Below are 125,843 nucleotides of genomic sequence, written 5' to 3' on the forward strand. Positions count from 1 at the left end.
TGCAAGGAAAAAAACATCTCCAGAATAATATTTACATTTACATGTCTGTGAAATGTTGCCGTTTAATAGGAAAGGGCATTTTTTTGTGCATATAAATGATGCTAACAGTGGGGGCTCCTTATGAGGGTTGAACTCACTTAATCTACTTATTTGATCTGAAAAGACACTTCTTCTCTTTTCATTTGCAGGAGCAGGTCCATGCAGCCGTTGAATTTTGATGATTAATTCAAAGGCAGGGGGAAGATTAAGCATTTCAAAGTATGTAACAAGGCATAATAGGAAGGAGGTAAAGCGCATATATAGAGATAAAAGAGGAGATCAGGAGCGCGAGGAGCTAAGAGAAAGTGTTACAGATGGGGAAATTGAAAGATTACCACTTCTGTTTCTCCAGTCTGTTAGTTCTGTGTCTTTGTAGGCTCTCTCCAGGGAAACTGTGGAAATAACCCCTCTAAAGTATCCCTGTTTCATGTAGGGTCAAGATCTTTTTGATCAGGGGTGACTGAGGATAAAAGCTCAAGAGGGGGCCCAGGGAGGGTGGCGGTAAAGAGTGTAACTGAGGAGAGAAGAATAGAGGATGAGTGACAGAAGATGGGGTGTAGGGAAAGAGGGTGATGGGAAGATGAGGTGGACAGACATGGATTTCACGGTGTCTGTTTCTCAATCATCATCCTCAAGAGCGAGTGTGCCACAGTTTGTTGCGGAATAGTTTCATGGCAAAAAAAAAGGCAGAGTGAGAGGGTTTCATATGACAAGAAACACAAGAGTCAGCATTGTTGGTGTGTTTCTGTGTGTGTGTGTGTGTGTGTGTGTGTGTGTGTGTGTGTGTGTGTGTGTGTGTGTGTGTGTGTGTGTGTGTGTGTGTGTGTGTGTGTGTGTGTGTGTGTGTGTGTGTGTGTGTGTGTGTGTGTGTGTGTGTGCAGCTGTTGAGGTGACACACACATGACATGGCAGGCGCAGAACATTGCTTCCATATTGACTCTCTCAGAGGGGGGGGCTCTACATCATAAGTGTCATATTGATTACAGAGACTATGAGATGAATGGGCGACACCAGATACTGCAGCCATATGTCCGCACAAAATCTGTGACCATCACACACACATTAGTGATGAAAGAACATACTTCACTACACCGGGAAAATAAAAACTCCCTTAAGAGTCCTGCACATAAAAACCAATTCAAATAGCATTATTTTCTTCAAAGTTTCAAAATAAAAGCACTGATTGTGCCGTTCAATGGTCTCTGTCACTGTTTTACTATTTTGTATGATGTTTATTGATGATGATTTAAATAAGATAATGCATTTGACTGCTCCAGATGTTTAAGTGTAGTCTTTTATACACAGCAATACATCATATTTTATAAGATCATGATATTTGATGTCATTGTTCTGTGAAAACCACATAAGAGCTCAACTTTCTATTAAACTCCCAGTTTAAAGATTCTGATAATGTTTCTCCAGTTGATCCAAGAGGCTCTTTAATGACTTTATTTTTGGGTAAAGTACCATTAAGATACTGACAAATACAATTGTAGATGATTACCCAGTCCATACAACCCAAACAAATGCATTTTTGCTAAAACCGTGCTATTTCGTATACTTCCACAAACACAGAAATTAGTGGATGACTGAAAAGAACAAAAGGAAGACATGCTCTATAAATCCCTCGAGGGTAAATTCAATTTGCACATTACATCACACAAATATGTCTGTATACACACATGCACATACAAGACCTGAATGCAATTAAGGCTATGGCTGAACACCTCGAGCAGTTGGGGGTTTGGTGACTTTCTCAAGGATGCCTCCGCAGGGCCCTTTGAGGCCAACTGCCACGTCTTCAGGACTTAAACCGGCAAATCTACATTTCCCAAGCCAAGTCCCTACTTTTGACTGAACTACAAAGACACATTGATTTTACTACATGAGTGGTGTTACCATTTCTAAATGTTTTGATATGGTTTAACTGTTGTTCAATGTGGCCCCATTTAACCTCAATTTAAAGTATTTTCTACTTTTAGGATATTTCGCTCATAGTCTAGACCTGCAAGTAATTGAGCATTTGTGGTAAAACTGAGTTATCAATAAACAGTATCCAAAAACAGTACTTGGGTAAAGCATTAATTTGAGAAGTAGGGCAATTTTCTAAACACACAAAGGAACACTTCATCCTTTAGTTTATCACAAACATTCAAGGCAATCTGGAAATACATGGTTTTCACGGCACAGCTTTAAAGCTGTTATCTAAAAAAATTAATAAAACATGTCAGAATAGATAAAGCCAACACAAAAAAAGAAGACAAATAAAAGCAATAAGGAACATAGAACAGAAACAAACACACTAATCTCTCCGTTAGAGGATCATATGATAACCAGTCGTATGCAGCATGATACATAAACACATGGTGTACACGCCCACACACTCACACACGTTGTTATTATGTCTGCATAATTACTGCAAAAGCATAGCAGTGTCACCTTATGAAATCAGTGTCACATAATGCCCTCTGCTCCTATAAGAGTGCCTCTGCAGAGCATGGTTTCTCCAGTGTGTGCTGCCCATAGACTGCATACGCTGCTGCGCCTTTAAGCTGCAGGCGTGGCTCTGCTACTACGACCCGCCTTTTTATGCATAACAGCCAACTCTCCTTCCCCCGGATCATACAGTGCAGCAGTCTGCAAAGAAAGTGACCACAACCGAAGCATATCCAGCCGTCTGAGCGGTGGGTACTGCGACCAAACGGAGACATTTACCTCAAAGACTGTTTACAACCGGAAAAAGAACCCTATTGGATCATTGGAAACCTTCAAAACTGAGGAAGAGGAGTCATTGCTTTTTGGACACTTTACACCGCGCACGGCGGATCTATGAAGACGCAGGCAGGGTTTTCACTCCCAACACCAGGTAAAACTCATTTCATTATCATACAGCAACTTCTCCTTAGAGACATTTTAACACACAGGCAGAGAATGAGGACAAGTTTTAGGTGGAATTTTAGTTTTCTTTGCAGCTTTCCCACCGTGACTGCTGTTGCTTAATTGCCTGATTTTTAGTCGCAGCTGATTTCTTTGAGCTTAACGAAAAGGAATTGAACCGAGGAGGAGCTAAATACTCTGCATACAACACCACCGTCTGCACAGGTTCATTGGCAGCCAGGACGAGTACCTGTCTATCCAATTAATCTATTTCATTCTAGTTTAATCTCCCTATTTTCTGCCAAGCAGTCAACAGAAAATAAAAAACCCCTGCCCTCCTCTCGCTGTCACAGTATACTACTAAAGCAGTGTTATGTAATGAAAGACTGTTGCGAAACTTGAACTTCTCAGCAACAGAACAGAGTAGTTTAACTTTACTTTGTGTAAAGATAGTCTGTTTGTGTCACCAGCGTTTTATTCTACACATCCATGGTTCTATTTGACTCTATAATGACTTTTTCCTCGCATTAATTGGCACACATGGTAGTTTCTGTAACATCTAATTCGATATTTCCTCTAATAAATTAAAGAACACAGTAGCTTTATTATGCATGGCTCCAAATCCTCATGTCCACCACAGACAGGGTGTGATTATTATGATGAGAGTAAAGCTCGGTTGTGACACTGTTGGCTATTTCTCTCCGCAGACAGAGGGAACAGGGTGTGATTCACCCCCCTGCCTACAAGCCCTGATGCCGGGCATTAGCTCCACTGCGCCTCGGTATGAAAACTGGGACATGGAGCACCTCGACCACTACCAACATTATTTCTACGACGACCACCACGACCCGGATGAGGATTTCTTCAAGTCCACCGCGCCTAGCGAGGACATATGGAAGAAATTCGAGCTGGTGCCGACCCCGCCCATGTCCCCTATCCGGGCGGTGGAGGGGTCTGGCAGGGTCGGGCTGCTGTGTCCGTCTCTAGGGGACAAACTGGAGTGGGTGTCCCAGTTTTTAGGGCAGGACGATGAGCAGCAGCATCAGCAGCATCAGCAGCAGCAGCAGCAGGAAATCCCCTGCAAGCTGACCACCTCCAATGACTCTTTCGGGAACCTGAGCTCCATAATTATCCAGGACTGTATGTGGAGTGGGTTTTCCGCCGGACAACAGCTAGAGAGAGTTGTAGGAGAGAGACTTGCATCCTGTCCCGGGACGGGGGCCAGTGTCAAAGTCGCTGCAGCAGCCACTTCTGTGGTTGCATCTCCGGGGAGGCAGCAGCAGGGGGCCCCCGCAGAAGCGTCGGCTCCAAGCGGACTGGCTGCGGACTGTGTGGACCCCGCTGCGGTGCTCACTTTCCCGGTAAACGGTGGATGCAAGAAGCAAGTGTCCTCCGGTTCAGAATCTCACACCGACTCCTCAGGTCAGTAAGCTGTGCTACATAAATGCCGTTTCTGTAAAAAGAGGCATGTTACTATAATGGATATTTTTTGGCTTCTAGTTTGTCTTTGGTGAAGTGAGATTTGAGTGTGTGTGTCCAAAATCACACATTTTAATGTGTACTTCCTCTCTATTTGCCCACATGACTAACATAGAGAAACATGTGACTATAATGGCTATTCTTTGGCTAATAGTTTCTCTGTGGGATGTGTCTGTCTGACCAACATCACTATTTCAATAATATAACATCTCGAAAAAAACAAAACGATATTAGTATTTTCTCTCTATTTGCCCACTTACATTTAATTGGAGAAGGGTTTAAATAGGACTTTTTCTTTAACTGAACTCAGATGTGATGTTTCTCTCCACCGCTGAGTTAATATTTTGCTTTGATAAGCCATTATCTCGCAGTAGGGGTTGGCAGCATGGCACATGATGACTGCATTGCGTTACCTTGGTGCATGCAACACATGCTTCAAGCCTAGAGAGTGACACGCCCATTGAAACATCTGCTGCTTGGCCCTGCTCCAGCAGACCAGCTGCTCCCTCTCCCTGTTCCTCCAGCCTGACTTATGATAACAATATCCTCTCTCTCCACACTCACCGGCTTCAGATTTGACATGAATTCAATAAGAGTGCTCATTATTATTATTATTATTATTGGAAGTTTATGTAGCATGAAAGGAAGGGAAAATCGACCCTGTGTTTAGTTATTGTATCCAGACTCCAGGCCTACTTTTTTTTTTATCCATTTCCACTCTGTGAACCCATATGATTTGAGATGGGTATGTAGGCCTGCCATGTGATGTTGGACCATGCATAATGGTGTGTGGAATGTCACAAAGGGAACTTGTTGCTGCATTCCTCCGCTCAACAGGCTGCAGCGCCAATTGTGTCAGTGGGTGGATTTGGTCCGAGCAAGCCGGGGCTGTGAATAGAGCGGGATTAGCCGTTTAGGAGGTCGGCTAGGCGTGCAGAATGCTTTGACGTGAGTTTGGAGGCTGTATTTCACAGCGTTTCAGGGGATAATAAGCACTCAAAGAGGAGAAGAATGAGCAATCACAGGACATGCATGTGTGCTTAAGCTCCTATAGAGAGGCTGCTTGAAGGAATCAATTCTACAGGCCTTGTAATGCGAGATGACATCATTTGTCATATAAATAATAGACAGGCACCCCCTCCCCTCTAAAGCTTTTTGTCCATCCCCTCTTTACTGTGTTAAATAGAGCTTAATACTTTCTGAGTGTTGAAATCCACAGAGGTACAATTAATTTAAAAAGGGTGTTTCAATTTACAAGAGCATTGAAAATCTCCCAGGAGTCTTGTCAGTTGGCGGGAATCAAGTCAATAAGACCCTTTTCCTTGCGATTAATACCCGTTTCCACTCTGGTGGTTTCAAGCCTGTGCAGCGTTGGATATTAGTCGGCTCATTTTAACAAGAAGAGTTGTTGGCTTCCACCTGAGTGCTTCTTAACCTAAACCCGACTCTTATCCTCGCTCTTGAGTGAAGAGACGGAGCTGAACTAATGCAGTGAATAATCCCTCTGACTGTGTGAGGTCATGTGGATGTGTGAAGTTCCTTTTTTTTTTTTAAAGAAGCACTTATTGGTGTAAGAAAGCAGGAGTGGACTCATCTTTCAGCTGTCACCTGCAGTTATTTATCTCAGCAAACACATCACTTAATACCTTCTATTTGGTGCTTTTCAGATGATGAAGATGACAATGATGAGGATGAAGAGGAGATCGATGTGGTGACGGTGGAGCACAAGCAGCAGCAGCGTAAACCTCGTCGGCTGGTCAACTCTCGCAAACCAGTGACCATCATGGTGCGAGCTGACCCCCTGGACCCTGGCATGAAGCGCTTCCACATCTCCATCCACCAACAGCAGCACAACTATGCTGCCCCCTCCCCAGACACACTCCCTCAGCATGTGGAGCCGCCTCGGAAGAGGGTCCGACAGGAGGCCTCCTCCCAGCAGCACCTGAATGCTCATCACCACCACCAGCCCCGGCCCGGCCACGCCCCTCTGAACTTAGACAGCAGGAAGTCTCATGCGGCTGGAATCAGGTCCGAGTCGCCTGACCTCAACGCCTGCTCTCCTACCTCCTCCTCGCCCCCTTCATCCCCTCCCTCCTCTTCTTCTTCCTCCTCCTCCTCCCATTCCCAGATCTCCCCCTCAAAGCCTCGCTCCTTCTGCCACCTCTCAAGCCCCCAGTCCTCCGACTGTGAGGACACGGACAAGCGCAAGGCGCACAACTTCCTCGAACGCAAGCGGAGGAACGACCTGCGCTCACGCTTCCTGTCGCTGCGGGACGAGATCCCGGGCCTAGTGGATTGCCCCAAGACGCCGAAGGTGGCAATCCTGACTCGAGCCACGGAGTACCTGCAGCAGCTGCATGTCAACGAGAGGCAGAAGGCTCAGGAGAAGAAGCAGCTGAAGTCCAGACAGCTGCAGCTGCTGCAGAGGCTGGCGCTGCTCAAACGCTCCTGAGCGACGGGGGCGAAACCTGCTGTCATCACACACACACACACACACACACACACACACACACACACACACACACACACACACACACACACACACACACACACACACACACACACACACACACACACACACACACACACACACACACACACACACACACACTCACAGAACTGAATACATGAAGGAGAAGAGACACTAATGTTCACTTTGATTTGATCACGTTGGAATAGTGCGGGTGGATTTAATTTTCTTTGTTTTCTATTTTTGTGGTTTGCACATTTAGCTTCTGAGTGATTGACAAGGCCGTAAGCTGGTCAGGACAGCAAGCTAGGGACTGATCTTATGGGGCGTCTTACGGCAGATTAATATTGTCCATGGTTATTCAATATAGATTCATGCTATAATCCCCCCTTTGCTGAAAAATCTTCACAACTGTTGCTTGTTTACGGGAAGGCTTGTTGTGAATGAAGCAGCTGCTAGTTGATAAACTGCTACACATTTTTCTACCTGCTGCATGGTCTGATTGGACGACATCTTGATTGTGACGGGGCTTACCCAGCAGATACAGTATGTCCTCTCGTTCTGTCTGTCATTTTCTAAAAGGCCCTCTTAGGTTTCTCCATAGATTCTCATGTTTTGTTCTTTACAGCCCTTAGATCCTTAGCGCTTGGCATACAACTTTAACATTTTGTTGTCAAGTTGTGCCTTGTTTCTGATCTGTTTACTCATTCATTTTCTTTTATATTATTCTCCATCTAACCTTATTTTCTTGTTCTCTTCTTATCACTATTTCCCCCATCAGCAGTTGAGGCCTTTATGCTTGCTAGAATGGGAAAGCAGGGGGCTGTAGTGGGACTGTACTGAGCCATGCAACAAATGACATTACAACTGCATACAATATATTCTGCACCTCTGGAATAGCTCAGGTTGAGTCCTAACTTCTGTGCCTGCAGGTTTCAATTCAGTGTTTTCCTCTTGTGTCGTTAACGTTTGAACAGCAGCACCACGCCCACAGTAAAGACCAGTTTTGTAGCATTAATTGGATAGAAAATTGTTTGAGAATAATCCAGTTTTCAATCAAAAAACACTATAAAGATCTTTAACAGGATCGTTATTATTTTTGTGCCATGGAGGCAAGCCAAAAGGTGAATGTTGGCTTCATATTATCAACCAAAAAAAACTTTGAGAATGGCTTCATTTAACCTGTTTTTAAGCAACATTTAAAAATGCCAACATTTGCTTTGAGATGAAGCCCAATGAGGTCCAACTGTACATTTCTTTTGTCTTGCGGTCTGCTCAGTTTGTAAGTTGTTTTTGCATTCAATGTAACGCCTATAGAAGCCTTTCAATGTACGTAGACTATCCTGTTGGATGTTATGTATATAGTTCCCTTACTGTACAGTCCCTTTCAAACCAAAACCAGAGCTGTCTACTTTACTCATCCTAGTTTTTGTTCAGCCCTAAAGCTTGCTGGCTTTTCAAAGATAACTCAAAGCTTCTATTTTTGTTAATAAAATGATTATGAAAAAGAGTCAAAATAAAACACTTACTGAACATTGATCACACTAGACACTTTGTCGCCACGTTTTTGTTTTTGCGATGCCTACTTGTTTTCATTACTGTTCATTATCTGTTTCTGGGGTTTGATTTATTTGTACAAGTTCACAAAAGTTTTATACTATATTTTCCTACCGAGTTGTGTTTCAGTGTGAGCTAATGACTGTTGTTGTTATTGTAGCTGGCGGGGCTTTATTGGTGGTTATGTGCTGAAAATTGGCATGTGCGGTCTACTTTTTATCTGGAGTTGAAAGCACCTGAATGCTCCTGTATTCAATCCAATCACTGTAGCTGTAGCACTCTCATAAATGTGGACGCAGTGTGCAGGGAGGGAGGGAGGACTTAAGAGGATATACCGATTAAACTTGTGGCTGTGTATAGCCTTGAGTAACCTTAATGCTTTCCCTCTTTTTTTATTTTTTTTGTTGCAAGGCCGATGCTCCCTATTGTTCCCATAAGCCATACAGCAGAGAACACTGTAGCTCTTGAAATAGTACTGTAAATGGCACGAGTAACATACTCTGCTATTACTAGCACTCAGGAAACTCCCACGTGTAGCTTGTAGCTCTTCTGATAGGGCCAGAGGCTGCGCTTGAGGAAAACACCCCCTGCTTTATTATGCTGTAACATAAACCAGACCCACACTGATGGAAAGAGAGCGTTCGATATGGGGAATCATGATGTATGTGAATACATATTTTATGTATTCTATCTTTCTATTTCTGAATAAGCTGGGTTTTTTTTTTGTCTGCTTACTAATTCAGCACAAACCACCATAAGCCCTGATGGTATTTTTTATTTTCTCTCAAAAGGTTGCACCCACAGCAGCCCTTTTTGATTTTGTTTGTTTAACTTGTAATGGTCACAGGTTTCTGCTGTTGGCACAGTCAGTGGACGTTGCTTACTGACTTTTTGAGTTTATCCATGGTGATTTTGGAGCCTTGTTTCAGCACTTTGTTCTTTTCTGTACCTCATAAGCCTCTATGTATGAAGAGTAAGTCAGAAAAATAATAAATTCATGGTTTGACATCATAAATTATCGTCTTGCTTTATGTGTTTGTCTCTTTTGCACACACACTAATGAATGATCATCTCACCTGTTTTTGTTGTCTGCACCTTGACATAAAATACTAAAATAAAGAAATGGATATAAAAAATATATTCTCTGCTCTGTAGATGGCACTTACAAAGATTTGGTTTTAGGAGAAGCTAATGCAGTAGCACTTAATTTGGTTATAAGTAGGAAATGTATCTTCAAGATGAATTATTTTTAGTTTGTCTCATGGTTGAAGCACTTATTTTAAGTCCCTTTGGCTAAAAGCGTCAGCCAAATGTAACAATGTAATCCTTTTAATTATATGTTAATTAACATTTAGCTGAAAATACACTTAAATCATTGGGGTTTTTGTTGCTATCAGAGTATTTTACGTACTGAAAACATTTGTCTTCCATTAAAACCACCTGTACGAGTAAACACACGTCTCCCTATTCACCACTTCCTCTGAGCAGTCTCCAAGGTAACTGATCCTGGCATCTTTGCCATGGCAACAAGCATCTGCTGCAGAGCTCCGGCAGTTTCCATAGAAACAATTATATCTACGCTGCAATCCACCGTGGATAGGCATTTCTTAAACACCGTTAATGTCATAAAATCGCTTTTTAAATGAATCGCTTAATATGTTCACACATGCAGCAAAAAGATGAGATACATCCTTATTGACTGATTTTTGGGTTTTGTATCCAATTTTTTAACAGCTACAGCTGTAGGAAGCGTTAAATTCACACAATTAAGTCGAAAAAGTGAAAACAATTACATTAATTTCGTCTCATAAAGATGAAAGAACTTCCACATTATCCAACGCTTGTTGCCTAGTAACAGAGCCAACCTCTCATCACGACGCCCACTGAGCATGCGCTGTACCAGTCAGCTGGGCGCCTTGGAAAGAAGCATCATGGCGGCGTCCGCTGCTAGCGTGCTGTGTGGCTTACGGAGAGCCATGGTCCCGTCTTTGGTGGTGATTTTAGGAGCTACCGGTACTGGGAAGTCCAAGCTGGCGATAGAGCTCGGAAGACGACTTCAGGGAGAAATAATCAGCGCCGACTCCATGCAGGTAGGAGGACTGTTAAACACCAGGAAGCAAGCTAGTAGCCCTTGACATGGCAGCCATAATGCTCTTGATAGCACTCTAATGTTTGAAATAAGTCGAGTTGGGTAGAACTTAAACTTCTGCTGTTCTGTCAAATGAATACAGACGTGAATATAAATTAGTAGGCTGTCTTATAACTGTGTATTTGTGAATGAGGAGTTTGAATATAGCGAAATGCTACCACACAAGCTAGCAGGTGCTAGCTTACCCTAAATCAGCAAGTCAGGATGTGAAAATGACATACACTGTTGATATAATGCATCCATTCCTCTACCATGTTCAATAAAGGTCTCCACTGAATTTGATCTGGCTCTAAACCTCACCTCAGGTGCACTGCAGGGAGACACAGCAGCTAGAGAAACAGACATTAAGCGCAGTCATTAGAGGTCTATTTCATGGCATTAAGGCATTTAAAGTCGTCCTCTAAGTCTTTAAAGACACACACACATTATACCAGCTGTAATCTCATTTCTAGCTTCTATCTCTTATCATGATGTACACTGAAACTGAAATAGATGGATGTTTAAATGCATGGTAATGTTATCTCAAGACCCAAGGCTGTGGTTTCTAAGCTTTATGATAAAACACATGTTTCATTAAAGTTTTGTAAGGTTACACAACACAATTGTTTTTGTTAGTTTGGTGTGACAAGTACAGTTTAATCCCAAAGAATCCATAAAACAACAATTTCAGATATGAATTTAAAATGAAATATCACTGCTGCAGTCAGAAGAAGAAAGTGCACGATTGGATGTAAAGCATGGATTTGTTTCTGTCAAGAACAACACTGGCTGTGCTATGCACATTTACCATATACAGTATGAATAGTTGACAATAAGAATGACATGCACAATATGAGCCAGACATAATTAACATTGTTAGCAAAAATATTCTGCGTCTTGATCCTTTTTTTGTGTATGATGAACACTCAAAATAAGATCTGAACCTAGGGCTGCAACTACTTTATTGATTTAATCTGACAATTACTTCATTAAATGTCATAAAAATAGTTAAGAAAAAAGGTCCATCCAAATTTGTCAAAAGTCAAAGGGGATGTCTTGTTTGGTTTTAATAAAAAAGCAAACAAATGTACTTTAATTTGATAGATTCTTTAATTGTTATAAAAATCAGGAAATCTAGCTATTGATTTTTCTGAGAATCAAGCTCTACACATTATGTCCATATCCTGGAACTAAATAGAACTTTTCCAGGTGACTTTTAATGCCACTGTGATTATTTAAGTTGAATAAATATAAATGTTATATTGTAGTGTTTCTTTTAGATACTGGAGTAAAACAGTGTGGCTCTGGTCCATTTATAAGTGAATGGAGTCCAGCCATGAATTAGCATCCTGTAACATTGAACATGTGTCGTAAAGAAATGTGTTTGGTTCTTTTATCACTGTCTCCTATTGTTTTTGCCGTTAAAAATAATCATAGATTGCTGTATTTAAACCACAGGATATTACTTCCTCACTGTGTGTGTGTGTGTGTGTGTGTGTGTGTGTGTGTGTGTGTGTGTGTGTGTGTGTGTGTGTGTGTGTCACAGTGACATTTATAAAACTCCCAGCCTTACTGTCGTCGCTCCTCTCTCTCTCTCTCAGCCCCGCCCTCCTTTTTGGTTCTCAGGCTCTGTTGCCGCAGCAACGAAAGGGCGCACACATGAAAAAAAGATTGGGTACAGGTTTTGAGTCTGGGTCATACCAGAGAGGACACACACACACACACACACACACACACACAGAAACCGACAGACTGACCGCTACATCTGAAGCAGCCTGCAGTGATTCCTCTCTGCAGAATTTCACCTTGTTGCTGTTTCAGCACCGTCTTTCTCTCCCTCTTCCTCCTCCCCTCCTCTTGGCGTGCATTGTCCTTGAGAGTGTGTGTCCCTGCGGGGGAGCGCCTCTTCAAGCAGTCACCTGGTACTGGCTAAACTGGGTTACGCTATTAACATTTCAGCCCAGAATATCTCAAAGACCCTGCACGTTAGAGAGAAACCGTGGCCTAGATACAGCACGGCAGCCCCGGCCTATCTTCACAATCCTTGGCCTTGTTGCCTCTTGTTGGCGTGTGTGACAGCGAGGCAGACATACAGAGAGTGAGAAAGGGACTGCTTATGTGAGAATGAGGCTGTGTATCGGCTAGAGCTGGCCTGTGTTGTCTTTGGGAGAGGAAACAGTCTGGTCTTGTTTGGGAGAAAGCTGCATTGTGCTGAGCTGGTGCATATTCAGCGCCGTGCTACGCCGGCCTAGCAGCTGATAGTGAATGGGCACGCTGTGGCCACTGGGAAGTGTCTATTGTCCCGGGGAGAATCGGTTCCCACACTCCCCTAACACTCCTATTGTGTTATGATCAACCCCCCCTCGCCACTGGCCCATACCCTCAACACACAGTTCATTGGACATGCAGGGGGATATTATTCACTCATTAAATGAACATGCTATCCATTGCACACACACACACACACACACACACACTAGCTCTGCTGTACTGTCAGGGAATGAGGTACTGCCAAATAATGTAAATCCGTGTTTCCCAAAGTTGGAGCCCAGGGACCAGCGGGGGTCCCTCCAGCAAAGACGTCACTGTACCCCCGCTCCCTAGTTGGCATTTGGGATTATGGGAAAATGTGTGCTTGTACAGTATGAGTGTATTTAAAAAAAACATACTGCCTCACCTAGCTAAATTGTGTCACAGGGTGCCTCATGAGTCTGAAATGTCTCTAATTAGCCAGTTATTTAAAGCCTTTGTAACTGTGCACCATGTTCCAAGTACAGCACATTATGCTTTACACATTTACAAGTATTTTCTTGCCCTTTTGACATATTTTTCATACATTATTAATGGGACAATTAAACTTTGTACACAGTATCGAACGATATCCCGAAACCCATGTATTGGTAACGGGACTCAAAAAGGCAAATTGGCGCATCCCTATTTCTTGTAGTGCAAGATCACAAGTTTTTCCCATTTTTTATAATGTTTATTTAGCTGTTTACAGTTAAATAGACTGTAATTACATGTAGCATTAGAAGATATTGGTAGACTTTGGCATTTTCTTAGGGTTTCGGAGATTCCTGTTTGAGCTCCCAAAGACCAACTCTTTGGCAGGGATAATCTGTCTTTGGTTAGTAAGCGAAATATTTTGGTTAGTTTGGGAACATTTTCAAAGGAATCTCTAGAATGTAAAATGTGGCTTTAACCTTCTGTTCAGAAAGTAAATACTGAAAGTTTACGGTAAGCGTTAGGAAGACACGATGATGTGACGACACATTTTGAATGAATGATTATACAGTGGGGCAAAAAAGTATTTAGTCAGCCACCAATTGTGCAAGTTCTCCCATTTAAAAAGATGAGAGAGGCCTGTAATTTTTATCATAGGTATACCTCAACTATGAGAGACAGAATGGGGGAAACAATCCAGGAAATCACATTGTCTGATTTTTAAAGAATTTATTTTGAAATGATTGTGGAAAATAAGTATTTGGTCAATAACAAAAGTTCATCTCAATACTTTGTTATATACCCTTTGTTGGCAATGACAGAGGTCCAACGTTTTCTGTAAGTCTTCACAAGGTTTTCACACTGTTGCAGGTATTTTGGCCCATTCCTCCATGCAGATCTCCTCTAAAGCAGTGATGTTTTGGGGCTGTCGCTGGGCAACACGGACTTTCAACTCCCTCCAAAGATTTTCTATGGGGTTGAGATCTGGAGACTGGCTAGGCCACTCCAGGACCTTGAATTGCTTCTTACGAAGCCACTCCTTCGTTGCCCTGGCGGTGTGTTTGGGATCATTGTCATGCTGAAAGACCCAGCCACGCTTCATCTTCAGTGCCCTTGCTGATGGAAGGAGGTTTTCACTCAAAATCTCACGATACATGGCCCCATTCATTCTTTCCTTTACACGGATCAGTCGTCCTGGTCCCTTTGCAGAAAAACAGCCCCAAAGCATGATGTTTCCACCCCCATGCTTCACAGTAGGTATGGTGTTCTTTGGATGCAACTCTGCATTCTTTCTCCTCCAAACACGACGAGTTGAGTTTTTACCAAAAAGTTCTATTTTGGTTTCTTCTGACCATATGACATTCTCCCAATCCTCTTCTGGATCATCCAAATGCCCTCTAGCAAACTTCAGACGGGCCTGGACATGTACTGGCTTAAGCAGGGGGACACGTCTGGAACTGCAGGATTTAAATCCCTGGCGGCGTAGTGTGTTACTGATGGTAGCCTCTGTTACTTTGGTCCCAGCTCTCTGCAGGTCATTCACTAGGTCCCCCCGTGTGGTTCTGGGATTTTTGCTCACTGTTCTTGTGATCATTTTGACCCCACGGTGTGAGATCTTGCGTGGAGCCCCAGATCGAGGGAGATTAGCAGTGGTCTTGTATGTCTTCCATTTTCTAATAATTGCTCCCACAGTTGATTTCTTCACACCAAGCTGCTTACCTATTGCAGATTCAGTTTTCCTAGCCTGGCGCAGGTCTACAATTTTGTCTCTGGTCTCCTTTGACAGCTCTTTGGTCTTGGCCATAGTGGAGTTTGGAGTATGACTGTTTGAGGTTGTGGACAGGTGTCTTTCATACTGATAACGAGTTCAAAAAGGTGCCATTGATACAGGTAACGAGCGGAGGACAGAGGAGCCTCTTAAAGAAGAAGTTACAGGCCTGTGAGAGCCAGAAATCTTGCTTGTTTGTAGGTGACCAAATACTTATTTTACTGAGGAATTTACCAATTAATTCATTAAAAATCCTACAATGTGATTTCCTGGATTGTTTCCCCCATTCTGTCTCTCATAGTTGAGGTATACCTATGATGAAAATTACAGGCCTCTCTCATCTTTTCAAATGGGAGAACTTGCACAGTTGGTGGCTGACTAAATACTTTTTTGCCCCACTGTACAACCTTATATGTAGCGAAGATAACACCTTGACAGCCCAAGTGGACAATTTAAGAAATGTATTTGTTTATTCAATCATACCACATCCAGGTAGTGACCCACTGTTGCTCTGATTGTTTTATGGGCACAAGTTGTTGGGTTTAATTGGCCGAACATGGTTCTGATGAGCAGTAATGGACAGACATTTGTTAATCAAGTGTCACCTCGGGGGAGAGGACGATTTTATTCAGGCACTGCGGCCTTGCAAAGCATTATTGGTAATGAGAAACATTTGACACGGACGGTGACAGTAAGAAGATAGAGTGAGGGCTCTTCACAGGTGATTCATGTGAGGGCGTTCAGACTGAAACATTAGACCAGCTTACTCAGAGCTGCGAGCATCGTTGAAACACCGTTTATGTTCTTACATCAGTGAAATATACAGCGGACCCCCGGCTCATTCTTCATTTGAAGGAAATTGGCAGCTACTACAAAAGAGTGTTGTCAATGTTTTTATTCATTTTCCACTCTGTTGCACCTTGTTACCACTCGCTTGTCACAAGCAACTCAAGTTTATTCAAAGGGGTCATATTGTACTCATTTTCAGGTTCATATTAGTATTTTGTTCCTCTGCTGTGACGTTTCCATGCTTTAATGTTCAAAAAGCTCTTTATTTTTCTCATACTGCCAGTGCTGCAGCACCACTTTTCACTCTTTGTCTGAAACCAGAGCCCAGTCTGCTCTGATTGGTTCGCTGGCTGGCTCTGTTGTGATTGCTCAACTGCTCAGCGATGTCCTGCGCTTAAGCATATAACGTACAATTCGTCAGCCATCAAAAGCGCAAGTGTTACATCATTTATGCAGGATGGGATTTTGACATATTGGGATCCAATGTTTTAGGCGTGATTCCTGTTCAACCAGCACTCAAGTTTATTTAATTAATTTCTCAAACACTTGAACACACCAGAAAAAAGTTTTGAAACAGTTTGTTTTTGTCTGGAGTCGTAAAAATAGTCAAACATTGTCCGAATTTCCTTTCACATAGGTCGCACACAACGGGAGATTTTCTGTGACTCTTTCTCACTAACTGAAAATACTGTGTTTGGTTTAGGCCAGGGGGGTTCCTGCCTATCATGCAGGAGGCCCATTACACATATTACATAACGGTCACGTAGCCAGTTCGTAATTTGGTCACAAGCTACCAAGTGATGCTTTCAGCTCCTTGAGTACTTTGACCTACCCGAACAGTTTTGTCTCTTCTGTTTGACAATTTTAGTTCTATAGTCTTTGAGTAAATGCACTTCTTCTGCACTTTTTGATGTTGGTTTTCTTCTTGTTTTGCGTCATCAACACACCAATCCATCGGACATTACACAGCCAAGGGGGAGTAAAGTCATTTTTGGTCCAGCTGAAGGATTCGGACGTTTGGCAGAAACCTCGGTCCGGTGAAGCAAAGATAACTTCAGAGTTGCATTTCATTTGTAAAAGGGGCTTCTGGTTTTAAACTTGGCAGCTAAGTTAACTTACTTTATTTAGCTGCTGAAATCAATACAAACATGGTGAAAGAAAAGGCATCTTAATCTATCATTACTAATGCAAAGTCTACTCGGATTATGAGTGTGTTGGCTGAAACCACCAGCATGGTTTTGTTAATACTGCATGAAAAATGTGAATTATTTACCACTTTCCAGCCTCCAATCAAAGTTTGTTATTTGTCTTGTGCAAAAGCAGATGCTTACTCACTGTCAGCTGCTCGATGCATTAACTAATAACACATTGTCACCACAAAACAAATAGTTTGACTGCAGGGTGTAAAAAGAGGCATGTTTGAGTTATGTGTGGGCGGGTCTGCGGGGTATCATACTAAAGGGCCATCATCAGGGGTCCTAAAGGGGCAATTTTACAGGTCACGCACACGTATGCACCACCACTTGAGTGTGTGGGACTGTTGGAAGTATCAGTGGCTGGTGACCCTTTTGCTTTTGGCCTTTATGACAGGAGGAGCTGCCGTATTCTCTCAAAGACAACATGAGCGGTGCAAATTGGGACAAAGGACGACAATTTGTCAGGCTTGTGGTTTTGTGTTGAATGTGAGAAATTGGCCGGAGCAGAAGGAAAAGCTTTCATGTGTCATCTTGACCCTTATAGTCCCATAAAAGTGGAATGAAGGCGGGCTTATTCGTCTTTTAGGGTCGTAAATTTGGAGATGTGACGGTCGTGAAGGCAGGATAGTTCTTTTAAAGGTTATGCTTATTTTCCTGCAGGGGTTTCTTTCACACATGCACAGACACCAGCTGCTTATCTACGTATTAAACACATCCTACACACAAATACTGTGCCGCTATGTGTTATATCCCTCTAATTCACTCGCAGTCATCCTTCCTCCTCCTCTCTCTCTCTGTGCATCTCTCTGTCTCTCCCACTGTCTCTCTATCTGTCTGGTGTGGCTATGACCTGTCTGGGCTTTGACGTATCTGTTTGTATTGTAACTCAGGCGATGCTCTCCCTCCCACATCCCATTTTATGATGCATTTTTTTAAGCAATCTAAGCCTGTGTAGGAGCGTGCCAAAAAACGCTGTGATTAACTCTTATTTCTGTTGCATGTGTGTGTGAATATGCAGTCTGCGGGTGTGGTGATGCGGTCACCGCTACAGTATAGCAGCGAGTGAGGGGAGGATGGCAGGATGGAGGAGGAGTAAAGGGGGGGAACAACGCCATGAATGATTTATTAGTCTGGCATTACTGGGCCATTCCCCGCAGAGAGGCGGAGAGAGGAGAGGAAGATGGAGGGATACATTGTAGAAGGATAGTGCCTAAAGGGGGAAGGAGAGAAGGGGTAAGGAAGAGACAAATATAGGATAGGTATTCTGTGGTAAGTGTAATGGAGGAAACAATTCAGAGGGAAGGATAAAAACGAAGCAACACAGCCTACAGTTTGGCTGGTGAACGTGTGAAGGGCAGTGTCCAGGGGTCAGAATAAGGACGAACTGCATCCTCTTCCTCCCTACAACTCAGACTGCTTTTGCTCGGATCTAAAGTTAATGACATTTCATTGCAGTGTATTCTTTCTCTAAGGTTAACATTTTTATGTTTAAGAGGACAAGTATTTCCCTCTAATATTTTAGTTTTTGTAAACGTATATGGGATCTCTGAAACCGAATCTATTATTGAATCGGAAATAGTAGCACATATAATAACAACAGGGATGCATTATCCAACTTTTTCTCCAATACCCATATTTGGTATCCAGCAGGGATCTGATACGAGCAATCTTTTGTTGCCAAAGTTAGTCCTGTTCATACACCAGCATTAATAAGCACAACAATTGATTCACTTCTGCTCGCTTAAGGAAGTGAATCCGCGCTACGGTTAACTTTGTCCCACAAATATGCCACAGTTGGCTAATAGAAAAACCATCTTTGAAGTGCTGACCTTTTTGAAAGAAACATCTGATGTCTAACCGTGAGTGAAGACTTCCATTTTATTAAACAATTAAAACTATTTAAAATATTGGGTTGATTATCAAGCTTTAAAAATGCAGACTAGGTTCAATTGTATTACCTTTTAGACAAAGCCACGCTAGTTAGAGTAATCTCCTCTTCCGTCTCTTGGCAAGAAAATAAATGGGCAAATTTCCCAAATATCTTAAACTGAAAGGATTCACATCTTCAACACCCAATCTGCTCAAATAAGGCAGTGTTGGCGCCCCTAATAAGATTGTACAAGAAACATAAAGTACATTTATTTAGCTAGCTTTATAGTCTCGTATGGTAATCTCTGGTCAGAAATGTCTGGCATTGTATAGAGCACCAACTCTGACAAACCCCAGCCCAAACACGGCTCTGTACGGTCTGATTTATCCTCCTTTATCTGCCGTTGGCTTTCTCTGAATCTTATTTCATGTCTCAATGAGGTTTTGTTCTCTCCTTCTTTTCTTTTTTCCCCTCACCCCCTCTCTGTCTCTTTTGCCCTCTTTCTTTCATTTTGCCAATGCCCGTCCCTTATTTATGTGGCAGAGGAACAGCTGTCTCGTGCAGGGCGTAAGGTTGGCCAGGCAGGCCGGCTGCAGGCTCTGCAGGGCTCGAACACTGAGCTCATTGTCTCTCTCTCTCTCTCACACACACACACACACACACACACACACACACACACACACACACACACACACACACACACTTGCATGCGCACAAGCCACACGGTCACATCCATTCACATTCATTTAAAAGTGGGACAGGAAGGAGAAGACAGCTGAGCCCACACTAGCCGGTTTTCCATTGAAGTACATCGGCGTGAGTGATGACGTTTTGCTCTGTGAATGTGCCTTTTTTTTCATTGATATTGAAATGACAACACATTAAGATCTTACACTTATGGAACCAATGAATAGTTTCACATCTTTGCAGACCGAATGTCTCTCCACCTTCCAGAAAGGCTGTAGCCTCCTGGCTTTTCCCTCAGATGGCGGAAAATATGACAAACCTTTTGCACGAATCAATCCTCACTCCATCTTTCTGTCTCTATTCTGCACCCCTCCTCTAATACAAAAATGTCATATTTAATTAGAAATGTTTACCTAAAACAATGCATGCCATTTAATCCCTTTGTATTTTGACATTTCCCTTCATCTTCCTCCCGGGGACACGTGTAAACACGATAAGTTATGATCTGACTTTTATCTTTAATTCCTTTATGATTTGAGATTTTCATTTCGCTGCAATTTGTAGTGGAGCCCCGCCTTGACTGAAACGGCTCCTAATTTATTTCTCATTCACTCCCCCATTTGTAGCGCCACCTTCAAACTCATTTTCTCACATCCTCCAATCAAGTGGCTCTCGGGTGTTTTTGTCCTCGTTAAGGCGAAATTAAAAACCATAATCTGTTTTCGCACCAGAAAATGAATATACATTTAGAATAAAGGAGTGGTTTACGTGACAGTTTTCTCAGTGTCAGGTAGGATGGACAAACAGAGGATTGTGAGCGGGAGGGCAGATGGGTGGGAGGAAACTTCATTCCCGCTTGGAAGAGAGAAAGGCCAGTTTTCCAAGAATCCAGGGGCTCCGGAAAAACAGATCATGGAACATAAGATCTTTACAATTTGCCCAATTCTCAAGGAATCTGACCCTTTTAAGCCAAGATGGATGAGTAGCGATGAAAACTGAAAAATAAAAATAAACTGTGCGATTAACAGCTTTTGTCTTTTCACCGTGTGAGGAAGAGCGTTAATCTTGGAGGTGTGACGCTCAAAATAAGACACACATGACCCTTACTCACTTAATGTCTCTACACACACACACACAGAGCCATCTAATAGCAGCGTTTAACTCCCAGCATTTATTTTCTGTCTTTTTCTCACCATCATTCTGCTATCTGTCATTCTGTCTTAATTTGTGTGTGTGTGTGTGTGTGAGATTTAAGAGCCAGCACTGATGGCAAAGGATGGGTGGTATAGGATAACGTGTGCAAATTTGTCAAGGAGCATGCTGTTCTCTGTAACAAGTACACGGCGCTCTTCTGTCAGCTCATCTCCTTTTTCTCAGGCGTCCTCTCCCAACGCTCATCTTCTGCCCCCACCCCAAAAAAAAAGTCCCTCCCAAACCTTCATTTGCTCTTCATCTGTCCATCCATGCATCTCAAGCCTCCCTCAGCTGCCGGTGGTGTCGTGCAGAGAAGTCGTGAATATTTTATGCGTCTGGTTTTTTCTGCCCTGCCCTGCTCCCCACTTTTGGTGTGCCACGTTACTGAAAAACATTTGGTTGAAAAGAACACGCAACCCAGACCAACAGCTCAACCAAGGATGGGAGTCATACCTTGCACATTTCAATCCTCTGTGTAATTACTTGCACTAGTTGTATGGTCTGATTGACAATAAAGTTCACTTTAACTTGAACACAGCTGTTTTTATCTCCCAATGTACAGTACGATTGTATGTTGGGGTAAACAGTCTGTAAGGTGAATCTAGGGCTGCCCTCAACTAAAGATTTTTCTAGTCGACTAATAGTCGTCAACTCAGGCGATTAGTCGACTAATCGTCTCAAGTATATGATGCATTACGATCTATGAAAAAATGAAATCATAATCACTTTTCTTTTTTCTTCTCCCAAAACGGTTTCACTTTCAAAGGCTGATAAAGAACCTTATTGTAACAGGATGGTACGCTGGGCTTCACATGAAATATAAAATACAACTGTAATAATTAATTGAAATAGCAATTAAAATGTAGAAAGCGCATGAGAGTCACAGCGCACCGCACGGACGGAGCGGTCCGCCCGTCAGCGCTACAAACAGCAGAGCTCCGGTAAGGATTCCTAATGTGTATGTGAACAAGCAGCGAGCACACACACTGAGCATTTACTGTAGTTCTAGTTTCTATCATTCATATCTGAATATAACAACCCAATTAATACTACACTGGATACAGCGACAAATATGGAAAAATCCCTCCGCTCATTACGTCCTCATCATGAAATGAAAGCTTGAATTTATATGTTATGATTGTATATTATAGGTTTATATACTTTGATACAAAGCTAGGCTACTGCCTGACTCGTTGCTGCTGTTTTCCTCCAAGTCTGAGAAAGGAACACACCTTGTCTGGGATAATGGAGCTCCGTGTTTTGATATGATGGCGTGGATTCGGAGGCACCTTTTTCCAGCGGAGTTACCTTTTGGGGCTCGTCCCTTAAATGCTCAGAAGGATCGCACACTTTGGATATCCTGCTCGACTAAATAACTTAAGAACCAGGCACAGCTCTGAATGAAGTCTGAGGAGGTTTCTGGCTAACGATTAGTCGACTAATCAGGGGGAAGCCCTAGGTTAATCCCTTCACATTTTTAGATTTTGCCTACTTGAAGATGCTTGATAACAATGTATTTAGAGGATGTGGGCACACCTTGAAAAACGAAATACTTCCTAAGCTTAAAATCCAACTTCAACTGTCTGTTTTCTCAGTAACATGTTCTGTCTGACTAAAATGACACCAAATATGTTTTAAATAAAATCATTTTTGGATGAAAATAATCTCCCTCTGGATGGAACTTTGGGATTTTATACTTTGCAGACCATTTACATGCACAAAACCCTAAACTACAGGAAAGGAAAAAACCCAGTTATTCACCACTAGCTAGCTAATGTTGGCTTAAATAGCTTACGTCCCTGAAAAATCCTAACTTTCCTGAACGCATCACTCATCTTGAAGTCTTAATTTTCCCAGGAAAAACTAGCTCATGAGTTGAAGTCAAGAGTGACTTTATCCATCCATTGCTTTAGTCCCAATAGCCGGCTGACTCCTTATGATTAAAGGCTGCATGTCCTCTGAATTATTGAACAATAGAGCGTTTCACCATGCTCCCTTCTTCCTACTGAATAAAACCAGAGCTCTCAGCCCACTGCTAAAACTGTTCGACTCAAAAGGGGCTTCATCAAGTTTTCCTGGCAATCACCAATAATGATTCACCACTCTGAGCCACACACACTCTTAGTGGTGGATGTTATACTGATGCTGTGCAGAGGATAGGGTCATAAAAGTGTATTTACATGATAGATGTTTATATTTCGCCATATGCAACGTGATCATTGGTGTCATAAACTGCACAACCAATAGAAATAGCTTCTGTTTCTCTGCAGACGTTATGTTTATCATGGATAATCCATCTACACTACCCAATTACATTACAATTACCAAGGGGTTGTCAAGCATTTCAACGTTACATGTTCATGTTTTAAAGCCACCTTAAAAGAAGAATAAAATGTGTAAACATCTGATATATATCCAGACATTACTGTTGGACTGCAGATCCAGTCTGAAAGTGGGAATAATCTCCTAAAAGCGCCTCACAGAGATTGATTTTCAGGATGATGGAGCAGGATATTGAACAGGAAAAAACAACGTTGATTCTTAAGCACTGAGAAAAGTCCTTTACATAGATGAGCCCAGCTGTCCCAAGATCCTTTAAAAATGAACCTTTCTTGACTCTGTGTGTTTGAGAATGAAAATCATGACAGGCCACTGTATATCACACCCAGCTGTCAAATTCTATGAGGGGGGCCCCTCGCTGGGGGAGGATAATAAAACTGGACAGAGGCAGTGTGTATAATAGTTTGTAAGAATGGTCCGAGCCTTTTCACACAGACGATCATACACACCTCTTCATTCTTTACTTCATAACTGCCAGCTTCTGACAATGATAAATACACCAGCTGGAAACACCCTACCACTAAGACAGATTTCAATCCCTAGCCCATTTTGTTTAATGGACGCTTTTTTCCCAGGAATTTATGCTTTCAAGGACAAAGCTTCCATTAACTTCTGTTCTTATAGTGCATTAATGGAGACTTAAACAAACTGCTGTTTCATTTTCTTTTTTAATCTTATCCATTTCTTCTTGGCGAATAAAATGGAGAAAATCCAAAATATGTAGCACTAAATAAGTCATTTTAGGCTCATGTTCTTGCAGGATTCTTGCTTTTCTGAATCTGTATCCTCATGGTTTGTTGCACCTATTGTAATTAACTTTGGATGAAAGAAAAAATCTGATTTAATCTTCTCATATTATTGTAATTATACCTGCCTATAGAGCTTTTTTTATGATGATTCTGATCACTTTTCCCTTTTTTCTGCTTGTTTTTCTCCAGGTGTACCAGGGCCTTGACATCATCACCAATAAGGTGACGCCTGAGGAGCGGGCGCAGTGCAGACATCACATGATCGGCTTCGTGGACCCGTTGGTCAGCGGCTACACGGTGTTGGACTTCAGGAACAAAGCCCTGGCTCTAATATCCTTTTCCTGGAAACGGACGCAAGCAGAGCAGCAATATTATCCATAACACCTCTCTGCATGCTGCCACCCCCCCTGTCACATCTACCCTCCCAGATTATCACGCGGTTACTGCAGGAGAAGGAATGCAGTCAATTTGACTTTAACTAATTGGTCTGGAGGTATGTGTGTGAGGAAGAACATCTGTCATGTCCTCGTTTTGTCGACATGTCTCGCTGCAGATGTTTCACTGAAACGAGTAAAGAGAGATCACTAGTGATGATATTTATAGAGAAGTGTGTGCGTCTACACACACACACTCTGGGCAGTCACACCCTCCTGCAGACACTGGCCGTCACACAGATGTGGAAACGGGAGGCGATAACTAGAGGCAGTATTAATAGATCGGGAAGGCATGCACACACACACACACACACGCACGCTTCTCGCACACACACTCACCGGTGCAGCAAGGGGCTGCGGTAGCTCCAAGAATAGGCTCAATGCAGCGAGAGCTCACTGGTGGGAAGAGGGAGAAAATGGAAAGAGATGAATACAGATTAGCAGGGATGGCGGTGATGTGGAGGATTTCAAACTGTAGAGCAGGAAAGAGAGATGAAGGAGGGAACAAGAGGAAGGAGGGGGCTGACAAGCTTGAGAACTTCAGAGACGCAGGACATAATGACGCATCATCGACTATCAATCCTTCACTTGACTACCATTCACATTAACTCCCTCCGTATAACCCCTCTCTCCTTTATTGCTCTCAATCTTCCAGCCTTCTTTTCTGTTTTCCCTCCCTCGAAATCTCCGTCAACGATCATCCCCTCTCCTTGCCTCTGCAAACACTGATGCAGACCTCTCAGCACTGTGTGTGTGTGTGTGTGTGTGTGTGTGTGTGAGAGAGAGAGAGAGAGGGGAGAGGGGAGGTGAGTGAAGATGGCTGATGAGCCTTTATCTTGTTTGTGTGGTTATTTGATTATCCCGGAGAAGGTGGGCGAGGGGAAGAGTAAAGAGAAGGTGCAAGATGAGCGCAGATGCGACAGAAAAATGGGGAGTAAGGGAAACAAGGTGTGGCAGCTTGAATGGCTATTTAAATTTAAATTCACATATTGATGTTTGTGTGTTGATTTAGGAGGTGACACAAACTAACGGCTGATATTGAGTTTGTGATAAAGACACAGTATTGACTCTGTTCCCATAGCTAAGGATTCTTTACATTGTTAATTAGCATTTCATCAATTTGGTCTATTGAGATTTAGAAGAATCGTGAAAAAAAAAGTGTTCCTGTTGACTACTCAAAACAATGTGCGTTAAAGGGGCCCTATTGTGCTCATTTTCAGGTTCATATTTGTATGTTTACATGCGTTAATGTTCAAAAAGTTATTTATTTTCTCGCATACTGCCTGTGCTGCAGCAGCTCTTTTCACACTCTTGTCTGAAACCAGAGCCCGGTCTGCGCTGATTGGTTAGCTGTCCGGCTTTGTTGTGATTTTTCAACTGCTACGAGATGTCCCGCCCTTTAACCTATGACATACAATGTGCTGGAGCGCTAGCCAATAGATGCATAAGTGTTACATAGTGATGTCACCGTGTTCAGGGAGTAAACAAAGGAGTCCAATGGAGGTTTCAGGCAGTGGGGGGGTGTGGAGGGGGATTTGAGCCTTTGCAGACCATTTACATGCACAAAAATCATATATAACACACTACAGGAAAGGGCAAACCAGGCAAAGTAAACAAAGGAGTCCAATTAGGGCGTATCAGGCAGAGGGGGGATTGTGTGGACAGGGATTTGATCCTTTGCAGACCCTTTACATGCAACTTATATAACATACTACAGGAAAGGGAAACCCCCAGAAGCATAATAGGGCCCCTTTTAAGGTTCTTAGTGAAATTCCCTCTACACTGATACACATGCACTTTCATTGAGGTTCATTTATGTAACGTCTGTGAAAATCAGCAATGCTCTGAATGTAAATACAATGTGCACAGTTTCTCCTTAACAGCCTCAAACATAGATGACATGCACAGCAGGGACACACTGCCAGTCGTTGTAGGAGGAACAAACTACTACATTGAGTCTCTGCTGTGGAAAGTCCTGGTGGATACAGGGGTGAGTACAGCTCAAATACACCTCCTTCAGAACATGTAATTCCATGCTTAGAGATAATGGTGTGACCTGGATTTGTTTTGTCAGTTGCCAAGACGTGATTTTTAAGAGCTGTGTCTTCACGCTGCTCTTATATTGCATTTTAATGAGCATGCTCATCTTCAGCTCCATAAATAGTATCTTGTGTCACTGATTGAGCTCATTTTTGGTTATTTTCTTCCTAGATAAGATCAGATTGGCTTACAAGAATAAAATACAGTACATCTTTGCAAAAGTTGAAGAATTGGTGGAGATACACACGCTTATTTGAACAGGAGTAAAATCTGAGATGTGTTGAATGTCAGTTTTTGTCAAATCTAGAAATTAAAAAAATCTCAGTTTGTGGGTTATAAGGCACGATAGGCCACCTTAAAGGATCTGAAAGAATGAGTTTAAGAGGAGCATTTGAAGGCACTTAAAGCGCTTAATGTAATGTGTCTCACAGCAGGAGAACGGGGAGCTGGGGGACGGAGGAGATGGGGCTCTGGACAGGAAGCTAGAGCTGGAAAAACTGGGAGTAGAAGAGTTACACAAACGACTGGCGGAGGTCGACCCAGAAATGGCTGCCATGCTGCACCCCAATAACAAACGCAAGATAAGCAGGTGATACAGCTGGTAATAAAAAAACTCAAAAATAGGCCTGGAAATGTTCAGTTTGATGTTTATAAATGTAGAATAGAGAAATGCTTCCCCCACCTCCTGGATAGTATAGCGTTAGTGGGTGTTTGTTTCAGAGTATTGTTGAGTTTCCTCATGTTTCCTACAAGGTCCTTAAGGTCTCCCGCTCTGTCTCAGGCTGACAGCCACAGCACGTGGCCTCCACGCAGTGTATGCTGACAGCACGAGCATCTGCTTACACACACACACACTCTCACACACAAACACATGCATGACTTGATGAGTAGCAGTCAGCGCACTCTGGTCTTCCGTGTGAGCAGGTTAGGTTACCCTATTCTTCTGGATGACAGGAGGTGACAGGAATCATCTTTTCTCCGTAACCTCAGAGCACAGCGAGGCTAAAGGGGCTGCTTTGGATTTGAATCTCGAAAAATGAGTTTAGTGGCTGAATGTTAACTGTGTGAGGGAAAAGAGGGATGCTACTCTGCAGTTATGGATCTTGTTTCATCTCTTATCTTGTATGTTTTCCCGCCTTCTTGTCTTTCGAATTGGTGTTAATCCTTTGTATACACTCAAACCAGACCGTTAATGTGAGCCTCAGAAGGGGGGGTTTCCCTTATGCTGGATTTAATGGATGGGTGGATGTTTAACTCATCTAATCTCAGTTTACCTACTGAGGCCCGACGTTCGGGGATGTAAACTCATAGTAAACTGTAGATCATTTACAACAAATAACTATCCATAGGTAATTGTTTGCTTGCTTCGACACAGTGGGAAATGTAACTAAGTTATCTATTTAACCGCATCTCTGACGGTGTGTGTGTTGTTTCTGCAGGAGTCTTCAGATCCATGAGATGACGGGCGTCTCTCATACCCGATGGCTGGAAGAGCAGAGGGGGCAGGAGGGAGGCGATGGGCTCGGGGGGCCGCTGAGATACTCAGACCCCTGCATCTTCTGGCTGCACGCTGACATGGAAGGTGAGGATTTGATGGATTTCCATTCACTGGGGCTGACAGATTTTAATACATAACCTATTGCTTTTATTTTGGCTGACATTGCGATATGATTCAGGGTGTTGGAAGGATTTATCATTTTTGAATCATTGTCTTATCGTCATTACAGTTTGATCATTTTTAAGGAGATCTGTACAAAACTAATATGATTTGTTAATGATATAGAATAAAATGTGTTGGCTGGGAAATCTTTGCACCTCCAAAATACTTCAATCAACACATATGTAGCCTTTAACACATATTGTGCTTTCTGCAGTTTGAATATTGCACACTTCCATATTGCGATTTCGATAAGATTTCGATTCATTGTGCAGCTCTACTTTGTGCTATTCATCAAACAACATTTCTCCCTCTGGGTTCCTCTCCAGCTCTAGACAAGCGGCTGGATGCTCGTGTGGATGAGATGTTGTCTGCTGGACTCATCGAGGAGCTCAGAGACTTCCACGTTCGCTACAATCAGCAGAAAGTCCAGAATGACAGGTAGCTTATCTGCAGCAGAACATGTCCAACCCAACCTAATCCTGCAGAAACCCAATTAACCCGGTGAAGTTTTTATTGCTGTCATTGCTTCAGATAAATAACACTCCCACTCTAAGCAGTTAACCAATCACAACAGAGCTGGCCAGCTAACCAATCAGAGCAGACTGGGCTCTGGTTTCAGACAGAAGTTGAAAAGAGGAGCTGCAGCACAGGCAGTATGAGAACAATAAAGAGCTTTTTGAACATTAAAGCATGGAGACATACAAATATGAACCTGAAAATTAACCTGTCTAGTCTTCTCTGTTACCTTATTTTATTGCGTAATCCAACTTTAAGTGACCAAGTGGGACTTTTTATCTGTCAAATGGGCCAAAAAGCTACGTCACTCTTGGCTCTGTCTCCTGTCGCATCATTGTTATTGCGCATTAAAAGGATCCAGTGTCTGTGAAACAAGCCCAAGATCATCCTCCTATCCAAATGGGTGATCCAGACTCTCAGGCTGCAGACGTTCCTCCTGTCTCTCATGTAAGCAGGGCAATAGCAGTGGAGTGAACTCGGGCCAGCAGCTCTGCAGTTATTTATTTCTCCTTCCCCAGTCTGACAGGTCTCTCCACTCTGTGCGCCCGTGGTTTCCCAAAGGCCTGTGGACCAATTTAGATTCGCCCCACACTGTAGCCAGTTTGGTTCAGATGTGACTGATATTTCCCCAGGATGTCCAGTGATTATTAATAATAGCAGAGATAAGCCCCCTTCAATAGGACATTAGCACTGGTGATCGTTGCCTATTACCTCAGGGCCTCACACTGAATGGACATCCTGGTGACCCGGGAACAAATGACTCACAGCGCTATGTGGTCTGTAAAGATGCCATTTAAAGATAATATTAATATGATCAGGATAGATTTTCTGATTTTCACACAATTACCACGTTGTCCCTGACATTTTCTACAGTAACCCTCATGACCAGGAACACACTGCAGCTGCGTCACTCATCCTGCACCGTGTGTGGTGGAGTGTGTCATGAAAAGGAAAAAAACAAGGGTGAATCAGTTCAGGAAAAAAAATCAATTCATATCAAAAAGATTACGTAAATAATGTTACTTCGAATACGTAGCAATCCTACACACCAGATCAAAGCTTATTTCAAGCATTAACGTGTGATTTGGTGTACAATAAATTATGAATTTTGCAAGTTTGTCCAAAATAAGAAAGGAATCTAGTCCAAGCCTACCAATTTTATTTATGTAGTTGTTATTCAATAAGTTATATTTTTGTTTAGCTCAAATTTATTCACCGAAAAGACTAAAAAAGTGTTAATTTGTGCAAAATTTTCACAACAGCGTTTCACTTTTGTCTTAGATTTTCCTTTATTTGTTTACATTAAGCTGATATATCTAATGTTATACACTTTTACTACATTTTTCAGGTCACGATGCATTATTATTAGCGCACAGTGGACTGGAATCAGAAATCCTTTGTGTCCCGTTGTGGGAAATTGTACAGAGCAGATAAAAGGCTTAAGTAGATAAATATATTCATACAAAGTAATTAAAGAGGCAAGCACATATTTAAAACAAATTATACTAGGGTAGGTCCTTGAATCAGCACCTCTTTGTACTGAGTTTCTGGAACTATTTTGAAGAAAATTATGAAATACCGAAGTAGTAGCTGATACATGTGAACACTGCTGAGCTGCATATATCGATTGTGTGTGTGTGTGTGGGTGTGTGTGTGGGGCTGCGGGGAGTTGATGCATTGGTGGAACGATGCCCAGGAAGCTGCCAATTCCCTTCCCTCGTCCCTCCTCTCCATCATCACCCCATCCCACCTCCTGCACCAGCCTCCTCTTCCTCCTCCCCCCCTTTCTCCCTCCATCTCTGCCACTATTGCCCTCTCAGCAATCTGATCACCCCAGCACTTTACTCCCCCCCTCCCCCTCCGTCTGTCTCTCTCTCCTTTGCCCTCCTGTCTCCCCCTCTGGCTGGCTGCTGTGGCCAGACATCAAGGTCAAATCTCTCCCTCCCTTCCTCCGTCTTTCTTTTTCTCCCCCCATTCTCTCTACATTTCCTGTGCTCTGTTGCTATTCTCACATTTCTGTCTCTGCCGTCTAGCCAGATTTATTTTTGGTTATGTCCTCCTCTTGTTTCTGTTACAAGTGTAAGTTACAGACCCGGAATAGTAATTATATTTTTTTATAACGTCTGTTTTCACAGGGTGTTAAAAGGCAAATTAAAGAGCTGTACAAAGAGAGAGAATCGGCTTCAAGAAAAGTGAATTATAGGTCAAAACCCAAAGAATTATATAGAAGCAAGTCTGTGAATCAAGTGAGTTAAAAGACACATACCAGAATATTATTAGAAGACGATTCATCCGTCTATAGCACTATAAAAAATCCTTGCCTAGAATAATAAATCATTGGACACATTCTGTGAACTGATTCAAAGAAATCCAATCAACAACAAATGTGCTCTGCTACTTCCCTTTATTCAGTCATATGGGAGCATGGCAGAAAGCTCCTTAAACTCACAGTTTATTTGTACTTTAAGTATTTATTAGGGATGTAAACAAGGATATGAACGAACATCAAGCACTCTAAACAAAATGAAAAAATCCACACTTTTTCCCGATGTTTTTTCCCGATTTGGGATTTCCAAACATGGATTAGATTCTGAGTTTTTGCATCTTTTCGTATTACTGTGTCATGGATACATTGAGGAGCTGCTGGTGGACAGAGCAGCAGAGGCTATTGGCTGTAAACACTGAAGTGTAGATAGTTCAATATACAGACACTTGTTTTAGTTGGTAATCAATAACTTTATCAGGGTTGGTTTGGCACTGCAGGATATTGATGATAGGATGTTAAACCCGAGAACTTTTTAAAAACACGTTTCTATGGATGTGTTAAGAGCTGAAGTTTGGTACAGTCCTAAATGTGCTTGCAAAATTGGCAAGAGATACTTTACGAGATTTCAGATTTTAATGAAAAGAAGAAAATAAATCATGACACTCCAGAGCATTTTTCCCTCTATTATAGTAACGGTTTTACAGAAACACACTTATCTTTTTACCGCTGATTAAATTAGCAAAGATATACTTTATTAATATCAAATTGGGGCATTTTTTTAGGGTACTCTGTTGAAGTTTAAAACTATTGGATCTGCCCAGTGCCACTCTGGATCTGCCATAACCAATCGCTAAAGTTTGGTCGTGACGTATGTCAGGCGCAGCAACGTTGCCACAACGGACCGAATGATGATTCTGATTCTGATGGCTGCGCTCATATCTCGCTTCTCACTCGCATCTTCGCTCACATCTTTCTCCGCCGCCTACTACTACTACAACTCAAACTCGCGCACAACCTCAACGTCATCGTTCTCTGCCACTCCCTCTGTTCGCTGATTGGACAGGTAAAGATTGGCTGAAGAAAAAGTTTCCCGAAGTCAAGAAAGCATACCTGCTAGAACACTTCCTGAGTGCTACCTAGTGTTCGGAGCGTTCGGAGTTTGGAACGACTATCTAGTGTGGACGCACTAATCTGTAGCCTAATCTTGTGAGCGAGTAACAGTGGCGGGCAAGCGTCTTTAACGCTGTAAATCCTTTCCTTTTCTTCATTATCTCGCGATCTTTACATCTCTGCGTCAAAATCAGTAGGCTAAGTTGTAATCATGGCAATGCCAGTGGTAAACATTTTAATATTGTAATTGTTGAAATTGTTATTGGCGACAGTAGTTTGTCTATACACCAGCTACGTTGCATCGCACAGGTCTTTCAGCTTCATGCATTTTTTGCATTTACATTATATAAATAACGTACTACGGCACAAAATATTGGTGAAAACTTTAAACTAACTTCACTTACATTTGAATGTGTACTGCCTGGATTCCGCCATTTCAAATACACCGTGCAGCGTGAACGTAGAGGATTGTGGGTATTCTTGCTCACTGAGGATCCATCGATACATAAATATATCAAGTATAAACGATATATATCAATGAAGTAATAAATAAAATGTATTCCCTAAACAGAACATCTATATACATAGGATATTACAAACATGTGCAAAGTAGCTGTGTTTTTTTTTATTAATATGAAATGTAATCCAATAAATCCAAAGAGGCACTGTGAAGTGAATCGTTATTATAGGAAGAACATTTTCTTGTAGAGGTAGAAAGAAAAATGGCAGAAGGTCAGTGAACTCAACACGCACACCAACTGTGAAGCTTTAACTGAAATCTGAGACGGACAGAGTACTGGAATTACAGCGAAACAGACTGACATTGATAGTACATATTTTGGCTTTACTGTCATCGAGGTATCTTGTGGGCTTCCTCCCCGACCCGATGTCACTCCGGTGAGGATACTCGGACCCCTGGGGATCCTCCGTCGGGGCCGCTCACTTCCTTTAATGTCATTCTGTCACGTTGTCCCCCAAAGGGCCCCGCATCTGCTCAGGCTGATATTCCTCGATCAGGGAGGGAAGGAGAGATAGTGGAGGAGGAGGAGAAGGAGAGAAGGTGAAATGAGTCACCGCCGGTTTTCTAGAAATGTCAAGATGGAAACGGGAACTTTTTTTTCTTTTATTGATGGAGGAACTTCTCTTCTTTAATTTTCTGTCTTATCCTTTCCTGCCCTCTCCTCTTTAATGTGTACTCTTCTCGTTTCCTTTTGTTCCTTTCCTCTCCATTTTTTCCCCTCATCTTGTCTTTCATCCACTGTAATCTGAATGACTTCTCCTCTCCCCATTTTGTGTCTCCACATTTCACTCCTCTCCTCTTTTCTCTTTTCCTTCTGTCTTCTCCTCTTCTCTCCTCTCTTTGTTTACTGTGCTTTCCTTTCTTCTCTTTTTCTCAAATCTAATCTCATTTCCTATTCTGTTTTCCTCCTTTTGTGTCTTCTTCTTTTCTCTCAATTTTTTTCATCCCCTTCTTCACTCCTCTTCTTGTTTCCTCTTTGCCTTTCCTTTCCTATCCTCTTCTTTCCTTTCTTATCCTCTCCTCTCCTTTTTTGTCTCTACGCCTCTTCTCCTTTTTGTTTTCTTGTCTCGTCACCTGTCTTTTCTTCTCCTCTTCTTCTCTCCTTTGCTCTTTTGCTTTCCTTTCTTCAAATCTACTCTCCTTTCCTTTGTCTTTACGTGATCTCCTGTCCTCTTCTTTCCTCCTTTTCCTTCCTATTTACTCTTTTCCTTTAATTTCCTAACTCTACTCCTTTCCTATTCCTTTGTCTCGTCTTTTCACTTCTCTCCTCATCTTCTCACTCCTCTTCTTCTCTCCTCTCCCCAGTCAGGACTATCAGCGTGGGATTTTCCAGTCGATCGGTTTTAAAGAGTTTCATGAGTTCCTGACGGCTCCTGAAAGCAGCACCCAGCAGGAGAGAGACACACTAAAAGACAAAGGTCAGAAAAAAACTAATCCCAGTGCCAGAGATGGATTCAGATTCGCCATTGGTGGACTGTTGGACTGATAAAACCAGAAGAATCCATTTAAAGATTTCCCTCCTTTCTCCCCTTCATCTGTAACGGCCTGCTTTCAACTCTTTCTAGGAATAGAAGCTTTGAAGATTGCCACGAGGCGTTACGCACGTAAACAAAATAAATGGGTCCGTAACCGCTTCCTTAAACGTGAGTACCCTTCACTCTGTGTGTGTGTGTGTGTGTGTGTGTGTGTGTGTGTGTGTGTGTGTGTGTGTGTGTGTGTGTGTGTGTGTGTGTGTGTGTGTGTGTGTGTGTGTGTGTGTGTGTGTGTGTGTGTGTGTGTGTGTGTGTGTGTGTGTGTGTGTGTGTGTGTGTGTGTGTGTGTGTGTGTGTGTGTGTCCTCATCAGCACTCTCTTTAACCAGATGAGATGCACTCCATTAGACACATAAGCCTCTCAGACTCTGTGTGTGTGTTCATGTTTCTGTAAGTGTGTGTACAGCTTTGGAGGAAAAGCCACTTTCGAGACGATCATTATTTGTACAAGAAAATAAAAACGTTTCCACAGTTTCATAGAAAATATTACAAATGGTTTATTCTTTTAGTCACCTTTTTTGACACCCTTTTTCACTTTCCAAAGCATTATTATTTTCTTAATATTACCTAACCATTAAAAGAGTGGTCCAACATTTTTAGGAAATAAGATTTTTTCTCTTTCTTGCTGACGGTTCGATGCATAGATCGATGAAAATGTTTCCTCCGAACACAAGAGCACTACACTGTAAACTTAAATGATGGGCATCACCTACATTTATTAGTTCCCTGGCACAGATCCTGTTTGATTTTATGCAGCGTGTGTGAGCTGCCATAAAGTTAAACAGAGGATAATGTTTCCAAATCCATCCCCAGTATACACCTGCATCTGTTTTAATGACTCTTTCCCAGCATTATGTCCCCTGTGGCACTGAATGCATATAAATGAACTGTAGTGGTTGGTTCTGGCGCTGCAGAATGCACACACGTTTCCAAAATCAACCCGTGTTTGGCAGGCAGAGACTTCCCACCCTGGTTGCAACCCCTGGAAGTCAGATGTGTTTTAAACGGTATATAAAGGCTCAGTTTGTTTCTGTGTCCCAAACGGAAAGCTGGCCTCTGTGCCCTGCCAGCAGCCGCCCTGTAGTAACCCGGCCTCCTAATCCTGTTAGGCCCAAGTGGCTTAGGCTGCGCCGGGCCCTAAAGCTCAATACCCCTCTTTCTGCCTGCCTGTCCGCGCTGCACGCACCATATGTTCTTCGTCACCTGTGTCCCTGCGCTTTTACATATGCATTAATCTGTCTGAACTTGTCTGCGCTTTTGCACAATGATGTGTGTCTGTCTGTGTGTGTCGCAACTGCTCTTAAACGCCCTGCTGACACTTAATACAGAACAAACAGACAGTTCTTTGCAACATCAGGCAGCCCTGGCAGTGCCGCGGGCAGATGAAATCAACTCCTAAAGGGGCCCTATTATGCTTTTTCCGGGTTTTCCCTTTCCTGTAGTATGTAGGATTTTTGTGCATGTAAATGGTGTGCAAAGGTTAAACTCCTTTTTTCTCTCCAACACACTCCTGAACCCTGCATTGGCCTCCTTTGTTTACTTTGGTAACATAATGACATCACTGTGTAACCCTTGCGCTTATATTGGATAACCCTCCAACATATTGTGATTGGCTAAGGGGTGGGACATCTCTAAGAGGTTGACCAATTACGTCACAGCCGGCCAGCTAACCAATCAGAGCAGACTGAGCTCTGGTTTCAGACCGAGGGTGAAAAGAGGTGCTGCAGTCGAGGCTTTTTGAACATTAAAGCATGGAGACATGTCACAGAAGAGGCACAAACTACAATTATGAATATAAAATGAACATAATAGTGCCCCTAGTGCGATACGCTGCTTTTTTTCTCCAAATTTTGGCAATTTACCTCTTCTTTCTTTGAAAATAAACGCCCAAGATAAACAATTAGGCATATTTTTTTTTCCTACTCTATATATGCCTATGTGTATTTACTCCTAAATTCTATAGCTGTTGGAAAATTGCATACTTTATTAATCCTCTAGGGGAAACTCGGGGTGACTCTGATGTGGAGATACAGTAGCAGTACAGACATGCATTTATGGAGATGTTTAGTTTGAGTTATGCTGCCATGAGTTTTAATAGTTATAGCTGAGAAAATCACACACAATGTCTTTTTAGATATTAGAATGAATGGTTTAGCAGCTTTATAAAGTGATGTTTGCTACACCTTGATCCAGTTGATCTAAATGAGCATGTACCCTTAACAGTTTTCAAAAAAGCTCTAAAAACACTACAGCCTGACTCAAAGTAAACCTGGAAAGTTTCGTTTTGAAATCCATGCAGCTTCTGTAGTGGACTGCGTGGCCACGGACCACAACATTTTTCTGTTGAATGTTTTTATTTTTTCCTGGAAAGGGTTAGGAAACTTGGCTCCTTTTACCCCAACATATATAATGCTCGCTTGTCAATGAGCCATTTAGGACAGAGTAAAAACACACTTCTATTACACAAAATGTTACATCCCAGTAGATGAGTAAAATGTTCAGTGCTGTAACTGTAAGAGATTCTGTTCTGCTCTAGCTCTACAGATTCATAGTCCTACGTAGTAAAGAAAAAATAACTCGCCTCCTGTTACCTTTAACTCACAAAACTAACACCGTAATCCCAGTCTCATTTATCCCGTTGTATGCTCACTACTTCCCAAACACGCTTTTCACTCAAACTTTATTATTTATAACATTTATGAACGCAACACGCACATATAGTATTTGCGCCTGCGCAAGAATGACTCGGAGGAAGTGATTTTTAAATAGAAAGGTTTTTGTGAAATACATGTGTTTTGGGAAGTAGTGAGCATACAGATGTATAAATGAGACTTGGATCATACGGCTTAAGTTGTGTGAGAGTATGTAAACAGATGTTTTGATATAGTTTAGCTGTTGGGAGTTTTGCGCTCCAACACATTGTACTTGATAGGCTAAGCGGTTGACCAATCACAACCGAGCTGGCAAGCTAACCAGCAGACTGGGCTCTGGTTTCAGACAGAAGGTGAAAAGAGGTTATTGAACATTTAAAGCATGTAAACATGTCACAGTAGAGGCACAAAATACAAATATGAACCCTGAAAATGAGCAGAATAGGACCCCTTTAACCTCAATTCATCAAACATTTTCACCTTTTTGGTTCTTCGCATACCTTATATTGAAAATATGCGTTTTTCTTCAGGTCTCCAGAGGTTACATGGGGTGAGTAATTGATATACTTGGGTGAAGTGTTCCTTTAATATGTATTTTAGATGTTTGTTGTGTTCAGTGTCAGACAGCCCTGTCCTTGAGCCCACACCTGGTGGGGATTGTCTTAATTCAGGGTTTTGGTCTTTAACCCCGCTTATCCCACCTTTCTGTCTGCATCGTCTGCGTTCATCTTGCTTCCTCGCCATGACTGCTGACCTCTTTTCTCTTTCGTCTGAGCCCCCCCACACACACACATACAAACACTGGTGCTGGCAGGCCTCAGCTGAGCAGGCTAATCTCATGAAGCATTACAGAGCTGCCGGGAATTTGGCTCGACCACAGGCAACAAGGTCAACGGGGGCTACGCAGGCCAAACCAAGCATACAGGGACTAGTGGGTCAAAGGGGAAGAATGAATTGGAAATGACAGGGGACCTCAGACAGGAAAACACCAGCAAATAGCTCATAGAAGCTAGAAAATGACCCAAATGCTTCATGTGAATGTACAAAAAGTGCCTGGAAAGCACACGTTGATCCTTTCTGCGAGGGAGCAGGAGGGCGTTTGGTTTCTTGAATACTTTTCAGCGGGATACGTGCTTCTTGTTTGACTCAGCTCTTGTTGCTGTGGGGATTTAAGCACCAGGTCAGCCGCCGCAAATTAAATCAAGCTTAATTTGTCCTGCCTTTAAGTGCGTCTGTATGTGGGTGTACGCGTTATGTGTGACTGTGTGGGTATAGAGGAATTGTTAATTAGTAGATTTAATTAACCATAAAGTAAATGGTAATTTGAGGTTATATTAATTTTGATAAATGCCAGCAGTTGCCAGCGCTCTCTGAGTTTTTATTATGTGTTAATTCTCAAAAGACACACAAGCAAACACACTCTGTCTGTAACCAGGGTGGGCAGGTGTAGTGTGGCGGAGGCCCTGCGAGTGTTAAGTAACAGGGGTGTACGTATCTTTTCGTCCAGAGGGAGAAGGAGGGAGTGAAGGATGGAGGGAGCCATACAGAGAGCGACGGGAACGACACATGGGCAGCTAGAGAGGGAAGGTAACCGGATCCAGCTGGGGGAACAGGTGCAGGGCGAGTTTACACCCTTGTTTTATAGAAAGTGCGACGCTTTCATGTACCCATACACACTAATGCAACCTTCTCCCTGCGGGGACGAAGTCAAGTCAGGGCTACGGAGACCTCTGTCACCTGACGAGGTGAAGAGAGACGAGAGGGCTGGAGAGGAGGAGGATGTCACAGAGGGTTTGAAAAGAAAGCAGTATTTGGGAGGGATGTCTCAGTGTAGTATTGCTACCAACACCATCAACAGTTTTCAATACCCAAATTGATACCATGAAAGATAATTAAATACTAGGAAGTCAGATGTTCGAATAACCGTATAATATTGCTGTAAAAAATCTTGTTCAATAAACTATTTGAACACATCATGATACTTTTATATTTAACCTTCACCTATTATTCATTTTGGTTGAAAGAACTTGAAGGCATCATAATGTAAGTCAATGCAAACTCCATCACCAGTCATCTTCCTTATTTAGCTATTCCTCCCTTCTGAAGGCATCCTTGGGAACATCTCAGTTTGACCCAAACACATTTCCTTTCAACCCTGAGAAGATAAAAAGCTGTAGTCAAACAAATGCTGTCTGTTTTTTATTTTAATTTAGGAAACTGGTCATTCTCTTCCTCATTTGAGCAACTTCTTAAACATTTTAGCAGTAATGTGATCTATTGAGGATATATAATGACTGATTTTAGCAGCTTTAATAGATCTAGAGCGGAGGAAACAGGATCTTACTAACGGAGGGCAGAGTGTACACACATACAATGACTCATCAATTTGAACGGATCTACAAAAAGAATATCCTTGACTTAAACTTGACCTGCTGCAGAAATGTCAAACAACAAAGTCAACAAAGGAGGTGAGGGAGACAAAAAGTGGAAGAGGAACTATAGTAAAGAGGAAGGAGGCCGCTCGGTGAATGGAGGCAGCTGTTCCCGTGTGGACAGCAGCCAAAGAAAAACAGCTGGGGGGGGGGGGGGGCTAGTAGAGTAGTTTTTACAGCAAAGCACACACAGGCACACATCCTCGCTCGGCAAACACGAGGATGACGCAGCAAATGACTCCTAGCCTGTTTGTTGCAACAGGTGGACTACTGTTTCAACACACACACACACACACACACAAATGCTACACTGGAAAGCAGCTGCTGGGCGACAGAGGATGCTCTTTCTTGTTGGCTCAGCGATCTCCACTGTGTGTTTGAAAGGTCTTTGTCCTTTTAGCGTTTCTTATCAACCCTTCATTCACTACAGAGTGGATTAGCAGAGTTAAATTTCACCAGATCCCAAACAAGATTCCACCCAGCATCTGGCAACCCCCCATACACTATCTCCCTTTTTTTTTCTCTTTTTATTTACTGCTCTTCCCCATGGGAGGCTGCAAAAGGGTATCATGCAAAGTGTGTGAGCGGAGTGTTTTAGAGAGATTAATAGAACAAAGTAAGGAGAGAGATAGCGGACCCAGGGTGGCACAGGAGCACGGCTGGCGAGGTGAAGAATGTACGATGATACTTTGTCACGAGTCTGAAATGTTGCTTTTCTGTTATCATTTGCATCTTCGACAAGGACAAATATTAGGACACGATTCAAGGGAACACACATTTAACTAAACATCACAAACACTCAAAACAAACATCCTCAAGACCCTCTAACTTACATATGACCTGGGATTTAACTCTGTATTTCATTTAAGGATTGACTGGTGCGCAACAGAGTGCTTCAGTCTGACTTATTCAACCCTGGGACCCTGTATCTCCGATTTGATGGTCACAATTCATTTTATTTGAGCTTTTTATTGGAGCACTTAAAGGAGAGAGCTCCAGCTCTGCATCTAGTATAGGTATGCCACCACCTGCCTGCTATTGTGCCTCAAACACAAAAGACTTTTAGTATTGACTTTCCTAGTATTGAAACTCGAGGCTTTGATTAACAGTCGCTGTTTAAAAAGAAGAACACACTCCAACAAATTGACTGTAAACAGAAACACATCACACAGTCAGAGTGTTGGGATTAGTCGTGTGGGCAGAAAAAACAGACTGTTGGAAAGCGTCAAAAAGAAAATGCGGAAATGCCTTGGAGGCCAGGGGGGGGCGACTCCACTGTTTACAGATTGTATAGAAGTCGATGAGAAATTGACCCTTCTTCCTACTTGATTTAATACTTCAGGTAACATTTTCCCAATTAGTTTATGATCTCAATCCTTAGTTTCAGGACTTCCTTAGTATAAAATGATCTTAATGTAATACACTACTGTCCCATTTAGCGTAAAATAGACGATAAAGCACAGTATGCTTTAAGGCGGGACTGCCTTATGATTGACAGGTTGCTGCAAAGGCGCGGCCCATTTCATTTTCTGTCTGTGGTATTGTCTGACAACTTTCTCTTGTCATTGTTGGTTCCAAAGAAACCAAGAGAGCATCTAAAACATCAGCTAGACGCTTCAGATCGTAGTCCACAGACCAATTTGTCGGAACATGGCAGCTACGTGCGCCGAAATGTGGCTTTTGCCAAGAGCCAGGCCAAAATGTAAGTATATAGCTCTGAGGCGTGTCTGTGTGAAAACTCTCATTGTTCCCACGCACACTCCTTTTTCTCAGAGACTCAATAGTTGTACAGATAACCAGTTATACAGTTAGTGCTCTGTACTCCTCTGTAATGATGGAGTCCCAGACCGTTCCCAGCTGAGATAATAACTTCAGTCTGTTGGGCGTCTGCTGTGTGTGGAGAGGATTAAGCCATAATTGAGTTTGCTAACTGTGCCTCACAGGTTAATGGGATTCATTAACGTGAGTGTATGTTCTTAACACATTTCTATTATATGTAAAACGGCTCCTTTATTAGATGCTGCGTCTCTTTTGTGAGTTCTAGCAGCCTGGCTCTGTAAATGACAATGACAGTCGATCAGTGGGTCTGTTTATAGTTTAGCCTTGTACTTCACATGTTATATCACCACCTCAGCACTCAACGTGTCTATCATACATGATCAAAATTCCAAATGGGTATGTGAGCACGAACAGCATGACATTCCAGCTGCAGACAGTGAATGCTGCCATATGTACAGCGTAAACCATTGATGCTGAAGGAAAATCTATTTTAAGTCATGTTTTCTTGAAATTATTACCACTACCAGGTAGGATTACGGTAAATCCAGTGGCCCAATTTTATTTAAAGAGGTCCTATTATGCTTTTTGGGGGTTTTCCCTTTCTTGTAGTGTGTTTTATATAGGTTTTAGTGCAGGTAAATGGTCTGCAAAGGCTAAAATCCCTCTGTTCTCTCCAGAGGGAGTTTCTCCTGCCAAACCCTGCCTGAAATGCCTCAATTGTAGACCTTTTTTACTCCAGTAACATAAAGACATCACTATGTAACACTCTCCCTTCTATTGGCTAGTGCTCAGACACATTGTACGTGAGACTGAAATCTCTAAGCAGCTGACCAATCAGAGCAGACTGGGCTCTGGTTTCAGACCGAGGGTGAAAAGAGGTGCTGCAGCACAGGCAGTATGAGAAAAATAAAGAGCTTTTTGAACATTAAAGCATGGAGACATGTTAGAGTAGACACACAAAACTGAAAATGTGGATAATATGTCCTCTTTGAACTTGATTGAAGGGTGTAGCGTGGGCCAAGGAAGAACACAGTACCTTTTTTGGGATTGGATTTGATTCCCAGGCAGATACACACATTATTTTTACTTTAACAGCTTTGGATTGCCCTGCTAGTGTAGTACATTTGCACTTTAGATTTCATTTTTTCTTTATTGTTTGCTTTTTACATATCTTTTACTTAAACATGCTCTAAATCTATAAGGTTTGCATGCAATTTGACTTTTTTTCACACACGGTTGCAGTCTTTTGAAGTCACTTTCTCTTCAAGTTGCACACGCCCTCATTTCCTGCGCATCTGTGTCAATCAATGCAGGGCAGTGGCTCATGATGCAGACAGACAGATACACACACACACACACAGACAGACAGGACTCATGCTGCTGTGTAGTGCTGAGGCCCGGCCTGGAGACTGCTGACTGATGCAAAATACAAACATGGGGGTGGAACAGTTAGATAGAGAGAGAGAGAGAGAGAATGATGGCTCAAGCCAGACTGATGGCAAGAGAGAGAGAGAGGGAGAGAGGAAAGGACGGTGCACCCGAGAGAAGAGTGGGAGGAAGAAGGGAGAGAAGGAGAGACATTATCGAGCCAGTGTGAGTCAGCAGGTTGACGGAGCTTCAGGGCGCGGCTCCTGCACATCACTGCTACTGTCAATGTCCCGCTTTGTGTTGAATGCATCCTGAGACCACCTCGTCCTCTGTGGTGTAATGTCTGTGTGTTGCTTATCAGATGTTTAGTAATAAGCTGCGTTATCAGTAAGTCAATACATCTAAGCGTCAATGAGAAATGAAATGAGAGAACCTAAACCTCAAATGCATTGGGAAGAAATACTGTCACTGAACACGTAGAGAAGTTGTTGTTAAAGGTTTTTAACCCTGGAAATAAACAGTCGAAACACTAATCAAGTCGTTGGCCCTGAACACAGCTTAATTATATTCATTGGCAGCTCGTGTTGGACCTGTAAAATGCATAATGTGCGTTTGTGTTTGTCCTGTGTGTGTGTGTGTGTGTGGGTAGGACCGGGTGACAACGTACCGCTGGTGTATGGCCTGGAGGTGACGGACGTGTCGAGGTGGGAGGAGACCGTGCTGAACCCTGCACTGCAGATACTGGACAGCCTCAGCAAGGTGGGGCCTCGATACAACCAGCAGCTTCCTGTCAGCATCTTTCATCTGCTGTTGGGACAAAATCACAGATCCACATTACTGCCTTTTGTGCCTGCATTTTCTAAAATTGTTTTTATTGCTTATTTTGTTCCTTTTCTTCTGCTTTTGTTTTCTTTCCCTTCCTTTCCTCTTTTTTCAACCGTTTTATTTGCTTCCTTTACATCCATTTCTGACATTATTTGAACAGGCAGTCTTTTTATCTTTCTTTCTGTAATTATTTCTTAATATAAGAACAAGCATCTTCATTCAACGTCATTCAATTATGGTTTTGTTAATTGATTGGAGTTCTCGTTAACAACATTTAACCTATCTTTAATGTTCTCTTGATACATTCGCACTCTATACTCTGTACCATACTTTTTTGGGCAACCAGTGCCTTTATTATAGAGACAGATGAGAAATTGGGAGACAGAGGGGATGACACGTGGCAAAGGGTCTCAGGCTGGATTCGAACCTAGGTCCACCGCCCCCTGAGCTATCAGCGGCCATTGTTGTTTAAGGTCAAATTAGGGCTGGGCTATATCGAGAAAATCTAATATCCAATTACCTTGATATTGTAGAGTTGACAACTGGTGCTCTCAAAAAATATTCACTAAGCAAGAACAGTCTGGTGAGTTCATAAAATGACATCACTTAACTGTAATGCAGCCTTTAAAACCAGGATAAGACACACAGGATACGATGCTACAATATCCAAATCTAAGATGATATTTAGTCTCGTATCACATTATTGATCTAGTATCAATACATTACCTAGCCCTCCTAACATGAAACGTTTTTGTTGTGTCAAATCGATGATTGACTGATCTCTTTCTGTCCAAATCAGTCTGAACAGTTCTGTAGCATAACTTCTGTAAACACACTAGAACACACAACATGCTGCTTTAGTTTTAGCTACTACTCTTACTGGACCAAATCACAAAACTGTAACACACTGTACAGAAGTAAAGCTTCTACTGTCCTCAGTTGTTCCCCTTACTGTTTGCTAGATTAGTTAGAATTGTCCATCATCCTAACACTCCTTTCTGTAACTCCTTACTGTCCCTTCTTCTTACACCACTATACACCGTCTATACATTTTATTACATCCCTCTTTTCATTTTCCTGTTTCCCTCCTTTTCTGTCAACTTTACACTACTTGATCCAACTGTCCCACACTTCTTCCTACTTCCTAGTTCTTCATATGTGTTATTTCATAAATGCTCTATTGAAGGAACCATGTGGCGTTTTCCCTCTCCTTCTCTCCATTTGCCTATGATAAATTGTGGGTTTTGCTATGGAGTCAGCTCATTAAAGACGGTTCCTGCAACTGGTATGTCTGACAAAGACAACAGCAGGTGTGCTGTTTGGAAATGCACGGGATAAAAGCGAGTCAAAAAATAAGCAAAGCTGAAGAGCGGTGCTAACTAAAGGTGCTAAAAACCTCACCTGAAGGACACAGACACGCTGACCTCAGTAAACTACTTGAACAGGTTTGTGACGTGTTTGACACTGAAGCATTCAACAACATGGCCCAGTAAACTGTTGTTGACATGTGTGTGTTGTTGGCACAACAGCCATTTAAAGCTTAACTGATCCCCCTCAGAGCTTTATGTCCAGAGGAGTCTCAGACAGTTTCAGAAAAAATACTTTGCCTCTGGTCAGAATTCATTCTTCTGTTCTTTGCTACTACAGCGGCCAAGAAAAGAGAAGGTATTGAGAAGGTTATAACCTTTATTTGTTTATCCTTTCATTAAAAATATTCTATGCCCTCAATTTTTCCTGTAAAATTTAAAAAATGATATCAAATAGTTATTATTCAAGGTATTGTATCCAAGCTAAAAATTCCACTCCACATAAGTGCATGTTTAACAGGGCACCAAACACAGATAAACCCCAACAGGTGGTGATGTAGAAGACTGTTGGATCCATAGACTGTATATAGAGTCTATGGTTGGATCATGTTAGCAATTCCAAATTTGAATTATAAAAGAATAAATCTACTAGGAAGGGAATGCGTTCAAAACATGTATCATACCTCAACAATTCACAATGTTTTTTTAGACTGAAAGGAGGAAAAAAAGCTTTATTTGAAAACTCAACCATGCACGTTCAACCCTGACAATTCCCAAACTGTTTTCGCAATCTATCAGGGTGAGGAGCCAGCTATTCAGCCAATCAGAGTGCAGGGGGCGGAGCAGAGGAACAAACGGAGCCGACATACGTGTGATCTGTGTGATAAGGTCATCATCGGAGACCTGGAGTGGACAGGTGAGGCATTTTTAATGACAAGAAATCACGTGCCATCCATCTCTGTACTTTTTCAGATTTCAGTAAATATTTATCCCCTAAACTATATAGACAAGACAAAAATGAATACATATAATGAATAGCATGTTATTACTCTTATGCGTGGTGCCCTTGGTTTTTGGTGTGAGTCTTTGAGATATGAGCTGCAGAAATCTTAATCGTAAGACTCCAAGGGTTAAGAAAAGGCCCCTAAACAGACCCCAGTGTCATAAAGAGCGGTGACAAACCTGACCATCCCTGGATAGCCTCTTGAAACCAAATCCCTTTTTATATCCTAGTTGGTGAATCATGTTTATGACTCACTGAGATGAAACAGTTCCATCTCATGCCAAATATATCTTACGATGTTTATTTTCTTTACCTGCAGCTCACCTGAAATCCAAAAAGCATCACCATCACGTGAGGAAGAAGAGGAAGACCGATCCAACCTGTGAGGTTTCCTCTGCTGCTGCTGCTGCTGCTGCTGCTGTGGACAGCGTCTCAGAGGACTCCCCTGATGCTGTTGCCCCGGGATGCACTGAAACCTCTCAGGAGTTATCCCCAGAACCCGGGATTACACACAAAGAAGTACCTGTGACTTTGTAAAAGTGACGCAGACTCTGGACATCTTCACTCAGGTTCCCAACACTGTCCTGCACAAACAGCTGTTTTCTTAGCGTCCTTATAGGGCTGCTCACTTGGATCCCATTCAGACAAACTTCTGTTGGATCGTCCTGGAGTACAAAACAGGAATTGATAACACTGGATGTGGAGGCCAGCGAAGATATTTTTCTACTTTGATCCGTAAACTAAATGTCCTTGAAGCTATTTATTGTGATGTTGATGGTTTGGACGATTCAGCATTGTAAGCGCAAAAGGATAAACTAGACCTTTCATTTTTGAAGGACTGTTTTTTCCCCTTGCCTTTTACAAGAAAACACTTTATTTTTCGATTTTTAAATGACGTGGCCATTTGTCATACTGTCCATATCTTCCATTTTAAATATATTAGCATTTCTTTAGAGTTTCTTTGCCTTGTTTTGAGCTTAACCACATCCACTAAACTAAACTTTTCAAAATTGAAGGATTTTAAAGTTCATTTCCCATGTAGGATGTAGTGATTTGAAGTGGCAAACTCCGGGTCTGCAAATGTGTAAGTGCCTTAAAACTACATGTCCTCTCGTGACCAGCAGGGGGCGACTCCACTGGTTGCAAACGGAAGCTTGGTTGTATAGAAGTCTATGAGAAAATGAGCTTACTTCTCACTTGATTTGTTACCTCAGTAAACATTTTCCCAAAGAAACTCAAGTATCATGTGTTCCTTAGTACCGCATGAATTTCACTTTGTAAATGTCATTCTTAGAGTAAAATACGAAAGGATTCAAAGGCTTTATTGGTCAAATGCATAATGGATTCAGTCATGAAAATAGTTTGACCCAGGATCCTCCAACAATGCAAAACATACGATAAAGCAGGGTATGCTTTTGGTGAGGGGGGCTACCGTGTTGGATTGGCTGTTGTGTGTTTTTCTTACAACTTTTACCTTTTCAGAGTGTGTTTTTACTTCATGCTCCAATTCTTTCATGGCATTTCTGGTTCAAAAAACCCAAACCACAACAGCCAAAGCACCCAAAACTGAAGGTTTCGAAACAATAGTCCGCGACCAATGCAGTGGCTACATCCACTTCACAGTGAGTGCTTATGTGTCACTCAAGTGATTACTAAGTGAAATCAGAGAGCTTTTCGCATGACATCAGTGTGAGTTTACCTGACTGCCAGTCGCGTGTTTGCTTTAAATACGTTTTCCCAGCTCTTTGTGTGATAACGACTAGTCACCTGATTTGTGCTGCTGTCTGTCAGCGCAGCTTAGCTGAGCTCATTTCTGCTGGGACGGTGCTATAAATGGCCGGCTGCTAGCAGAGAGTGTGTTTTCACAGCAGTATTTGCAGGTCTTTGTTTATCCAGCGGCTTGTCGTACCCTCTTTCAAACCAAGGTGTGCCCGCCTGCTGCCGAACCACTCACACAATCGCTGGCGTGGCTCCAGAGGCCTCGTGTGGCGCTCCCTTTCCCTCTCCTCACCTGCCACTTTTTCTTCTCACATCCCCTCCCTCCCCTTCCTTGGAGTCGTACAATTGTTCCACATTCCTGGCGAACACTACATCATTCTTTCTTCAAGACTTCACTGCGGGTTTTAGACGTTTTCTTTTAGTGTTGTTCATCGGCTCCCGGTGTTTGACCTCATCCACATGACTAAAAATATTTCCAGCCATATAATAGCTGGAAATGTGTGTGTGTGAATGTTTGTGTGTGTGTCCCACATTTCCAAACTGGGTCAGGCCTCAAGCTTACTGGAGGCTTACCAAACAGTATGTATTCACACTGATAGCAAAGGTCACTGTGCAACCGGTGTCTGTTCTTTATTACCCTCTCTGTGTTTGTAATTGTTTTTCTTTCCTTCTGTTGGACATTTTCAAAGCACACTGACTGTGTTTCCTTTCCCCTTTGGTGTCTCGATCAGCTATAATTACAGAAACAATGAGAGACATTTATAAAGAATAAGAGGAATTCTTATCATGAGTCATCTGATTTTAAAAGCCTCACAACATTTTTGTAACTTTATGCGGTATGTTCTTATCTCGAGTGCCTCAGCGATCTGCCCTGGCACCTCCAGGCACTACTGAATCACTCTGTGTAAAAAGAAATGTAAAAAAAGGAAAGCTTGTGCAACTCAATGACATAAGGCCTCTTGAACGCACTGGTAGAAGTGGAGAACTAGGGCAGCGTCCACGGTCAAAAGGCTAATAAGTGATTTACGCACCGCATTGCAATGGATCATCTATGAACACATACACACACACACACACACACACACACGTAAATGTACTGAGTGAACTCATTAGTTGCAGGCAGTGAGCCCAAAGAATAAACACACTTCTTTGAAACCTGCAACTGTGGCCTCCCACACAAATACCTGCTGTGAAAGTGGATTTGTCCTGCTTTCCTGAGTATTTGATTTGATGAGCGCTGCTACTTGAGCGCCCTCAGAGTGTGTATTTACATGTATAGCTGCGTCTGTCAGCGAGCGGCGCGTTAGTTCACCCCGTTTTAGCGCTCCATTTCTGTCTCTCCCGCTCTCAGTCTAGCTCCCTATAGCCGCTCAGTAGCTGTGTTTGTTCACAGAGCACACACTGTCCGCGTGAGGCCCACCGTGGGGGGACTTCAGGATTGCTTATGTAACACAGGCTGCAGCCTATAGATGCTGGTTGTCTGCATTTCGCCTGTTTGCCATACACTTTTGGCCTCTTGTACTCTCTGGTCTCTATCTGGTGTGTGCTGCAAATGCTGCATCCCTTTAGTACTGACTTGTCATGATGTGTGTGTATATATATGATAGTGATGATATGTTTTATAGCTAAATATATCATCCTACGGTATGCCTACAACTGACTATTATTTACACTAGATTAGATTCAGTTTAGATTCAACTATGTCATTGTGGGTAGAACATCAAAATGCAGTTTGCATCCACCAAGAAAATACAACAGTAGTGCATGAGGTTACAGTATATTCACATTAGGTGACATTATCAAAGCTGCTGTGTGTATATACTTATACAGACAAAGATACAGACAAGTTTGTGTAAATATGATTAATTAAATCTACCAATTATTTTCTAGATTAATCAAATAAAGGTTTGCTCTTTAAAAGTTTCTTCTCTGAGACCAAAATATATTCAGTTTAATGATATAAAACAGTGAAAAATAGGAAAATCATGAAATATTCATTTAAACTTACATTTGAATATCAAATAGATCAACTAGAGGATTATTTAGATACTCATTGCAGCTGTAGGAAATTAGTCGATAATGAAAAGATGATAAGTAGCCGTTTTGTCTTTTACAAAGAGAAAAGTTGGTATCATTAGCTGGTTTGTTTCCAAATGTGCGATCAGTTTTTCTCTACATTAAATACCTTTTGAGCTTTTGGCTGTAAATCAAACAAACAAATAATCTGAAGGATGTCAATTTGGATGCAGAATAAATAAGTTTTTATCCATTTTTACAGATGCTAACAGGCTAGCAGTTTGACATTTTCCGTCGGCACGCAGCAGAACGGTTCCATTTCTTTCTTTGTGGAAGAAATAGTATTATTTTTAAATCAATATTGAGTTGGTTTCTTTAGTGAGCCGGATAATGTCTTTTCCCTGAATCCTTCCTAATTGGGTCATTTTGAGACAGAAAAACATGTTTTGTGTTTTTTTGTTGTTTTGTTTTTACTGATGCTAATGACAGCGTTGTTGAACTTGCCCACCTCCCTCTCTGCCCGAGAGCTCTGCTGTAATAGTGTGTCATCCAGTGACTGTGCGTCTAGGTAATTTGAAGTCCACTTAATCCTAATCTTTAATCCCATTTGACTAAACATTCCCTGCCATCTGGCCCTGGCCAGACAAAAACACACGCTCACACGCACCTACAGCACACACACACACACACACACATGCAGATAGCTAATCAGATAGATCAGCAGCTGTGGTCCAAGACACTGTTGACTCTAAGAAGAACCTTTTTGTTTAAAAAAAAATACCAGCTATGCTATTGTGATGCGTCAAAATGTTTTTACAGATAAACAGAAGGCCGAATATTTGGCCGAACACTAGACTCCACACAGTTTTGTAATCTTGTAGTAGAAGTATGTGGAACGTGAAGGACCTTATTACAAATTTGTAAAGTGTGGCACTGTTGGCAAGACGGTGAAGATAAGGAAAGAGGTCAAATTTGGCTGCCAGCTGTTGTGTGCATGAGCTTTAACTTGAATACCGAGTATACAATCTGATCTTATTTGTGCCATTTAACTTATTAACACGTTTATGTATTTCTAAAGGTCCATGTCTCCTGGCATGGGAGCTTCCTCTTGTTAGGGTCAGTGTTTTGGAAGAGAACGGATTCAAAATTGGGTGTTGTGTAGCCAAGTGAGAAACACATCACTATCAGGTGTGACTCCATCAGATAAAAGAGCAGTGTGTGTGTGTGTGTGCACATGAGAGATGTGTACTTGTGGCATGTTACAGATTAGAAATGTATAAATAAACAGGCCACAAGCCGCTCTAGTTGTGCGTCTCTTCCTGCATAAGTGTAATAGCTGTGTTTGTACCTGTATGCATAATGGATAACACACACTCTTTGCCAGAGAGTGCGAGTGTGTTTTCGGGCCGTAGACGAGGTTTTAAAATGTTTCAATGCGATCTGATGTATGCATCCAGAGCCAAGTGCATGCAGACCATCATTTATTGATGTGTGTGTGTGTGTGTGTGTGTGTGTGTGTGTGTGTGTGTGTGTGTGTGTGTGTGTGTGTGTGTGTGTGTGTGTGTGTGTGTGTGTGTGTGTGTGTGTGTGTGTGTGTGTGTGTGTGTGTGTGTGTGTGTGTGTGTGTGTGTGTGTGTGTGTGTGTGTGTGTGTGTGTGTGTGTGTGTGTGTGTGTGGGACGAATGAGGTTCAATGAGTTTATGCAGCTCCCTCTGTCTCTTTGCAGCGCTGTCTGGCTCCTGTAGTGGTGAGAGGAAAAAGCGACAGAAGGACGAGGAGAGGAAGAGATGTGATTAGATGTGAAAAGCCTCTGAGGAAAGTGACAAAGATGCAGTGTTTGTATGGCTTCCTATAGTCTCTCTCTGTCTCTGCTGCATATTTCCTGCCCGGGTTATGTAATACGGGGGCCGCTCTGTACTTTTCTCCCCTTCTTCTTCTTCTTCTTCTTCTTCTTCTATACTTCTCAATCTAGAGCATGACATGCCTTCCTGTTTTTCCAGCAACCCAGTGAACTCTTTTCCCAGGGCAACACTTAGGAGAGAACTCACACACCCACAAACACACACACACACAGAGGGCAGACTGTTTATGTATTGCTTATTTTAGACAAAGCTGCTTACCCTTGATGTATTGTCTGGTGGGTCACTGTACATGTCCTTGTCTGACTCTCTTTATGTGTGTCCCTTATCTACCTTCATATAATAATAAACTGTCTCCTGTCCATTCCTTGTCTTATTTAGTTGTGTTTTCAATTGTTTTTCAGCTTTGCACTCATGCAGGAAATAGGAGTGCCCATAAAGCATCAACAATGCTGCCCAAACTGCCGTGTGTGTGTGTGTGTGTGTGTGTGTGTGTGTGTGTGTGTGTGTGTGTGTGTGTGTGTGTGTGTGTGTGTGTGTGTGTGTGTGTGTGTGTGTGTGTGTGTGTGTGTGTGTGTGTGTGTGTGTGTGTGTGTGCGTGAGAGAGCATGGTCATTTTGTGTGCACAGGCACTAGTGTACGCTGCAGTGTGGGGCATGTGAGACAAAGAGTGTGTATGTGTGTGTTTCTGCATTGTCAGTGGCTTAAGAGCTGTAGCTGGGTTTTTCCCGCCAGTGCGGTGTTTTGTGGGCGGGGCTCTGGATGGGCTCAGCAGCAACAAAGAGACAGAGCTTCCCGCCCGATATGTAAATGAGTAGAGAGTGGGCGGGGCCGGGATCCTCCCCTACTGCAGCGCTTAACCCCTTCACTGCCTGAGTGGAAGTGAGGGAAATGCAATGTGTGTGCGCCTTCTTGTTCTTGTGTTTGGTGAGGAGGGTCTAAAACCAGTATGAACTTGATATAGGATTAAGTTAAGGTCAATTAAAGAATTAACCCTTTTTTTTGTCAGATTCCAAAGCTTCCCCTGAAGTGTACATTGTGTACTTTTTTATTGTTTGCAGTTATTATGCACACAGTCCTTATGTGACCACCTTTATCCATGACTTTAGCTTTACGTGTAAAACCTTATATAATAGAATACATAATTTTATGCTTAATATAATAAATGAATGTTGGTTTTAATGGGTTTCAATGGAAATAAATTGCCCTTAAGGCTCTCAGAGTCTTTAATTTGGCTACACAGTTTATTATAGACTTATTCTGAGAGGTTAAACAGAAAATTGGACAAAATGAATGCCAGATTTTATGCAATATTCAATAACAGCCACATGTTTAAACATGAAAAGCCAAAACGGCCCCTAGTGACACAAGGGTTGAACTAGATCACGAGGGACCCTGATCAATATATGGTTTAATGTTTTAGAAAATAAAGCTGCTTTATTCAATATGTGGTTATTAATAGACCAAATACTCACAGTTAGGCATACACTTCCAACTCTCCACCACATCCACTTTAGTGTCTTTGGTTTTCTGTCCACAATTTGACTGTTTTGATTCTCTCCCACAGCTCTCATCAGAGATATTTTAACAGCCGGCAGCTCTTTTCAGCAAATAAATAAAATAGAAACGAACCATACACCAGCTGTTTGTCACAAAAAGCTAGAAATCACTCTGTGATTAGCAGATGTGTATGGTGGAGCATTTAGCAGCTAAATAGTTAGATAGGAGAAGGTGGAGACCAAAAATGGAGCTAAAATCAGCTTTAAATTGGATATTTAGATTTTCCAAAAACTTGTCCTTTTCACAGTTTTTCTGAAACTGTCTTTTCTCTGTCCACAATTTAACTTTATTTTTTCCAGCTTTCTCCTTTTCTTATGTGCATTATTGGACCGTTTTGTAAAGCAATCTTGCTCAAAACAAATACATTTCTCACATGCATGAGGCTTTAAAACTGGTCTTCTTACCAATACGATCCTATATGACATGAATAAGCTCTAAATCTAAACAATATGTTATCTTAAATCAAATCCATGTGATGCAAAAACACATTGGATTGAACTTCCAGCTGCTTCTTGTTTGTGTTTCCATAGATTTCGAAGCAAAAATCCCTGCAAGGTGGGAAAAAACAACCTCCTGCTCACTTCTGTACATTTAAACTACTTAAGTTTTATTGTGTTACTGATACTTCACTAGAAACTGTAAAACCTTGTGCAGTAGTAGGAGCGCCGCTTGGTTTTTACTATAAAACGTGTATGTCTGGGATTGTTTCCACTTTGGTGCAACAGCCCACAGCTCACCCATGTTTTAAGTGTGTTACGTAACCCCAACGTAACATTAGATGGCATGTAGACCAATAGCAGCTGTCGTACACACATGTGGCCCCACACACATCCCCCTTTACCCCCTTTTCAAACAAAGGGCCCTATTATATGAACAAGTTGTGTGCTTTAACATGCTAAGCGGCAGCAGGCATTATGGAGAGTCAACATGGTCTCGCCCTTCATACCCTGTCAAATACTTCACATATTCACCCACTGTTCTCTCCATGTGTGCATGTCTGTTGCAAACTGTATAAACTATATATACATGCAGTTGTCATGCCTTCTACAGCAGTCTTACAACACATGTGATATTTGATCCAAGGCACCAAGGTTATGTAATGTATTGATTCTTAAACATGCGTACTCATGCAATCAGCTTCCCTTCTCGAGCCAGTAGCTGCATGTGTGTGACCTGTGTGTAAAGTCAAAGAGCATTAGTTTATGAATGGAGCACTTCCGTCATGCAGCATTTAAAGGATTACGCATGTGTAACATTACAGAGAGAAAGAGGTTACTTCACTGCCATTCGCTCGCATGTTATTTTTAAACCTGATCATTTCTAGATTGTGATTCAGATTGACCCTGAAAGCAACACTCGATGAACTTTACTCAGAATTCTGCTGCTGGGGTTTTTCCTAGAGTAAGATCAAGAGAGCGCATCATTTGCACTTGTTTTGATCTTTTCTGTATGAAAGGTGCTCTATAAACAAGTTTATTTATTTGATGTTATAGGGAATGATGGTTCGCCCCAGTGAAGTAAACTTGCTGAATCATGCCATAGTGATGCAGGAGTTTCAACCTCCTCTGCATACAACAGAATTGTGCATTTACACTGAAAGGAAAGCCACCAAATGGCCAATTTTCACAGAAGAAAATGTCAAAAACGTGCAGAATTTTACACTTCGAATGACCACACAGCTACATAAACAGGTGTGTTACACAGAAATGTCCCTCAGCGTAGTTTGTTGGCGCGTGTGCAGGTCAGGTTTTGCGTAACAGCAGTTGGTCTCCAGCCTCAACAATACCCGTGCTGTTTTACATTTTGGCTGGCGAGGACAATCTGCTGATATGTAATACATTAGGGGTGTGTGTTCAACAGTAAGGTGTGTGAGAGCAAGACAACAAGGGAAAAAAAGGATTGTGTGTGTGCATGTGATGTCTCAAAGTTCAGTAAAAAGGCGGGAGAGGAAGCCAACGATGCATAACCGCGCTTGAATGTGTATCACACACATGGCTGATAAGGTGTCCCCTCCTCGAGGCGGTTAACGGTTAATAGCTGATCCGTTTGCTGCACACTAAAGAGGGAAAACAATGCAAGAGAAGAATTTGCAAAAAAGGGGAACTCCTGGGATTATCTGAAAGCCTTGACTGTTGGAAGAATAAAAAACCTGCTCATTGCTCAGCAGTCTAAAATCTACACTGACGTTTTTTATTTGCATATTTTACTTCCTCATTTCATTATTAAATTAGGTGTAAATGAGTTGTATTGAAAGGAGCAGTATGTCCCATATTAAAAAGTGTGAATAGGTGCTAAATAATTCCATTTTTTAAATAGGTTTTAATGTCCCATGAATGCTGTTTGTGCTTGGACTGGAATAAATGTCCAGAGAAAACACTGGTAACGTGAAGTTTTTGTGAAAAATCAAAGTTAATTTCCTTTACAGTAAATCTGCAGCAACCTCAGAGCCTTTACTTTCTGTCACTCAGTTCACAGTCTGCTTATCTGACGTTACTTTCCGTTATTTTGTTCCTTTATCGTCTTTTTCAAAGCAGTAAATTATCATTGTTTGTAAGGAATAATGGATCCCATTACGGAAGTAACAGGAGGCAATGGTTCCTTATTTATCGCATGACAGTTAGGGCACAAAGCCAGACTCCTGGACACAACCACACACGAGATCATTTGCCTACTATCGTTTTTATTTTACTTCCAAATATTCCCTTTTAATTCCAGAGTGTCTGTCTCTGTGTGTAAACTGTGGTTGCTATACTATGGTTCAGTATCTGCTTGCTGCTCTCTTTTCCATATATAACTTCTGACAGGCTCTCCTGTGTCCCCCCTGCCCTACTTTACACCTTCCAGCTCTCACACACACTTCTCAAAACAGCTGGACTTTGTGCCTGAAGCTTATTCTGCGCCCATCTTTAAAAACCTAATAATATAATAATAATCTGTATTACATTTGCAGAGATACCCCACAGAAATAGTGTTAAAAGTGTTTAATCAGATGATTTAAAGTTGGTTAAGTGTCAGACATTGCTGCTTATTTAGACCAACAGATCAATTCCATCATGAATTATTTGCTGTCTCATTACAGTGTCAGGTGTTAGATCACATTAAGCATTGAGCATTTATCTTAATTAGTCGGTTTTGTGGTATTTTCTTTAAATTGATCCTCTGCTGCTCCCTTGTGGTAGGATAGAGGAGGTGACTGAAGGACATGTGAAGCATTGAAGTATAAAAAGACAGCTGACATGACAAGTGTCTTAACTCATGAGACTACAGCTTCTGTATAATATTAAAAGAAGATGTTTTATGATTTCAGTGTTATCTTTTTTACATGGAGCGAAGGATTGTTGTTTTCATACATGTTTTCTATGTGTTGGCTTTTTATCTTCTTCCATTTTTTGACATTTGACCCCTCTTCACTGTCTCGAAAATGATCAGTTAGCAGTTTAATCAAAGAGAGAAATCTAGTTTCCTGTTCAGTCATTTACTTCCTCAGTTGCGGAAAACCATTTTTGCTCTAAATAAGTTGAAAAAACGGACACGAAACATGATGGCATCGTGCTTGTTGTCTGTGCAGTAACCACACATGTGCAGAACTGTACAGATACTAAGGATTTCCTGTTCAAACCGGATATTAAGGGGTTTTTTTGTATGTAAGTGATTGAGAACAAACACCACAAACGGTACAAATATGTTTCAGTTAATACGTTATTAGGAGGTTTCACTCAGTCTGAGTTTATAAAATAAAGGAGATGTCGGCTCGATATGATCCCCTTTTCCGCAGTCATAGGACGCAAACTAGCATTTTTGCTGCCTTTTTACATCATGTTTTTTATACTGATGTGCTTCATGGCTTTTGATTACATGCACTGGAAAAACTTTAACGTTGACTTTAATTAAATGTAACAGTATTAGGTTAGTCTAAAGCAATAGAATTAGGTTTAAATAAAAAAACTTCGCTTTCAAATAACCTAATAAAGTTGTGAAAAATCTGTCGACATAATACATTTAATTAAAGTCAACGTTAAAGATTTTCCAGTGTGGTTGTACATCAGGACCATGGATTTGTTTTCCATCACTCACATTCAAAGCAGTGGCGGCTGGCCAATAGAGGGCGCTAGGGCGCCGCCCCACCACTCACCTCTCACCACATTTCCTTGAATAAGACTTAAAAAAATTAAATAAAAATGAAATAATAAAATAAAAATATTTCGAAATATATGTATATATTTTTTTAGATGTGCAAGATAAATATTTCATAGTTAATGATGAGCAAAGTTGTTTCGTTCGTTGACATTGTCTGATTGGTGACGTATTTCCGCCCTGGGGCGCAGGAATCTTTGCCCATAGACTCTCGTTAAAAGTTGTACATGCGCAGTAGCTCTTCTTCAATACAAGAGATAGGACGATGTTGGGGCGCACTTCTCCTGCGCCCCGAGCTGAATGCAGCTGGATTTGGCGGCGGGGCTGACGTCACAGCCTTCTGTCATAAAGTATGTGTATTGTCCATGTTATATATGATATACATTATTTAAATATATAGAGATAGAGATATATCTAGAGATAGATAGAGAGAGAGAGAGATATATAGAGATAGATAGATAGATATGTATTATATATGTATATTGGCCCTCTGTATAGTAATATAGCACATCTGTATATTTGTTCATACTACATCTGTTTATACTATGCCAATTATTCCCACCTCTTTATACTGCCCTTATCTTTACATAATCACTCTTAACTGCATATACTGTACATACTCTATATATCGCACTTGTTTCTCTTTGCACTTCTATCTATCTATCTATAATGTTGTTTTTGTTGTTTTCATTTATGTAAATACACTCGTTTGATACCTTAGTACATGTATGCATGCTTTTTTTTTAAAATACATTTTGGAGTTATAGCCCCCCCTGGAGAAAGCTCCACCAGCCGCCACTGATTGAAAGACCATTAGGAGATATAATCCCCGTGAAGTCAATAAAGTATATATCTAAGTTGTTTAATTACCCATATTGTGCTAATAACAAATATGTAATCCATCAGTAAACACTAATCCATATGCACAACACACTCCTTGACTTACTGTTTTCATTGGAGACATAGTCAATTAAATATCACTCTGCCATCTGTTTCATGGAAATTAAATAATAGTTAGTATAAAGAAAGTGAACAAAGCATAAAAGTGTCCAATTTGGCACCTGATTAGTGTTTTAAGAGAGCTTTAGAAAAATCGCAAACCCAGCTTTTCAAAGTGTGCTTTGCTTGCATTGTGTGAACCATGATTCCAGAATAAGTTTTACCAAACTAAATACAGTCATATTTATTGAAATAATGCCAATCGTTGGTAATGTGTGAAAGCGGTTGCATTTATGATAGATGTAATACAAAAACTGTTCCAGCTGTACACCACATGTACACATTTACATTATAATGTCACGGACAGAGATCTGAAGCTCTACAGACACACAACGTCAGGGTTTGAATGTAATAAATGACAAGTTTATTGTTGCACAAAATGTACAAAATAACAAGCAAATGGACAGCCCCTGTCCCCGCAACCCCCCACCCTCCCTCTGGTTCATCTGCAATAATGAAGCTGAGTTTCTGAAACCTATGACTACGGCAAGTCCGATGGTCCAAGCCAAACGCATGGTAATTCTGAGAGACAACACATACCCAATTCCAGCGTCACTGAACAATTAAAAATGAATAAAAACACCTTATTTACACATTTCTGTCAGAACTTTTACAACATGCCATCTATATATTTATACAGACTATGCTTGTGCACATACCCCTGTATAGAAAATATATTATAAGATCAAATTAAATTAGACTAAGGGCTATAGACATCCAAAGTACAGCACTTCTTTTTAATCTCTGATTTTTATTTTCACTTTTAAATTCCCACTTATTCAATTACTTAGTTCTTTAGACAACCTCATACTAAAAGAAATAACAGTAGATTTTCGATGAATGTTGTTCCTCGAGGACCCAAGCTGACCATGTTAGATGCCCGTTGAAAAAAGCCTCACATATTTACACTGCAGATCTCCCCTTTAAAATGCATGTGTGTGAATCGCCTTGTGACTTTTCTGTGCATGTTGTACTTTCATACCCTCATAATGATTATCAGTGATGTTTTACAAGATTTCATCCCCTTAAATCCTCAAATCCCCCTCGCTTCATGGTGAAATAAAAGCAAAAACCAATCAGCTTTGGCACTGGGTGAAGAAGTAAGTGTGCTGTGGTTTCCTACAAAGCCTTTTTATCTCCAGTTATTTGTCCCTGTTTGTGCACTAATGTGAAATCACATTATAGCGTAAAGCACATGTTCTCAGAAATTGAGATTAGTGCAAAAAAAGGGACGAATAAATGGATATCTAACAAGCTAGTACTGTGATATCTAAACCACATTAGCACCATGGAGAAAGAGAGTGAACTACATTGTTCAAGTAAAGCCAGACTACACACAAGATGCTGGATCTTATACAGTCTAAGGGCACATACGATGGAGTTTAGTGCCAAGGAAAAACACGTATGGGTGGATAGGAATGATGGGAGGAATCCGGAGACACTCATCTCCTTGCATCCTTTCCTTCAGCTGCGCCGATGCATTAATAAACAAAACAGGAAGAAGCAAATCTCCGGAGTGCATCCATCACATTGCTTCGTAAATCTCCTGCAGGTGGAGATCGGTGCAGCTGAAGCAGGAAACAGCGTCTGCAACCTGGGGAGTTTAAAACTGAGTGTGTGAGGGGGCACAGGAAAGTCTGCAGGGGTCAGTTTGGGATCAGATTTTCAGGGGAAAGGAGATGGCGTTGTTTGTGTGCAAAAATACTTGTCAGACTACTGCTGGAACATGAACCCTTTTTTTGTTTCTTTTTGTACATTTTCAGTTTGCGTCGCTTCTGACAGTAAATTTCGCAATATAACTTCCTACTTACTTTTCCTCTTCTGCTTGTGTTTCACTTGTTTTTAATATATATCTATATTTTATTTTCTGGCTTTTTTTTCTCTTTTCATACTTTACAAAATGAGAGACAGAATGATGGACAGCTGACAATATATATAATTATTTTCCTCTTCTTCTTTGATCGTTGTAAACCGACAGGTTTTTATCAGACACTGGCGTTCGTTTCCTCCTCGTCTTCTTTTGTCTCCTCCTTCAAGTGCACTCCTTCTCTCCTCCCTCTCCAAACCTTCTCATTGCAGGAGGGCCCTGATTTGTTTGGAGGTGCTGTCATCGTTTAGATGTCGTGTCGTATACCTGAAGGAGAGGGAGAAGTTGAAATTGATCATTCTGCGTCTGAATGGACTGTGTTTATATAGCGTTTAACCGTTGGCCATCGGGAGCAATTCAGGGTTCAGTATCTTGCCCAAGGACACATCCAATATGCCCCATCACACTTGAATCAACATCTTAGGTATCTGGTTCTCGTTCATACACACCTCAGTGCGTTCAGAAGTCCCTCCACGCTGTTGGACGGTTGCTCTTTCAGCACCTTGATGCAGCCCTTCATCTGCACAGAGAGTAAGTGTGTTAAATAAAGGTCAGCGTCTCCACTACAGCAACAACACACACATTTATAGAGGTAGACGAGCTTAAAGTTTAATCTATTTTTACATGTAGTTCTGCATTTCCTTGAACATTGGTCTTGCAACTCTCTCTGGCACTAGTTGATTGCTATTCTGTTTCTTCTTGCGCAATATTTTTATATGTATTCTTCATTTTGTTATGTTTTATGTGTTGTATGCAGTATATATATTTATGCTGCATTATTGGAGGAGCCTGGGACTTGGTTTGCTATCTACTTCTCTTCTCAGGTGATGGTCTGTGTGTGGAGTTGTGAGCAGTTTATTTGAAGAGTGATTTTTGATCCTCAGGCTCCTTGATTTCAGCTATTTCCAGAACTTCAGACGGTTCATTATTTAGTTTTTGAAAAGGATTACACTTGATAAACATTGAGTTTTTCTGCCTTTCTTTAATTATCTTGTGACCCCTCAGATTTACTGTGGGAACCCTTTGGAGAGTCCCACCCGTTGGATCGACTTCTAGGCTAATGGTGAGTAATTGTTCTTCGATTGATTGTCAGGACAGCTATCTTTTGTATCCTGATTTGTATTTTATTAGGAGTTGTGTAAAACAAACTATAGATGTGAAATATTGTTAAGTACTTAAGTGATTGGCACTACGCTCTGGTTACTTCAGATTTATTGCCAAGTAGGCTTTCAGTTACTAGGACTCTAAAAGAGGAAATTGAATGGAATATAGAACGGGAAGAAAATACAAAAAAAGGAATAAATAATATTTAAAATATATTTACAAAAATAGAAGAAAAAAACTAAACAAATATTTTAAAATGAACATTGCAATTTATGAAGTTGTAGTTTAGTGCATAGAATTGACGAATATATGTGCAAATGTTCAGTGTACGACAAACACAATACAACAGTATTTGTGTTATATCACCCCATATGGTAACACTGCAAACACTCCCCTTAAATATACATCTTATTTCTACAGTACTTCATCACGTACAGAAAAAGCAGAACGAAGGCTCTTAATGTTATTCAGTTTCTAATTCAATCAAACGTACATTTTAAAGGGAGTGTTTGACAGTGTTGCCAGGCAGAAGTCACAGAGATTTGTGTCTGTTTTTTTAACACTGATTACTCGTGTGCACTCACATCGATTTTGGAGGTCTTTGCAAAAGCCCCGACGGGGTGAACGTGGTCGTAGAGGATGATGACTCCCACCATCACCCTCATGCAGAACAGCATGGTGTCTGTGTTGGTGAACCGACAGCGGTACTCCCTGTCACACAGAGAGGAGAAGAGTTCACAAAAATAAAAGCAGAGATCAGTCAGGGTCTTATAATGCCGCTGTTATTTCTGGCACCGTGTGATCGCTTTTACAAATGACTGATGACTTTCTTTCCATGTAAAGACATCTCATAAGATTTTAATGCAGCATGAAGGACGCTATGAAGGATTCTCTGTGTGAACTACAGTGTGAGGAAGTCTGCTGAAATAGTGGCTCCAGTTTGAGAATGCCTCTTTTGTTTTACACTGAAAGGGTTTTACTAAAAACTAAGATTATGACATTTGGGGAGGACGAGCAGATAGAAATATGAATTGATGAAGACAAGGGAAAATACTCACGGAGTCTCCAGCATGACGCGGCACACGCAGGCCATTGTGCTCAGACAGTCTGTGGTGTCCTCTATCGGCAAGGTCTTATTCTGAAGGACCAAAAATAAGACAAATCAGATCAGAAGAAAGTCTCTCCATCTAAAAATAACATTCAATTGAAAGGAAATGAACAGAGGGCGTTTTTCTGTACCTTAACTTAAAGAGGCCCTATTGTGCTTCTTGAGGTTTTCCCTTTCCTTTAGTGTGTTTTATAGGTTTTTGTGCATGTAAATGGTCTGGGAAATCCATGTGTTCCTGAAAATGACCATAATACAGTTTGTCCTCCTTTAAAATGCACTGACACTGTCCTCTGTAGTTTATGTGCTGATGGAACAAAACGTTCTACCACAAGGTGGAGTCAACGTACACCTACAAACAAGACTCAGCAAGGCAACTTTGCTAAGAGGAAATCATGACCCGCATGTCCTCTGCATTTTGCCTCTCATATCAAGTATGTGAAGATGCACTGAGGTGGAGAAGTTTTATTGCCACAGGGTTGCATGCAGCACTTACTGTAAGGTCAAGTGTGCAAGGGCAGCTATTGACTTAACCCCACTATCCCTTACTGTGGAACAGTTATATAAGGAATAGTATAATAATTTAAATGAAGGCCTAATTTCTTACAGTGCCAAAACACTTATTATAATAGTTTGATGGACCGTTATACGTTACCGTGCTCTGTAACTAGTCCTCATGTATTCATTTAGCAAAGGATGGTCTTGATGTTACCTTGAAAACTCCCTTGATTTATTTTGTTGGTCTAAATCTAAATGAGACTTTTGCTTTCAATTTCAAATCTTAAAAACATAGTTAATACTTAAAATGAAAATGGATATAGTGTGCTCATTTTCAGGTTCATTCTTGAATTTGTTGTTTGGACTAAAAACTATTTTAAGTTCTTAAATATATATTTAAAAATAAGAGAAGCCTCCGTCCCGTAGAAAATGAAACTGCTCTGATTGGCTTGCAAGAAAAACATGATTCACTTTTGCAAAAGTAGTTCTCGAGCTATTAGGAGAGAAACTAAGATGATCTTGACTTTTGTATTTTTGATCATGTGTTCTCTTTAAATCTGGACTCCAGCTCAGTTCTGAAAATGCCCACTCTGTATTTTCCAAGTCTCGATCAAAATAAACGATTAGACTTGAGAATAACATTAAATCTACCTCTGAAACAAACTTGGTGGTGGCGTTACTCAGAGTCTTCAGCATTGGTGTTGCTTCAGCGTAGAACAGAGACATCCGATTGGCCATCTCATTGTTGACCTCGTTCTCCGCCTCCAGCTGTGCGCCAACACAAAACGCATTAGAAAGCATGAATCATTAATCTCATCCAATAACATCTGTCCAATCAGAGAGGCTCTAATCTGAGTAACTCGACTCACTGACAGATTATTGCTTGTTCGTCTCGTTGTTTTGTTAGGAGGACAGAAACACTTAAATCATTAATGAGTAAAAAGGGAAACAGGAAGCCGTGAACAGATCCTCTCACCTGCTGGTTGTTCAGCCGGTTCCTGCTTATAGTCCTCCTGTAGTAGCTGAAGTCGTTCTGAATGGCTGGATTTGTCATCTGCACGATGGGAGAGGAAATGGTTTAACAATATTGATTTCTCAGCACAGTTAAGGTCACTCTGAGGTAATCACACCACATGAAATAAAGCCCCATTTCTCCTGGGTAAAATATTGAGGAGTCAGCTGATTTGAGGCTTTAGAAAACACAATGCAAAGCCAGATTTGTTGTGCAAAAACAACATGAAATAGGGACAAAGTTAGCACCAACATAGAGTCTGATTATAAGAATAAGTATTTACAGCATGTCATGTGTGTGTTTTTCTTCTTGGGTGTATCAGACAGTCAACCTAGATTTTTTATTTTGTCTTTTTATATTTATTAAATATCATTATTATTATTGTTTTATTTATTTGGTATTATTTTCCTCTTCTTCTTTTTTTTTTATTATTTAGTATTATTTTTTGGATTAATTAATTTAATATTAATTTCCTATAATTGATTTATTTATATATTATTTTTGAATCACACAGTCAATCTAGATTTTCTATTTTGTCTTTTTTTATTTAATATTATTTAATTTAATATTATTATTATTATTTTGTTATTTAATATTATTTTATTTATGTTATTTATTTTATATCATTCTTATTTTTTTGTTATTTAATATTATTATTTTATTTATATCGTTTTTAATGTTTTTATTTCCTACATTTTTTTTTGTCATTTCATGATATTGATGTGTGTGTATCTCTGACTGTACTGACTAAATAAATCAATTATAATAAGTAACAATAAATCCCCCTCACCTTTAGTTCATCAAAGCTGAGTGTAAAATGCAGGATCTCAGCGAACTGTTTGGCCAGTGCCTGCTCTCTCTCCAGGTGCTGCATGGGGGCGTACGGAGGGCTGGTCAGCGCCTCCAGCAGGCTGCGCAGGGCGTTCTCTGAAAACACACACCTTAATGTCACCAGTGTGTCTGCACAAACTGGAAACTGTACATCATATAAATGGGTGGTGGAAGGTAAGAAAGTGCATTTACTCGAGTGGTTAAAACCTCTTAAAACTGCAGTACGGACAACACCATTCACAATCCAATGATTCTGAATGATTACCAAATCTGCACTTATTTTGATGCCAATCCTTCTCCTTAAGTCAGATTTAGAAAGTTACTTGAAAGAGAATATTTGTTGGTTTTAATATTTCTGCTTGAGAAAAAGATCTTCTTCTAGCCTGCTTTCTGCAAATGTACAGACTTGTATCTCCCAATGTTCAGACAGCTGTAATTCTCTTTAATCTGGCCTCTCTGATCTCTTTCATGTCGCCACATTAAATCAAAATGCAGCAGCGGGAGGATGTGAACGGGTTCAAACAGATGAAATCCCTTCCCCTTCTCTGTGTCACCTTCTCGCTGGACATCACTGGATACCTGTCGGGCTTTTAGAAACTGACGGGGACTTTTAAAGCGCAGAGGGATCAGGCCTCAGGCAGTTGAACAGAGCTTTGTTTGAACCACTGTCTGAGAACAGACCCTCAAACAGGGCTTAATATTTAATGTGACCCGAAATTGAGCGTCAGAGCCCTCAAGCTTTGGTTCATGTCTTTAAAACACTGCCTGGAGTTCTTTTAACATGTTTTTGTCAGGCTGCTTGGCTTTAAAGTGATGGTTTTGATGTTTGAAAGTGTGTTGCATGGTGTATTTATCCTGAGTCAAGATAAAAGTGCTCAGTTTAGAGAAACGGACAGGAGTTATACGGAAATTAGCAATGTACTGCTTCCTCTGTGGCAGCAGCAACACCTATTCAAGCCACCTAAAATAATGCCAACCCAATAAATTCAATAAGAGTTTAATTGTATTCACATTATCACATTTTTCACTGCTTTACGTTGCAGTCAAACAGTCTTCTCCTTTGAATCCACCAGACTCCAAACAGTCATTTCAATTTTCCAGAACGCAGAGACCAATCGCCCGCTGCCTCAATCTGTTATTTTTCCTGTAAGTGTCACAGTGTGACTGCACAGACTGAGACGTATCATCCACTAACATCTCAAGCAATTTGGTTTGTATGACTTAAGTGATCCTTTAAAACCTATTGTACATAATTAGCAATGTACTCTTATTGAGTTCTTTTTCTATTTGATGCACTCTTCTTCTTTGTTGACATTTCTTTTCATTACCCATAATGCAAACTGAACTGCAGAGGTCCTGCATTTCAGCAGCTCTCTTCTTGCATTAAAAATACATTTCCAGACAAACTACATGAACATATACTGAAGCTTCACTCCACACGGATCACCCTGCATCTGATCACACTGCCTTGTGGACCCTGTATCAGTATCCGTGCATATCCCCCTGTGTCACATGTGTTATTGAACCGAAGCCTTTGCTACCTCTAACAAATCCAACAGCACTAGAGCCGGACCTCAGAGGCTCTGTGTAAAGCCTCAGAAGCAAAGTCCCCTGAGGCCCCATCTCTTCCTCTGTATTAAAAATGCATAAGGGCCTTCTATAAATACAGCGCTGAAGTGTTTCATCTAAAGGGCCCGGGCAGAGACTCTCCCTCCTGCTGTTAGCACTGAGGTCCCTATCTGGAGCACTGACTCCTGAGGGGATATATGACAGATTGTTTACTGTAAATATCCTGTTGTCCCCTTTGGTCCAATAAATAACTCAATAAAGGCGGTGCTGCGGGCGTCAACAGGAGGGATCTACTGTGTGAATATCCCTTTCTCTCCATATGGATTCACTGTCTACAAACTTCTGTTGCGCTACACCTCCTAGCCACATTAGCGCCGATACGTCATCATAAATTATTACTTTGCCTTCTTTCTTAGCTGAGAACATAATGTCCAGGACACTGAAGTATTATTGGAAGGCAGAGCAGAGGCGGCAGGCCAACTCCATTTTTTCCTGCTCACACTCGTCTCTCTCTTTGTGCTGGACGACCATGTACCACTGTTTCCGTAGCAACGGCTGCCTGGCTGCTAGGTCAGGATGCTGCAGAGATGGCTGGGAGGACATCGTAGTGTGTGTGTGTGTGTGTGTGTGTGTGTGTGTGTGTGTGTGTGTGTGTGTGTGTGTGTGTGTGTGTGTGTGTGTGCGTGCGTGTGTGTGTGCGTGTGCGCGTGTAGGAATGCTGTCAAACAGAAATTGCATGTAAAATCAGGATGGTGGTGTACGCAAAAACTGACAATTTGAGCTTCTACTCCGGAGTCTCCTCCATCATCACCTTCACATGAATCAGGTTCTGAGAAACATTTACAGCATGTTGAATGTGTTAGAATATCTTTGTTTTCACTGTATTCGTCAGGGTCGCAATGTGTCAACAGCACCCATGTCTCACATCCTGTCAAAAAGACAAAGCAACAGGAGTGATAATCTGTGAGACCTGTAAGGAATAATTTGTAGCACTATACATGATGAATACTACTCCCAACCAGCCGAAATGTGAACAATAGAGACCGAAAAAGACTCTTCACCCCTGCCAGAATACAGGGAAAGCCCATTATAGCTTTGGCAAAGTGATACTCCTTGTTCTTTGTGCATCACTTTATCTTAAAGGTCTCCTGTTATGCTACATTTGAACAATATATCGTAGGGCAATATCTATACAAAACATGTCTGTGAAGTGTTTTGCTCAAATACCAAACAGATCCCCCATTGTAGCATGCCTCATACCCCTCCATTTCAGCCCTGTTCCTGAAGTGCTGATTCTGTGACGGTTTCTTTAAATTTGAGCGGACCTGAAGCTGGCCACGCCCCTTTGGAGCGCATCTAGCGAAACTCAGCTAAACGCTGCCGTGATTAAACGCCATGTGATGTTCCAAACCACATCAAGCTTTATTTCTGAAACACTTCTCAGTGTTTACCGCTAGAACAGAGACATTATATGAATTATTACAACAACTCTAAGTCCCTCCTGCAGACATCCTGCTGAACACACAGACACACAGAGGTGCTGCGGAGGGGATTCAGCTGTGACTGTATATTGCGGACGATAGGTTGGGACGTGTCACGTGGGCGGGACGTTGCCAGGAGTTCAATGTAAAGCCAGCCCACATTTCGGTTGTGACGTCATATCGGCAGTAAATCTGGATCAGCTCGTTTGTAAGCCTGGTTTTAGAGATGTGGGTAAGGAGGAAAAGAGAGAGGGTTGTATCTTCATTTATGTATTAAAGACAGCAAAAGGTGCATTTTGCATAATACGGGACCTTTAATAATAACAAGCTTCAATCCTCCCAGCGGGAACATATGGAAGATTTAAAGAGGCCCTATTGTGCTTTTGGGGAGTTTTCCCTTTCCCGTAGTGTGTCATATAGGTTTTAGTGCATGTAAACGGTCTGAGAGCCAATGTCAAGGCTTGTGTCTGACTGGCTGACACACTCTTACTACATTCAGATTGAGGTTACAGCTGCTATAACTCCAGCTCTCATTGGACCTCCAATATGGCCACCACAGAGTGTTACATCACCACAACTTACTCTTTAGACTGAATATAACGGCCATGCTCACCCAGTCTGAGGGAGAACTCGTAGAAGCGCTTCAGTTTGGCCACCAGGGGGCAGACTGCGTTCCAGGCTTTCTCCTGCAGAGCGAGGTCTCCCGGGTTCTGGATGGCCTGCAGGCGAGCAACACAGATGTTAATCTCCATGAAGGATTTAAAAATAAAAAACCTTCCCATCTCCTCTACCCTCTCTTCCTTAAAGCCATATGTCACTTTAGGAGGGAAATATATCCTTCTCATATTAAAGTGATTACAGTTTAGCAAGAATGTACCAAATCAAATGTCATTTATCAGCAAAATCTCATTTAGTTTTATTGAAATGCAGCCAAATATCCATGTAATGACCTATAAATGTGGTTATTGAAATATATCATTAAATATACTAAACCAAACAATCAAATGGGCAAAGATTCAGAGACTTTATCATATGCACAATATCAATAACATAGTCACTAGCTAGGAAAATGTTATGAGTGTCATGAGTGAATAAAGGACTCTAAGTGTTCAAAATAAGGAAGTAAGGAAAGGAAACAATTATTGATATCTGTTAGCAAATAGAGAACAATGCTAACAATGCCTAATCTGAGGACGATAACGCTCTGTGTTCATCAACAACAGCTTTCTGATGCTTGGTGTTTACGCTTCTACCAGAGCAGTGCCAAAATAAAACACTATTGCATGAAATGTTTGTTAAAAGAAAAGAGTTTCCAGAGTAATGAAGCCAATTTCCCCAAAAATCAAACAAAGAAAATAATACTAATAGTTGGCAGTGAAATAAATAAACGAAAAATCCCCAAATATTTTTTTTTTAGGAAAAGTAAAGTCATAATGGTGTAACAAATTGTGGACTTAATTAAATCATATTTCTGTCAACAACAACACAAATACAAGAACTAGGTACAGATTAAATTGACAGGAAAACATCAAAATATTTGTTTGAAAGTATATATTTATGTAGTAATTAAGCACAAATCTAAAAAATGAATAAATACTAATAAAAAATATATATATTTGTAGTATATCATTTGTAAATTGTATTAAATAATTTGGGGCAAAAGCAAAATAATCCAAGTCAAGAATCGAATAAACAGATTTCAACTTGGAGCAGGAAACTTAGTTGGCTCTGTGTTTAGAGCACGGTGCACTCTTCATCATTAAAGGCCTTGTGAATCCCACACTGCGTAGTGGTTTGACTGGACTGGAGTTTATCGATGTTCAGCACTTATCGACTCACTTCTCGTATCTCTTGGCCCGCTCCATTATAGGACTGCAGCTCGGCTAGGATCCCATGAGCCTCCTCCAGCACGGCGCTGACCTGGTTCCACACCGCCGTCTCCGCCTCCGTGGGCTGGGCATCTGTGAGGGAGGGAGGAAGGGAAGGAGAGTAAAGAGGAAGAGAGGGAGTGGGAAGTGAAAGTGTGATGTAAGGTAAGAACATTTTTTGAGGGGAGGCGGCAGAAAAAGAGGAAAAGGAACACGGTGGAGAGGAGGAGAAAATGAGAGATTTAAGAAAAGAAGGAGGTTAGTGATGAAAGAAGAGAAGGCCAGATAGCTAATCACTCCCTACATGACTGCAATAAAGACAGTGACTGCATTTCATCCTGATAGGGGACATTGCAAGCTCAGAATCTGGCCTCTATAATGAATAATCTAATCTACCCACTGTAGCATTTAAACAAGAGACCTGTAAGCCACCCTCTGTCACACAGCGAGGTTTGATTACAGTGTGGTCAGCTGATAATGACCAAAAGATGACAGGTGAGTTTATCTCTGGGAACTATTTGGATGATGATGTAACAGCTGATTTGATGGCTTTCAGGCGCAGTAAAATCCCCAGAATTGCAGCACTTGTGTTCGTTTATTCAATGGAGATTTACACAGTCTGTGAGGTGTAATCGTTCCTTATGTAACAGTCTAATCCATCTTTTTCTCACTCTCTAAATGTGTAGAGGCTGGCCCTTGAGGTTTAATTGTGATAAATGTTAGAACAAACAAGCAGCAGGGAGGAAAACCGCTGGGCCCGATCACTTTTTCTCTTTCTCAGTTTCCCTCACTGAGCGGACTGTAAACTCAGTGTTTTTTGCCGCAGGGTGCCTCCCAGTCACTTCTGCTTTGTTTGCCTATGTGTCGTGCTGCATGCATACTGGAGGGATTAAGTGTGAGAGGGACAAAGTGATGTGAGAGTCATCATTGTGTTTTCCCTCCAATTATCCATCACAAAGTGTGATTCAGGTATAAAGTGAGAGTGTTCCCAGGCAGCTCTTCATGATGTGGCACCACGGTTTATTCCTGCACCCGGAGGCATCGCCTTCCTGCAGAGGAATGGTAATCATGGAATGTTTGCTAGCCTAAGTGTCGTAATAAGCGCAGCACGCACAGCTTATTTAGTGATGACTTATCACTATCCTGCTTCTGCATTTCTGTGGCGTAGAACGGCATTATATAGGTGCAATAAAAAACCTAAACTAAAATGGATTTTTTTTCTCATAACATTAAAGGAATAGTTTGTCTGTAGTTAGTTTTGGTAAAGTTAGATGAGAAATGTATGTAACTCTTATATCTGTTTGCTTAATATGAACCTGGAGATAGGAGAAAGTTAGCTTAGCTTAGCATAAAGACTGGAAGGACAAATGGCCTGACTTTTTGAAAGCATTCAACAAATCTTTCAGTACAGTTCCTCTCCTGGGACATGTCTCCATGCTTTAATGTTCAAAAAGCTCTTTATTTTTCTCATACTGCCTGTGCTGCAGCACCTCTTTTCACCCTCTGTCTGAAACTAGAGCCCAGCCTGCTCCGATTGGCTAGCTGGCCGGCTCTGTAGTGCTTGGTCAACCGCTTAGAGATGTCCCGCCCTTTGCAGACTCTTGAAATCTGGTCCCAGTGTTTATTCTGAGCTAATTTACATTTTTTTAGCTTAAAAAATTAAAACAAGATGTAAACTTAAAATAAGAAAGTATCCACATCTTTTTCCTTTTTTGTTCATCGGATATGCTCCAGATCTTTCATAAGGTTTTAGCGTGGTATAATAATGAGCATTCAGCTATTAATACTTTAATGAGAGCTCAAACTTGGAGCTGTGTGACAGAGGTGACTGTGTCTCTGTGTTGAGGGGGAGAGCTCACAGATGGCACTGGGGTGGATGGGTGAGAAAAGACATATCTAAAGCTGCCTTGCCTGATTCTGACTCACTCTACTTGCTTTTGAAGTCAAATTAATCACAGGCATATTAAATGAAAGGGGGGGGGGGGGGTTCAGCATGTTTGACAGCTGACGTCTCCAGCAGTGAGCTCTCCCACTCTTACATACTGTCAGTGAAGGAGGCGCAGCAGGAGGAAGGCAGCTGTTGAAGGGGGAAAGTGGTTTTGAGGAGGAGCAGAATATGTTGGGATTCACTGCGAAACATCTCCATCTCAACAAATCATTTAGTCACATAATCAGACTTAAATCTTCAGTGGGATTTCTTTTGAAAGACGACTCTTGGTATGCTCACTGTGGACCATTCTTGGTCAGAGAAACTAAGAAAAGGATGGCAGAATAAAAGAAATTACACCTTAAGAGACATTTTTTGGTATTGTTAGTTTTGGTGAGGATTCCTGAGTTATTCCTAGTGATTGAGGTCAGTTTTTTTGGTAACTTTCACAAAATATTTAATAAAAACAGGCCTAAAAATGACTTGTTGATTTGGACATTTTCACATTGCAAAGTTTAGAATTGACTGACCTGGAAATTGAGAGAAAATGGGCCAAAGAGGTGCTTTTATTTGCGTACCTCTTTCTCTTTTTCTTTCAGTTTCTCTTTATCAGCCTCACTCTCTGACACACACACTATTTAACACACACAGAATGGTCCGGCACACAATAGGGCATGAGGAGATGAGGAGGTGGAGGGATGACGATAGGCTCTTTGTCAGCCATCTTCATCCTCGAGCAACAGAAACCCACACAGGACTGGCATTTGCTTTTTAGATTTTCCTCAGTTTTTTTTGTAGCTTGGAGCCGGGATCAAAGCATTGTTGTTGTCATTTTGCTACAGCGTCACCGTGCCATTGTGCATCTGTCTTTGTATAATAAGATGTGTCGCGTGTGAAAAAGACCCTTCAGGAAAAGAAATCCTTCTCTAATGCCAGTCCCTGGAGCAGAAATCAAAAGAGAATCAACAGTGAAGAAGGAGGAGGAGGAGGAGGAGAGCTGGGGGATTACGGACGTAAAGATGAATCAATGTCCAGCTAGAATAGGTGGAATGAGGGAAAGCAAAGCAAAAAGGCAACAAAGAGTAAAAGCATAACTCAAAAAAATAAGAAGCGGATGGTCTCACGTTCAAAGTCAAGGAAAACTATTGGGCCATGCTCAAGTTCGGCGCAAGCCAGCACTTTCAGGAGGTTTCCCATGAGCCCCCTGGAACAGAGAGAGGGGAGATTTCTGTGGGTGATGGAGGGGACGGGTGTTGGGGTTGTGCGCGTGTATATGTGTGTGTGTGTGTGTGTGTGTATGTGTGGTGTGTGTGAGAGGTGAAGGTGTTGGGCTGGGGGCTGGATGAGCGCGGGCTGTTGGGATGGTGGATGTACGTCCTGGGTGAAGCATGGCAACGTGGACACAGAGCTTCTTTAATCCCACTCCTACGGTCGTATTAGTAACTTGCTTTGAATAGAAGACGTAATCAATATGGTGGTGATGGAAATCCTCAAGTTTAAAAAGGTCAAATGTTATAGAGAATATGTGATTGGTAACAACAGCAAAGATGTTTAATCAAACTTACATTTTATTTTGTATATGATGTAGAATGATGTTGAAAAGTATACATTTTAGAATGTATTCCTTATATTTTGGCACACATTTTATTGTGTTATGATATTATTTAGTTATCTTTCTTAAATCGTAAACAGAGCAAATTAACCCAGGAATAACAAAATATAATATGAATAATAAATACAATAATAATTACAATAAAAACTAACAGATTTTGATGATGATAATAATAATAATAATACAAGTAGAACATAAATACGTTTTTTACATAGAAATCTGATTTGATATGGGCTCAAATGTGTTTAAATGGAGCCCTTGTATAGTTTTTATGCAGTTATGACTTTTGAGATTATATTGTGGTCAAATTTTTTCAAATAATCCTCAAATAAAAAATGTTTTCCATTTCCTGGGAGATTGTATGCGAGTAAAATGTAATTCCATAAGATGAAAAATGTACTGAGCAGTTTAAGCTGACTGTATAAGAGTAAATCAGCTAACTGGTAACAGCATAAAACTCCTCTCTTTAATACAACTGTGTTTGGTTGAAACTGAAGCTTTTTTCCCTCACTGTAAAAACCTACGCACCATTTATTTATACCATCATAGAATAAAACAGCTTTCAGCAGCAGAGAGCTCGGAGAGTGGGACTAGAGAGCGTGTGATAATGACAAACCACACCCACAAAAACACTCCATCACACCATCAACAACACAGCAGCTCACATCCAAATACTCCTCCTGTGACCCCCCCGCCCGGCGACCTCCCACTGAACACCCCCGCTGCACACACACACACACACGTGCACACACATTTTCAGGCACACAGACACGTGCACACACCCCGGACGCTCACTTACTTTCAAAGTCCAGGAAAAAATGTGGACAGTTCTCTAAATCCTTGCCAAGGACCTTAATGAGGTTCCCCATGGCTGGCGACCTGGACGGGGGGGGGGGGGGAAACAACACAATGCATACAGTAGACGCTCAACAAAACTACACATCCTGCAGAAAATACACAGCATGCACATGGAGAACACAGCAGGTTGGGAGTGATTTATTCATATTTTAACCCATCTGCACTTTCTTTCAATTAATCTTCTTCCTCTTCCTCTTCTGTCTAAGCCACGGGTGTCAAACATGCGGGATGACTTTGCAAAGTGTACAAATTACAGAGAAGACATTAAAGGCCATTTAACTTTGCTGTATGTTTTATGTATAATTGTTATTTACAAGGCATGGCGATACCGTCTTTCTTAGTAGTTCCCACTTAAGTTTGTATGGCGGTGTGTCAGATCAGGATTACTTCACAGAAATGAATCAGAATCTGAATACCTTTAATCGTCCCACAGAGGGGAAATTTTCAATGTAATAATGTAGAAATGGAATTTCTAGTTCTTGCCAATTGTTTTTATCATAAAGCAAAATAATATACTGTTCAGTTCCAAATACGTTTGCTGACGCTGCGATCTGCACTTGTTTGTCTGAAGAAATATCAGGTTGTTGTTGATGATGATGATGATTTGTATAAAGATACTCCATTAAATGTGAAAACTTTCAGAACATACTGTTTTGCAGTAAAACCAAGGGAACAATTTGGAGTTATTATAGGTTATTATGCTCTGATTTTGGCGGTATGTGGCCCCTAAACTTAAATGAGTTTGACACCCCTTATACCGCCACGTACATTACACTTAAGTCACGAAACCCATGAGTGCTAAGATGGTTTTTGTTCAAAAATATTTCACAGTTCCAGCTTCTTACTTATATTTAATATTTGAAAATATTTTTGCGACATTTTTGGCAACGAGTTTACTTAACTCCTAATAATTTAAGTACATTTCCCTAATTGAGTCAAATTTGGCTGTATGTGGCCCCTGAACTAAAGGAGTTTCAAACCCCTGGTCCAAGCATAGTGTCCAGAGACATATACATTATAAATGACACTGATCACAGTTTGCGTCCCATACGCTGTACTCCATTAGAGGGCGGCTGCAACCCAGTAGTGTATGATCTAGATCACTCACTGGAGCTGAGCAGTGGTTTTTAATCCATTTACATTTCTATAGTAACCTAATAAAAGCCTGCTATGTATGTCTCTTCCCCCCTAATGCTCTTGATGTGCAGCAGCATATGGATACTTTATGACGAGCTCTCTATGCTTCATACCCACAGGCCAGATGCCAGAGCTTCATGAAAGCAATGATGCAAGTTTTATTAGATTATACCGTAGGTCAGATGGATATATACAGGAATATATGTTGATGTACAGCACCAGACAGAACAACATATGTCAGGAGTTTTACAGATAAGACATGATTGTCTCAAGCCGGGCATTTAAACTGAGGCTGTGGAGACAAATATTATTTAAAAAATAGGGGTAGATGCTACCATTAATTTGGTTTTGATCCAAAGCCAAGGAATACAAAAGCCATAGCCGCCAATTAAAATTGAAAAACAGCTTATCATGTCGGGGAGAGCCATGTGACATGATTTATTAAGTGGATGCATCATTGATAGGATCCTTCTTCCTTACCGTCAAATATTAAACCTCTTTTCTACTGTTCTCTAATTACTCATTCACAAGCATGTTTACAAATGCAATGTTTGTGGAGTTTGGTGGCAAAAGATCATGTGTTACAGTATGTGCATTTATCCTGTAAGCACAAACAGAGGATTTGTATTCCTGCACAGAATTTGATCTAACATGAGATGGATCTACTTTTTGGTATTGATCCTGTTCATGCTAGATAGGACCGGGCTTTGTCCAAAACCTTTTATCCCAATGTGGGTCATTTCAAATCTCTATAATGAAATAAAGTATAGCATGCTCTGTTCTAAGTCTATGTGTAAAAAGTCTAAAAGCCTATTTGAGTTTACTCCTGCGTGGATCAAATACTTGACAATGTAAAAGTATTTTTCTAATTGAATTAAAAACCATTTGAAGTGATACTGTTGAGGATACGTTTTCTGATAAACACTGGCTATGATTAATCCAAAAGCAAAGTGATCAGCTCAGGAAATAATTTGATATAGTGAACAGGACTTAGTTGTTCAGTAATAGTAGTATTATACTTCAGACATCTAAAAAATGACCATTTGATTTAATGGTTAAGCCACAAAAATCAATGGTTTGACTATTTAACTAATCAAACGGCTTCAATAAAGAGCTGGAACAAGCTGACAGCATGAACGTGATATTGTTGGACGGTGTGGATTAACATGACTTAAACAACCTTAAAGCTACTTAAAGAGGACATTAACGGATAAATAGATAGAAGGCAACAAAGAGGGAGAGGATTAAGAGGCCTCATGTGTCGAATAAAGAAACAAATCACACAAATCCAATATTTAAAAATGACTCTGCATGAAAGCCCTCCTCCTCAACCGTCATAAAAGGTCCTTCGTTAGCAGAAGGTAAGCGGCTGCCAAGTTTCACTTCCTCTGCCGTACCCTCTGTGTTTATGTGCGATGTGAGCACACAGCGGAGGCCTATCAGTTTCCCCTCTGCAAGACTGATTTATGGCCAGCATTAGCATGTTTACGAGATGCCACCATGCTGCAAAAAAAAAAAAAAAGCCCGGCCCTTTTCGCTGTTACTCAGCAAGAACTGGTGTTGCATTGCAGCACTGAGGTCCAGACGGAGAGGGGATGGAGTTACAGTGACCAGTCATTGACAAAGCTCACTGAGTGTCTCCAAAGCAGCTCTTTAATATGAGTTCTGCATCTACTGTAATATGTTTTACCCTAAAAAGGTCTGTTGGGAGGCAGGGAAATAGAGCTTTAGATGCTGAGCCGTAGTGGACAGGTTAAAGTACATTTACTCAATTATCATTCTTATGTTTGGACATAATTGTACTTCATATAAACATAGAGAAGTTTGGTAAAATGCTTACATATATTGCACAATGTGAACATCTTACTTAACTTTTGTATATTATCCAAAAACATCTTTGATTAATTGTATTCTGAAATGGAGCAAAATCCAATTTCCTTTCCTTTACGGGAAATTAAAGTGCTGATACATGTTATGCTACTTTATACCTCTACCCCACTACCTTTCAGAGGTGAATATCATCGTGTTTACTCCACTAGATGTATTAATACAAGTTATAACACATGATATGCTGATATGATGCAGTACTATACAACCAGTCAAACTAGAATTTCACAAAGTATCTTACATTGACTCCACATTGACAGCAAGCAGCATTTAAATGTATTTGTTTGTGCTAAAAACAAAGTAATATAATATTCCCTCATAATCTAAGACTCTGAAAAGTGCTGTATCTCCAGAGTATGTTATGCTTAGGTAAAGTATCCGAGTACTTCTTGCACCTCTGACGCTGAGTCATCACTAAAGCCGACAAGCATCAGTCCAGCTCCCCATATCCCCCTGACTTTTAGGCCACCTGCTCCAAGATACACACCGCACAGACAGCTATGAATACATGAATAAATAAGAATAGGATTCACATTTTCAGCCTGACAAGGTGATAGCAAAGGCGAAAATCAAGCTGAGATCTAAATCTCCAGCCTTCACACAAAGCACTGAATGCTCTCTAACATAGTGAGTGTGTGTGATAGGTTGCCGCACACACACACACACACACACACACACACACACACACACACACACACACACACACACACACAAACACATACAGCAAGGCGAGAGCAGCATGTGGTCCATCCTGAGAGCAGCGCTCGCCTGATGGTTGCCAGGATACTGTTGGCCTGGTGATATTGTCAAAGATGTGGAGGAAAGAGCGTCGAGCTCTGCTCACACACTCGGGTCAGTTTCATAACGGTGATCTGATGCATCAATTTTTTAAACAGCAATCGGTCTTTGCAGAACACACACACATTGTTACCTTTAGAAAAACAGGAAATCAAGAATCTAACCAACGTTTCTCTCTTTCTTACCCTGTGTTCCTACGAGTGTTTCGCCTATTTCCTTATCTTTATCCTCTCAGTCAGGTCCTGTTTTTGTTCTCGCTGCTTGGTAAAAATTGTTGCTGTGAGTAAATCCCAGGTTAGCCCGTCTCAGAGTGATAACTGCAATCCCACCGTGGCACTGGTTTCATAGAGACTGATGCTAACTTCTCCGTCTGCCTCTGTGCATCTCTGTCCACTTCACACTTCTCTTTTTCACTCATCTATTTAAAGCCTTTGTGGTTTTCTCTATTTGCTCTGCCTGCTAGATGCCGCTCTTTGTTTTGTGTTTTTCATGCTGTTTGTAGAACATGATACTGAGCTGGTTGATCGGTACAAAGAGCATTAGATATGTTCAACGTTATTTACATTTCTGTCTTCTTCCTCTGGCTGTTTCGTCCTCAACTGTGTTTTTTTAACTCAACAAGAGAAAACTACTGCACTCACTTAGTTTCAGATGACAGAACGAGTTCCTCAGAAATATCCCCTCTGGCTCTTCTTTCTGCCTCACTTCTCTATTTCACCACTCAGCACCACTTTCCCGGCTCCTCTGTTGTCGTCTTGTCATCGAACATTTCTGTCATTCAGTCTCACTGGTGGCCCTAAGGTGCAACCAAACCAACGGGCAAAACAGCACATTTCCTCTTTCACTCAATAATATCCATTACGTAGAAGCTGCTGGAAGTTTCACAGGCTGACTGGTTTAACATTAAGGCGTTCTGTAAATTAGGAAGTGTGCTTGGTGGCAACTGGGTAGAGGTTCTCTTACACGCACACTCAATGTTTGCAGTCAGCCAGAGTGAAAGTGGAACAAAGTGCTTGTGTTATGCAACTGTGCAGGATACAGCTCTCATCTGTAGTCCGGCAAGAGAAACCAAACCAAAGGGGGCTCCTCAAGTCCTAATAAAGACACTGCTCAGCTCTCACATGGCGGCTGAAAAGCAAACCTGGTCCAGACCGGGAGCCAAGCAGGCAGAACGAGGCCTACCCGAGCTTCCTTTCAGCTCGCACTGAAAGCTTCCTCCTGTTACAGCCCAGGAGCTTCACCACTGTGGATTTACTGAACAGAATGGCCTGTCTTTGCCAAGTCTAACCACTATTAACTCACCAATAATACAATGTGACTCCCCTTTCTCCATCTGTGTGTCTGCCTCTAAACCACAATGATCTCACACACTGGCTGAATGGGTAGTCAGTGGCTTTTGAATCAAACCCACGCAGGATCTGTAGTATGTAAAATAACTGCAGGCAACATCTTTACTCTCTATCCATCACCGTTTAGTAACTATCCATCCCTCTATGTTGTTTCTCTGCTGTGTCCTTTTAGAAAAGAAAACGTATTATTTCTCTCTTATTTCCTTAATATTCATTCCTACCTTCAATTGTGTTTATCCCTCTAAAACACTTCACTGCATCAACCAGGGCTTGTCAGCTCCACACAGTGGTTACAGCATCAGCAGCCACCACCTGACAAAGACACAGAGGGAGAGGAAGAGAAATGAACATGAAACTCAACATCATGTGCAGTGTGTCGGGAAAGCAAAACAGGAAGGTAGAAGCCTTTACATTTTGTTCTTAACATGGAGTCTAACAAGGGCAAAGAAAGCAGAAGAAAGAGCAAATTAACATAAGAGTGAAAAACATTCATTATGTAATCAGGCTAGGCTGCCTCCACTGGCCTTTTAGGTGAGGATATGATTTAACATAGCTAACGTTGCAATGATACTTGATCTACATAGATTTAACCTGCTAACATATCTTAAAATCGTATCTGTTACTTTATCTGGTACTTTGACCTGCAATCACTCTTTTCTTTTGCCCTAGGCGGAAACACATCTGACTTAACATCATCTCAGTGCTAATATGCTAATAGTGCTAGCAGAGCAATGTTAGCATGCATTTGAAGTTGCATGTGTGTCCATCTGATAAATGTAAGTCCAATATAAACACACCTTTAAGCTCTTTTTGTGTTCCTGTGAACTTCTGTTTTAAAATATCTGGCTCTTTAGCTGCTAAATGCTGAAATACAGTATGTTCACTATCTAGCCGCTAACTCTTTCTGCCATTTGATGCTACGCAGGTGGTGTAAAGTCGTTCTTTGGAGCATTTTCACTGAAAACAGCTGCTCGATAATAGTGAAGAGTATATCAAACAGTAAATATCTATTTAAAGCAGCAGTATGACCTTTTTTGATGACCAGATAAACTAGTTAAAAGTAAGCTAAACAAGCGCTCAGCAGTGCGAGGAAGAGCAGAAATGGGTCATACATCTCCATGAATTTTCCACTAGGAACTCCTTTAACATTCGATGTAGTCATTTTATCTATTTATATAATAAAAGGAAGATTATAGCTACGTTAAGTACCTCATGATAGTCCCAATGGAGCAATACCAAGTTTCAACAGATGTTAAAAGCACTCATGGGTTATGGTAAAAACATGTATAGCTTCAATCCAAAATCATTAGCATTTCCCCTTGAAAAGCTGATGAGTTAAATCTGAAACTAGAAGGAATTTATGTTCTTCCATTTACATTTTGATAATGGAATAAGATCCAGTGCTGTCTTACTGCTGTAACTATTAACAGGACTGCTGCTGCCCTTGCATCATCTCATCAGGAGAGTGCAGACAGGAGAGAGGCGGGGGGGCTTTGAAGAATAGTTGCCAGGGAAACACAGCCTCTTATTCTCATGGCAACCCACAGCCGGGTACTGTTCAGTTTTTACAATCAGGTGGATTGGAAATATGGATGGATGGACGAATGCAAAGACTATCCCTTCCTTAATCTCCAGAGTGTGTGTACTAAAGCATTGCCTACCCTACTTGAGAGACTTTTATTACCTCGGGCGGAGAGGGTACCTTTTTGTTTTTTTCAACTGTGTGCTCCCTCTAAGTAAATTGCCTAATGCATATTGATCTCTCCATTCAGGGAAAGGGCAAAGGTCAAGTGCTGCACGGGACGCTGAGGTCAAGAGAGGTGACGACTTGAACGTAGACATGGAGGTTAACCCAAGTGGACAAATGTAAGGTAAAATACATCTTTATACTTCAGTCTTACTTTGATTATTACATTTACATTTTTCATTCAGATTGAAAGCATTTACAGCAAGAATCCTGCAAGTATTTTAGCTTCAAATTAGCCAAACCTTTTTTTCAGTTAGCTTCAAATAAAATGTAACTGTGTCTGTGTATGAGTGTCATATATCACCACTTTAAGGCCCTTAAAAATGTACATCTTCTTGTGTTTGCCGAGAAGTAGGCTAGTTGTTTTGGGTACAGTCAGTGCATCATTAATGTAAGCCTGCACCGTGCAGCTTCTGTCGTAAATATTAATGGATCAAATTGAGAGCAGACATTACCTTTTACTCCAGCTGCATTGCCCTGAAAACAGTGTGATGGATTACTGTTTTAAATTCTGTTAATTAGTTGAGTGCTTTGGTTTGCCATTAGATGCCACCTGTTTACTTTTTTCAGCACTGCTTAACGTGATCCACACACAAACTCCAAATTACTGTGTGTATCTGTAGTGGTAAAACAGCATGTGGGTTTTGAAATGCAACTGCGCTCACTTTTTCCAAAATAAAAACCAACATAAAGATGCGTCATTAACGGCTGCTTTGGGTTAAGGGATGATATCATGACCCACCATGTCCCTGGTTTAAATCTGGCCTGGGACTATTGTTGCATGTGTTCCTCCTGTCATCTCTATTGTTCATGTCTGCCACCACTTTTTGTCTACTAGGACTTGGACACAGAAATATCCTTCCCACACAGTCTTGTTTCTGCTACGACGTGACTGAAACCCCCTACTAGGGTCATGTGATAACAACTAAACCATTTTTATTACAGATAGTGACTCGATTTGCTAATATGACTTTGTTTGAACATGCTTTGCCAAGCGAGAGGTGAGGTCCAATTGCTCCAAGATCTATTATAGCTGTATATAAGGTAAGACAACATGGACATTTGCAGTGTTACAGCAACAGACGAACAGTGCAACTACAGGAAATACAAAAGTATAACACGTAAACCGTTAAATAGTGCACATATGATATTGCCCAAACTACTTATATTGAATAAATTGTGAGTTTTTGTGAGATCTGGTGGCTTCAAAGTCCATCGCATTGGATTCATATCATTGACACTTAGTAATTTGTTGTTTCCTCATGCATTTTGTCAGGTTATCCCCTTTAATTTCTTGCTAGTCTGTGTGAATACAGCCTGTATGCATTCTTGTTGGTTTTCAGTATTTAAGTCAAAACTAATCAAAGACTGGGATATTGGCGGTAGCTGGCACTTGATCAGCCCCATCATGAATCAGTGTCCTGCTAATCAAATATTAGACTACTCTGCAGTCTCCAGCGAGCAGACGCTGAGAGAAAGTCTGGCCAATCGGACCGTCAGTCTTTAAATATATTTGCTTTTTCAGCGACTTCACTAAGAGATGGATAACAAAGTCATTGCATGCACACATCTGTCTGTTTAGATTAGAGTCCCAGGTACTTAGTTGATAATCGTTCACCTCATTGAACAAGTCCGTCTTTTAAAAACTGATTGTTTATTCTCATTCTCTCCCTCTGTCTCTTCCATTATGTTTTAACCTTTTTGTCCACTCTCTTGACACACCCCTTTCTCCGCCCCCTGTTCACCCCTCTTTTATTCATTCACTCATCATCCCATACACACCCTGTCGACCTCCTCCTCTCTTTTACATCCTCCCTCCATTCTTTCTTTCTTTGTTCTCAGCGTATTCTCCCCAAAGGTAGATATGAGTGCAGCAGGCTGCGGATAAATTACCAGCTCATACGTGTGTTTTCAGAGACAGGAGGGGAAACGAGGAGGATGTAGAGAGAACTAAACACCCACCTAAACTGAGTAAAGCCTCTGTTTTGTTTGTTTGGAGGAAAGGTGAATTATATAATGTACACTATACCGTGCATCATGCTGATGCCGGTAGTGAGGATCCTATACTGGAGGTCAGTTTCGTGGGAGGACAGTGTACGAGAGATAGGAGAGGAGAGGAGAAAAGAGGAAAGCGTGACAAATAGAGACAAATAAAGGACATAAATTAACAGAAAAGAGAAGGAAAGAAAAGGAGGATGCAGAAAATGACAGGCAAAAAGAGGGAAGGAAAGGATACTGAAAGAAAGGAAAGGAAAGGAAAGGAAAGAAAAGAAAAGGAAATTAAAGGAGAAGGCATGAAAGTACAGGACAGTGGAGCAAAGGAAATTAAATGAGAGTTAAAGAGAGGAAAGGACATGTAAAGAAATTGACAAAGAGCTAGTTTGAGAGTTTAATGGGAGGAGGCAGTGTCAAACCCAGCAAGACCATCACTAAAGATTGACCGCCGATGAAATGCTACAGCCAATTCGCCTCAGGCCACACACACACACACACACACACACACACACGCACATTCATACACAATTATAGATACTGCCGTCCTTCTCTGAGGTGAGGAAGGAAGGGGAAAGAGTGGCTTAGCGTGAGAGCGTAGGATGGAGCGATAGAAAGCAAGAGAGATGGAAATGGAAGGAAGAGGTTGCGATTTCTCAGCATCACCCCTCCCCCTTCTTTCACTCTCCAACACATACACACACACACACACACACACACACACACACACACACACACACACACACACACACACACACTGTCTGAGTCCAGAGCAGCGCATGGTGCCTCATGAAAGGGCGATTGCAAATGAGCATTGTGATTCTGAGCTGCGAGGCTCACAAAGAAAAAGGGGAGGATAGAGTGTGAGACGGAACAAAATGTCAAAGAGAACGATGGAGGGTATGGCATGTTTGAGCTGTACTTGAATACATTTTCATTGTGTGACACACAGTGGGATGTTTTTTATGGTTGTAGCAAAAAACTGGAGGACTCGGAGGCTCAGAAGTGGAAAAAAATAGCTCTATTGTGTTATTATTTTAAAGCATTATTTGCATTTGTTTGACAGTATTATCTTTCTTAAGAAGTCCAACATGACAGAGTCTCGGTCAGTTTTCATTCTCTTCCCCACCATAGAGATTAATAAATGCCTTCTATTTAATGTCACCATTAATATTTCATAAACTCAATTTGGCTCAGGGGTGTTTTTTGCTTCGAATTGGTAAAATCAGAGCTCTTTCAAAAGCCGTTTTACGAACAGCTTCCTCTCTGTGCTCGGCTGTCAGAGGATGTACAGTAAGCGCTCGTTATCTTTATTTGTGATGTGGGATGCCAATTAGCTGCTATCAAAGGGAGCTCTATAGGCTTTTAGGGGGCTACACACACTCACATGGGGACTTGTGATGTGTGCGCATATTTTTGTGGCACCCCCCCTTTCCTTGTCCTTCCTTGACCCCCCCGTTGTGTGTAAACAAAGAGAGCAGCGATATCTGTCTGTACAGGCAGCCACTCTTTGTCCCTGATGGACTGCTTACACACTGATTTATATGGGTCAGGGCAGTGTGTGTGTTTCAGTTAATCACATTGGGATGAAAATAACATGTATTTTAGTCGAATGATACTGCGTGTAGTGTGTGAGCATATGTGTGTGTTTTGAGCATACAGTATGTTCTTGTGTGCGCATTCACCTGGGATTGAATTAGATTAATTTACACTGAGCTGGTTTGAAATGGATTCAACTAGACACATGTGTATGCAGTGTGTGTGTGTGTGTGTGTGTGTGTGTGTGTGTAGAGTTGTGTGTGTACACTTGTGTTTATAAGTGTTAAACCTTGAGTGAAAAACAAGGACTACCATAAAAAACTACATAAAGGCAGTTTGAACGGCATCCTGCTGTTTTGTGATTCTCCTTCAACTCTCCTTCACTCCTTCAGTCCATTCATTGTCTGTCTATCCGTTCTGCCTGTCTGTCTGCCTGTCTGTCCGCCCCTGTCTACCTTCTGGCCATATGAACATCAGCCATCTTTCTATAACACAATTATGTTTGGTACCTGGAGCGGAAATATACCTTCCTACTCCTACTCTCTCCATCCATTCCTCCGTGTTGCCCTGTAGCAACTCAATACTTCAGACATTTTTCATTTTAAAGATTTATTTTGACCTTCTTCCTTCACCTTTACTGGGCTACATCTGATAGTACAGTCAGACAGAACACCTCGCAAGACAGTCAAATATAGGATGAACAAGTTGTGCAGGCAGGCTCTCGTTTTTGCTCAATATTTTTTAGCAGGTTTTAGTGTGCTCACATTGGAAAGATACCTGGAAAATACATCCCTTATACCACAAATAGATAATAGTATTAAGTAGCGACCTTGGAGAACAAAAATAGTGTTGAATCTTTGGGAAAGTAGGTTGTTTCCTCTTGAGCAAAACATTAAAGTCTCCAACATCTTCGGGGCAACGCATCTTCTTCAGCCAGAGCCGGAAAAATGTTGATAGGAAATTTGCAAAGTGCATGGACAAGTAAACACAGTTGCACAGGTTGTTGCAAGAAACCTCATAAAAATAGCAACTCTGTAATCTAAAATGTGAAAACTTAATGTAACTTATGTATCTTCTCCTGGCACTTATTGCACCAGATAAGTCACTCACTATAGCAAGATAACAACCGGCAACATAAACGATGTAAAGGTTTCTGTTGCATATTCGCAAAAACAGTATACTCTTTTTATATGTACACACTGTATACTAAACGTAGAGTGGAATAGGGACATGGCATGCCGCAGCACATGACCACAGAGGATGGATGAATGAAATGACCTCTGACACCAGCGTGACCTAGAATCTAAATACAGCTCAGTGCATTAAGTCGTCGACCCTTTACATACCAGGAAGTGCTGGCATGTCCTTGACAGAGGCGATGCTCTATTGCACAGCTGCAGTGTGTCTCACATGGCAGAGGATGCAGTGTTACACTATTCCCAGTCCCACTGGGAGGGGTAGAATAGCAGCAGCAGCAGCTCTCAAATGTAGGAAATTGGCTGTGATGTAATGTATGGGCTCATGCTGATGCAGAGGGGAAAAAAATGATGGAACAAGATGAGAATGAACCAAGACGAAAAAAGGCAATTTGGGACGTTCTTGTGGATCCCTGGTGTAAAAGCTCGAGATATTGGCTGTTTTTGTTGGTTTGTTTCTGTGCAGTGATTTATTTTTAAGATACCTGCCTGTCCTTTCCTTTGTAGTTGGATACAAAACAATATATATGTAGCCTCACTGGCTCATGATTAACTAATTAGTGAACGTGTGTGTGTTTGTGTGCAGAGAAAGGGAAAGAGATTCTGTATCTCTTCACAAGCCCGATCAAACGCTGAACACATGTCCTGTTGCCAGAACCCCAGTGTGACAACGGCAGATCTGGCATACACACATGTGGACACACACACAAACACCCCAATGCTAAGACCTACACCTACAGCAACGATAATTAAAGGAGAATTGACCATTTAGTAAGCCACACCGTTCAGCAGGGAAAGCTTGTTTGCATACAATATAATAAGGGACCATTTTAGGATGTGTTATGAGTCATTTCACTCAGACATAACCCTTTCTCTTTACCCGCATGGTACAGAAAGACATACTGTACTTGGATGTTGCTTTTATGCTTGATTGGCAGTATTTTCCTAAATATATGCCTCTGTTTATCTCTACAAACCTAAAGGGTTTAAGGACAAGCAATGATTGATGTGTTTGGCAAACCAAATGCTATCCAGTAATGTTGGCTTGGGTTACTGGAGTGTCAAATCCAATAAAGAGCATGACAGCGCTTCTAATGTTGGCTTTCCCTCTGATATCATTTAGGATCCAACATTAAATACTACCTAGCCTTTGGGGTTCATGAACAACGTGTTGTGGGTTCCATATAAAAGTTTTCCTCTTCTATGTGGCTCTTTTGTTAAGAGTATGAGAAGCTATCCTTAAAAGAACTGAGATACAGTTTAGAAAGGACGTCTATGAGTTGATTGTTTCACAGGTAGCCAGTTTCCACTAACTTAACACCTATAGAAACAAAGATAAAAGGTTGTCAGACAATATTCGAATGATTCTAATATTGTATTTCAGTCAACGCGCTATATCTCTTTAGCTTTCCACAGCTAGCTTAAATCGGATTGGTTCATAATACTGAGACTAGAAACAAAAATGTCCCGTGTTAATGCGTCCATATGCAGATATAGTTTTATGGAGATAACACAATGGATCTGGACTCAGTACTGGGTTAGCAATTAAACTACAAAGTAATCTAGTTAGCCAGAAATGCTAATGTCTGCAGCTTACATACGTTTTAATCCACTTCTCACATTTGCTCTTGTGTATTTGTTTTTTTAAAGGCATTAGGCATCTTTGGATAACAAGAAGTGTTCTTACTAGAGTTTAAAAGGCCTGCTCTGCCTGGTTACGCTTGCTAAGCTATAATTGGATCATTGCTGTTCTGGTTGTTAGCGAGCTGTCAACTTAAAGCAAGGAGGAAATTTAACAAAGAGACTTTGATCAGCAGCATCGTCTAGCACCATAACACCTGCACTCAGGATATATCATGAAGGAGAAACTGAAGCCTCAATTGAGATCCAATTGCTCAGCAGATCATGTGCTTCTTCAGTTATTACACACTACTTCCTGCTCCACCATCGGCCAAAATCAGCTTCACCTTCTCGTTAAATGGAGTTTATTGATCTTAAATATGACCAGAGGACGGTCATTTGTTCCGTTCATTGGCGTTAGTGGACTGCAATTGATCTGATCAAAGGACGGCAGGCCATGATACTGTAGGAAGTCCTTAGAGAGCAGATCTGGAGTCATCTGATTACATCCAGAAATGAACCATCTCCTATTTTATTTTATTATCTCTATCGGGGAAATAGAGAGTTTGACAGGCTAAGTCACCTCCGGTTAGAAGTAGACCCTCATCAGAATGAGAGGATTCACTGTGCCCCCGTTTCCGATGTCTTACTAGATGTAGTATCGTAGATTTCAAAGAGTTTCAGCAGGACATCACGATGATATCAGAGTCTAATAAGACTTTGCTGTAGTTTCCATCCAACACAGAGGGTTAGGTAATGTGATCAAAGAGTTATCAGATTGTGGCTCCCCTCGTCACTGAGAATTAAATCTCACTGTCTCTGAAATCAATTTCCTCGCTGGTTCAGTGGGTTACTTCACAGACAGAGTGGTAAATTGAAGAATCCCTCATTGATGAACTTGTTTGGAAAGTTTTTCAATCAAGTGTTGGGTCTTGGATGTTATTTATTTGAAAACAAGTGGCATGGAGAAATAGAGAGTTTGATTCCTGTTAAACTGTTATTTGTTCTGAAATTTGGAGCATCCTCATTTCTCTTTGTGTCAATACACCTTAAATTCCTGAGAGTTGAGATTATCATGCAGAATCTTCATCTGTCTTTAACTAATAAGGCAACACTTTGGGAAATAAGAGTGGTGCCACAGTAAATAGGCTTTAAAGCTACACCCAGATGCTGGTTAGCTTAGCATGAAGACAGGAAGCAGTATCGCTCAAAACGTAACACAATCTGTTTACCGACACGATAACGAACACATATTAGAGGGTTGGTTTGTTCCTAACAAGAAAACATGTAAAAGTCTTCCAGATAACAAGCAGGGAATTCAGGAAGTAATGGTTCCTGGAAAAACACATATATGTTCGTCCTCTCTGAAACCACAACTTGTTGGTGCAGTCTTTATGCTAAGCTAACCGGCTGCTGATCAAAGCCTTGTGTCTAAAGGGAAAATGGAACTTATCTTTTAATTAAACTCTCACCAAAAATGTTAATAAGCTAATTCCCACACTATTTTTAAAAACCCGGCTTATAATACTGAATTTCTGTACAGACAGGATCCTCTTTCATCCATATATCTGTGAATGTACTTCTTGCTTCATCAGGATCCTTTGTCATGCCACCATGTGCTCCTTTAACAGGATCTTCTCTTCTTTGAAAGATTAATCCCAGATTTCTAACAATACTGCTTTAAAATCCACAAGATTACCAGACAGGTGGAGGCGGATTACATCTTGAAAATCGAAATTAACCCAACCCCGGCTACCATATTGTCATCTGACTTTTAAACTCCAATGAAAACTGAAAGGACCTTCAACGGTAAGTATGAAAGCTCAAGTGCCAGATGTTTGAGTGACAGATGTCACTGCTGGACAGATGGGTTTCAGCCAGTCAACAAGATTACGGGGGTTAAGATTTAACGTGGATTGTTAGGCTTTTTTTGAGGGAAATCCGTTGGGCCACATGGGCAAACATATGGATGATGTTGTACTTTAATCAAAGGATTGGAGGCAACATGATGGCCCATCAACTTGTTTCCGGCGTCATAATACATCATTGTAAGTCTGAGTAATGGGCTTTTCTTCGTAAAAAAAAAAGAGCAATAATCCGGCAACAAATCATACAGGATTGTTTGGGTTTAAAATAGCGCACATATTTCCCACAAGATATAATCATGGCGTGTTAAACTGCTGTAGAAACTGGTGTAAAATATGTGTGAGGTTTTCTTGCATCTTAGACCTGCTTCAGATGCTTTAAAAGGCTCTTTCAGGCTGTCCTATTAGCATCCATTCTGTGTCACAATGTTTTGACAAAACACCTTTTCCGTGTCATTGTACATGTCACTCATCTGCCTTTTTCATCCACACTGGTCATGGTTATTACTGCAGCTTCTGCCCCGTCGAGTTCAGGGAAAGCTGGAGTAAAAAGGGAAAATATTTTGAACAAACAAGACAAACATAACCGTTCTAACCTCACCTACCCCTTACTTACTCCCAGTCCCAGAGCATGTAATAACCAACATGCTTGAACCGTGACATTACACACATCTGTAGTGTGAAATTAGTGCCATTATGGGAATATATTGTGAAGCTGTGAACTCGGGGTAATTGCAGTTGTGACATGAGTAACTGCTTTTATTTTCAAGAAGAAGAAAGGTTAAAATACATATAGTGAAGTACAAAAAGCCTCCTCCACCATGACACCCCAACCCCCATTCCTGTCTTCCGCCTTGTCAAACCTGATAACTCTGACACATGCCAAGGCAACCCTCATAAGATACTGCACCTCATATGGACAGAGGAAATGGGACATTGTAAGAGCATTTAAATCCTCTGCAGGATGGAGCGATAGTGCAGCGCTGGAAGATACCGGCACATGCTGTCAACACCATTTTGCACTGAGCATGTTGACCAGCTGAGAGTGAAGGAAGAGATAGAATGTACCGAGGTGATCCAGACCGATCCGAGGGGCATGGAAAGGAACGACATGTTGAGAGCAGAAGATGCATAAATGAGTTAATGAGGGAAGAGATTAATAGAGAGAGTGCACAAGAAGAGATACTGACTCAGAAGAGGGGGTGAGAGACAAAGAGTGACGGAGAAGGAGATAGGAGAGGAGGAAATGCAGACGGGCATGTTTCTATGGGCGCTCAGGAAAGATTTGGGATGAGGGAATCTTGCATCATCGCGGCGGGCCAATGAGAAGGCTCGGTTAAAATGTTCAAAGGGAGTGTCCTAGCAACAGCAGAGTAAATACCATCGCAGCCTTCGTTCCATCTTAGGCAGAAGAAAAACCTACACACACATTTATTAACACACTCCGTGCACACACACACACACACACACACACACACACACACACACACACACACACACACACACACACACATACACACACACACGTTGGCAAATGGGTTATCATCTGCATATTGTGATTCATGACCATACACTGTGAGCAAAACCCTATATATGAGTCACTGTAGGAGTGCACGTTTCACATGACAGTAACGAATGATGACAAGGATCCAAGATATATATTCTGTGTTCATACAGACAAGATTTATGGCTTATTTAACCATGAGAGACCTATCTGAGGCAGGCAGCATCATAGACGCAATCACATAGCTACAGACAGGAAACACTACATTAATATGTGCATGTTTTTATACATTAAATATAAAGATATCTATATTGATAAATGAAAACGTGTGTATGAATAAATGCGTGTGTCTTTATATATGTGTGTGCATATGTACTCTACATGCACATGGATCGATAGGTGTATGTACAAAAAGATACGATAGGACATCCTGAATACTGTTGGTGATTTATATATTAGAATAACATTGTAGATTACAACATGTGTGTGTGTGTGTGTGTGTGTGTGTGTGTGTGTGTGTGTGTGTGTGTGTACATGTGTACGTGTGTGTGTGTGTGTGTGTGTGTGTGTGTGTGTGTGTGTCCTAAAAGTCTACATGGCAGTAAATCATCATTTAATCTACTCACATGGATTATAATGGAGTCAGTAGATTACAGCGGGACTGACAGGGAGCAGATCTTTCAATTACACACCTCTCCTCTACCCGCCCATACACACTTTAACACACACACACACACACACTTCATCATGCTTTCTCTTTCTACCTTACTATTTACCCATCCACAGCATCTCCCCCCCCCCCCCCCGCCGCCCCCGCCCCCGAGCACACAAAGACGACCTGCAGAGTCACACGGTAGCTTCACCCTCTCCGTCTTACCACCTCATGTACACCCTCACCTCTGGCAGATATTTTGAAAAGCCTCTTAAAAACCCTCATTCATTCGTCCCTCCATTCAGTTTTCCCTCTCTTCCTTTTCCCTCCTCCCTGTTTTTTCGCATAAACCCACCCCTTCTGATCAGCAGTGCAATCTGGGGCTATTGTTTTTAGCAGGCTGTTTGCAGAGACGGCACACACACACACACACACACACACACACACCTCAAACACCTACCTCAGTGTAAGAAAAATCGAACGGCTTTCTCTTGCAGTGATTGTAACTGTTTCTAATATAATGTGTGTGTGTGTGTGTGTGTGTGTGTGTGTGTGTGTGTGTGTGTGTGTGATAACGGAGCTGTAGAGGTGAGCTTGACATGCGATCTACCCACATTGTTCCCAGAACACTCCGGTGCATCAGGGAGATATGTGATGCATGTACTGTGATGCTTCTAGGTCACATATGTCCTGTGACCAAAACCATCATCCATCACTGGAAATATAAACACACAAGGATCTGTGGACTCCATATTCTCCTCTCCTTCTTTGAGGGAAGAATTGCTGAGGTGTGTGTTTGTACATCTGTGTGTGTGTGTGTGTGTGTGTGTGTGTGTGTGTGTGTGTGTGTGTGTGTGTGTGTGTGTGTGTGTGTGTGTGTGTGTGTGTGTGTGTGTGTGTGTGTGTGTGTGTGTGTGTGTGTGTGTGTGTGAGACGGTGGCAGTGACCGCTCTGGCTAAGCACTGCAGTGAAAGAGGACAAGCCCCAGTTGACCATCCACACAGGGACAAATGTATCACTAGGCTTCAGTCCAACCCACATCCATCCTCCAGCCTCAGCCTCCCTCTCCAGCAAAGCCTCTCTTTTAGGTGCAGGGTGGGACTGTGAGGATGGAGCAATTGGGTAAAAGATTTTTTAAAAACAAAGAGCTTACCGGCTGGGCGTGCAGGAGGGGAGGATGAGGCTCTTCCTTGCTTTCTCCCTGGACCGAGGAGGAGGTGAAACACAGATGGATGCCGGGAACAAAAGAGACCCAAAAAAAGGAGACAAACCAGTCTTGTGAAAATGCAGCAAGGGGGGCAGAGGATGCAACAAAAAAAAGAGGGTCAAAAAGGAAGTCCTAGTGTTGCTTTTCTCTGTGTCTTTCTTGGAGAAGCTGCTTTATCCTTGTGAGCCAGAGGGCTGTGGATTCACCTAAACACCGAGCACACGCACTGCCTCACGCCACACAGCCCTCCCTCTTCCTCACTCTCTCTCCCCTCGCTCTGCACTAAAGACAGCAGCTGTTGGTCTATGAGAAATGGAACGCCATGTCCCCCTCCCTCCCCCGTCTCCTCACAAAGACCCCCACCACACACGCACACACACACACACACACACACACACACACACACACACACACACACATTCAGCATGTCCTCACAACAACCCCTCCCCCTTTGACTCTACCACTAGCCTGCTGGCAATAAGAGTAGGGGGCACCACTGTGTGTGTGTGTGTGTGTGTGTGTGTGTGTGTGTGTGTGTGTGTGTGTGTGTGTGTGTGTGTGTGTGTGTGTGTGTGTGTGTGTGTGTGTGTGTGTGTGTGTGTGTGTGTGTGTGTGTGTGTGTGTGTGTGTGTGTGGTGCAGAGTTGTATTGTGTTTGACATTGTTTCAGCAGCAGAGTGACTTTTTCTGTCCACACAGTGTGAAAGTGAATCATGGTGGATAAGGATGTGCAGCGGGGGTATTTTTGCAAACTGTGTGGGTGAGTGCCGAGCATCACTTGATGAACTGTGCTGCAGAGAGAGGGGGAAGGAAACCAACTTTAATTATGGTTAGACGCAGGGTGAGGTGTGAGTCTGTTTATATATTTACAGTAAAGACATGCAGAAAATACATGACATTTCACATCTGACATTTGTTAAACATCCAAGATAACAGGTTGATTAACTATGTGTGTGTTGGGGGGGGGTGTGTTGCCCCTTACCTCTTGATCTTTGTCATTCAGTATAAATTTGGCATGGTTAAAACCCCCATTAGGGACCCCTTACTTCAGGGTCGCAGCCCGGACGAAAGGGCATAATTAAATGAGCCGTGGTTAATTTGTCACTCCATTCTGTGTGTGTGTGTGTGTGTGTGTGTGTGTGTGTGTGTGTGTGTGTGTGTGGGACACCAGTGTTGGCCACATGCTGCTGTGCGAAACTCAACCACAGTTTGTGTTGCAGCCAAATTCAGGGCAGAATCAGGTTATGAAGACCTGATGACCTTTTTTTATAATCAGGTACGTGACTAAATTTGAAGACGGTGAGAGGAGCCCAGTTGATGAACTCTTCTAACGGCGGATGTCATAAATATTTGAACAGCTTGTTTGGTCAAATGAGCTCAAGAGGATACCTGTGGTCTGAGTATGACAAGCTTAAATTATTACCTACTTCACTAAATGACTATATGTATTTTAAAGATTCACCACCGTGTCCTTAAATGCTTGAGGAGAACTGTTTTTCACACGGAAACGCACAAGCTGAAAACACACGTTTGGGTAGTATGTTAACATATGAATGGATATATTGGACTTCTTAAATGCCTCTATTTGGATTTTCTGTTATTAAACGTGGCCCCCCGATTTATTTAAATTCATCAAGACTTTCCTCCAGTTTGGATTCTTGCTTAACGTGGAGGCATACAAGAGTTCCTCAAAAGCTCAAGGCAGCACGCACTGTGAGTAATTGACTTACAAAAGGTCAGTTTGTGGGTGAAGCAAACCTTTAAAGATGCAACCAGACACCAAAGTGCTTCAGATTTAGCTGTGCTTCTCATTTACTTCTGTTGAAAGCCATATTAAAAGTACCTTAGGAAACTTTGGACAAAAAAAGACAGTAGTGTGAGTTTCAAAAAGATGTGCTTTTGTTTGTGCTGAACTCTTATTTGACCCATCAAAAGAAATGTTGTTTGTTAGCCTCTGAAAAAAGACCATTGAGACATCTCTGTCACCAACACTGTACTAGAAGAGTAATTTAGCACTTTTGAGCTCCACTGTGAGTCACTGTCACTGCATAATGAAATGCTAAATAGGTAGGTAGCATGCTAGTTGCTAATTATACCACCACTTATATCTGAGTGCATGGTTAGTCGTTAGCTTTGTTGTATCTTTGTCACACTTTGACACATTCCATTAAATAAAATTTGGTAAATATGTAGTGAATTTGTATCGGCATGGAGAAGGGGTTGAATCATATTAGTGTTTACTTCTTCCTATGTCACGAAATATATCCGATACATAATTTATTCATGATGTCTATGAGGATCTTTACATTTAAAGATAACTATACATTTACTTTTGTATTTTTCTTGTTTTTTTTACTTATTTGTGGCATACATACTCTGTTCTGTTTGCTAACCCTAAATGAAAACCAGAGGAAGAGTTTAATGTCTAACTATAAATGTGTCTCTTCCTGTTTCGGTGGTTGTGTCTGAGAAGTTGATCTTCTGACTGACACTTTCACATCGTCAAAAAATGCCAACATTACCAAACAGTCTCAAAAACAAGCCTCCTGCAAACTCATGCAACCATTACATTTTTACCCCAACTTCCCTGTGATAATACATTATTAACTGCAGACAGATACACACTGAATTCATTAAACATGAACCAAAGCATGTTATAGTGAGAAAAACATACAGGTACGACACATTTCAGCCTCTGCATACATATTTAAGTATTATTATCTTCAGGGACAGATTCACAGAAAGACTCCATATACCAGAATGCACCTGTGCTTTGTGTTGTCCACCAGAGAGGAAGAAAGGCACAGAAACGTGGAAGTGGTGCTGCAGTCGTTGACACCTTCTGTTAGCTGGCAATTCAGTGCAAAAAGATGAAAAGGAGATCAAAGATAGAGAAGAGAATGGCATGTTATTTGGTCGTGATGTGAGACTGTATTAGCATTTTATGATGAATGTCTCCTCAGAGGGATTTAAGATGAGGAACAGAGGAGAACAACAGTTTTTCTTGAGTCACTGAAGCTCATTGAGTGGGAGGGTATTATGGAGCTGGTGTGAGACCTCAGTTATGATGTTGTCTTTACTGTATCGGGCTCCCCAAGTGTGAGAATGAGCTTCCCACAAAACAAGTGTTTTCATCCAGACAGAGGACTGTAGGTTTGCGGCCATCTGTTGATTGAGTAGCTCCATCTGTTTGGTTTCTGTGCACCGCAGTTTAAGCTTTCTGCAGGGCGTTCCTACTGTGTGACCACATTTACTCATTGGGCCTCAATACAGGTTCCTTGTGGACAATCTCCTCAGGAGCAATTTTGGGCTGAAGTTTCTTGCCCAAGGACACAATGACTTTGCTTTTTTCAGATTTACTTTCCAAATTTTAATCTCCGACTATTTCTTCCAAATGATCACGTTTTTTTATTTCTGATATTTTTTCTAAATGTCGACTTTCAAACATTTCTGATTCTTTTTTTGGAATTTCAGACTTTTTCCTAAAAAATCAGACTTTTTATCCAAATTTCGACTTTTAAAAATGTCCCACTATTTTGTCTTTACTGTTTTTTTCCTAATTTTAATTTCCGACTATTATTTCTTCAAAATGATCAATTTTTCCCTAAAAGATCAGACTTTTTTTTTACAAATTTCTGATATTTTTGATTATTTTTTAACTCCTTCTTCGTGTGGCCCTAATCAACTTCTTTTAAAAAATCACACTTTTGGTCTCCCAATATTTTTTCCTTTTGATTCTCTTTTCAAACTTCAGGTTTTGGGGATTGAACCTGTGCTCCCCTGAAGATCAACACACTAGTCCACTGCGCCACAGCCTCATGCAGGGAGTGACATACAAACATACTGTATTCTTATTTTTCTCCCCATCTGGGATTTGATTTTGTTTTTTTGGTGTCTTCAGGAGCTATATATATATTGTTCCCAGTCCACAAATTGGTTATCCAACGTAAGGAAATATAGGTTGTAGCTTTCAGGAACCTGAAAGAATGCATGAATATCACATAATCAAATTAATCTGTGTTTTGAAAGAAATACAATCTATTATGATTAGATTGTTGCTTAAGATATTAATATCGTTCTTCTGATCCCAATATGACTTTAAAACCCTTGAAGGATGAGATTATTTGCTTCTCGCTTCTATAAAGGCTTACATACTACGATAAGTATTCAAGGGCTTTATATATTCAGAAGTCATAAAACAATACAAATACTGCAAGAACAAACCGAAACGTCAGTCGGGACACAGTGTGGTAAATCACGTTTAGTTTGTTTATGGACAGTCTTGCGGAACTCATTCTTCTTGCTGCTGTTTTTTCGTGGCATCTTTACAATTCTTGGTTATGTGACAGAGTGTTTGCACGTTGCACACACCTGCTCTTATATAGTGTTTAGTCAGCCATACCTATGTATAATAAACAGCATGCCTCCAATTGATGAGCAAGTGGGATTCAATATTCAGCTCACATGAGGAGATTCTATTGTATCCAATAATATAAGAGAAATGAAAGAGAATCTTGTTGCATCTCACTGATTCCTTCTCTTGAGATTGACTCCAAGAAACACTGATATCATTTATTTATGCGCTGCATCTGAATCTGGAAGACTTTCAAACTTTCAAAAATTAAATTCACTAGTTTCCCAGTTGTAGCAAGCATGGCTGCCCCCCTTTAATGACGGCGATCTGCACAGGGCCAGATGTTCTCTTTGAAACAGGAGAGAGGGCTGTGGGTTTTGCCTGTTGTCTGTGAATAAACATCACCTTTGATGTGAGGCCTTGTATTGAACCCTGCTGACCAACTGAACTCTGGCTAGCAGATAAATGTTCTAATCTCACCACACCGTGAAATTCAATTCTGCATGCTGTTGAGGGCAGACTCACACCGATGTCTTGTGTGTGTGTGTGTGTGTGTGTGGGGGGGGGGGTGTGTGTGTGGGTGTGTGTGTGGGTGGGTGTGTGTGTGTGTGCCACATTGAACAGCCGATACTGCAAACCCGGGCTGAGACACATGATCATCACCTGCTCTGAAAGACGGCGGCTCTCCAATGAGACCAAAATGAATAAATAACTTGTTTCCAAGGATACTGAGGGAGGCTGGTGAGTAAGCCAATTTGCATAAGCTTCAATGGAAAGTTTGCCTCCAGAGAAACCTACTGTATCTCCCCCAGTACAGAAATATGAATTAATGATTCGCAAAGCCGCTCATTAACTCGGGTAATTGCCCAGAAGTCTCCTTTTCATGTTATCTGATAACCCTAACACTCCTTCAGCATGATATCGGATGTGAAGTTCAAAGCCTTTACATTTTCCCATATCGATTATCTGCTGAAAAAGTTTCAAATGTACCTTTCAATACTAAGCCTGCAGTATGTGAGAGTGTGAGAAAGATATTTTGGCTGAAATATTAATACTCAGCATAAGCCAACCAGCACATTGGATTATTTATACTGTATAGTGTCCATTATTTTTTAGGTCAGTTGTCCCTTGCCGTTGCATGAATTGCGCGGACTGCCTCTGGTAGGTGAGCTTGTCCTCAGATGAGTGTAGTCTTTACAGAGGCAGGCTTTATGAATTATGAGGAGATGTAAAGTGCACTGGCACCATTAAGGTGAAACTCAGTTAAAAAGGGCAACTTGGGTGAAAAATTCAAGAGGATTTTAAACAGAAATGTTGGATTTTAGCACCAAAGGAAATGGATAAGTTCAATCAAAGCTTACAGGTTGGTGTTAAATGAAGTTAATGTTGTCTGTGTAATTAGTTTGATGAATGGTTTGATGGAAATGCTTCTTTTATTAGCAAGTTGACAATAGAGCAAGACTTTTGCTTAGCATAATTCACTTGTTACAAAGGACAATAAGGGACACATTATTAATACCAAGGCATAGCTTAATAGTTGTGCAATAAAAGAAGATTCATCACTTAGTTTGTTTTTTTTCTCAGATAAACAGCAAAAGCTACCTTTCAGGACTTCCCTACCAGCAACATAAAGCTTGCTTATGGACTTAATTGACATATTATGCCAATTTTAGCTTCATGTTAGTATTGTGTGCCTCTACTGTGACATGTTTCCATGATTTAATGTTCAAAAAGTGCTTTATTTTCTTCGTGTGCTGCAGCACCTCTGTAAGGAAATGTGTGCTTTTTTGCTTGTAAGAGGAAGAAGAGGTGTCATTTCTTCTTTGAAATGTTACATTATCTCAGTCTCTGAGTTAAAACTGAATCCTCTTGTCTGTAACAAATGTAAAAACCTGCAGTCGCGGTCCATCCTGGTGACCTCTGACATCCACAGTCGAGCAGTCAAAACTACAAGAACTGGAGCCACAATTTTGACATGCTGCAATAAATCAAGACATTTTAACAGACATCTCAGGGTTTACTGCATTGTGCTTACTCCATTGAAGAAGAACTCATCAAAGTCTGCTTACAGGTCTACAGGAACTACGACTGCATGTGTGGAAACAGTTGAAGAATGCCTTTATGGTTTCAGAGGAAGCTGGTGATTATGAAGAAAACAGTCTTGGTGTGTTGAGTTGAAAAGAAGGGAATTACCAGACGTCTATGAATTATTCCCAAACATCCACCTGATTAGTGAAGCTAATTGAGAGGCCACTTGGAAAATTAGAAAATAGCCAACTTCCCCGCAGGAAGTAAAATGTTTACAGCCTTCCCATATCATCATTTTATTTAAAGTAAGAATAAAAAAACGTGGGCGTTAGCTGACATCGCTAGCTGCTAGCTGTTTGCTCTGCTGCATGACCTCGGCCCAAATCAATTTAACAATGCCATGTTTTCAGAGTTAATGCTTAAAGAAGTCGCCTAGCTTTACAATGGCTCTTCAGAAACAAATGGGCGACATCACATAGTCTATGCCTCTCCTCAACTGTAATGCAGGCTCCAGGCTACGTCAGCTGCTACTAGCATGGTGTAGCAAGTGTTGCTGTCCATTGTGGTGATGTGTATTGTTGTGATGTGTCTTTCTATCCACCATTGCTTTGGTCTCAAACTAAGTAATAACTAGATACAGTGTTCATATGGCGTTACATCATTGCTCAACAGCATCGATAACGGGACACAAAAGTTACACTGGCAGGCTAATTCAAGGACAACAGGTTCTATGTATGATACCCGTTTCGAGATAATCAGATGCTCAACAATATTTTGTGACTAGGTTCCCCTCGGTCAAAGGGCGTTTTATTCATCTCATCAAAGCATTGAACATCTGAAGGCCGCTCCGTCACGTTGTGCACCACGGACATCCATACTGAAGCCCACTCTATCCCTCCATGACTCTCTCCAGCTAAATGTTAGACCTCCATATCGATGAGTATGTGGGCAGCTGGTGAGTTGGCTTCATGCAGACATAATCACAGCATCAGAATCGAGAATATGTGAGTTTTGTAAACGTGTATTGCCGCAGTGCGGACACCGCTGTTTGCCAAATGTTGCTGGAAGTCACTTAGTAACATCCCATAAAGACAGGCTTGGGGAGTAATGGATAACATGTTATGGGATAACGTAATCAGGATACAAAAAAGTGACTGTATTCCTTTACAGAAGCATAACAATAGGTGAATTTTTACAAATATTTCTGTTTACATTTCAGTATCTACGTCTATATTTTCATACGTGTATTCGGTTACTAATGACATTTTTAAAGTTACCCTTCAAACCCTGCTTACAAGCATCTCCTCTCACAGATTCACCTGCCTTCCCCTCAGCATCCTCTCTCTCCTTCCTCTCCTCCCTCGCCTCCCTCGCCCCACCTCTTCCTCCCCAATGTCTATTTCTGTCGTCTCATTTGGAGTCATTGATGGAAATGTCGTAGCTCGACTCCCCCCACTTCCCCTCTCCTCCATCGTCCTCCCACCTCACCAGTCGCCGTGGTCTCCCTGCCCCTGCAACACCCCCGCTGAGCTCTCGCGGTTAGTACAGTCTGCCTGTGCTCTCTCCTTATAAGGGCAAAATACATTGACAGAGGCGGAGAGACGGGGCCGTACCAGTGCAGGCAGGCAGGTAGGGGGACAGTTGCTCCAAACAGGAGGAGAGAAAGGATGATGGAGAGACCGAGGAGCAGAGATTAGGAAACAGTGAACAGGAAGGAGGAGGAGGGATGAAGATGGCCCGTGAGAAAGGGTGATGGGGATTTTGTGATAAGAAATCAGATTTAGAAAATAGCAACATTTGTCATCTGAGGAGGCTGGAAGCACAGATTATTAGGCTGATGCTGAACAAACTCTATTTTCTCCCTGAATTGTATTTAATAGCAGGTTAGAAAAACCAACAAAGAAACACCTATTTAGAACAGGTGACTATCCACTAAATCCACTGTGAATGGATTGAAAACGGCTGGCATTTCTCTTGAGTATCTGTACTGTTTTAGGACAAGACAAAAATAGGAAAAAAGCATTAACACCAAATCTTACCTTTAAAATCCCCTGATGATGATGATATGTCAAATGCATTTCCAAAGCTTTATATTATCCATGTAATGGTCACATGAATGAATAAAAAAATACCTTCATTTACAAGTGCAGTAGGGTACGCTCATTGTGACATAAAACACTCTGATTATATACCAGAGGCTTCAGTCCAGAACTTAGATTCCACATTATCTCAGCTCAGATTCTCCCATCAGCACCGACAGTAGCATCAGTATTAAAAAAACAATGGCTTTAATCACCATTTTTAAATCATCGACAATAGCGCCTCCTCCTCCTCATGATCGTCACAGCGATCATATTCACATAAATATAGTTTGTGCTTTCATGCTGTGTAAACACGTGTCACTTCACAGTCAGTACAAGTTAAGCATTGCTTCTCTCACCATCAATGAAGTATTGATCAGGTATTCAAAAGGAAAAAGCTTTTTATCCATTAAATATGGTCGATATGCAGTTTGATCTCAAAAGCAAATGTTGACCATCGAGAGGCCCTGTTGTGCTTTTCAGGGTTACCCCTTTCCTGTAGTGTGTTATATGGGTTGTAGTGCATGTAAATGGTCTGCAAAGACTGAAATCCCTCTGGGATGTGCATGTCACTTACAATTACAAGTTTAGTGTGTGTGGGAGGGTAAGGTCAGGTGTCTTGATTGCTAGTGCCACTGACTATGAACAGATAAATGGAGTATTTCCCCGAGTGTGTGTGTACCGTCCTGTTTGTTCAGCTGGAGCATTTCTCAGCGTCACACCTCCTGTGTAGCAGCAGGTCTGCCCGCGAGGACTGGGCAGGTGCTAATTGGACCAGGAGCTTCTGAATGGAGGCGTTTGCCATGAATGGAGGTAAGTGTGCAGAGCGAGGGCCTCGTGTGATCCATGTGTGTTTATTCAGTGTGTGTACGGTACATCGGCGTCAGCAGTGCCACTGACTGAATATCACACCTGCTCTCTGTGCGCTCCGATCTGTCTCAGTTACGTTAAATAGAACCCCTCATTTTGTCGCAGATGGAGGTATGACAGCCCTTTGGGGATGATGTGAGAAGAGAGACGCAAATCCATTTAGTCACAGGTCCCTAAGTGGAGTGAAAGCAGACGCAAGGAAAGGCAAGAGAAGGGAATTAAACCAACACAACACCCAGCTGCTAAGTGTGTCAGCATGCACGAAAAAAAGGCAGGCGGGGGGGTCGTTAATGGGGTGTGTGTGTGTGTGTGTGTGTGTTTGTGTGTTTGTTTCCACATATTATCAGTATGAAACATCTGCTCTAGTTAATCTTCACCAACCTGTAGGCAATACTACATTTACTCTGAGTAATTCCCCCACAGGGAACAGAACTCATTCTAAAGCCAATGCAACTGAGCAGATCTGCGAAGACAATAGATCATCTGAATAATTAGGAGCTTGATTCAGGAATTTGGAGATGATCCTTTACTCCAAATCTCCAGCAGTGAACTGCATCCTCTCATCGTTCCACCATGCTTTTCAATAGGCCTTCACTTTGAAGGAATTAGGTAATAAAAACTGTTGAGGGAGCGATGAGTCTCGATAGCTCTCTCCGTTGTGTCGGTAATGTAAAGAGGCCATGGCGTGAGCCAAAAGACAGAGATGGGAGTTTATGAGATGAGTAATTTGAAGGACATCCAAGAAGGAGGTCACAGCTTTAGACCGATGAAGAGTTGCTGACCGGATTACTGTCCAATGCATATATGTGAAAGAAGCTAACAACATGGTGCAATAACACACCATGCTCGCTTTCTAAACACCATAAAAGCAGTGAAAACACATTTACTTACATTTTATTCATTAAGCATCAAATCTCTAAAAACACTTTGTTCTTACATCATTAAGAGAGTTTTTTAAAAACAGACCAGCTTGTCCTTCATTTTCAATATCACATTTGGGTATTTTTATTATTGAGAGACAATAAGAAGAATTCCTGAGCTGTCAGATTTTCCACATTTCAAGTATCATATTCTGTATAGTTGTATTAGGAACCCCATTATGCTCAGGATCCTATTAGTATGTTGTGTCTCTACTGGGACATGTTTCCATGCTTTAATGATCAAGAGGCTCTTTATTTTCTCTCATACTGCCTGTGCTGCAGCCCCTCTTTTCACCCTCTGCTCTGATTGGTTAGCTGGCCGGCTCTGTTGTGATTGGTCAACCGCTTAGAGATGTCCTGCCCCTTATCGTATCTTAAACGATGTTTTGGAGCGCTAGCCAATAGATGCACTAGTGTTACATAGTGATGTCATGATGCTCACGAAGTAAACAAAGGAGTCCACTGGAGGAGGTTAAGGCAGGGAGGGAGTGTGTGGGAGAGAAACCCCCTCTGGAGGGAACACAGGGATTTGAGCCTTTGCAGACCATTTATATCCACACACATCTAATGTACACACTGCAGGAGAGGGAAAAACCCAAAAGCATAATAAGGGACCTTTCATTATTGGTAAAATTGCTCCAACAAGTAGAAATATTTGATATGTCACAACAGGAATCACCACAAAAAGAAATGTGCCTCGTGGTGATGATTCAGCCGGACTATTTGAAGCCATTGGCTCGAAATGGGATGTGACGCATAGCTGGAAGAGGCGCAGTTAGTTACAGTTACTGGGCAAAAGGAAGGGGTTAACACGTTTGTGTACATGTGTGTGTTTGTATCGGTGCCAGCAAGGGGACGCTGCAGGGGGTGGGGGGTTGGGTGTCCCAGAAATTGCCAATTGCCCCTCATCCACTCCCCCCAATGTTGGGCACCCACACGGACAGTGACAGACCACAAGAGGAGGAGGGAGGAGATGGAGAGACGCCAGCATGTCTCCCCCCCCCCCCCTGGCAGCCAGATGATCCTGCTGCACCGTCTTTGTGCAGATCCACTTAACAAATATCAGTTGAGAACAGATCCTGGATTACCACAGCTACAGGGAGGGAGAGTTTGCATATTCCCAATGTATGCTTCAAACAGCGGGGAGATAAACGGAGGAGTGCGGATAAAAAGGCAAAGACATTAACTATAGCATCATTTAAATAATAAGCATTGGTGGAAAGTCAATTTACTCAATACTAAAGAATAATTTGGAGGTGATTTCGAGGAACGTGGTACGATAATACAGACTGCATTACTAAACTGTGAAGTACTATCCAAACTGTGCTCCACATTGATGAAATTCAACATAAAAAACCTCTTTGTTCAAAACAGAATATAATACAATAACACAACAATAGAATAATATTAAAGCATGTTATTTTTAACGCCTTAAGGTCATTTTACTGATAATGCTTTGCACACTTAATTCATATTTTGGATTCAGGTCTTTTACTTGTGAAAAAGGTATTTTAAGAATGTGGTTTTTATCACTTTTTACTTAAATAAAGGATCTGAGAACTTTTTACAACTGTGCACTACAGTACATACAGAGTAAGACATGTTTTAAATAAGTAGCAGCATTAAACAAATAGTGTAGACCATTCAGGGTTAGGGGTAGCTAAGTTGTGATGGTTCTGGTTGGTGTTAGGTATGTTATTCCTGTATAATAAATGAACTCTCTCCAATTCTAGATGTATTATTGATATATAATGTAAATACTTTATGTTTAGTGACCCTATTCCCAAGCCTGGTATCCGGGTGTCCCATTTCATATGTCTCCATTACCTTCAACAGTGTACAAAATTGCACATTGAACAGTAATTAGTCTATAAGAAAAACAACTTCTCCTCTTCACACACTAACACACACTGTACCGAACATCCCGCCACATCGCCACAGGCGTCTAGACCGAAGTTTCCCAGTAACCCTTTGTCGTCCAGAACACTCCTTCCACCCCCCTCCCCCGAGGCTGAGCTGATTAACAGTAATAGGGAACAACAATGCATGATAATGTGAATCATAATGGGCCAATGGAGGTGGCCTTTGGCCCCGTGCTCCATATGAGTCTGATGGCACAGCGATGGTGTACGTAGGCCCTGCAGCGACACGCCAGACAGGGACAAAAGCAGCCAGACTGTAGGTTAATGTAAATGGAAAGGACGGGGAAGGCCTGGAGGGGGTCGTCAACATGGTGTACACATAGAGGAAGAAGAGGAAATGAGTTTATTTTGAAGTGTAAATACACTCATGCCAGAGTACACACATTAATGCAATGAGGTCACTGTGCACTGTAGTTTGTACTGTTATGCATAAAGAATGAGTGGCATTCAACCTAAAAACATGTTTCTGGTTTGGGAAAAGCTGATGTTTAAGCAGCCATGTGTGGTCAGAGTGTTTTGTTTTCGCAGCAGTTATCGCCTCCTCCTCATCCTCGTCTCTCCTCACCTCCTTTTGGCGGCCAGCTGTCGTTCAGCCATCCACGTCTTCCCCTCCATCTCGCTCTCTTGGGGGAGTTACAACCAGAGCAAGATGATTTGGGAGTGGAGGAGAGGTTAAAGTTGGAGCTTTTAACACAAAATCATAATGAAGAAATAGGTTTTCACAAACAAGCAGAAGTATGAAACTATTAGAGATGTGTTTCTCTGAAGTTAGGGAAGTTGAATTCATAAACAAGTCCTTTAAATGACAGTATGAATATCTTTGGGTTTAAGAAAATGAGTTTTAAAATTATAATTACAGTATGAAGATGTGAGGTAACCTGTCTGGCTGATGGTAGGTTGTTGTGTTGACCTTCTAGAGTAGAAGGCAGGCAAGATAAGACTTAGAATAATGCACGGAAAAGTAAGTACAATAACAATATGACAATTTACTCAGAATATTATCCAGTATATCAGAATGTAAGTGTGTAAGCTGTTCGGTTTCAAACGATGCCGACATTGCAGTGAAATTTCCAGGAAAACACACACACACACACACACACACACACACACACACACACACACAGTCTCTGAAATTGGAGGTTCGACCCCAAGTGACTCCCAACTTGTCTCACTCAGAAGAGGTCAAGCTATTTCACTTGTGGAGGGAAACACACACACACACACACACACACAGTAAAATAGACACCGTCCATCCCCTTTCACCTCATCTATCACTCCACAAATTGGACTCGGTCTCTGTCTCGTTGTGTGGTGTCTGCAGCTGTAAGAGATGGAGCTGACAGCTAACGGATATTAATGAGACTCATCTACTGAGTCCAACTCCTTTACTCTCAACTGTCCCGCTCCTCTCCTCTCTGCTGTGCTCATTCCTCTCAGTATTTCAATCTATCTGCTAGTGATGGATAACAGCTGAAAACTGTAATGAGACTCATGTCCTGGTTGAGTTTCATGGATTATACTTCAATGTGAGAATTAAAAACTTAATAAATAAGTAAGATATATACAAAAAATGCAAAGCTGTTCATGCACCCAGCTCTGTGTATTCTACATTGAATTCATGCACTATTTATTGTAATGTTTTTTTGTGCTGCTGTTCACCCTGTTTGTAGCACATACAGAGATACCCTGTCATACATATTTGGCTTGTTTGTTTCTATTACTTTAGTTAGTTTTCATTCAAATTCCTTATGTTTGCCATTCAGTCATTGCCTTTAGTCCTTGGCTTAATCCTGGCACATACTGTGTATTTATATTGCATAGATTGGGAGTAATTATTCAATGGTAAGTATGATCAAACTGACTTGTTGCATTGTGAACTACTATTTATTGCATTAGTACTGGCGTTGTGTCAACCTTCCCAGGGACTGTGAGGAAAACTAGCAAGAAGGTAAATCTGGTAAGTTTTTGTACAAAAGTAGTGGCTAGCAAATACATCCTCTTGTAAATGCTAAATAAGTAACTTCTTGTGTATTGCAGGATCACAAGCAGAACTGTGATTCTGCCAAATACCTCTGGCGCCACCTGGTGGAGATCTTAGGTAAACGCACTCTCTGACTTCAGTAAGTGACTTCATTTGTTACACCACGGAACAAAAATGTCTACAGCTGAGTGCACCAAATACTTTTACATTACTGAGTACTTGGATGTGTTTCCAAATGATGAATGAAATAGATGTTGTTCAACGTAATGACAGAATATCAGCAGCTTTTTTCCAATCCTGATTTTTAAAGCCAATGACTTAAGTTAACGACACCAAAGCTCTCACACATGAACACGTTGAATGTAAATCTCTAACTATCTGGCAGAAAGCCATCATTATGAGCTTGTTGTATAAGTTAAACACCGTGGGCAGAACGTTTTTCCAAGTATTGTGTGGGTGGCTACAGCATGGCGCAACGTTTTCCCCATTGTAGTCAACTGTACTGTGTGAGAGTCAAAGAAAGGACTGCTTTGAACTGCAGCAAAACACTTCTATACTGAATGATAACATCTATGTGTATTGCAACATTCAAATATGAAGAAGCACCTGGTTTCTTCAGCACCTGTTTCCAAGAAATGAGGGTTTACAAAAAAACACGTTTATTGTTGAAGAAATTGAATAACTCAACAATGTACACAACAAACATGAAGGACAATTCAGCACAAACATGATCCTTAACAAGAATATTGTCCTGTTTCACTGGCAGAAAAAGAAAAATGTTGAAAAATATCTTCTGTTAATGTAGTCTCTGCGCTGTGGCAACCAAAAAACATCCAAAAAGTAGCAGAAAAATAAAAATCAGTATCTGTATTTTGTAGAGTAATCCTTGGGAGACACCACCAGACCTCGTCCCTTTCTTGCTCCACGGTAAACTGTTTCCACAATGTCAATCATCTCCTGCTTGTCCTCCATCGTCCAATTAATCTTGTTGTTGTTTCCGGTGCCCAAATCAATCATGATGTGTTTGTTCCTGTAAGAAAACACAAACATTAAGTGCTGAAAGACAGGCAGGAGAGGACCTGAGAAGGTCTTAATACAGCAACCTGGTTCATCTAAATCAAATGATCATACAACGTTTCTATGGATTTTTTAATGAAAGCCATTGAGCGCCTCACCTGAAGAAGAACATGACGGTGCAGGGGTCGTACAGCTCGTACATCTTGTTGAAGTCGGGCACTTCTGTGATGTCCACCAGGTAGATGACGGCAAAATTCTTCACCTGTCAGGAAGTACATGTGTAGAATATCAATAAAACAGCAAACCATTATAATGAGCAGCAGAGAATTCAACATTACAGGAAGAACAACACAACGGGGGAAGGCTGGATTCTTGATTAAACAAAAATACTTCTCTTGGACTATTTATTTCTTTGTTAACAAATGAAAAAAACCTATTTAAAGAAAGTCTACAACCTTACAGGCCGAACCGCAAAATGGGTTAACAGCTTTCTCATGGACCAATGCTTTTTGTTTGTTATTGTTTACAAATGAAAGCATCTCCTTCGCAGTATAACTGTCCCGTTTTGTGTTATTTACACTACTATGGCTACCTGATATCACTCATGTTATCAGCTTCAACAGGCAAGTCAGAGCACATTTCCCCCGAACAGGCCTCCCTTCACTGGCTCCCTGTACGTTTGAATATTGTTTTAAAGATGTTATTGTTTGCTTACTAAACACTAAAAGGGTTAGCTCCAACCTTTCTCTGACCCTTTACATCAAGGTCCCATTGAGGTCACTTAAGGTCTGCAGACCAGTTGCTTCTGGTTGTTCCAAAATCACGTTTGAAGCACATCAAGACTTTGCTGTTGTTGCTTCCAAAACTGGAATTAGTTGCTGAAAATGACACTGACCCTGCTTTAAAATCTCATCTCAAAATGCATCTTTTATCCTAGGCTTTACCTTCAGCGAGAGTTGCCTTATTGCTGTAATTATTGTATTGTTTACTTGTCTTTTAAGCTGGTCCCTTCTGGTCTCAAAAAGAGCACAAGTTACAGCTTTGAGAAATGATTGCTTTGCCTCAGAAAGATAACCCCAACATAACTGCAATGGGAACCTCCGTGTAAAATCAGCGATAAACCGCCAGGAGCAGTGAACCCCGAGACAAAACATAGAGATGAATCTTCACATCCCTTCAGAAGACAACATCAATCTGCACCAGAAAACATATGAAGCATCCCAGAGAAGGACCCTCGTATGATTTTCGCTACCTTGAAAAATCAATGTATGATTGTGACGGCAGAAAGTGTGAATATTTTAAATTACCACCAAGGGTTTTGAAAAGTTTAATTATAAAGTTGATCTGAAATGTTTTCCTAGATATTGGTAAGTGTAGAATAAATTGTCACTTGCAAATAAAAAAACAATATGTACTAAAATGAACTCAAGCTAAGAAAAGGAAATGCAAGGGTCCCGAGCAGGTGGCCCCTTGTCTGGCAGCCTCTGCCTCCATAAATGTGTATCAAAGCCGAGTGAATGCTGACTTGTATATGTACGTGTTTTGAGGGGTCGCAAAGAAAAGGTGTGTCCGGTTTGAGCCAATTTATTGTAATTGCTTTTCTTGCAGCTGCACTAAGTATTCCAATCAGAAATAGAAAATTGGATTTGTTTTGATTTTTGTTTCCAATATAATTTCAATTTCTGAGTGGATCTTGTGCCAAAAAGTAGTTATTGGTGGACATGCCCAGAACAGGTGAACATATTTGTATACTGTATATGTATTACACCTTTATCAAAGTGTATCTCATTTCTATTCATACTGTTACTACATGATTGTTTTTTATTTATTTGTACTATCCCTCTGTGTCACATCTTTCTTATTCTGTTTGTGCTATATCACCTGAATTGCCCTAGTGGATCAAATAAAGGTCCATCTCACCTTAAGAATTCTCTACCAGAGAGCTAAAAAAGCTATTTTCAGAAGCTTGAATATGACCCTGGACAAACCTTTTCTGCAATGCTGTAGAGAACCTCGTCCATCTTCATGCACGTGGGGTCCCAATCGTGTCCGAAGCGGATCACCAGGACTCGGTCCTCTTCAGACAGGATGGCTTGGTCGACCTGCCAGCCATTGTGGAGATGTGGTAGCATGTACGACATCTTGATCCGTAGTTGTCGATTCCCACGCTGTAATACGACACAGTTGACAAGGTTTAGCTTAATTCGAGAGGCAAATAGAGTAACTTTTAGTTTATATCCAGCTATAAATACAGCTCGTGGTTTGAGGTGTGCAGTTAGCATGCTAGCTACTTAGCTTGAATAGACGTTAGCTAAAGAAAGTCTAGAAGGGGAAATAATTAAGCTTTAGTAGTTAAAAGGGAATAAAAAATGTCATGCGAAGACACTTACCTTAAATTAAAAGGGAATACGTATTGAAACGATGTTTGTTGGGTCCTATTTTAAACAAAAACCCGTCAGATATTGCTGCCGCTGTGTGTACCTTTTCGCAGACGTTACGTTGTGTATACTCCCTACGTCATCAACGTGCACCCAACGTAATTACGTCACGCGCATGTATGCATTTTGTTTTCGTTTTTTCTGTCGGTCAGTGACTGGAACACTTAAAAGTGTTTTAAGGTTTTATGTTTAAAAACGATATCAATGAGAAGCCAGTCTCATTAGATCAGTAAAAAATATGCATTCATCATTCAGTTCATCAGTTTAGTTCTGACTCAAGAGAAAGAGAAATGAAAACCATCACTTCGCATGGCAATTGATTTAAATCCAAATCAGGATTGTTCTGGGTGTTTTACTCGCCTAAAGCATACTTGACCAAGGACATGCTTGAATACATTTGGTATACAGACTGAGTTTTTCTAAGCTACATCGAACACACTCGTCCATTTTAATAACCAGACAGTTACACTAGTTATCTCTGCAGCACCTTAAGTAAATTAAAAGCTCAACACTCCACAGACTTCTCATTTTGCAACAAACAAAACACATGACCCAGTTTATCCATGTCCCTGCATGCTCACTTGAGTCATCACTTACAGTATCTTCACTGCCGTCTCTCGGTGATAGAAATCTAGAAATCAGCTGTTTTGGTTTTCCTGTTAAACTAGTTTAAAGATGTAGTAGAAATTCCTTAATGATATCATGTCTTTAAGAGAAGCGTCTAAACTGTTTACTGTCTGTCTATTCCCTTGTCTCATTTCCCTTCTGCCTTTCCCTCCTATTTCCAGTCATCTCGGACGGTAAATATTCATCTGTTTTGGGGATAACTCATTTCCATTACATGTGGATAAATTATTAAAATATTTAATAGAATAGAGTACAGAGACACAAAGACAAAACATGTATTGTTGTGCAATTCATTACAGTACAAATAGAAGGTACAACGAACAAACGTTTAAAGGTTATATGAAAAACATTCCAGTCTATGACATAGCAGCATATTATGGCACTCCTTAGAGTATAAATCAACATTAGATATGTTTTATCTTTATTTCCACCACGCAACTACACAATCACATTACTGTGGTTCTGAATGGACGAATGATTGACAGAGTTAGACCACTCAGCGTTAGTCTATTTTGGTCTAGGACACTTGATTGTTTAACCACAAATGATTTCGCCATTTTCACAATAAAATTAAGATCTGTTTTCTAGACACCATCAACACTGTAATCATCCCTTAGAGCTGAAAAAGGCTTTTTTTTTATTATTCTGAAAGGCTGTTTTTTCACATTGCACAACATCAGCCTTCAGCCTTCTGATCAAGTCTGAACAGTCTCTGGACATACGTCTCTGCTGAAAAGAGACGTCACTCTTGCACCGGGTTGGTTCTATGAGTCCTCTCTGCTATAAAACCACACCCTGCTCAGCAAGAAAAAAGTTCAGATCCAAGTTTGCATGAACCTACTTTATGCCAGCAGGTGGCATAAGGAACATTCACATATTTTTTGGAGCCACAATGACTCCACCAGTGGTTCTTTGAACGTCCCACGACGCCTAGAAAAAAAATGTCCATCGCTGTTCCACGAGGCAATTGTGAAAAATCCTGTGCACATTAATGTCTAAATCCCTGAGGAGCGCAGAAGCTCAGCTGAACAGACAGTGTTGGGTTGAGGTCAGGGCACACAGAGACTGAAACTGGACTCCTACAGCTCCTAGTCGGAGGGATGCTCCGGGCACGAACGATTCACCTCAAACCACTCGTCTATACACCTGAAACATAAACAGGAGAGGTTTATGTTTTCTGTGATCAAAAAAAGATTTTAAAAAATAAATACTAGGCCTGTCAAGATAGCAGATTTTGTTCTAATATATGTTATGTATTTAGGCCCAGAAATAATTGGAATAAATCAGATTTTTGTCATTTAATGTACATTCTTTCAAAGAGCAATTCAATTTGGATTCTTAAGAATGTTCCAACATGGGAATTGCATGTGAAAAAAATATTTAGATATCCTACTGAATAAATCATCTGTCAAATTGTAATTGTAACATGGATGCGGTCTATTGTATTTAGAACGCCTTTTTTCGGGGTTTGTGGAGAGGCAAAGAGGGTGACCTAGGTTCAGACATATTCTGTTGACCTGTTTTACTTGTTTTATTTTTTAATTTCATTATGGAACATCGCTAAACTTTAACTTTAGTACGGACTTTATACCTGAAATAGGTCAAAATGATGAGCCTTACTCTAAGCGACTAAACTCAGTGGGAGATTAGTCACTTCACCCCTCTCGTGTTTGTATGCCATCAATGAAGCTCCGGTAGTCATGATTTTTTTACAGTGGGTACATTTGTCAACCTATTCCCAACCACAATCTGCTTATTTATGTGTGTGTGTGTGTGTGTGTGTGTGTGTGTGTGTGTGTGTTTTTTACCCTTTATGGTAGATGCAGAGGCAGGGCAGCCGGGCGATGGTGTCTCCCTGCTCCATCTCGTCTAAACAGATGGCACATTCCCCAGAGTCTCTGGACAGGATGTCCTCTGAGCAAGACAATACGGACAGACTGAGCAAACTGAGAAAAGAGCTGCCTCGCACACCAACTCACGCATCCGATGTTTCAGTAACATAATCCTGCACAACCATCTGTTTAACCTTTGGAACCAGAATGTCTGTCTGTGCCCACATGAAGACTGGTATCCCTGTCAGTGTTTTGGTGATTAAATATGCAGTCACTGGTGGGAAAAGATTGTACATAGTTTCACTTTTTATTTTCTGTTTCTTTGAGGGTATAATGGATGTGTTAATATACTTTAGTGTTCCATGTTTTATGTGCATGACAGGCCTTAGTGTCAACACTTGAAGCAAAGGAGTGACTGTTTTTATGCTTTTCATGCAAACGTGTAAAAAATGACTCATGCAGGACAGGTAAGATAAAGTAAACAACCACTTCTGTTTTCCTGTGTTAAGCTGGGACTGCAAGCTGCACGTACTGCATTTATCAGTAACATGCATGTTGCAGTGTGTGTGTGTGTGTGTGTGTGTGTGTGTGTGTGTGTGTGTGTGTGTGTGTGTGTGTGTGTGTGTGTGTGTGTGTGTGTGTGTGTGTGTGTGTGTGTGTGCAAGCTCTGCGTGCAAGTCTCTGCACATGCATCAACTCTTAGAAATTAGTAGAAATATATTTGTGTTTGTATATTTGCCCCACTGTGAAGGCTGTAATGTCTCTACTCGCAGAGAGTGTGTGGTGACTGACAAGGGTATGTATGCAGAGAAGATGTGTGCTTTTCCTGTGTGCACATGAAAGTGTGTGAGCACACATACACTGAACTCGCTGTGTCAATATGCAGCTGTATATCTGCTTGCTGCACTCACTAACATCTTGCATGTGCATTTTTGTTGAACATTTGTTTTTGAACATTTTTATTTTCACACTTTTATTGCAATACTTTGGGAATTACTTCCTGATCCAGTAAAATGAATCATAAGACAGCATTGTATTTGAAGAAGGGAAGTAAAACAGTATTTTTTAGGAACTTGTGCCTCTACTTTATGCAAACTTACACTTCTACGTTATAGAATTTAAAGAGGCACATACCGTTCTTTCTCCTTCATTACATTTATTTGACAGCTATAGTTAATAGTTACCTTGTAAAGTTAATATTTTACATCAAAGAAACTATCCCATCCTTAATCACTTGCTTCAAGTGGTCTTGTCTATCTTAAATTACACTACACAGTTAAAGTAAAAAAAACCTATAAAAAAAACAACAGCCAATGATCATCTTATAATATGACGGATTGCTACAACAGCAAATAAAGTATTTAAATATAGGTCCTCGGCAACCACTTACACCATTTAAATATGACTTACAAAGTATTGCATTAGTTTAACTATTTAAGTATAATAAACAAATACCATTGCTAAATCTGTTCACACAAAAAATCTCTGATGGGAAAAATACTTTTGGTACTTTTTTAAGCTCAATTAGACATTTTTAACTCTGACAAAGGCAATTATCCTGCTTTAGGGGTGCTTTATGCATGACATTATTTTTATATATCGCAGTTCTATTTAGTACAATAGTACTGCAACTTTTATTATAGCAAAGGTTAACAATAATGGATATGTGTAGTCTGGCCTCAGCCTTGTGAAGCACCAGCACTTTACACTGCGATCATTGAATTGCAAACATTTTTGTATGTCTATTTGGAAAAAGGTGAGATTTTTATTGAATGTACATGGATAGCTGCGGCCAACACCAACTCCTTCCACTTTAAGAAATAATCCCCCATGCCCTTTTGCACTTTCCCCCTTAATTTCTTACTGTTGTAGGTGAGGCGCGATTTGCTGAAACACATGAGCAGGTGCTTCTCTATTTCATCCGATGCCATAAACTTGGAGCAAACAGGACAGTGGAATCCTGTGGAGGAAAACAGAGACAAGACCATGAGCACCCAGATGTCTCCGATAAGTTTTTATTGATATGTAAACAACAGAGAGGGAGCGTGGGACAGTTGTGACCTCACACCACCATGCAGTAAATATCTAACCGTCTGCTTTAAATAATCTGTTACAATCTGCTTAACTAATAATACAATCGTCCTGCTTATACACTAAGTGCAAACCTTTCCTGGAGAGAGGTCTTAATATTTGATATGTACAATCTGTTCATAATTTAACCCACATACACAAAGCCTTATAGGCCAGCAGCTGCTTGACCTCCTATTTGACATTTTATCACCTCAGTCAAGATAGGGGACAACAAATGAAATCATTTATGCAGGGAGTAGTCGCCTGATGTGAACCTCATGTTTGGGTCATGTGTTTTTGAGAGAGCCTCTTGACACAATGACAGGCCTGCAGGGTCTCAATCACATGACCCCGATGAGCAAAGGTTATTGATGAGCTTATTAATGATTACACTTCCTCATTAGGGAAATTACCTCTGGCCAGTGATCAAAGAAAGGGAGTATTCAGATGTTGATTTATTGACTACGTTATGAAACACAAGGAAACTGGAGCATTTACGAGAACTGATATAAGGATTCACACTTGTGAGATACTTGGTTAAGAAGCATTTGTTTTAAAATGATATTGATGCTGGAGTGCCATACGTATAAGTCTTCTTTTGTTGTTGTGGTCTGGTCTAGAGACAACACACCAGTTGAGAAACCGCTACACTTGCAGATTGAGGAAGTGTGTTTGTGTGTGTGTGGGTCAGGCAATGTGTAACCAGCAGGAAGCTCTTATCTGCTGACCTACATAATGCACTCTTCCCTCTCAGTGAAAAACAGGCCAGTTTTTGAGAGACAGAGAGGCCAAAGAAGAGACTCATGGCAGTACAGTACAGCTGAACCACCTGTGGCTTCAATAAAAGTGCAGAAGTGCTAAACAAAGGGCTCAGTCATCAGACTGCTATTACCATATGCCAGGTATCATATGTCAAACGGAAAATTACTAACTGACTTTGACAGCAATTGTGATGGATATAGATAGATTATGATATCATGTCACATAAACGTATGGTATCCTACATGAACTAACATGTTGACTCTGAACTAATTCTGAGTGCCATGAAATGAAAAATTAACAGTTAAGCCACATGTGAGGAAAAAAATGGCCGTTGTGTAAAACAAGAACAAAGTGTACCAAAGAGAAAAGACACCACAGCTCTTCTCCTTTTCTTTACACCACATTAATCTGAGTATGTAAGACATCATCTTGGACTTGCAGAAAATGACATGGACTTTTGAGAAACATTTCCTGACATTTTATTTATCCAAACGATTGTTATAAAACATAATCCCCAGATTAATCAATAACGAAAACAACGGTTAGTTGAATCCCCAGCACTGTCGTGTCTCTACTAGTACTGTAACTCATAACGTGCACTTCAGGAACAATAAGGAAATGCTTAGAAAGTATTATAAAGGCAAGGAGTAGCAAATGGTCTCATTGCAATTGCTTTGTTTGCAAATGCATTGTGGAGTCACTGTTGTGATTTTGTCTAGAGCTGCCCTCTCTTATAGTCGACTATATTTTGTTGTCATATCTTTTCTTTGGTCGATCAGTTTTTTTGTTTATTTTTTTGTAGTGCTTTTTTCAGTCTTCTTTACATTAAACTTTTAGGCACATCTTTGGTAAACATAACATTCAAACTGATGCTTCTGCACGACTCTTTGTGGAGTTTTCATCTCAGCCGATTAAATCAACTAATTGATAAGTTGACAACACCAAATCACCTTTTAGTCAATTCGATTCGGTCCAATCTTACCTCCAAGCAGGCGAGGGGACAGGTGAGCCGGTAGAGAACCGATAAGCAACCTGTGGCCCTCCGGAGGCAGCTCGCCTTCCTCGTCACCATCCGGGCCATCGAGGCTCTGATTGAGAACATGCGACCCTGACCTGCCACCGGTGGGTATACTGAGTCCGGAGCTGGTTGGCCCCCCACCTGTGTATCGGATCCGAGGGCCATCTGGTCCATTAGTGTACCTAAACCCAGCGATTCTGCCTCCTCCACTGGAGTTTCCAGATGGGAGATCCGAGCTGGAATAAGCCCGAGTTCTACCGTCAAATACCGGGTTGCTCTGTTTGGCCCCCATGCTGTGTCAGTCTCACCTCTTCAGGTTGTGTGAGTGCGATTTAAAGTGTTTAGCCACGACACATGGTGACTTCTGAAACACTGACAGCAACAAAGGAGATAAAGCCGAGCATGTGCACAACAACAAAGGCGAGGTTGTCCAACATTTTAAAGTTTCACGGTGAGCCTGTGCGTAAAGTGCGCAATCACTTACGCATAACTTAATTTCCAAATGGTTGTTTTTTTGTAAGCAGAGCCCTTCCCTTTTTTTTTTTCAACAATAGAAAAATAAAACACTTAAAAATGTCTTCAGATAAAAGCCTTCAGTTGCTCCACTTCAGAGGAGCGCATCGGAGCAAGTGTTGCCCCGCAGTTCATGTGGTTCAAGTTTGTTTTTGTGCTCAACTGTGGCCGTCTGGAAAGAAAAATAAAAGCAGGGATTGCCCTCCTCCCCCTGTGAAGCAGGTCCGTCAAACTGCACGTAGTTAAACGGGATAAAATACATTCGCCTTCAAAGTAAAAGACGCGTGCACACAACTTGTCCACAACGTGTGTTGACAAACTACAAAAGTATATCTTATAGAGAATTTAAAAAACAATATCAATACATTATGCTGTATTTTGTAGTCTATTGTTGGTTTCATGGTTAATCGTCGTTTCTTTTGCCCTTCTGTTGTTTCTTTAGACTTCAAATACTGTATTTACAGGCCATTTTAAGATACAGCACTTTGTCTGGATTCCTTTAATAGAGTATTTCCAGTTTATTTTACTTTATAGTTTTTCTCCACTACATTTCATTAATGTGGCGCTTACTTTACATATAAAAACACATAATACATGTTAACACATACCATTGTATATTACATTACCCACAAGTAGCCACTTACATTTCAACGCACCAGCAATAATGTTTGAATCATACATCAGTGTATTATTTAAATGATAAACTACTTCCTACTAGTTCCTCAAAGGATTACTTTTCTCGCTGAGACATTTTTTATAATTTTATACCTTTTAGCACAAGATGTTAAAACATTTTTAAAAACTGGTATAATTATGTAAAAGGAAAATGCTCTGTAGAGAAGGAGTAGTCAACACTAAACGTAATTGTCACATTGTTAATGTTCAAAAGTTACTGAAACTTAAACAATAATAAATAGAGGCTATTGAGGGTTGTCTGATTATTCTCCCCAAAAATGGAGCATTAATGGTCTCTTCAAAATTAAAAAGCTACACCATGAAATGCACTTGTAGACTGTCAGACAATTCACGAGGACTTCTTCCACTTTTAAGGATGTGTAAAATATTGTTTTATATGAGGTGTGTCTTTTAGAAGTCACCTGCAGATATAGATACAGATCTTCCATAGGCTACAGTTTGGTTGTTCAACAATTTACTTTTATTAGTCATTTTGAAAAAGCTACCACCTTTTCAGCAGACACAATTTGTGCTTTTACTCTGAAGGCCGGAGTATAGCTTCCTGTCTGCAGTAACCTGACTCCAGCTTGACTTTCAGCCCTAACTGTGAGCGTCAGGTGGCGTATGACGTCAATCCCAGTAACACCAGCGGGCTGTTGGCAGAGCAGCAGGTCACCAGCAGACTGCGGTACCAAAAGCCCTCCATGTTTGGCGCTTTGTCTTCCATTAACTTGGGTAAATAAAGAAACATGCTCGAGGAACACTTTGTTCACACGGTTTATTGAACAATTCCACACACATCGGAGGACAAACAAAAGATACACTGCGTGATAAAACATTCAAATAGGCAATAAAAAGGACAAACATTTACAAGCCAAAGAAAACAGGCTAAAGATGAATCTCTGAAAACAGTCTTGCATGTGTTTCTGAAAGGCGAGGAAGCGTTGCAGTGCGCTGGATGTGACATACAACAACACACTGTGAGATAACAGGGCAGGCAGAAGGTGGCAGGCAACGAATATTGTCTCCCTCCATCTGATATCATTTAGGGAATTAGTTGTGCACTTCATGATGAAGAGAAAACCTTGTAAAAGGAGCCGATAGATTCCAAAACAACACACGCCAAAAGAAAAATAGTGGCTAGATTTGGGAACTCATTATAATTGTGCTAAGAAAGAAGGGCACACTGTGAACAAGCAGGAAGACTACAGGACAGAAGGGTGTCATGTGACAATGAGCCCGGGGAAGGGCTTAAGCTGCAGCATGGGCCTTTGTTGTGATGGTCATATGATAGTAACATTGATTAAAAACGTCCTCATTAAGTGACTCTTTGAGGTGCACTGCCTTTGAAACATTAAGAGACCTCAAGAAATGATCCATGCTACTGTAAAGCTGCACATTTTGATTTCCACATGAGGTGTAAAAATGCTTTTTTTACTGTAACCTATGCGACTATTTTAACCATGTATTTAAAACTAGTTTAAATCTACGTCCCAGCTATACTTCCCTAAATTCAGTGAAAAAACTGAACTTTAATTAAATGCAAAATGTCAACAGATTTCACATAACTGTATTAGGTTAGTGGAAAGCAATGATATTGAGTTGAACCTAATATTTTCTATTTAAACTTAATATTATTGCTTTCTAAGCAGGTTAACTAACTTTATACCGTTATAGGAAATCTGTAGACATAATTCATTTAATTACAGTCTACTTTTCTCAGTGTTTTTCCTCCTTGTTTGAAGTGGAAAACTAAACCGCTTCACCTCTTTTTATTCTTTTCTTTCTCTTAATCTGCTTCACTTCAGTTGATTCACGTAGCCACAAACTGTCAGTCTAACACCCGTTTTTTCAGCTAGCTCTCGTGTATCCTCTGTGTCAACAGACTGGCAGAGAAAGTAGGTTATCGGTCACATTCATCTCCAAAGTCACGGGGGAAGTGTGTGTATTGCGGTAACATCTTTCTGTTTTTCTGCATAACAAAGCCAGCTGAGGCTGATGTAATATTGCTGTGCTGTGGAACTTTTACTAACCCGATAGTGAATGATTATGATACTTGCATTGTACGTGGCTACCGCTCACGTAGCCCCAGCAGCTTCTATAACAATGTGTGTGTGTGTGTGTTTGGGGGGGGGCGTTCAATACAGTGCACCAGAGTGCACTCTTTGGGAAGCAAAGCCACTGACATTCAAGAACATGGTGGTGCATTTTTAGCAAGTTGGCCGTAAGTATGTGTGTGTTTGGATTAGAGTGTAAGTGTTTTGGGCTGATGAGTTGAGGCCCAGAGCTTCGGAGCAGCTCTACCCCAGCTGCAGGCCTTGTCCCGGGGATTCATCACTGCTGGCTGACCCCCATCTGCTGGTGGTCGGGCCCCGGTTCCCCCTCCATGTCAGCGTGGTAGTGCTCAAAACTGTCGTCTTCTATGTCTGGCAGACCCAGCAGCTACAGTAACAGGGGAGGAAGGAGAAGGTTGTGTTAAAGGCTGTAGCTTAAAGAGGTGTGTGTGTGTGTCATTAGCACCAACACAATTTCTTTGTGACTTGTAAGGAGGCAGATTGAACACACAACATGTCATTTTCTGTGATTTGCACTCCCTCAATCAAAACAATACTAAAAGACAGAGTTTGAGTGTTTGGTGAAAGTATGCTAACGACTGCAATTAAAACACTGAATAAAGCGATTTTACGTAAAGAATCAGTGCTTCGCTGACAGTTTCCCACTTTTAAGTTGGCTTAACTTGTTTCTCTGATAACATGACTAAGTCCAGTGACTACAATCATGTATCATGTTAATATATATAGTAAAACATGTATCATAAAAATGTGTCTTAAAACTGGATAAAAAGTCCATTGATGCTACCTTCTGACAGACACATGCTCAAGGGGGATACGCCCCCATCACATACAACCAAATGAGAAGGACTTTCTAGATTTGTTTGAAACATTTGGGAAAACTTTAGTACCTAACTTAACTCAATACATAACTCAGGTCTAGTTGTTTTCAGGAATGAAATGCTGAAAAGTTAAGCATTGTTACGTATGGAACTGTAATAATAATACTCTTAAATGTCAAGACGCAGGTTCACAAGAGACCTTAATAATGCAAGGAAACAATAAAAGGTCCGAGCTCTGGGTGGGGTTGTACATGTTTTGTCTGCAGCAGAGAGAACAGAATGTATCAGGGCTGTAACAGACCCAGACACAGCGAGCAGAGGTCACCATGTGTTGTTGCAGCGCGTTAAAGAGAAAAAACAGTGACTCCCAACACCGTCACTCGTTCTTGTTTTCCTTACAGGCCTGAAGGACGTGAAGACTTTCTCCAGCACCTCCAGAAGGGTCTTCTTCCCGCAGGAGGAGATGTAGTCCTGGGCCAACTGTAGGAAGGGAAGGCAGTCCTCACTCTCGCTCCACACGTGCTGCAGACAAAAGAAGAGAACATTTTATTATGCTTTATGGGGTTTTCCCTTTCCTGCAGTGTGTAATATAGATTTTCATGTATGTAAATGGTCTGCAAAGGTTAAAATGGCACAGTTTCTCTCTCCCCCCCCTCCTGCCTGAAATTTTGGATTGGACTCCTTTGTTTACGTGTGACATAATGACATCCCTATTGGCTCACGATCCAACACATTGTACGTGATAGGCAAAGGGGCGGGACATCTCTAAGCGGTTGACCAATCACATCAGAGCTGTATAGAGACAGACTGGGCTCTGGTTTCAGACAGAGGGGGGAAAGAGGAGCTGCAGCACAGGCAGTATGAGAAAAATAAAGAGATTTATGAACTTTAAAGCGTGGAGACATGTCCCAGTTGAGGCTAAAAACACATATATGAACCAGAAGATTAGCATAGAATGTCCTCTTCAATAGGCTTCATGAATAATCTGTTATAAGGGTTTACCAATATGTGCCAACATTAAATGTCTTTGAAAAAAGGAAAGAACAGTAACCTAAAGCTTAAATATCTGGAGGTTAAAGGTTTGCCCTTCATGTGATAACATTAGCAAACTAACTAACAATTCATACTGTAGTATTGTTACACTTCATACACCAGTCCAGCCTTTTGTGGGCTGTATAGTGACATACAACGTTCAGGAATGAACCAGTAAATGTGTAAAGCTGGGTCAGGGAAAGTGCAGCACAGCAAAGAAACTAGAACAAAGCAACTAAACAAGATATAGAGGAAGATATGATTCTTCAAGGACATACAGCAGTCAGGAAAGACCATGACAAAACATGCTGTGGGGTTTCTTTACACTAAGATAAACAACGTCCTGACTATTTACCCAGGAACGTGCAGGAAAATGCCTGACAAGTAGGTCCTGAATGAATCTGACACAAAGAGTATAGGATGATAGATTTTTTGAGGTCCGATTGCTAAATAATATTTTACTGAATGAGTGTTTGGAATCATAAACTCCTGTGGATCTACAAACAGACCGCTTTTTTATGACGAAACACAACGTCATAAAGTTTAAAAATAGTTATTAAGAGATGAGACAACAACAAGACCTGTCACAATAATCCTCTTATGTTGCGTCATCGACTTATTATAGGATAATGTGGACATAAACGTGATATTACTACTTTATCAACTAGTGTTAGGACATAACCCGGCTTGTGTTAAGTTATTGATCGTATGATAAATGGACATGAGGTCAAAGATCACTTTTTATTCACTTTTTTACGCTTTGGACTGATCGTCGTACGATTTATAACATAATGGAAACCATTCCTGAATGTTCACCTTAATTAGAAAAGTAAGACCCTCTTTAAAATGCCTTAGTGTGTTAAAATATGTTAATTCATGCATCAATAATCCCTTTAAATCCCATTAAAACCCTTCATTTCCTGAATATTAGTTGCTAAATTAATGGAATTTTGAGCTAAAATGAAGGATTTAGTTTTAATAACATGAAAGGACACATCTTCAAGTGATGGTTTTAGGAGTCATGTGAGAATCATGTGGATCAGGCAGGGGAAACTGCTTTCACAGTGTTTCAGACGGGGCACATATTGAGCCCTGTCACTGCTCTGGGATGTTAGTTCCAGCTCACATGAGGGCGTGCCGCGGCTGGAGCAGCTAAATCCAATCTTTCCGCAGATCTTACAACCGTTCTTGATTTTGAGATGCTAAACACAGCATCTGATCTCACAGCGCCCTCCAGTGAAAGGATGATGGAAGATTTTGAGGGGAAAACAACATAAATAGAGTTTTGTGTGTGTGTGTGTGTGTGTGTGTGTGTGTGTGTGTGTGTGTGTGTGTGTGTGTGTGTGTGTGTGTGTGTGTGTGTGTGTGTGTGTGTGTGTGTGTGCAACATCCTGCTGATAGCGGTATTGATCCAGCAAGAGTAACTGAATCTCTACAGTCCTGCAGAGAGACAGAAAGTTATTCACGCTGATTTGAGAGTGCATAGCAGACAGAGAACAGTGATGATGATGATGTGTGTGTGTGTGTGTGTGTGTGTGTGTGTGTGTGTGTGTGTGTGTGTGTGTGTGTGTGTGTGTGTGTGTGTGAGTGTGTGTGTGTGTGTGTGTGTGTCTCCATTAATGTCCATTAGTGTCAGGGCTGCATCATTTAACATGCACTAGACAGAGAAAATGGGAGGGTTGTAGAGTGAAATAAAAAGGACGGAAAATAGAAAATGAAGTTGAGACAACCACAATGTATTTATGCAACTACATCGGTGTGTGTGTGTGTGTGTGTGTGTGTGTGTGTGTGTGTGTGTGTGTGTGTGTGTGTGTGTGTGTGTGTGTGTGTGTGTGCGTGCGTGTGTATTTGTGCATGTTTCTCTTTAATGATATCCCCATTAGGATGCTTTGATTACACAACAGCTGGATGTACACGCATGGGAAGCCCCTTCTTAAGCAGCCCTGCTCTGCTGTCTGCAGGACAGTCCAGACTCACAACACAGGCACCAACGCTGTGACATAATGTGTTATTGAGTGAACAGACGCCCTGGCTCATGGGTCATCTCCATCTGCTCTTCATCCCCACGCCCTGTTAGCCCCTGTCACTGAGCAAGAGGAGGAGAAGCAGGGCGGGTCCGGCCTCAGGGGGCTTTAGGGCTCACTGCAGCGTGCTGGTCTAGAGTGTATAGCTCAATATACAATAGTGTCAAGAAGTACTACTGCTGAAGACCCCGAGCTCCTATCCTCACTACTGTGTCTGGAATTATTTGGAAATGTATGGGAATTGTATATGTTTAAGGTGCTTATGTATATATTACTTAGTTTTTTTTCTTTCTGTATACCCCTTTTTAACCCCCCCCCCTTTCTTTCTACGCTCTTTTCTTTTTATGTTATATGTTCTTGTTTATATTCGCACTGTGGGACTGCCAGAAACAGTATTTCAATTTTCTGTATGTATAACACATGTGGAAACTTTGACAATAAAGTGGACTTTTGACTTTTGACTTTGACTTATGATCGACAATTAAAGACAAATAAGGCTGTCTCTGACATGTTTAAGGCCTTTGCATGTGGCTGTTCTTGGAAAAACTTTATTTTCTTCTTAAAAAAACTAATGGATTTGTTATGCTTTTACTACTACATCTCAGAGTGGGGAATCCCTAGAGACACATTTCAGACCGTCAAGTGAGAAGCTAATACAGCTGAAGAAAATCAAATATTTAGATGTGGTTGCTTACTTTATTTCTTCTTCAGTGGCAAATATTTTTAGTAGCTTTACTGGAATAATTTGGATACATTTTTTAAAACTGGCAGTAGTTCCTTGAAAATAAAGATGTGAAAATGTGTCCCTTGTTAATAATTCACTTTATGTGTACTGAGCATTGACCTTTAATTAAATATTTAGTGTGACAACTATGGAGACACTAGTTTAATCTTAGTTTGAGTTGTTTGCCAACAAGCATTGGCTTCCACACAAAAAGGATTGTCACTTAAAGGACATTTTTAGAGAAAAGCAGAATAAGCAACCTATATTTCCCTCAGATACATACATATTTCTCCATTTTAATCCACAGGCCCTGTTTGTGCTCGAAATGCAACATGGTGGTCTGCAGGGCTTTTATTTTGAAAGTTACAGGCCTGGTGTTTTCTCTAACCTGGCTAGCATGACGGTGCTGTGGTTCAGAGGGTTATCGCAGTTGATAATAATGGAGGAAAAAACACCATCGACAGAGGGGTGGGTGTGCACCCAAATTGAAATGACATCATCGCCCCAAACCCCCCCATTCCCTTCCCCTCCTCTGCTCTCCCATGTCCATCAACAAAACCGAGACAACCCCACCTCCAACCCACCCTCGACACACCTACAATAAAACACACACAGCACAGAGTCTGGGCCCTGCAGACACTTACGAAACTGTCGTTGCCTCCGGGACACAGTACGTAGAAGGAGACGCCGGGCTCTGCGTAAAAGTCCAGCCGCCTCTCGTCGTCCTCCTCGGCGAATATGAGGTCGAAAGGGTTACCGGAGCACCACTTCTCCGCCGCCTCCACCAGATGCTTGAACTCCATCCTCTGTTATCCGGTTCTGCGGTGGTGGTGTCCCTTGATCTCGATCTTTCACGGCGATGATGCTCAAGACAAAAATAACAGCTGATCGGACAGCAGCATCAGCAGCAGCCTGCACTACCTACCGCATCGCCTCTTCAAGCACTGTCTGCATGGCCCGCGTGTGAAGATAATAATAACACTGATGGTGCAATGTACTGCCTACCAGGTTCTGGTGCACATCCGATCTCACTGCCCCATTCCTCTCTTCCTCTCTCCACGTTATGAAATCAGCCCGTCGGTCGCATACATGCATACGCAGGAGGACGCTGGAAAAAACGCGATGACGAACAGTGGAGCCGGGCAGCCGTCCATAAGCGAGGCGCTGCACAGGCCTGCTGCCAACACTCACTGTAGGCAGAGCTACTGTGTCATCCAACCTGCTGCTGACTGCATGCGGGAGGAATCCTATTGGGAATTTGACATTGTTATAGAAGCTGCTGTAAGAATATTCTATAGAGCTATTTGCAGAATGATGTGGTATGCAGAAACATGTAATAGAGGTAATATAGATGTATATGATTCGCACAATGATCAGTTCAGTAATATCATAAATATCAAAACTGATTTTATACTGTAGATGCATAATCATATCCTTACTGGCATTAATTCCTTTTGATATGCCCACACTTTATTAAAAAATCCATACAATTTTCTCAAGATCCACTCTGAAATTTGTATTTCTAATAGCTCTAAGATAATTTATACACAAATTATAATTGGAAAGCTACCATGTCCAAAGTCAGTGATGAATTATCCAGCTGAGATTTAATTTATATAAATAGAATAATAATCTAATAATAATAATAAAATAATAACAATATAATATATAATAATGATGATGATGATGATAATAATAATAATAATAATTTAATATTTTAAGATAACATCGGGTAAAATAATAACAACGTTACTAACCCCTAAAGCAACAATAGACATAAAAGTGAAGCACAGGTAAAAGTTCACGGGGAAACCTAAAATAATAAATACATGTAAATATAAGTATAAAATACAATTGAAAACAAAAACAACAATTAAGTTTAAAACAATTTAAAATATTGTAATTTTATATATATTTATTTTTTAAATATCTTTGTTGTGTCTCATCCTTAAGGACTACAACAAACTCATTTAATGATCCTGAGTCAACACAGCAGGGAACTCGGTGTACATAAACACTGCTATGTTTACAGGAAGGAAGCCACCAGCAGCTCCTGTCTGACCTTGCTCCTCTCCACCAGAGGGCGCGAGAAACCAACTCACAACCCCAGGCTGGATCAAGCAAGCTCGCGACAGTTAGCTTCAGTAGGACCTTTAAATGTGAGCGTCTGTCCTGTCAAAATAAAAAGCCTATTTTAAGGGGAAATTTGGATGGTCAAAAGAGCTATATTAAGTACATTACA

At 41.2% G+C, this 125,843-nt stretch overlaps 6 protein-coding genes across 15 annotated transcripts; 2 read left to right on the forward strand and 4 right to left on the reverse strand.

Annotated features, from left to right (window-relative positions):
• The first annotated feature begins 2,665 nt into the window (after window positions 1–2,665).
• On the forward strand, window positions 2,666–9,437 carry myclb (MYCL proto-oncogene, bHLH transcription factor b). The gene is made up of 3 exons (XM_063899227.1): window positions 2,666–2,905; window positions 3,624–4,338; window positions 6,063–9,437. Exons 2-3 carry the CDS (start codon window positions 3,669–3,671, stop codon window positions 6,845–6,847), a joined length of 1,455 nt encoding a protein of 484 aa, XP_063755297.1. The 5' UTR covers window positions 2,666–2,905; window positions 3,624–3,668; the 3' UTR covers window positions 6,848–9,437.
• Window positions 9,438–10,283: 846 nt separating this feature from the next.
• Window positions 10,284–46,543, forward strand: trit1 (tRNA isopentenyltransferase 1). The gene is made up of 11 exons (XM_063899226.1): window positions 10,284–10,512; window positions 24,057–24,197; window positions 26,193–26,291; window positions 26,773–26,930; window positions 27,781–27,923; window positions 28,328–28,439; window positions 33,719–33,831; window positions 33,979–34,056; window positions 42,824–42,933; window positions 45,105–45,222; window positions 45,629–46,543. The coding sequence occupies exons 1-11, from the start codon at window positions 10,312–10,314 to the stop codon at window positions 45,844–45,846; spliced, it is 1,491 nt and encodes a 496-aa protein (XP_063755296.1). The 5' UTR covers window positions 10,284–10,311; the 3' UTR covers window positions 45,847–46,543.
• An 11,459-nt stretch (window positions 46,544–58,002) lies between these two features.
• fam49al (family with sequence similarity 49 member A, like) lies at window positions 58,003–92,096 on the reverse strand. Of its 9 annotated transcripts, XM_063899233.1 has the most exons (13): window positions 91,768–92,095; window positions 78,721–78,811; window positions 73,270–73,349; window positions 71,983–72,062; window positions 68,903–69,024; window positions 67,677–67,782; window positions 63,973–64,109; window positions 63,147–63,224; window positions 62,822–62,938; window positions 61,626–61,705; window positions 61,152–61,278; window positions 59,913–59,983; window positions 58,003–59,730 (listed from the first exon to the last, which is right to left on the reverse strand). In XM_063899233.1, exons 4-13 carry the CDS (start codon window positions 72,053–72,055, stop codon window positions 59,667–59,669), a joined length of 975 nt encoding a protein of 324 aa, XP_063755303.1. In that variant the 5' UTR covers window positions 72,056–72,062; window positions 73,270–73,349; window positions 78,721–78,811; window positions 91,768–92,095; the 3' UTR covers window positions 58,003–59,666. The 9 variants fall into 9 exon arrangements, with proteins under 9 accessions (XP_063755303.1, XP_063755302.1, XP_063755306.1 ...); XM_063899232.1 differs by lacking the exon at window positions 73,270–73,349; XM_063899236.1 differs by lacking the exon at window positions 71,983–72,062.
• A 14,522-nt stretch (window positions 92,097–106,618) lies between these two features.
• On the reverse strand, window positions 106,619–109,538 carry txnl4a (thioredoxin-like 4A). Its single transcript, XM_063899246.1, has 4 exons — window positions 109,384–109,538; window positions 108,982–109,161; window positions 107,152–107,255; window positions 106,619–107,006 (listed from the first exon to the last, which is right to left on the reverse strand). Exons 2-4 carry the CDS (start codon window positions 109,132–109,134, stop codon window positions 106,835–106,837), a joined length of 429 nt encoding a protein of 142 aa, XP_063755316.1. The 5' UTR covers window positions 109,135–109,161; window positions 109,384–109,538; the 3' UTR covers window positions 106,619–106,834.
• A 741-nt stretch (window positions 109,539–110,279) lies between these two features.
• Window positions 110,280–116,441, reverse strand: LOC134874940 (E3 ubiquitin-protein ligase ZNRF2-like). Of its 2 annotated transcripts, XM_063899244.1 has the most exons (4): window positions 115,705–116,439; window positions 113,755–113,850; window positions 111,867–111,972; window positions 110,280–111,204 (listed from the first exon to the last, which is right to left on the reverse strand). In XM_063899244.1, exons 1-4 carry the CDS (start codon window positions 116,030–116,032, stop codon window positions 111,147–111,149), a joined length of 588 nt encoding a protein of 195 aa, XP_063755314.1. In that variant the 5' UTR covers window positions 116,033–116,439; the 3' UTR covers window positions 110,280–111,146. The 2 variants fall into 2 exon arrangements, with proteins under 2 accessions (XP_063755314.1, XP_063755315.1); XM_063899245.1 differs by lacking the exon at window positions 110,280–111,204 and having other exon boundaries at window positions 111,926–112,164; window positions 115,705–116,441.
• A 1,248-nt stretch (window positions 116,442–117,689) lies between these two features.
• mturn (maturin, neural progenitor differentiation regulator homolog (Xenopus)) lies at window positions 117,690–124,785 on the reverse strand. The gene is made up of 3 exons (XM_063899249.1): window positions 124,246–124,785; window positions 120,221–120,343; window positions 117,690–119,370 (listed from the first exon to the last, which is right to left on the reverse strand). The coding sequence occupies exons 1-3, from the start codon at window positions 124,402–124,404 to the stop codon at window positions 119,263–119,265; spliced, it is 390 nt and encodes a 129-aa protein (XP_063755319.1). The 5' UTR covers window positions 124,405–124,785; the 3' UTR covers window positions 117,690–119,262.
• Window positions 124,786–125,843: the final 1,058 nt, after the last annotated feature.

The sequence above is a fragment of the Eleginops maclovinus genome, chromosome 13 (genome assembly GCF_036324505.1).
Source record: "Eleginops maclovinus isolate JMC-PN-2008 ecotype Puerto Natales chromosome 13, JC_Emac_rtc_rv5, whole genome shotgun sequence".
Taxonomy (NCBI): Eukaryota; Metazoa; Chordata; class Actinopteri; order Perciformes; family Eleginopidae; genus Eleginops; species Eleginops maclovinus.

Excerpts from the sequence above, each read along its gene's own strand:
- trit1 (XM_063899226.1), top strand. The coding sequence starts at position 10,312 with ATGCGCTGTACCAGTCAGCTGGGCGCCTTGGAAAGAAGCATCATGGCG. Across the intron at positions 10,513-24,056 it reads TCAGCGCCGACTCCATGCAG|GTGTACCAGGGCCTTGACAT; the intron begins GTAGGAGGACTG and ends GTTTTTCTCCAG. Across the intron at positions 27,924-28,327 it reads GCTGCACGCTGACATGGAAG|CTCTAGACAAGCGGCTGGAT; the intron begins GTGAGGATTTGA and ends GTTCCTCTCCAG.
- mturn (XM_063899249.1), bottom strand. The coding sequence starts at position 124,404 with ATGGAGTTCAAGCATCTGGTGGAGGCGGCGGAGAAGTGGTGCTCCGGT. Across the intron at positions 120,344-124,245 it reads CCGGAGGCAACGACAGTTTC|CACGTGTGGAGCGAGAGTGA; the intron begins GTAAGTGTCTGC and ends TTTTGTCTGCAG. Across the intron at positions 119,371-120,220 it reads TCTTCACGTCCTTCAGGCCT|CTGCTGGGTCTGCCAGACAT; the intron begins GTAAGGAAAACA and ends CTGTTACTGTAG.
- LOC134874940 (XM_063899244.1), bottom strand. The coding sequence starts at position 116,032 with ATGGGGGCCAAACAGAGCAACCCGGTATTTGACGGTAGAACTCGGGCT. Across the intron at positions 113,851-115,704 it reads GTCCCCTCGCCTGCTTGGAG|GATTCCACTGTCCTGTTTGC; the intron begins GTAAGATTGGAC and ends TTTCCTCCACAG. Across the intron at positions 111,973-113,754 it reads ATCGCGCCTCACCTACAACA|AGGACATCCTGTCCAGAGAC; the intron begins GTAAGAAATTAA and ends TGTCTTGCTCAG.
- myclb (XM_063899227.1), top strand. The coding sequence starts at position 3,669 with ATGCCGGGCATTAGCTCCACTGCGCCTCGGTATGAAAACTGGGACATG. Across the intron at positions 4,339-6,062 it reads ATCTCACACCGACTCCTCAG|ATGATGAAGATGACAATGAT; the intron begins GTCAGTAAGCTG and ends GGTGCTTTTCAG.
- txnl4a (XM_063899246.1), bottom strand. The coding sequence starts at position 109,134 with ATGTCGTACATGCTACCACATCTCCACAATGGCTGGCAGGTCGACCAA. Across the intron at positions 107,256-108,981 it reads TCTACAGCATTGCAGAAAAG|GTGAAGAATTTTGCCGTCAT; the intron begins GTTTGTCCAGGG and ends ACTTCCTGACAG. Across the intron at positions 107,007-107,151 it reads ACCGTCATGTTCTTCTTCAG|GAACAAACACATCATGATTG; the intron begins GTGAGGCGCTCA and ends GTTTTCTTACAG.
- fam49al (XM_063899232.1), bottom strand. The coding sequence starts at position 72,055 with ATGGGAAACCTCCTGAAAGTGCTGGCTTGCGCCGAACTTGAGCATGGC. Across the intron at positions 69,025-71,982 it reads AGTTTTCCTTGACTTTGAAC|ATGCCCAGCCCACGGAGGCG; the intron begins GTGAGACCATCC and ends CCTCCCTCACAG. Across the intron at positions 61,279-61,625 it reads CGCGTCATGCTGGAGACTCC|GGAGTACCGCTGTCGGTTCA; the intron begins GTGAGTATTTTC and ends TCTGTGTGACAG.